This window comes from Rana temporaria, chromosome 2 (assembly GCF_905171775.1).
Source record: "Rana temporaria chromosome 2, aRanTem1.1, whole genome shotgun sequence".
In the NCBI taxonomy this organism is placed as follows: Eukaryota; Metazoa; Chordata; class Amphibia; order Anura; family Ranidae; genus Rana; species Rana temporaria.
This window is the reverse complement of record NC_053490.1, coordinates 513,567,039-513,677,522: the sequence shown is the minus strand read 5'-3', so window position 1 is coordinate 513,677,522 and position 110,484 is coordinate 513,567,039. Positions and strand designations below refer to the sequence as shown.

General features: G+C 44.5%; 1 protein-coding gene and 1 pseudogene across 1 annotated transcript; both read left to right on the top strand.

Annotated features, from left to right (window-relative positions):
- The first annotated feature begins 9,863 nt into the window (after positions 1-9,863).
- LOC120927960 (beta-1,3-galactosyltransferase 5-like) lies at positions 9,864-54,156 on the top strand. The gene is made up of 2 exons (XM_040338987.1): positions 9,864-10,337; positions 53,140-54,156. The coding sequence occupies exons 1-2, from the start codon at positions 10,260-10,262 to the stop codon at positions 54,085-54,087; spliced, it is 1,026 nt and encodes a 341-aa protein (XP_040194921.1). The 5' UTR covers positions 9,864-10,259; the 3' UTR covers positions 54,088-54,156.
- Positions 54,157-93,755: 39,599 nt separating this feature from the next.
- LOC120927959 lies at positions 93,756-103,188 on the top strand (annotated as a pseudogene).
- Positions 103,189-110,484: the final 7,296 nt, after the last annotated feature.

Sequence of the window (110,484 nt, the reverse complement as noted above, 5' to 3'; positions counted from 1 at the left end):
AACGATTACTCTCCTGCTTATCCCATCTGAATACCTGAACTCTCTATTGTGATCCGGCTTGTTTTGACCCTGCTTCCGTCTGCTATCTACTTACCAGCTTGCCTTCTCAGTTGTTGCTGTGAATCTTCTGCCTGTGTCACGGACCCCACTTCCGGTTCCAGCTCCCGTCTACACTTCCAGCAGTGGTCTGCATCTACTCACCTATCAAGCCAGCCGGCACTCCTACCCCACCAGGCTTCTGAGTCTGCTGTTCCATATCCAGCAGCTCACAAGCCGGAGTTGTAAGAGAGGCCTACTCCTACCACCGGGCTCTGGTTACCAGGTACGTGATACATAACAGTATCAGACAGCCATGTCAGAGCCCTCAGGAGTGGCCCCAGCAATGGAGGAGATTTGTAAACACCTCGCATCTCTCACCCAAGCTGTTAAAAATCTACAGGACGGCTACATGCGACTGGAAGGCCGAGTACAGAATCTGTCCGGAGACGCAACTCCTGAATCTTCCGCCAGATCGTCTTCATCAGCCGCTGCCCCAACTGTAGTGATGCTACCACCCGAACCCAGGGTTCCGATGCCAGAGCGATTCACTGGGGATCGCTCCAAATTCCAGAACTTCCGCAACACCTGCCAATTATATTTTGCTCTCCAACCTAGGACTTTCTCTTTAGAAGCCACAAAGGTGGGATTTGTGGTGTCGCTTCTTCAAGGAGAGCCTCTAACCTGGGCGCACCGACTATTGGAGGAAAATGGCACCAACACTGAGACTCTACTTGCTTTCTTTCAGGCCATGGCACAACTCTATGACGATCCTCAGCGAACTGCTACCGCTGAGGCCGCCCTGCTTGCGCTTCAACAAGGCCGCCGAGCCGTTGAGGAGTATGTTTCGGACTTTCGCCGCTGGAGTGCGGACACCCAGTGGAACAGCGCAGCTCTGCGTCATCAATTCCGTTTGGGACTTTCAGAAAACTTAAAGGATGAGTTGGCCCGTATTGGGATTCCTGATACCTTGGAGGACTTAATTGATAAATCCATACAGATTGACCGACGCCTACGAGAGCGACGAGCAGAGCGATCTTCTCATCTAAGTCGCCCTGTATGGGTCACTACTAAAGCACCCCTGCCTGCCTCTCGCTACCAACCACCCGTCCATTCTAGTGCGGCCAGCTCTCCTCCTGATACCTCAGAGCCTATGCAACTTGGGGTCATGCGACCCACTCTGCCTCCAGAAGAACGAACACGTCGTCGGCAGCTAAATTTGTGCCTCTACTGTGGTGAACCCGGTCATTATGTCGCCAACTGCCCCATCAAGATGCGTAAGTGTCGTTTTTCTGTTCCTGTCAACGTCTCTACTCTCTCAACCAATACAACACACCTGGCTCTTTCTCTGTATTTACAGCTCCCAGGAAGAACGATTCCGGTCAACGCAATCATTGACTCCGGCGCCTGCAGTTGTTTTATTGATGCCACCTTTGCCAGTCTGCACCACATTCCTCTTCGAAAGAAAGACTTCAGGCTTTCAGTTTTCCTGGCCGACGGATCCCACATTAAATCGGGTCAAGTGACCCAAGAAACCCTTCCTCTACCTGCTTCTACTTCCGCTAATCATAGGGAATTATTAATTCTGGATGTAATCTCTTCACCCTTGTTTCCAGTGATCCTTGGCATCCCCTGGCTCCGGGTCCACAACCCCCAGATTGACTGGGTCTCTGGAACTTTACAATTCCCTTCCCAATACTGCCTGGAACACTGCCTTCCTGGATCTTCCAGTTTCTCTCCAACTCTGTTATGTCTGAACACCGACCCCAGTTTATTTCAGTCTGTTCCGGAGCCCTATCATGAGTTCCTCGATGTCTTCAGTAAAAAGGGGGCCGATTCCCTACCTCCTCATCGCCCCTATGATTGCCCGGTAGAATTACTTCCTGGGGCCGAGATCCCTTTTGGGCGCATCTTCCCCCTATCCGAGAAGGAACAAGATGCTCTAAAAATCTACATCGACGAGAACCTAAATAAGGGGTTCATTCGTCCATCCACCTCACCAGCAGGTGCTGGTATATTTTTTGTCGCTAAAAAGGATCAGACCCTTCGCCCGTGCATCGACTATCGAGAGCTCAATAACATCACGGTTAGGAAAACCGTTATCCATTGCCACTGATACCCGAACTGTTTCAAAAATTAAGGTTCGCTACTATCTTCACTAAACTGGACCTGAGGGGGGCCTACAACCTAATTCGCATCAGGGACGGTGACGAATGGAAGACTGCTTTCCGTACTCGGTATGGTCACTACGAGTATTTAGTCATGCCATTCGGGTTATGCAATGCTCCTGCCACCTTTCAGCATTTCGTCAATGACGTGTTCAGAGACTTTTTAGATATTTTTGTCATCGTCTACCTGGATGATATCCTGGTCTTCTCAGGCTCATTAAATCAACATCGAGAGCATGTCCGGAAGGTTTTGAATCGTCTTCGTCTACACGGTCTATATGCGAAAGCAGAAAAATGTGAATTCGAGTTGCATACCATCCAATTTTTGGGCCTAGTGATCTCCCCGACAGGAATTGAGATGGACCCCAAGAAAGTGTCTGCTATTCTGGACTGGCCGGTGCCCCTGGACAAGAAGGGGGTCCAACGTTTTATAGGCTTTGCAAATTTCTATAGACGTTTTATCAAAGGATTTTCTACCATTGTTGCTCCCATTACACAGCTTACAAAACAAAACTTCCGTTTCCGTTGGAATCCTGAGGCACAAGAAGCCTTCGACACGCTAAAAAGATTCTTCACGACCGCCCCAATTCTCAGCCACCCAAACCCGGCTCTACCCTTCCTTCTTGAGGTAGACGCCTCCGAAGTCGCAGTGGGGGCCGTTCTCTCCCAACGCATGGGAGACAAAGACCTGATAGGTTTCTTTTCCCGAAAACTCTCCCCTGCGGAGAAAAACTATGACGTAGGTGATCGTGAGTTATTGGCCATCAAGGCCGCTTTGGAAGAGTGGAGATATTTATTGGAAGGAGCTTCACACCCTGTGCTAATTTATACGGACCATAAAAACTTGGAATATCTAAGATCAGCCAAGCGATTGAAGCCCCGACAGGCTCGGTGGGCACTCTTCTTCTCCCGTTTTTGCTTCCACATCACTTATCGCCCAGGCTCTAAGAATATCAAGCCAGATGCCCTGTCCAGAATGCATGACAATCCAAAAGATACCTCCACTCCTGACACCATCCTACCAGAGAACAGTTTCTTGCTACTGCACACTGACCTACTTTCCCTGCTCCGGAGAGCATCTTTAGACTCTTCCAAACCTCCCAACATTTCTTTAGAATCCCGAGATGGACTATTCTGGAGAGGAAGCCAGATTTTTGTCCCTGAAGACATCCGAGTAGAGGTTCTGAAACACCTCCACGACCATCCAATGGCAGGACATTTTGGGGTTCGTAAGACACTAGAGCTGGTGCGTCGCACCTTTTGGTGGCCTGGATTAGAGAATTTCTGCAAATCATACATCAGCACATGCCCTATTTGTAATCGGAACAAGACACCTCGAAACCAAGCCTGGGGTTTATTGAAACCCTTACCAGTACCCGACAGACCATGGAAAATGATAGCCATGGATTTCATCGTAGAGCTTCCTTGCTCCGAAGACTGTACTGCAATTTTCGTGATCGTGGACCGTTTGACCAAAATGGCCCATTTCCTCCCTCTAAAGAACACACCTTCTGCCGTTGAAACTGCTCGTGTCTTTATTAAAGAAGTCGTTAGGTTGCATGGGGTACCCTCCAACATAGTATCAGACAGAGGAGTTCAATTTACCTCTCGGTTTTGGAAAGCCCTCTGTGAAATATTACAAATTGAACTCGCTCTTTCTTCAGCATATCACCCCCAGACCAATGGGCAAACTGAACGAACCAATCAGACTCTGGAACAATACATCAGGTGCTTCACTACGTTTTCTCAGAATGATTGGGTCTCTCTGCTACCCCTAGCAGAATTTGCCTACAACAACGCCAGTCATTCTGCCACGGGTCAATCTCCCTTTTTTGCCAATTATGGTTTCAACCTAACTTTTCTACCAGATTTTCTTTCAGAATCTTCAGTACCGGCAGTACAGAATACAGTGGAATTCCTCAAACAGAACACCAAATTACTACAGGAAGCTGTAACCAAGGCCCAGGCTGACAGCAAGAGGTTCTTTGACAAAAAAAGGAAAGGAGAACTGGATCTGAAAACAGGGGACCAGGTATGGCTTTCTACCAGTAACCTCAGGTTAGCTTGTCCTTCTAAAAAATTGGGACCCAAATTTATGGGACCCTTTCCGGTCAAAAGGAGAATTAACACGGTTTCATATGAACTTTCTTTACCTGATTCTCTTAAAGTGCACCCTGTATTCCATGTCTCTTTATTGAAACCTGCAGCTCCTGATCCCTTCCCTAATAGGGGTACAAGGCCTCCTGAACCAGTTCATGTTGACGGATGCGAGGAATATGTAGTAGAAGCCATCCTGGATTGTAGAAGGCGACAAGGACAGAACCAATTTTTGATTAAATGGAAAGGCTACGGACCAGAAGAAAACTCCTGGGAACCTGAAAGCAACATCCATGCCAGAAGATTGGTACGTTCATTTTTTCTTGATCATCCTGACAAGATGGCCCGACTAGGCATCCGGAGGCTGCCCCTTGGGGGGGGGCAATGTCAGGGACTCACCTCTCAATCCCGGAATCCTTCCAGAGGGTTAAATCAGCGGCGCGCAATCGCGCACCGTCGTGTGCCTGTGGTGCGCGCGCGTGCGTTAACGGCGCGCGCGTGCACGCCGGGAGCGCGCGCAGCGGGGCGCGCGCGTGCGCGCTGACTTCTTGGCGCCAAAACAGCTTTAAATGGACACTGACAGCTCCAGCACATTGCTGTCTGATCTACAGTCTCTGAACGCTGTTACCCTGAAGAAACCTGATTACCTGCTATCACCTATTTGACCCGGCTTGTTTGACCTTCCGTACCTCTCCGATCCCGACCTCGGCTGCTATCGACCTACCTCTGATTGATCCACTGTTGCCTGACCTACCTGCCTGCACAACGATTACTCTCCTGCTTATCCCATCTGAATACCTGAACTCTCTATTGTGATCCGGCTTGTTTTGACCCTGCTTCCGTCTGCTATCTACTTACCAGCTTGCCTTCTCAGTTGTTGCTGTGAATCTTCTGCCTGTGTCACGGACCCCACTTCCGGTTCCAGCTCCCGTCTACACTTCCAGCAGTGGTCTGCATCTACTCACCTATCAAGCCAGCCGGCACTCCTACCCCGCCAGGCTTCTGAGTCTGCTGTTCCATATCCAGCAGCTCACAAGCCGGAGTTGTAAGAGAGGCCTACTCCTACCACCGGGCTCTGGTTACCAGGTACGTGATACATAACAATTTCCCTCAGATGAAAAGGCTGTGGTGATTACTAAGGCAGTGAAACTGATCAAATCACCTGTGCAAAATAATGGAAATCCTGAAAACCTGACCTGTTGGGGGGGGCCTGAGGACTGGAATTGAGAAACACTGCATTAAAGGCAAAAAGATCTTGTTCTACAAGTAGTTGGAACATTTCCACTACATTGCTAGATGTGTGCACTGAATAGAACTAATTGTCACTTCCTACAACATAATTTTCATTTAACCCATGAGACCCAACCATGAACTCAGAATGAAGGCTCTCAAAAGCTGACCTCATATTAAATCTTGAAAATTAAACTCATCTCTATGTGATGGGTCCTGTATGTCGCTCTGGTCACCTTCAGATGAAGGGGGTCAGATGCAGAAGAAAAGTGTTTTTTTCAAAACTGTATTTCTAACAAAACGATTGACATCAATAGAGTATTAAAGATATCAAAGTGTATTGAGGGTGAAAAAGAGAGACCTTTAGAAAGCAAAGATAGTTCAGGATCCGAAAGGGCGACATGAGAAAGATTCACCATATTATGAACATTGGGCCAGATTCACGTAGAATCGCGGCGGCGTAACTTATCCTAGATAAGTTACACCGCCCGCAATTTTTCATCGCAAGTGCCTGATTCACCAAGCACTTGCGATGAAAACCCATGCCCGCGGCCTCCGGCGCAAGGCGGGCCAATTGAAATGGGCGTGTGCCATTTAAATTAGGCGCGCTCCCGCGCCGGACCTACTGCGCATGCTCCGTTTCCTAACTCCCGCCGTGCTTTGCACGCCGTGACTTAATTTTTTTGAACAGCGACGCGCGTAGCGTACTTCCGTATTCCCGGACGGCTTACGCAAACGACGTTGATTTTTAAATTTCGACGCGGGAACGACGGCCATACTTTAGACAGCAATACACTTGCTGACTAAAGTTAAGGCACCAAAAAAAAAGTGTAACTATGCGACGGGAAAATATACTAGCGGCGACGTAGCGAACGCGAAAAAACCGTTGTGGATCGGCCGTAACTCCTAATTTGCATACCCGACGCTGGTTTACGACGCAAACTCCCCCCAGCGGCGGCCGCGGTACTGCATCCTAAGATCCGACAGTGTAAAACAATTACACCTGTCGGATCTTAGGGATATCTATGCGTAACTGATTCTATGAATCAGTCGCATAGATAGAAACAGAGATACGACGGCGTATCAGGAGAAACGCCGTCGTATCTCATTTGTGAATCTGGCCCAATGTGCGCATTCTGTTTTACCTGCATCATAGTTTCCTGTTGCCCCTTGTTTGTCTCTAATATTGCGGTCTTTGATGTGCTTTGAGTCCCTCTTCTGGTTTTTCTTTTGCCTTTTTCTTCCCTTGAATGTCCTTTGTGGCTGAAACGTTTTTGATTGTACTTTTTTAGATGCCACATCTTTAGAATACACAGAAGAGGTTGAGCTCCTAGATGTAACTTAAACACCTCCATCTGTGGTATCAAAGAGCTCTGATTGTGAGTCTGAAGCCCCATACACACAACCAAGTTTCTCGGCAGAATTCAGCCAGAAACTCGATCGGAGCTGAATTCTGCCGAGAAACTCCGTCGTGTGTACAGTTTTCACCGAGGAAGCCGACGAGGAACCCGTCGGGCCAAATAGAGAACATGTTCTCTATTTCCTCGTTGTTCAATGAGGAAAGTTGGCCCGCCGAGATCCTCGGCGGCTTCAACACAGAACTCGACAAGGAACTCGATGTGTTTGGCACGTCGAGTTCCTCGGACGTGTGTACGGGGCCTGAGACTTCCTGAGAGCTAAAATTTTCATGCCTTGTCCCCCCTCGTCTCCATCTATTCTTTTATTTTTCAAGATAGCATAGCTCCCAACCTGATTTCAAGGGGCTGTCCCTGATTTGGAGCAATGCCCCTCTGTCCCTCATTCCTCCTCATTTTGGTCTGATGTATATAGATATATATAAAATATAGTTTTTATCTATCAAAAAGTGTTTTCCAGCTCTTAACCTTTCACTTGATTTCTAAATTGCTGCATTTGTAAATTCCAAAAGCCAATATAAAGGAATAGTAGTGATAAAAAAAGCCCTTGTAGGTTTAACCAATCATGTTTTTTGTACAATTCTCCTTTAAGGGAGCATGGTAAGGGGTGTGTCCTATGCCTGCATACATTTGCTGATAGGTGTCCCTCAATCCCATCTCAAAAAGTTGGGAGGTATGAGATAGAGTGTGGTTTTTCCATCCTGTTTTTTACATAAACTGCTCCATTTTGATAGTCCAACAAATATCTTAGAAATGTCTGTCTTTTTATTGCCATTATGCCTTGTTCAATCTTATTAACAAGATTCTTGAGTTCCAAATCCAATGATTTGGAAATTTCCAATGCATTATATGCATTTACAGAGTCCCGGAGGGATTCGATTTCACCATTAACCGTAATTATAAGCTTTTCCTCTTGTTCAACTATTAACCCCATGGGATCCAGGGAGCACTTTGATAGAGCGTTATTCCATTCTGTCATGAACTTGTCTGAATAGATTGTTGAGGGGAACTTTTTGATTCTTAACCCTCTGGGGACTATAGAGTCTGCTATATATCAATCGAGACCTGCGTCTTCTGCGTCCCACCACAATTTGGTTTATTTTATCAGTGCAGTCTTTAACTGTCCAAACAGGGAAAAACAGACTGAGTCCCCTGGTATAGGTGTTCTGGTTACTATAGACCTGAGAAATCTTGGTCTGACGATCCATATTTATGTGCCACAAATATTGTTGGTTCATGATTCAGTGGTCCCAGTTTTTCATCACTTACCAAAATTGCATAAAAATACAGCGGCCATCCAGGGACGTCCCATTGTTGCTGGGATTGGTTCACTTTTTGAGAAGCTGGGCCACTGGATGGACCAATATTTACAACCGCTCGTCTTAAAGCAACACTAAAGGCAAACTTTTTTTTTTTTTTTAAATAACAAACGTGTTATACTTACCTCCACTGTGCAGCTTGTTTTGCACAGAGTGTCCCGTAACCCTGTCTTCTGGGGTCCCTCGGCGGCTGTCTCGGCTCCTCCTCGCAAAAGCTTTCCACCTTCATGCGAGCGAGCTCGCATGGTGGAAAGCTTTTGCGAGCGCGCTCCCGTGATACAGCGGCGGGCATAGCCGCCGACTGTATCACTCGGCGCCGCGTCATCCGCTGTGATTGACAGCAGCGCCAGACAATGGCTGCGCTGCTATCAATCCGTTCAACCTAGCCAATCAACGGCTAGGCTGGGAACCGAAGAGGATCACGTGGACGCGCGCGGGACTTTCGAGGGGTCAGGTAAGTAAAACAGGGTTTCGGGTGTGGGGGGGAATGGAACCATCGGATGTTTTTTCACCTTAATGCATAGGATGCATTAAGGTGAAAAAACATTTACCTTTACAACCCCTTTAACCACTTAAGGACCGCCTCCTGCACATATACGTCGGCAGAATGGCATGGCTGGGCACAAGCACGTATATATACGTCCTGTACTTGTACCCAGCCGTGGGTCGCGGGCGCGCGCCCGCGACCCGGTCTGAAGCTCCGGGACCGGGACCGCGGGTCCCACGGACCCGATCGTCGCTCGAGTGCGGCGATTGGTCCCCGGAGCTGAAGAACGGGGAGAGCCGTGTGTAAATACGGCTTCCCCGTGCTTCACTGTGGCGGCGTATCGATCGCGTCATTCCCTTTATAGGGGAGACACGATCGATGACGTCACACCTACAGCCACACCCCCCTACAGTTGTAAACACTCAAACAGTGAACCCTAACTCCTACAGCGCCCCCTGTGGTTAACTCCCAAACTGCAACTGTCATTTTCACAATAAAGAATGCAATTTAAATGCATTTTTTGCTGCGAAAATGACAATGGTCCCAAAAATGTGTCAAAATTGTCCGAAGTGTCCGCCATAATGTCACAGTCACGAAATAAATCGCTGATCGCCGCCATTAGTAGTAAAAAAAAAAAAAATGCAATAAAACTATCCCCTATTTTATAAACGCTATAAATTTTGCGCAAACCAACCGATAAACAATTATTGCGATTTTTTTTGCCAAAAATAGGTAGAAGAATACGTATCGGCCTAAACTGAGGAAAAAAAAAATTATATATGTTTTTGGGGGATATTTATTATAGCAAAAAGTAAAAAATATTGCATTTTTTTCAAAATTGTCGCTCTATTTTTGTTTATAGCGCAAAAAATAAAAAACGCTGAGGTGATCAAATACCACCAAAAGAAAGCTCTATTTGTGGGGAAAAAAGGACGCCAATTTTGTTTGGGAGCCACGTCGCACGACCGCGCAATTGTCTGTTAAAACGACGCAGTCCCGAACTGTAAAAACACCTTGGGTCTTTAGCCAGCATATTGGTCAGGGGCTTAAGTGGTTAAGGTTACCGGGGTACATTAAAGACCCTACAGCTGTTTTAGCTAGCACTGAAAGTATGAAATGGATGTTAAAGCAATATATTCCTGCATTCCCCACGAATTAGCTCTTGATGCCCTCAGGTTTCGTTTCCAATGCTATAGTTCCAAGTTATAAAAAAATCGTCATAAACTCACAATCGGAGATCAGTACATACAGGTGTGGAATGTTTATACAAGCCTTCAGATAAACTCACGCCCATAGAACTGAAGGTTGTCTTTTTCTCTGCTTGTGAGTTAATGCTGATTTCTTAATAAAAGTAATTTGGGACGTACTTCACTTTGTGGATTCTCATCGCTCTACGTGTGACAATCATTGTGTGTGAGAGCGAGAGGCATCCTTCACTGGAGACCCAATCAGAGCTTCCTAGAAGTTATTGTGTTATGCCAATAATACAACTGGTGATTGAATACTGATGGCATTCATCCATTTGGGATCTGGGTTTTGTCCCTCGAGTTCTGTCAGACTTACATTTTTGAGGTTTGCATCTCTGGTAAGCAGCTTTTTTTTATTAATGGTGGCTGGTGCAGAAGAGAGGCTTTTATTCACAAAGATGTAATGGGGTTGATTTACTAAAACAGGAGAGTGCAGAATCTGGTGCAGCTGTGTACGGTAACCAATCAGCTTCTAACATCAGATTGTTCAATCAAGCTTTGACATTAAAGCGGGATTCCACGCGCAATTTTTTTTTTTTTAAAGTCAGCAGCTACTAACCGTGTAGCTGCTGACTTTTAATAAGGATACTTACCTGTCCTACTTGCCCGTGCTGATGGCCCCCCCCCCAGATGCCGATCCCATGATTGATGCAGGTCCCGCGCCGCCATTCACACTAGGGGAAACAGGCAGTAAAGCCTTACGGCTTCACTGCCCATTTCCTACTGCGCATGCGCGAGTCACGCGCCGACTTGTGAATGGGCGGCTGCTCTCTGAGAACACACACAGGGCCAGATTCACAAATGAGATACGACGGCGTTTCTCCTGATACACCATCGTATCTCTGTTTCTATCTATGCGACTGATTCATAGAATCAGTTACGCATAGATAGCCAGAAGATCCGACAGGTGTAATTGTTTTACACTGTCTGATCTTAGGATGCAGTACCGCGGCCGCCGCTGGGGGGAGTTTGCGTCGTAAACCAGCTCGGGTATGCAAATTAGGAGTTACGGCGGATCCACAACGGTTTTTCGTGTTCGCTACGTCGCCGCTAGTCTAGTTTCCTGTCTCAAAGTTACACTTTTTTTTTGGTGCCTTAACTTTATTTAGCAAGTGTATTGCTGTCTAAAGTATGGCCGTCGTTCCTGCATCGAAATTTAAAAATCAACGTAGTTTGCGTAAGCCGTCCGGGAATACGGAAGTACGATACGCGCGTCACCGTTCAAAAAATGACGTCACGGCGCGCAAAGCATGGCGGGAGTTAGGAAAAGGAGCATGCGCAGTAGGTCCGGCGCGGGAGCGCGCCTAATTTAAATGGCACACGCCCATTTGAATTGGCCCGCCTTGCGCCGGAGGCCGCGGGCGTAGGTTTTCATCGCTAGTGCTTGGTGAATCAGGCACTTGCGATGAAAAATTGCGGCGGTGTAACGTATCTAGGATACGTTACGCCGCCACGATTCTACGTGAATCTGGCCCACAGTTCCCAGAAAGCAGCGCGCCCCATTCACTAGGAGAAGATGAAGAAGAAGATAGACCGCGGCTACGGAAGAGGCAGATTACGAACTTCCGCATAGCAACAGGTATTTCGGGTGAGAATAAAAAAAAAATTCACATTTTTTTTTTCATGATCTTTGATTGATTTGATGATTTTTGGGCAAATGTTTTTTTCCTGGGTGGAACTCCACTTTAAAACCTGGAAGCTGATTGGTTTCTATGCAGAGCTGCACCAGATTTTGCACTCTCCAGTTTTGATAAATCAACCCCAATACAGTATAGTCACTTCTTGGTGGACCCTCACTTCTTTGGGACTTTTTATTTAGAATTTTTAATATTTTATTGCTACATCAATAATGATCTTATATAATTGTAATTGTTCCCCTGACCCCTGTCATTTGTTCTCGGGGGGCATAAGGTAATTGGGAAAGGGTTGTAGTTATCGGGGGAGTAAAGATGACCACTCCACCAGTCATGTAGCACAATTGCAACAAAGAGGTTGATTTACTAAAGGCAAATACACTGTGCACTGTGCAAAGTGCAGTTGCTCCAGAGCTTAATAAATGAGCAGAAGCTCTGCCAACTTCCAAAATCCAATCACGTGCAATTTTATTATCACTGCCGTGACTCCCACATCGTCACTCGCAGACTACGTCACATGCTCAGATGGGCTCTGCATGACCGACACACCTCTGTAGTTTGCCGCTGATATGCTCGTTTGAGCTGTGTAATTAGCAGGAGAAGGCAGCCACCTGATACAAGCTACTACCCTGGATTACCACCAGCCAGGAAGCCTGCTCCTCTGAGCCAACGGATAGCAGGAGACCTCATCCCCAGAGCGGGGCTACTTTACTTTGCTGGTATATCCAGCTGCTTTTGAACACACAGTAGTCTGCTATGATTGGCTCCCTATTAACACGATCCTTTCCATATACAAGCTTGGTAAGCGGACCGCTGGTCCATATGCCAATATAATATGCTGGTGTTACATGGTTAGCTGCCATTGCTTTGTGAACCTGTTGCATTACCCAGCTGCTTGCTATTTGGGACTTGCTTTGCATATGCATATGTACAATGCTGGTGTTACATGGTTAGCTGCCATTGTTTTGTGAACCTGTTGCACTAACCAGCTGCTTGCTACTTGCTTTGCATGTCTTGCTGCTACCCTGCTCTGTGCCCTCCATAACCAGATTCAAGTGTGACCGTCCTACTTTAATTGATTGCTTTGCATCAACGGCCTTTATCCCAGGATTCATACTGTCCAACTGTGCTGTTTCAGTAGTGTCTGCTGATAATTATCTACATGAGCCCTAGTGTATAGCCACCTCAGAAACTACTCTAGTTTATTCCCCATAGGGATCTGACCAGTCCACCTGGCTGATCTACTAGTTGGCAGTGTGATCAACTGGATTTTTGTTTTCCAGCTGGTCACCCTGCTCGAGTATTGCATGCATGCACCTTGTGACATAGTCATATTTTGAATATAGGCAACGTTGTCTTATTAATTTTAACTATATTTGGTGTTGTTGATGGGTTCTGAGTGCCTGTTTTATATGTAATTGCATTATATTTGTCTACCAATACATTTCTAGACATGTGCAGACTGGAATATTTAGTTTAATTTTTTCGTTTTCGTTCTGAAAATAAGTTTATTTAGTTACTCCCGAAAATCGTTTTGATTTATTTCGTTTTTCGTTGGGGAATAGCTTTCGTCCGAAAATCCAATAATACTTGGTTTCTGTCGAATGGTCAAAAGAATATTCGCCGGAACGTCGAATCTTTGTTGGTGTATGTCTAATGGTCAAAAAAAAAATTTGACGGAACGTCGAATCTTTACGTCGAATCGTACATTTCCGTTCGAATATTCCGCCTACAAGAATTCTAATGTTGTATGACTAGTAATAATGTCGAATCTATTCTCTATAATGTCGAATCTTTTCTCTATAATGTCGAATCTTTTCTCGCTGATGTCGAATCTATTTTCTCATAAATCGAAATCTATTCTCTGTAATGTCGAATCTATTATTTCTATAGTATCGAATCTTTTCTCTATAATGTCGAATCTTTTCTCTATGATGTCGAATCTTTTCCCTATCTTTTTATGTCGGATCTTTCGGTTTTCGTTTCTTGCACTTTCGTTATCGTTTGTTAAAACGATAACGAAAAAAACCAGATTTTCGGACGAAAATGCATTCTAACGAAAACGAATGCACATGTCTATAAATGTCCATGTTTTTCATGCGGCGTAGTCCACCCATGGCTTCTTTGTCTCCCCGGTGGGCTTGTTTTTACACTTGCAGAGTACAACGGCATCTTACAAAGTGCATAGTCTAATTGCCTTAAGTAAATGAACCACTTACACTGTTTTGTTGGAATGATATATATTTTATGTAAATATAAATATCGCCACCAGTGTTAATTTAATTGACTAAAACATATTAGTCGAATAAAATACGACTAAAACGAAAACAATTGAGATAACTAAAATATGACTAAAACTAAAATGACATTTTAGTCAAAAGACTAAAATGGGACTTGAACTAAAATGAAATTTTCGTCAAAGGACTAATGCCGCGTACACACGATCATTTTTCGGGTTGTAAAAAACAAAGTTTTTTAAAAATGTCATTTAAAAGCATTGTGTGTGGGCTTCAGAGCAATTTTCGGGTTCTGAAAAACGTAAAAAAAAAAAAAAAAATCGAACATGCTCTATTTTTTCACGACGTTTTAAACAATGTCGTTTTTCGGGTTGGAAAAAATGATCGTGTGTGGGCTTTAACGACGTGAAAATCCCGCGCATGCTCAGGAGCAAGTTATGAGACGGGATCGCTCGTTCTGGTAAAACTACCGTTCGTAATGGAGTAAGCACATTCATCACGCTGTAACAGACAGAAAATCGCAAATCGTCTTTTACTAACACGAAATCAGCTAAAGCAGCCCCAAGGGTGGCGTCATCCGAATGGAACTTCCCCTCTATAGTGCCGTTGTACGTGTTGTACATCACCGCGCTTTGCTAGAGCATTTTCCACTATCGGTTGTAGGCAACGTCGTTTTAATGATGAAGTTGAAAAAAAAATTGTTTTTTCGAGAGGCTGAAAAACTTAGTTTTTTACAACCCGAAAAATTATCGTGTGTACGCGGCATTAGACTAAAACTAGATTGAAATATGACTTCAAAATTAACACTGGTCTGTAGTGCAATCCCATTAATAATAACATATTTGATTTTTAAATCCAGCAGTATATAATGAGTTTGGAAATTGTAGATAAAAATTGATGAATGCATTACAATTTAATTACACTAATTAGATTTTAGATGACTAAAATTAGTTTTAGTCGACTAAAATGTACTGGAGATTTAGTCGACTAAATACGACTAAAACTAAAACAATTGCAGAAGACTAAAATGGGACTAAAACTAAAATGCCATGTTAGTCCTAAGACTAAAACTACATTGAAATTTGCTGCCAAAATTAACACTGATCCCAGTGCTCCAGGAGGAGAACTGGGATCAGCATGAGGTGCCTCTAAGCTCCCTTTCAGTCTACGATCAGGAAGATGGAAGAATTTGGCTATGTGTCCTTCCCCATTACAATTGTAGCATATGATTGGTCCCCGGTTGCCATGATGCCATGATTTCTGAAATTGCCTTTGTCTCTTCCTCTTCGGCCCCGTACACACGACCAAACATGTATGCTGAAACTGGTCAGCGGACCAGTTTCAGCATACATGTTTGGTCGTGTGTAGGCGCGAGCGGGCCTTTTCCCAGCAAACAAATATTCCTGGACGTGTTTTAAAACCGTCCGCTGGAATCCTGCCCGCTCGGACATGTACGGTCGTCAGTACAGACCTACCGTACATGTCCGAGCGCCCGCCGTCCCTCGCATGCGTCGAATGAGTTTGACGCATGAGTGGAAGCATTTAAATGGCAGCCCCGCCCACGTCGCCGTGTCATAGCCGCGTCATCGTCACGGCGACGACGCGGCCACGCCCCGCCTATTGTTTACACGCAGACTTCTGTACGATGGTTAGTACAGCCATCGTACAGAAGCCCTCGGGCAGACATGTACGGTGAAAACGGTCCGACGGACCGGTTTCATCGTACATGTTTGCTCGTTAGTACCCGGCCTTACTCTCTGCTTCCCCATGTACCATAACCTTGGGTTTGCTGTCTTGTTGGTTAATCCTGTTTTCTATGAATAACAGGATAGACAGGAGGTCTCCAATAGACATATTGCCTGCCTCAGGCCTTGATGTGAACAACTTTTCTTTCAACTGGGGTATTAAACCATCAAGAAACCTTTGTTTCACCAGTTGTGTAGATGTACTTGCAGTTTCTCCCGCCTTCCTCTATTTTAAGGCTTGCTTCCTCAGTCATATCGCTTAACCGCCTCCAATAAGCACCCGCTGCTTCCTCTTTCCCTTGCTTAGCATTCATAAATTCAGCATGTCTGGTTTGTCCATATATTTGGGGCAATTTTTTCTTCAACTTTTCACAAACCTCCCGTCCACTAGCCATCTTATTTAGATGTTTGACATCTACATCACATTATTTAAGTATGTAGCGCTACCCCCTCAGGAGCCGCTGATTGGTTTGGGATCGGCGTATTAAGTTACCTCTATGTGATGTCTAGGGGTGAAGGTAGTGAGTAGAGCAGTAATTGAATGTCCAGTCTGCAGGTGAAGTTTTCTGAATGCTTTATTTCTTTGGTCCAACACGACCAACACATCAACTTAAGGTAGACAGAAAAGGTTGATGAAATAAAGGAACCTTGCAGTATCAGGCTTTGGATAGAGAAAAGCAGTCCTGCTATTCTATAGTTGTATCAATGCGTCGCTACTCCAGCTGAGTGGGTGAAGTGCCTCCGGACAGACCCCTGCCACAGGCCTAGCAGCCGGAGTGCCACCTAAGTTTGCTTGGGAGGAACAAGTCTCTGCCACAGACTTGGCTCTAATTGAATGTTGAGGCCTCTGCCACAGGCCTAGTGCACGATTTAAGTTGAACAGCAGAGCGAATCCTCCCAGGAAATTACGTTAGGGTCACCGGTTGACAGTGCAAGTGTACCTTTCAATGTTCCGGTCACCAGATCCCCGATGGTTCATTCAAGCCCTTTTGGATAACCTGCCTCCGGGTTCTTCTCAAGCCGACCCCCCACCGAACGGCATACAGCCTGGGATCTCCTCAGTGAAAGTGGGGACCCAGCAAGTCACTGGGGCCCCTTGGCAGCATCAGTCGCTCCAGGCCAGGAGGGCCCAGAGTCTGGAACTCTGCGTAGCGCGCAACCCCAGGCCAGGTGGGCCATAGTGGTGGGGCCTGCGATGTGCACACACCCTAAAGGTGGGTGCCGCACCTGGAACCAGGAACCCGCGAAGAACCCAGAACAATGGCCTCCGCCACAGAAATACCCCTCCCCAGCATGCACAGCGAGGCCCAACTCCTCTTATTGGCCGCTGGGAAGAAGTGACTCCGGCTGGATACCTCTGGCGCCATCTGCCGTCCAGAGATGAGACCATATCTCTGGATGCACAGACTGACCCACAAGACAATCCAGGATTTGGCGACAGCCAAATTTACCAAAATCAAGAATGAGAGCAACATAACTCTCTCATTCTCCCACTAAATTTACATAGCGTCCTTTCTGAAGGTAAAGGGGAGCTACAAGTATATAGCCAGACATGTTGCTTCCCATTGCTTTAACCACTTAAGCCCCGGACCATATTGCTGGTCAAAGCCCAGGTCACTTTTTGCGATTCGGCCCTGCTTTGCTTTAACTGACAATTGTGCGGTCGTGCGACGTGGCTCCCAAACAAAATTGGCATCCTTTTTTTTCCACAAATGGAGCTTTCTTTTGGTGGTATTTGATCATCTCTGCGGTTTTTAGTGTTTGCGCTATAAACAAAAATAGAGTGACAATTTTGAAAGAAAAATAATATTTTTTACTTTTTACCATAATAAATATCCCCCAAAAATATATAAAAAAAACATATTTTTTCCTCAGTTTAGGCCGATACGTATTCTACATATTTTTTCGTAAAAAAAAAATCGCAATAAGGTTTATTGATTGGTTTGCGCAAAAGTTATAGCATTTACTAAATAGGGGGTAGTTTTATGGCCTTTTTATTAATATTTTTTTTTTTACTAGTAATGGCGGCGATCAGTGATTTTTTTCGGTACTGCGACATTATGGCGGACACTTCGGACACTTTTGACACATTTTTGGGACCATTGGCATTTTTATAGCGATCAGTGCTATAAAAATGCATTGATTACTATAAAAATGCCACTGGCAGGGAAGGGGTTAACACTAGGGGGCGGGGAAGGGGTTAAGTATGTTCCCTGGGTGTCTTCTAACTGTAGGGGGGGTGGACTCACTAGGGGAAATGACTGATCGCTGTTCATATATTGTATGAACAGACTGTCAGGCATTTCTCCCCTGACAGGACCGGGAGCTGTGTGTTTACACACACAGCTCCTGGTTCTCGCTCTGTAACGAGCGATCGCGGTTGCCCGGCCGTGATCGCGACCACCGGGCACGTGCGCGGGAGTCAGGAGCGAGCGGGGGGCGCGCGCCTCCGGCGGTGCGCACGCGCCCCTAGTGGCCGCTTCGAGAGCCGACGTAGAGCTACGGGCTCTCGTGCAGGAGAGCCGACCTGCCGCCGTAGAACTGCGGTGGCTGGTCGGCATGTAGTTAAAGGGGTGGTTCACCCTAAAAACTACTTTTTTTTATTACACTGGCCCCCCACATTACAATACGATTAAGGCTATTATTATTTTTTTGATGCTGTACATACCTTTGTACAGCATATTCACCCGTGGCTTCGGGGTTGCGAGTCCCGCGGGAGTGGGCGTTCCTAACATGTCTGTGATTGACGTTTTGACCAAAAACGAGCTCCCCCCCGTCGCGTAAGCCACGTCACGGTTGGCGAAAGGAGCCGAACGGCGAGTCGGCGCTATACTGCGCATGTGCATCGCCGTTCGGCTCCTTTCGCCAATCGTGACGCGGCTTACGCGACGGGCGGGAGCTCGTTTTTGGTCAAAACGTCAATCACAGACATGTTAGGAACGCCCACTCCCGCGGGACTCGCAACCCCGAAGCCACGGGTGAATATGCTGTACAAAGGTATGTACAGCATCAAAAAAAAAATAATAGCCTTAATCGTATTGTAATGTGGGGGGCCAGTGAATTAAAAAAAAGTAGTTTTTAGGGTGAACCACCCCTTTAATAAGAAGCTGATAAATATCAGTAGCAGAAACCTCATATGCTTCCTGTGCAGCACTAAGTTTGTTTGCAAACCCAATTGGATTCTTTCTAGGGTCTCCCAATCCCTCTAATATGGATCTCATTTCTTGGGAGCTAAAAGGTACATGCCATTTAATTTGAGACTTAGGGCTAGATTCAGATAGCCCGCCGTAACTTTGTGCGGGCGTAGCGCATCGTATTTACGCTACGCCGCCGTAAGTCAGAGAGGCAAGTGCTGTATTCACAAAGCACTTGCCTCCTAAGTTACGGCGGCGTAGCGTAAATGGGCCGGCGTAAGCGGGCCTAATTCAAATTGTGAAGAGGTGGGCGTGTTTTATGTAAATAAACCATGACCCAACGTGATTGACGTTTTTAACGAATGGCGCATGCACCGTCTGTGGACATATCCCAGTGTGCATTGCTCCAAAGTACGCCGCAAGGACTTATTGGTTTCGATGTGAACGTAAATTACGTCCAGCCCCATTCACGGACGACTTACGCAAACAACGTAAAATTTTCAAAATTTGACGCGGGAACGACGTCCATACTTAACATTAGCTAGGCCAGCTATTTGTTCGACTAACTTTACGCCTGAAAACGCCTTACGTAAACGGCGTATCTTTACTGCGACGGGCAAGCGTACGTTCGTGAATAGGCGTATCTTGCTGATTTACGCATTCTAGGCGTAAATCAGCGTTCACGCCCCTAGCGGCCGGCGGAACTAGACAGCTAAGATACGACGGCGCAGGCCGTCGTATCTTAGCTACATTTAAGTGTATCTCAATTTGAGAATACACTTAAATGTACGACGGCTTAGATTCAGAGTTACAACGGCGTATCTACTGATACGCCGGCGTAACACTACCTGAATCTGGCTATAACTGTCAACAGCATCACCTTCAAAAATAAATTGAGTTCTGACAGGAAAAAGTGCAACAGATTGTTTTGGGACAGGGGCAGAAGGGGTGGCGGCGTCTCCCTTCCTACTCTCTTCATCATGCTGCTACAATTTGGAAATTATGGTTTGCTCCGGAAGATCAGAGTCAATCTCTCTTTCTCTGGCCAAAGCTATAAGTTTAGAGAGATATAGTTTTGCATATGTGCCTTTTGAATTATGCCAATCATCTGTTTCTAGGATATGAGCCAAATCCTTCTTTGTAGGTTGATATGGGGCTGTTAACCTCCCTGGCGGTATGATTCTGTCTGGAATTACGTACCAAAAGCGGTACCATTATTTGCAAGGAAATTTGGCGTTTTATATTGTAGGCCTGTAATTCTTAGGAATAACTCACTTAAATCTGACCAAACAAGAATCTAATAGGCATCCCGGGTATGACATTTTTTAAAAAACAAAATTATAAATTATAATATAATAAATAATTATAAATAATTATAACAAATAATAATATAATTATAATAAAAATTATTCAATAATGTAATCAAATCAAAATCACTGAAATTTTCTCAGTTGCAGAATTGTTGCTGTCATTATTTTTTATTTTTTTATGACGAATTTTCCCACAAATCGCTATCGCACAATTCTGCAAGTGATTATAATTCATTATCGCTGTTTTTTAGCTGATCTAAAACTATTTTTGACATAAAGGGACACTTTTGGTTGCTATGGACAATCTCCAGTTTGCAGGCAGAAAGAAAGGTTTTTATTATATAAAAGTACATGCAGGGCACTGGACAGACCACTAGGGACAAGGGGGTGTGTTTTTTTTTACATACAGTACTGTAATCTATAAGATTACAGTATACTGTATGTAATGTGTTTGTTTACCTTTTTGAATTTGGCGCCGATCTCCGCTCCCGTGCGTCGTAACGTCGCAGGGAACGGAGATCGGCGGCACAGGAGGACGCTGTGTGAATCGAGCGAGGTCCCGCTCGCTCACACAGCGCGGTGACATCGCTGGATCCAGGACAAGGTAAGCCAGCGCACGCTGCAGGCTCTGCATAGCTAGCCCGAGCGTGACTCGGGGTTACCGATCGTAACATGAAAAACCCACCCCAAGTCACGCTCGGGAATACCGCCAGGGGGGTTAAACCTCTGCTCTCCACTATATTGCCCAGCTCATCTAATTCTTGTGCTTTTGTGGATGGACCCCTTAAAGCCAAACTAGCAGCCACATAAAGTGGGGGGTCCTCCTCTACAGAGTCTTCTGACCAAACGTAATAAATTTGGGCAGTACCTTTATTAAACATCTCCATCAAGCCAGTTTGATTTACTACTTTTGCTTCTGTCTCCCATGTGCAAGCTATTCTCCACATTCCTTCACTGCACATCTGTGGGCCATAATCGTGCAGAAAAGTTTGCCATACTTGTAAATCAAAATTCCCTTCAGATTTTAAAGGCTTAGCTTTTCCTTTTGTCCATTCTACCCATTTATCTAGGGGCTCAGTATAGGCGGAACCGTACCTTTGGTTCATATATTCTCTAGCGCTCATATTGCGCTGGGCATTATCTGAAGGCCTCTCACCCTTCATTCCCTTATTTCAATTAATGCCCATAATGACTGGCCAGTCTTCTCTACTTGTGCCTATACCCTCTTGCCTCTAAAACAAATAGTACAGCAAAATCTGCAGATTTACAAGAATAGTCTCCACTTATCTACGTGGATAGAAGGGGTTTATGACAATAGACAAAACCCTCATTAAGAGTCTCTTCACTTCTCTGGGTTTCATCTGACCCTACCATGCACCTCTGACCCAGGTCGCCCACAAGGAGTCAACGCAGGGAACTGCAGAGGATTCTCCCTATCCACACACAGTCCAGCCCGTGAAGAGGGACACAAACACATTCACACACACACACACACGTTACCCAACCAGAAAGGTCCAAGAGTGGTCTGGATTCCTTGAGAACCGACAGATGGCTGTACGTACCTTGTAATCTCTCTTATCAATCAGGCTTCTGGGACTTCTCCCCGCAGGAGTAGGCGTTTCTCTGCCAAGGAGGATTGTCATCTGGGAGGTCGCCCTGATGATTGACGTACGTTCCCCCGGCGGATAAGGCCCCGCCCCCGTATTGCATAGGCGCGCAGGAGTCACAGCGTTTCCGAAAAAAGTCGATCATGCAGAGCTGTGAGTCGGCTCTATACGGCGCCTGCGTAAATGCGGACCATCGAGAACGCGGTGACGTACAAGACGTACGACGAGCCAAGATCAATGAAGTTCAATTGGCAGTTTGGCGGCTCTTCTGCTTGATTATGCGTCTTTTTTGCGCGTCGGAATTGCATACAGACGAGCGGATTTTCTGATAGGAACTTTTTCCATCGTAAAAATAGAGAACCTGCTCTCAATCTTTTGTTGGCGGAAATTTCGACAGCAAAAGTCCGATGGAGCATACACACGGTCGGAATTTCCGACCAAAAGCTCACATCGGATTTTTCTTGTCGGAAATTGCCGATTGTGTGTACGTGGCATTGCAGTCAACCAAAACAGCACTTTTCCAAGAACTAGCTCCATCTAGAATAGTCTAGAAATGGACAGAATCCCAGGGGCCCTAACCTCACGTAAAGAAGAGGGCACGCCTAGAGATATTATACTGAAGATGCACTATTTTTGCACTAAAGAACAATTAATGGAAGCAACAAAAAATAAAGAATCCCAGATTTCGTTCATGCTATATAAAAACGCAAAGAGCTGAAACTGCACCTGCAAGTTCTCAAATACCATTGTATATCATATCGATGGGGGTTCCTCTTCTTCCTGCGCTTCTCTTATAAGGGAACTTACTATATCTGCAAATCGACAAATGAACTTCTTATCATCATTAGAGAACTCCACCCAGATAGATGGGCCTAAACATGGAAGAAATTCTTCATCTGCACAACCACCTCAAAAATCAGCAAATACTCGGATGGGTCAGGTCCCACTTACCCTGCACAAAAGAGGTAGTTTGACTTCTCCTCCACCCAGAGGTGTATTTAGGTTTTGTGCTGCCCTAGGCCTGACTAAACTCATGCGCCCTCTAATTTAAATATAAATGGAACATCTCTGTTGTGATTTACACAAGTTGCCAACACCCCTGGTAAACAGGAAAATGTCCTGTTTTACTTTTATTTCCGTGTCACCTGGTGGCTTCTCTTTGCTTTCTTTTGATGCTGCGGCGTGTTGCACGTCGTGGCTCCGCCCTCGGGGCGGTGCTGCGGGGTTTCGATTGTGTGGTCGACGTCTCCCCGCCCATTAACGCCCCCCTCTTCATGACGCAATCGCGTCTGTTTACCACCACCCCCTTCATTACATCTGGCCTATCATGTCGCGCCTGATCTTTCTGATCACGCCCGCCATACAAATGCCCGCCTTCCCACTTCCCTATAAAAACGTCCTGCCGTCCAAACAATGTCAGACATTGCTGGACGGCAGTGGTACTAGCGGCATGTTCCTGGGCCATACTGAGCGCCTACTCTATGTAAGCAACCTTTTATTCTGGACCTCTTCATTTTTACGTTCATCATTTTTTTCATTGGTTTCTTTCTTTCCTTATTTAATGCCTGCTTCTATTGCCATCCATTGTATTCACAGGTTGGAGCTTTGTTAGCTCTCTACTGACACCTTTGGCCAAATAAAATATTGACACACTCCTGCAAACCTCAGGTATGCAGTTATTTATATATATTTTTTGATACATTTTTTTATCAATGGTCAAGTATTTAATTACATTTATACTTATCCTGTCCCTTCTTTATGGACAGGTTTTTTACATTATTACATGTTACCTTGGACTATAAGGGCCTGAGATCTTGCTATATGCGATTCTGCACCGCCGGCTTCCTTCCTCTTTATTCCACCTAGAGGAGTCTTCTGCGTCCTGACAGTGTTGTCCTTTTTCTGGGGTGTGCAGGGTTGATTAAGCGCTGTGAGTGGTATGTGTTTTATCTGCACCTTTTGATGTATTTATTGCCATTTTTCTATTTTGTAACACTTGCAATATATATGTTTTCTTTTTTGTTTTTTAGAAAAGTGGTTCTTATACCTGTTGACTACATACACTTCGGCCCCTGATGAAGGGTAATCCGAAACGCGTAGGGCCGTGTATGTCTTCATGGACCTTGCTTTTCAATGACACCCATGTATGTATTGTTTTTAAACAATTATATGTGATATATGTGTACAATTTTCTTCTTTGTATATTAAAATGCCTAATTTTTTGATTACTGTGACTACTATATACTTTCGTTGCCTTAAACTACTTGCCCCCCGGACCATATTGCTGGTCAAAGACCAGAGCACTTTTTGCGATACGGGACTGCGACGCTTTAACTGACAATTGCGCGGTCGTGCGACGTGGCTCCCAAACAAAATTGGCGTCCTTTTTTTCCCACAAATAGAGCTTTCTTTTGGTGGTATTTGATCACCTCTGCGGTTTTTATTTTTTGCGCCATAAACAAAAATAGAGCGACAATTTTGAAAAAAAATAATATTTTTTACATTTTGCTGTAATAAATATCCCCCAAAAATATATAAAAAAAAAAAATTTTTCCTTAGTTTAGGCCGATACGTATTCTTCTACATATTTTTCGTAAAAAAAATCGCAATAAGCGTTTATTGATTGGTTTGCGCAAAAGTTATAGCGTTTACAAAATAGGGGGTATTTTTATGGCATTTTTATTAATATATTTTTTTTACTAGTAATGGCGGCGATCAGCGATTTTTTTTCGTTACTGCGACATTATGGCGGACACTTCGGACACTTTTGACAAATTTTTGGGACCATTGGCATTTTTATAGCGATCAGTGCTATAAAAATGCATTAGATTACTATAAAAATGCCACTGGCAGGGAAGGGGTTAACACTAGGGGGCGGGGAAGGGGTTAAGTATGCCTGGGTGTGTTCTTACTGTGGGGGGGGGGTGGCCTCACTAGGGGAAACACTGATTTTCTGTTCATACAGTGTATGAACAGAAAATCAGCATTTCCCCTGCTGACAGGACCGAGAGCTGTGTGTTTACACACACAGCTCCCGGTCCCCGCTCTGTAACGAGCGATCGCGTGTGCCCGGCGGCGATCGCGCCCGCCGGGCACACGCACGGGAGTCGGGGGCGAGCGGGGGGCGCGCGCGCGCGCCTCCGGCGGCGCGCACGCGCCCCCTAGTGGCGGCTATACGATAGGACATATAGCTACGGGCTTTCGCCCAGGAGAGCCGACCTGCCGCCGTATAATGACGGTGGCTGGTCGGCTAGTGGTTAAAGCCCCATTTAGGGGGTCTCTCCACATTTTCTAATTTAAATATGACTCGCCCCTGCCTGTTTAAGACACGCCCTATCATCTGTAAACCACACCCGGTCCACTTTAGGCTCCACCTTTTCCTATTAGAGCTCCGCCTCTTCCTCTCTGCACATTAGCACACTCACGCACCATTGACACCATACTTACATCAATCAATCCAGTTGCAGTTGGCTCCTGTCTAAATTGTTGCCCTTACCATGTGTATGTATGAATGCGAGTTAGGGACTTTAGATTGTAAGCTCCTTGAGGGCAGGGACTGATGTGACCTCTGTACCCTCCCCGCACCTTTGTACCCTCCTCATACCTCTGTACCCCCCCGTACCTCTGTACCCTCCCCATACCTTTGTACCCTCCCCGTACCTCTGTACCCTCCTCATACCTCTGTACCCTCCTCATACCTCTGTACCCTCCTCATACCTCTGTACCCTCCCCGTATCTCTGTACCCTCCTCATACCTCTCTACCCTCCCCATACCTCTGTACCCTCCTCATACCTCTGTACCCTCCCCGCACCTCTGTACCCTCCTCATTCCTCTGTACCCTCCCCGTACCTCTGTACCCTCCCCACACCTCTGTACCCTCCTCATACATCTGTACCCTCCCCACACCTCTGTACCCTCCCCATACCTCTGTACCCTCCCCGCACCTCTGTACCCTCCCCGCACCTCTGTACCCTCCCTGCACCTCTGTTTATGACTGTACCCTCCCCATACCGCTGTACCCCCCTCGTACCTCTGTTTATCTCTGTACCCCCCCACACACCTCTGTTTATGTCTGTACCCCTTCCTCTCGCACCTCTGTTTATCTCTGTACCCCCCCGCACCTCTGTTCCCCTCTGATCCCCCCCCCCCCCCCCCCCCCACACACACACATCTGTGTTCCCCCTCTGGAGCCCTCCCCCAATATCTGTTCTCTCTGTACCCCCCCACATATCTGTACCCCCCCACCTCTGTAACTTCCTCCCCCACACCTCTGTTCCTCTATGTACATATTGTAAATTACAATATAAACCAGCAGAAAAAGTTTTTTTATTTTTATTCAGGTTGGTTACTGGGTGCACTGAGTGTGCTGCCTGTTTTTCCCCTACCTGTGCAAACGCCGTGGTGGGATGATCACCAGCCTGAGGAGAGCATCGCTGCTGCCTGTCCTCACAAAAGATCCCAACGGTCCAGGAGGAAGAGGGCGGGAAAAAATCGCTCCAAGTCCAAACCTATATACAGCCTGGCTTCCATCTCATCCGCCCCAGCCATATATCTTGCAGACACTTCAGAGCTGGCCGGGCACTTTGCAGGGGGCGGCACAGGCACCAAAACCGCCCCCGCACGAAAAAAAAAGACCCCCGATCCGTCCTTTTATTTAATCGGCTCCCGCGGCCGCCTTCCGGCTCCCTCATAAATTTAGCCCCCGGGGCGGCGGCCTGTAGCGTGGCACTTGCGCTAGCAACATACATGGGGCGTACTTGCAGGGAGGGAGCGACTGACACCCGCATTAAACGGCCGGTGATTGGCCAGACCGGGTGCATGTCATGCCCCCCGCAAAGTGTCGGCCTAGGCCAAGATACATCCCTGCCTCCACCTGAAGAAGAAGAAGATATTACAGCCTGATGCTTTCTAATACTTTCTAATACTTATGTTTCAATCTCCTTAAGATGTTTGACATAATTCTTGCATTGCATATAGTAACATATCTGATGTCCTGTTGATATTGAGTGGAGTTTATAGACTTAAATCATTTCTATGGCAGATTTTTTTTATATATTTCTTTTTTTTTATATTACATTTTTTTAAATATTTTTTATATATATATATATATATACGGTATATATATATATATAACTAGGTGATACTCCTGCGCTGTGTAGGATAAATGGGAAAAGGAGGGAGGTGATGGGGGGCCAGGGAATGGGTGTGGGCACTGCAGCAAACAAAGAAAAAATCTGTCCAATACAGACAGTGAATAGTGATTAAAAAGTGTATATGTCTGCGCTGTGAATTAAACTAGTGTTATAAGTGAGCAAAAGGAAGGGGAGGGGGGGAGGGGTGAAGTAGTGTGAACTTGGGAAGTGAAAAACTATGCAGACAGAAAATGGAAGGGACCTATGTGACAATCTATAAGTACAGTCCTAACTGGACCGTATTAAAAATCCATGGTGAAAATGCTTCGGTGAAAAAACCATATAAGTGATGAAGATAAAAATATATGAAATATATATGATATGCAAAAAGTCCCGGATTAGTCCAAGTAAATACAAAACAGTTCCAGGTGAAATTAATGGAGTAAGTGGATGGTTGAAAGTGAAAACAAAATCCAAATGCACGTGGGTGGAAAATGTGCAGTTTGATCAAATCCACAACAGCATGCAGCCCACATCATAAGTGATCTTGTCAGCTTACCTCCCAGCTGTCACTTAAAGCCAAAGATAATTACCAATACTCCAAATTCCTGTTAGATGGCTGTCACTCTGTGTACTCATCGGTGATTGGTCATACATAAGGGAGAAAAAATATGAGGTGTAACCTGGTTCTTCTATCACATATGAGGAAAAGGGGTGTAGCCAAGGTGGGTAAGTATACACTTACACTACTTACACAACGTGTAAGAAAAGGGAGCCTATCTCCACGAGCGCCGAGCTCGTCTCTCTCCGTCTCAGCTCCAATCCCTCAGTGTCCTCCAAGCCGATTGCTCGTGGTACGATGGAAGAAACCGGGGTAGGGAGAAGTGAGAGAGGGGGGGCACATCGCGTGAATGGTACAACAAAAGTATATGGAAACACAAAGGTGCGGTAAAAAACTCACATGGAGCAGTGATGGAACGATCGCAAATCCACGAGCGCCGCGCTCGTCTGCCGTCCGTCTGGTGCTGCTCCTGATTGGTGCTCTGATGTCCCGACGCGTGTTCGTCACATCACGTGACTTCATCAGGGGATGGTAACTAGAGCACTGTATCATCTTTATATAGTGTCCGATTGCTTGGACACAGCGGCGGCCATTTTGTCGAAGTCAGCATGATGAGCTGACAGGCACGGTGTTTGCACCATTAAATTACCTGGAAATGTCACACACTGCTGAACAAGCCAGACAGGGAGAGGAGTGGACAAAAATGCAGGGACATGGGCAACATAGGGGCCTGTATGGCATATGCTAGGAGCGAGTAAAAAAAGGAGAACATTTTAATGGTGTATTGGTTATAAAAACGGGAGCAAATAATAATACTACAGCCAGAGTGGGCGGCAGCATATAATCCCTATAGGGAAAGCGTCACAGGTTGGATGCACAAGTGCTGCGAATGCTGTCACCGCTATCTGGTATACAAATGTAAGAATGTAAAAATGACCATCGCTTAGGGATGCAGCACACTGCGTTATCCTCAGCTCCGACGGTCAAAAAACATATGTATTTTAAAAACCTATTGTGAACTAGCACAAAAGGCAAGGATAATGAAAGCAAATGTTTATAAAAACAAGGTTTAAAAACAAGTAAATTAAAAAAGGTATCTACAGAGCACCCCTGTGGGTAAGCACAGATATTCTGAAGCATCTGGTAAAGGGAGCGGGCATAGGCCTAGTGTAGCACCATATAGAGCAACACCAAACGCACAACAGACGCACGACCGAAGCATGCAGAGAGCATCTCACTAAAAGTGATAAATCTAATATACATACTGCAAAAATAAAAATAAAGATGAAGATGACCTAACAAAGGTGGGCCAGGAGAAGATGTAGCATACTGTTAAAAGTCACTCAGGAAACAGTTCAGGTCGAACTCTATGTTGAGGCCTCTGGGTGTGAAAGTATCCATATTGAAAATATATTTGGATTCCAGTTGGCTTAGGGCCCTAACTTTGTGGCCACCCCGCCATGGTCTGGAGTATGGAACTATCCCCCAGAACTTCAAATGTGTAGGGTCCTTGTGATGTACTTTGGCAAAATGCCGGGATACGCTATGGTTAGGGAACCCGCTTTCGATATTTTTGACGTGTTCCTTGATGCGTATCCGTAACAATCTTTTTGTGCGACCAATATATTGTAGTCCGCAACTACATTCAAGGGCATAAACTGCCCCTTCTGTGTTGCAGCCAATAAAGTCCCTTATCTCATATTCGGTCCCATTACTGTTGGACTTGAATGTAGACACTTTTTTGTTCGGTTTATTGGTGTGTGTGCAAGAGTAGCATCTTTTGCAAGGGTAAAAACCCTTTCCAGTGAAGAAGGTAAAATGTTTCTTCGGAGGGTTAATTACGTTTTTCACCAAATGATCCCGTAGTGTGGGGGCTCTTTTATATATAAACCTAGGTTTCTCAGGTAGAAGGTCCTGTAGGTCTTTGTCGCATTTCAGAATGTGCCAATGTTTTCGGATGACCTTTTCGATTTTCCTGTATTGTGCGTTATAATCCAGTACTACAGGGACCAGATCTTCCCTGACTGTAGATGTTTTATTTTCCAGGAGTTTTTCTCTTGGCATCTTGGAAACTTCTTCTATGTTTTGCTCGATGTATAGGTCATTATATCCCTTTTGTATAAATCTCTCTCCAATTAGTTTAGCTTGTACTTGAAATGTATCCAGCTTAGTACAATTGCGTCGTAGGCGCATGAGTTGGCCCTTGGGTATGTTGTAGAGCCAATTCCTATGATGGCAGCTGGTGAGGGGGAGATAACTGTTTCTGTCCACATTTTTAAAAAAGGTCCTAGTGTCAAAAATCCCATGGTTCCTGGAGATTTCTAAGTCTAGAAACGCGATGTTATGTGCTTCTATCTGCCAAGTAAGTTTGATATTTCTCGAATTGATATTCAAACTTTCTAAGAAAGTCTCGAGTGATTGGTGGTCCCCTTTCCATAAGATAAAAATGTCATCAATGTATCTTTTATATAATAAAAGATCCATTGGTAGATGATTGAATACAGCTTCTTCTTCCCATTGTGACATGAATAAACCTGCCACGCTTGGCGCAAATTTGGCTCCCATCGCCACCCCGGTCCGTTGTTGATAGTACTGATCTTTGTACCATAGATGGCTGTGTTTTAAACAGAAATCTAAACACTTGATTATGTACTTCCTTTGTACACAAGGGAGATTGGTGAAGTTCCGAAGTCCCCATTTGGTGGCATCACAAGCCAAATGATGGGGAATAATGCTGTAAAGTGATGAGACATCGGCCGTGGCCATCAGAAGAGGCATTTTTTTATTAGATTTTTATTACTTTATATATTTCATTCAAAGTTTCTTAAATTATAAGGGCTCCTTCAAACAGTTTCATTAATGGGGCCTATTATTATTGATTATTGATATTTGGACTCTTATAGAATAGCTTTGAGGTCTAGAAAAGTTATTCTATTTTTTCACAGGAACAAAGTTGATTACCATTGATGAGTTGATTTGATAGATGGCGTTATCTATACATTGTTACAATATCAAATCTACTCAGTTTTATAATTTTGTTTTTATTCTTTTACATAATTATATATTGTAACTACTAGTTGGATATATCTTCCTTTACCTCATAATATTCAAAGGTTTTATTAGACCTATTTTATAATTATGACTCGTTAGTCGAATAATTTTTTCTTACTGAATGTTTAGATGGCTGTTGTAGTCCCGGGGACAGCCACTCCACCTCCAACATTTTTTACCCACTGATTGGTGATCTAACACCATTCATTGGATAACCTACTCCAAATAGTTTTATATGTTTTTTTTTATATTTTTATACTCCAAATAGGAGCACTTTTTTCTTTTTCTTTTATATTTTTTTATCTACCTTTTATAGGTAACTTCTCTCAAACACGTATAATAATATTGTTATAATAGCGTTGTTCAATTCTAATTGTACTCTAGCATATTTAAATTTTACAGAATAATTGAACTATCTTTCAACTCTAGGGGTGCCTAGGGGTGGCACGTTTGCAAATGGGGTTCTTTCTCAAAGTAGGGGGATTTATCTAAGCGGAAGCACTTCTAAACCTGCACTTGTCTGAAGATTCTTCTCTGTCTCTTCACAGGTATGTTTGCAGCTGAATCCGCCCAGAATTGAATATTGAACGTGTTTAATTCCCCATAGTCTAAATTGCTGGTATGTTTGCAGCTGAATCCGCCCAGAATTGAATATTGAACGTGTTTAATTCCCCATAGTCTAAATTGCTGGTATGTTTGCAGCTGATGTAATGCCATCTTTAATTGCAATAATGGAAAGTTTTTTTCTTATGCCTTTTGCTTAACAATCTGTAGACTATCCACATACCTTGCTTTTGTATTAGTTTCCTCCCTTTGCTTTACCTCTAAATTATGGCCCTTCCTTAAATTATGGCACTTCCTTATCTCTATTAGCTGTCCACTTGTAAATCTGTTTCTTAAGTGAGAATTCTGCTCTGCATAGCCTGCCATTTTATTACCTTCCTAATTAGTAATTAGAAGAACACACCCCCCATTCCTAACAGTATATATCTAACCATCTCTTGGGAAAGGCACGTTTGCCTAGGGGTGGCACGTTTGCAAATGGGGTTCTTTCTCAAAGTGGGGGGATTTATCTAAGTGGAAGCACTTCTGAGCCTGCACTTGAGTGAATGCACAAAGCGTAGGAAGAGAAATAAATTCCTGTATTAAATTGTATTGTAACTATAATGTCTTCCCTGATGTTGTAAAGCGCTGCGTAAACTGTTGGCGCTATATAAATCCTGTATAATAATAATAGAGATTTGGTAGACAGGTAACCTTGTTCACACTCTCTGCTCTTCCTCCCCCTTCTAAAATGCAGTCCACTCCTTCTGACAGCTGCATCTTCAATCCTTAAACTGTCTTTCATTCATCCCTCTTCTCCACTCCACACCTTGTATATATCACCCTCACTTCTGTCCTCCCCTTATTACTGCGCTCACCAACTCTGGCTAACTCTAAATTTACACGCCCAATACTCCAAACCAATGAGGAATGTTCCCTCATATAAATCACATTCCCACATTACCTCCCTCACCCTTCTGCTTCTCCTATCCTCTGGTGATGTATCACCAAACCCTGGGCCTCCTAACTGTGCTCAACACACCCATTACCCTACACCCTCTGGCTGCAGCCGCAATGCACACAATCTAGTTCCCATTACTCTTCTTCCCAAGACCAGACTCCCTTTCTCTTGCGCCCTTTGGAATGCTCGTTCCGTCTGTAATAAACTAACCTCCCTCTACAATCTCTTTATTGCTAAATCATTTAATCTTCTCGCCGTTACCGAAACCTGGCTTCACGAATCCGACACTGCGTCTTCTGCTGCTCTATCTCACAGTGGTCTTCTTTGGACTCACTCCCACAGAGCCAGTGGATGCAAAGGAGGGGGTGTTGGAATTCATTTAGCCCCACATAGCACCTTTCAGGTACTTCACCCACCTCCCTCTCTGTCACTCTCCTCATTTGAGGCACATTGCGTTCGTCTCTTCTCCCCAGTTTCTCTAAGGATAGCTGTGATCTACCGGCCCCCTGGTCCAGTATCATCCTTTCTGGATGACTTCTCTGCCTGGCTACCCTACTTTCTCTCTTTTGAAATCCCCACAACCATTCTTGGCGACTTCAACATCCCTACTAATGCTAGCACTCCTGCAACTTCAAAACTTCTCAGTCTAACCTCCTCCTTTGACCTGAAGCAATGGATACAGGCTCCTACTCACTCTGAAGGCAATACCCTTGACCTTGTCTTTTCCCACCTATGCACTCCACGCAACCTCTCCAACTATGCTTACCCCCTCTCTGATCACTACCTTATTAACTTCACTCTCTCCTGCTCCTCCACCTCCTCTCCACCCAAACGCCTAACGGTTTCTCGTAGAAACCTTCACCATATCAACCCTTCTCTTCTATACTCTGCGACTGACCACCTCTATGACAAAATCGCACCCCTGTCCTGCACTGACCTAGCCACTTCTGTCTACAACACTTCACTTCTAGAATCACTGGACAGACTGGCCCCCCTCACTACACGCAGAATAAGACAACGCCTCCTTCAACCCTGGCAAACAGATGATACCAGAAGTCTGAAAAAACACAGCTGTGCTCTTGAGCGCCAGTGGCGCAAGAGCAAGTCCAAGGAAGACTTCGTCCAGTATAAATCTGCCCTCCAAAAATACAATTCCAGCCTCCTCACTGCCAAGCAGACCTATTTCATCACCCTCATTAAAAACTTATCATCCCGTCCCCGTCAACTCTTCTCTACCTTCAACTCTCTACTTCGTCCCCCACTGCCTCCACCCACCAACTCACTCACTGCCCAGGAGATCGCCAATCACTTCAAACAGAAGATTGATACAATCCGCAAGGAGATCTCTACTGTTCAGATACCCTCCACACTTCCCACCTCATGCCCCTCGGTACAATCTTTACTTCCCTCTTTCAACCCCACCACTATAGATGAGGTCGCTAAATTACTTGCCAACGTCCATCTTACCACCTGCGCTCTGGACTCTGTTCCCTCGCAAATGCTACGTTCACCCTCTGACTCTATTCTACACTCTCTAACCCACATCTTCAATCTCTCCCTCTCTTCTGGCATCTTCCCTAACTCTTTGAAACATGCACTAGTCAGCCCCATATTTAAAAAGCCCTCACTGGACCCATCCAATCTTGACAACCTACGTCCCATCTCCTTGCTCCCCTTTTTATCCAAACTCCTTGAACGTCTAGTCTACAACCGACTGAGCGTCCACCTTGCTGATAATAACCTTCTTGATGCCTTTCAGTCTGGATTTCGTCCTCAACATTCCACAGAAACTGCTCTCCTAAAACTTACAAACGATATACTAACGGCCAAAACTAAGGGACACTATTCTGTGCTCCTACTCCTGGACCTCTCTGCCGCCTTCGATACGGTTGACCACCCACTCCTCCTCAAAAAACTTCACACCTTTGGTCTCTGTGACTGTACTCTTCGCTGGTTCTCTACTTACTTATCCAACCGTACCTTTAGCGTTACTTACAATTCTACTTCCTCCTCTCCTCTTCCTTTCTCTGTTGGGGTCCCCCAAGGTTCTGTTCTTGGACCTCTCCTATTCTCAATCTACACCTCCTCCCTGGGTCAGCTGATAGCCTCCCACGGCTTCCAATACCATCTCTACGCTGACGACACTCAAATTTATTTCTCTACCCTCAACTCACTAGTTCATTTTCCTCACGTATCACTAATTTACTATCAGATATATCACTTTGGATGTCACACCACTTCCTCAAACTCAATCTATCTAAAACGGAACTTATCATTTCCCTCCCCCACGTGCCTCTTCCCCTGATCTCTCTGTCAAAATTAATGGCACAACTATCAGCCCATCTCCACATGCCAAGGTCCTAGGTGTAGTCCTGGACTCTGAACTGTCCTTTAAACCTCACGTTCAATCACTGTCCAAATCTTGCCGCCTCAACCTTCGCAACATCTCCAAAATACGCCCCTTTCTAACCAATGACACCACAAAGCTCTTAATTCACTCCCTGGTCATCTCTCGCCTTGATTACTGCAACTCCCTCCTCATTGGCTTACCTCTGTATACTCTAACCCCCCTTCAGTCCATCATGAATGCTGCTGCCAGACTGATCCACCTTACCAACCGCTCTGTCTCTGCTTCCTCTCTCTGTCAATCCCTCCATTGGCTTCCACTCACCCAAAGAATTAAATTCAAACTACTAACTACTACCTACAAAGCCATCCACAACTCTGCCCCCAGCTACATCACTGACCTAGTCTCTAAATACCAACCTAATCGTTCTCTTCACTCTTCTCAAGACCTCCTACTCTCTAGCTCTCTCATCACCTGCTCCCATGCTCGTCTCCAGGACTTCTCCAGAGCCTCTCCAAGCCTATGGAACTCCTTACCCCAATCTATCCGCATATCTCCTTCTCTATTAGCTTTTAGAGGATCCCTGAAAACCCTCCTCTTCAGAGAAGCCTATCCTACCCACACCTAACAACCGTATTTGCATTTGAGTCCATCTGATCATCCCCCACAGCATCTACCCTTTGTTCCACTTGACCCTCCCTTCTAGATTGTAAGCTCTAATGAGCAGGGCCCTCTGATCCCTCCTGTATTGAATTGTATTGTGACTGTACTGTCTTCCCTGATGTAAAGCGCTGCGCAAACTGTTGGCGCTATATAAATCCTGTATAATAATAATATAATAATAATAACTCCTCCCCTTCAGTGAGGAAAAACCTGACCTCAAACTGAATTTACTCCTACCAGGTTTCACTTAATAATAATGTCTTCCCTGAATATATTGACGCTTAACGTACAAGGTTTAAACTCTCCCCAGAAACGCACTAAAGCATTTAAATTATTTTCCAAATTATCAGCTCATGTAGTTTGCCTACAAGAGACACACTTTACCTCACAATCTGCACCAAAATATTTTAGCTGCAAATATCCCCAAGTTTACACAGCCTTGGGTGATACTAAAAAGAGGGGAGTACTAATTACATTCCACCTCTCAACACCGCTTACCCCAAAAACAGAACTCAAAGACCCTGAAGGTAGATACCTGATCCTATCTGGATTACTAATGGATAGTGAGATTACGATCGTCTCTTATTATGCCCCTAACAAAGATCCTGTATCATTTCTTTCCCATCTTTTTTCAGTTATCGAAACACATAAAATAGGTACTCTTGAGGTGACTCAAACCAAGTATTATACCCATTCCTTGACAAATCCCAAACCCCACCTAATACACCTAAAAATTGTGCCCAACTCTTTAGATCCAATCCAGACATAAGAGGATTATAATTAGGTGGTTATCATCATAAGCTATGCATGTTTGCAGATGATGTCCTACTTTTCCTTACCTCACCTATAACATCAGTACCATCTCTTCTAGATATCCTCCTTAAATTTGAAGTAGTATTGGGCCTTAACCCTCCTAGCGGTATTTAGGGTTGCCACCTTTCCCTCAGAAAAATACTGGTCGTGGGTGTGGCTATGTGGGGGTGGAGCTAAAAAAGGGGAGGGGCCCGATTGCACAAAGGACAAGGGATCAGGGGTTTAAGAAATGGCATTGGGGATGGGAGGGGGGTAAAGAAATGGCATAGGGGAGGAGGGGAGGGGAGGGGTAAAGAAATGGCATTGGGGATGGGGGGGGTAAAGAAATGGCTCCAAGTTTAGGCCGGGTTCACACTGGTTGCCTGTGGTTTGGCCACAGCATGGTTGTATCCATGGTTTTAGTGTGTTTTACCCTGCGGTTTTAGCCACAGTCCTATAGACATCTATTAGGCTGCTCCAGGGGGCCCCAACCATGGGCACCATTAGCGCACCTCTTGGTGGGCTCCTTGAGTTCCAAGGTTAGGCCAGGTTTACACACGTGTACCACAGTTTGGCCACAGCATGGTTGTATCCATGGTTTTAGTGTGTTTTACCTGCGGTTTAGCCACAATCCTATAGACATCTATTAGGTTTCTCAGGGGGCCCCTAATCATGGATGGCACTAGCACACATCTTGGTGGTTGCCTCAGTTCCAAGGCAACCATCGCCCGAAAAAAAATCATGTGATTTCTTGGCCTGGTTTGTAAACATTATTTGTAGTCACATGATTGTCTGGAAGCAGGTGAAGCATTTACAGAAATATGTATACAGAGAGCCAATATACACCTGCTGAAGACAAAGCATGCATACCAAACAATACTCTACATTGTTTAATAATCTGTGATGTACGCATTGACATGGTTATAGTTCATAAGCTTTAAAGAAGGGTGTCAATACCACTAAAGGAGGGTGTCAATGCTGGTTAAAAAAAGGTCAAATGTTCCTTCGGGCCATTTGTGAAGCCCAGTGACAGGGATTGTATTCTCAGTTCCTCCAAAGTAGATTGTAGATTTTGAAAGCACTTGGGTTTACTCATCAACATGTGGAATTATCACTGGGGTCTGAGGTAAGTAAAGTCCTGATACGCAGCTCACACAATAACTAGGATGTCTGCCTGATCTTACATGTATTTAGGGCCTGTACACAAAACTACACGGTGCAGACCGTGGGGGACTGTCATCCTTACCTGTTGCTAAGAAGCAGAGGCCGGCAGCTGCCATGTCAGAGGATGCATGTGATGATACTGGAAGGAAACAGAGAGGGGAGAACCCTCCCTGTACGGGAGCTGGAGGGGGTCAGGGGGAGGGGCGGGCGCCTCCTGTCATTGTATGCAGTCCTGATTATGAGCAGAGTGAGCAGGAGATGCAAATAGTACACAACACAGTCGACAGTGAATGAAAAATACCGGCCGTTGCATTGCCGGTATTTTTCATTCAAACTTACCGGCACAGCTCGGAATACGAATGAAAATACCGGCTGTGCCGGTAAAATACCGGCAGGGTGGCAACCTTAGCGGTATTCCCGAGTCTGACTCGGGGTGAGATTTTCATACCAAAAGCGGTAACCCCCGAGTCAGACTCAGGCTTGCCTCGCTGCAGCAGCAGACAAAGTTACTTACCTTGTCCCTGGATCCAGCGATGCAACCGCGCTATGTGAGCGAGCGGGACTACGCTCGATTCACACAGTGTCCTCCTGTGCCACCGATCTCCGTTCCCTGCGACATTACGACGCACGGGAGTGGAGAACGGCGCCAAATTCAAAAACGTAAACAAACACATTACATACAGTATACTGTAATCTTATAGATTACAGTACTGTATGTAAAAAATACACACCCCCCTTGCCCCTAGTGGTCTGCCCAGTGCCCTACATGTACTTTTATATAATAAAAACGGTTCTTGCTCCCTGCAAACTGTAGATTGTCCATAGCAACCAAAAGTGTCCCTTTATGTCAAAAATGGTTTTAGAGCAGCTAGAAAACAGCGATAAAAAATTAAAATAAGTTGCAGAATTGTGCGATAGAGATTTGTGGGGAAATTCGTCATAAAAAAATAAACAGCGACAATTCTGCAACTGAGCAAATTTCAGTGATTTTGAGTTGATTTTGAGTTGATTACATTATTGAATAATTTTTATTATAATTATATTATTACTTGTTATAATTATTTATAATTATTTATTATATTATAATTTATAATTTTGTTTTTAAAAAAATGTCATACCCGGGATGCCTACTAGTCTCTTGTTTGGTCAGATTTAAGTGAGTTATTCCTAAAAATTACAAACCTACAATATAAAACGCCATATTTCCTTGCAAATAATGGTACCGCTTTCAGCATCTTTTTTCTGAAAGAATCATACCGCCAGGGAGGTTAATGTCCAATGTCCAAACAAATCCAAAGCCCTTAATGTATCCCTACCACTCGATATCCAAACCCAATTAATTAATTCCTGGACAACGACATATATTACATATCTAGGAATTTACCTTACGGGCGGATAATCCTACAGAGTAGACATGTGCGTTCCTGTTCGTAACAAATGGATTTTGGTAAGAATTTGTTAGTTTTTGTACATTCATATCAATTCGAACATCCGAAAAGCTGAAAGAACCAAAATACGGAATTACGAATAAGCAAAATAATGAACAACCGAAAATACGAACGTATGATTGGACAATCTTACTAAAATACGAAACACCGAAAAAGCAAAAGAACGAAAACGAACTATAACAAACGATTTGTTCGTATTTTCATTCGTATGTTCGTATTTTCATTTGTGTGTTTTGTAAATCCGTTTCTTTGTCTGTTCGTAAATTTGTGTACTTGTATCGTTCTTTCGAATGGGCACTGGGCAGTGTAGTTAGTGAGTGATTACTTAATATCTTAGCCAATCAGCGTATCTCTTTTGTGCTGAGTAACATTGTACAGTGTAAAGCCTCGTACACACGATCGGACTTCAACCAAACTTTTCCGTGGATTTTTGTCTGAAGGGAGTTGGTCGGACTTTTGAAACCCGAAAAAATTTGTCCGATAGAGCGTACACATGGTCGGATTTTTTGGAAAACGCTCATTTTGACGTTTGTTGGCAAAAAGTCAGACCGTGTGTCTTAAGAAAGTATATCTTAATATGGATTAGCCGCGTGTTGCTATGTATTTACGAAAGTACAAAATTACAAATCCATTAAACGAAAATTATTATCTAACAAAATTAAGAATTTAGAATCAACGAAAATAAATTAGACAGAATTACGATTCATTCAGTATAAACGAAAATAAAACTGTTACGAAAATACGAACGGGTCCTAATAGGAAAACTTGTGTCTTCCGAAATACGAATCTTTACGAATCTACAGAACGAGACGAAACGGAACAAAAAATACGAACATTTTTGTTGTGTAGACGAAATGGAACAAAAAAATACGAACATTTTTGTTGTGCACATGTCTACTACAGAGCTTTATGCAGCAAACTATCCACCAATGCGAACACAACTTAATAAACTTTTCACAAAGTGTTCAAACTTACCTCTAGCTCGTATGGGCAGAATTGCAGCAATAAAAATGCTATACCTTTTTAGAGTTCTTCCCATCACAATACCATAACATTTCTTACGAATATTACAAAGGAAAACTTTACAATATGTATGGGGTAAGATGAACCCCAGATTACCTAAACCTACTTTATATTCCTAAACTCTACAAAATAAATAGTGTGAAAAAATAAGCAGCGCTAAAAATATTATAAAAATTGCCTGTTTTCATAGACATAGGGCCAGATCCACGTACATCGGCGCATATATAGGCCGGCGTAGCGCATCTCATTTCCGCTACGCCGGCTCAACTCAGAGAGGCAAGCACCGTATCCTCAGAGCATTTCCTTCCAACGTTGCACCGGCGCAACGTAAATTCATAGGCGTAAGCCGGCGTAATTCTAAGTAGGAAGGAAGTGGGCGTGTTCCATTTAAATGAACCGTGACCCCATGCAAATGAAGGGCCGAACGAACGGCGCATGCGCCGTGGCGCTGATTATGTCCCGCGCCCCTCTGCGCATGCTCAGAACTAGGCCCGGCGTAATCCCTGAGATACGCCCAGGGCATAAATACGCCCAGACATGCGCCCGTCGAGCGCAAAAGTATATCCGCTTGTTTCCCCCCCTGAAGTAAGGTACTTTTTGCTGGTTGTTTTTTTGAGCCATGTCTGCTCCAGCTTCTGAGAAGAGGAGGAAGCTTAACTTTTCTGACCAGGAGAAGGATGTGATAATCAGGGCCATGTCGAGGTATGATGTGTACCTCCATGGTGCAGAGAGTGGCAACACCACTAAGGCCAGGAAGACGGAGATCCTGACGCAGATTGCGGCAGATGTCAATGCCCTGGGATACGAGGTCAGGACCTCCAATGACATCCAAAAACAAATAAACGACCTGCGTCACCTGGTCCCAGCTAAGCTGGCCAAGATTAGGACTCATGCCAGGGGCACTGGAGGGGGACCAGCAACTACTCTCACGCTCACTACTGATGAGCAGGTGGTTGCCCAGTGTCTCCACAGGCATCAAGTGGAGGGAGTGGAGGGCTTTGACTCCATTGAGGATGCTTTGAGGACAGGTAAGTGTGTTTTATCTCCTATCTGGTGTGTAGCATGTGTGGGGGTGGAAGGGAACATGTGACAAGTGTGTGGGTCCACCAACATGTGAATGTTTTGTGTCATCCTCAGATGTGCAGGATGGAGCGGGGCCATCTGATGCCGGTGGCCATTCCACACCATCCCCCGAACATCAGTCTGAGTCTGACCCCCTGGGAAGCCGTGGGTCATCGGTGGAGGGGAGTGGCCACACCTCTACTAAGGAGGTGGTTGAGGAGACGGTGACCAGTGATAATGAGGTTTGCCTGTACTTGGAGGAGTCTTCCCCTTTGGCTGGGCCCTCTCAGACCTCCACCTCCATCAGGGGAAGCCCCTCAGGGTCCTCCCCCAACAGGTCACCCCCTCAAGGGGCTCCCCTTCTAGACGGCCCCAATCCTCTCCTGGCCCTAGGAAGGCGACCAGGAAGACTAGGGGGGTGTCTGAGTTCCTCCCGGAACACCTCAAGAGGGAACAGGCCCGCCATCTGGGTGAGTTTGCCGTCCAGATGGAGCGAGTGGCAGACAGCATCGCCTCCTATGCCACCATTAATGAGAGTGTCCAGGATGTGAACGCCAACTTTGTTCACCTGCCTGGGGGATCTGCAGGCCACCACAGCAGGCCTAGTGGAAGAGGTCCACACCCTGGCAGAGGCCATGCGTGAAAATACTGCTGCCATCCAGGCAGAGGGGAGGCAGTCAAGGCTGCTGCAGGCCGAGACCAATGCGGTCCTCACCCTCATCGCCCTGGCATTGGAGGGCAGGCAGCCAGCCATGGAGAGACCAGGGGATCTCCCTCCTCCTCCTGATTCCCCCCCCCCATGATGCTCCCATGAGGAGCCGGGGCCGGGGCTGTGGCCATGGCACCAGGCGTGGGCCACGACAGCGCAGATGAATGCCTGTTTTTTTTTGGAATACTTAGGTTATGAGTTTTATTTATTTTTTGGTCAGTAGTGCAGGCTACAGTGTGACTGATGTGTGAATGTAGGGGTGACATTCCTGCTGGCAAAGGGGTGTCACCCTCGGTCGTTGGGGAGAAGTGATCCCCACGACCCGTGTGAATGTGGTATGAATGGACAGCGACATAATTGGAGCCTTGGCGTGGCGTTGCTGCTCCCAAGTCCTGCATGGTGGACTTGGGCTAATCCAATGTGAAGTGTATGTGGTGTGTGTGAGCTAGGGACCACAGTGGTGTGCATGCGTGCATTCTCCTTGTGCCATGATGAATGTGTGTGTTTAACGTGCAAAGATGCCTACTGTGAGGCATCTCCTGACTGCTCTTCCCTCAGCAGACGGGGTAGCCTCGGTCAGGGGGGGAATGTCTGGTTTCGGGGGTCAGGTCATCACGTATGTCAATCTCCAGGCCCTTTCTCACGGCAAAGTTGTGCAGCATGCAACATGCACCGATGATCTGGCACACAAAGTTTGGGGAATACAACAGGATCCCCCCGGACTTATCCAGGTATCAGAAACAGGACTTCAGGAGGCCAAAGGTGCGTTCCACCACTGCAAGCGTACGTATGTGTGCATCATTGTATCTTCTCTCTCCTGTGGTTTGGGGATCCCGGAATGGAGTCATGAGATGGGGCCCAAGTGCATATGCAGAGTCACCTGGAAGAGAAAAGACAGGAGGATGTTAGCCATGCATGTGCCCCTCGTGATGTGTGTATCATGGGGTCGGACAGTCATGCCTGACACCCATGTCACTTACCAACCAGCCAGCTGTTCCCATACACGTTCTGTTCAAATTCTGTTGGGATGTTGCTTTGACGGTATATGTAGCTGTCGTGGCTGGACCCTGAGTGTTTGGCACGGATGTTCCATATGAGGCATTGGGCATTGGCTATCACCTGTACGTTGGTGGAATGCCAATGCTTACGATTGCGGTATATGTACTCTGTGGCACGGGGGGGCCATAGTGCCACATGTGTGCAATCAATGGCCCCCACGGTGCGTGGGAATCTTGCAATACTGTAGAAATCACGCATTGCCTTCTGCCGCAGATGCTCCTGGGTGGGTCTGATGATGTGGTGGGACATGCGTCTGAGGATTGCAGGGACAACCTGGTGCACACATCTGCTAATGGAGGATTGTGCCATCCCAGCCACAACTCCACTTGTACGCTGGATCGAGCCACTGGCAAGGAAATGGAGTGTTGCCAGTACCTTGACCAGTAGCTCCACTGCTTGTGAGCGATCTGTCTTGCTGGTGATGTCATCTTGCAGGGTTGTGGCTATTTCCAGGATGGCATCAGGGCTGAATCTGAAGATGCGATACACCTCCGATTCCCCCATACCAAAGACGTTTAGGCGCGGTCAGTATATCCTCTCCCGTGCCCTCCTCCTACGCGCCTGTGAAGCCAGTAGTATAGCTATGAGCATGGATGCCCCTTGCATGTTGGCATACAGATTGTTGTCCTGCAAGTGTGGATGCTCAGCTCGTCCGTAACGGTGCTGCTGAAGCTGCTCTCCGGCTGACCTGTGCAAGTCTGCTGCTGACTTACCCCTGATTTATGAGGGGTAACTTTAGGCCGGACATACAACTTACGCGCGGCGTGCGTAGCCCGCGTCGGGTGCACGTACGTTCGTGGATCGCCGTATCTCCCTCATTTGCATATTTGAATAGGAAATCAATGGGAGCGCCAGATGTGTCCAGCGTATATATGCGCCCATGCTGCGCCGGCGTAGAAAAGTTACGTCAGTCGGAAAAAGCGTATCTAGTTCTGTGGATACGGTGCATAGTTACGCCGGCGCATATATACACTTACGCCGCGCATCTAGAGATACGCCGGCGTAAGTGCTTTGTGGATCTGGGCCCTACTGTATAATGTGAACTTTGGTGCTCGTTTTTAAAGACATTCATATGAGTGTAATGGTTGAAGTTTACACAGTGTTTATTAAAACTGGTTTTACGGTATTACACTATTTGTGTACTCTTTATTATTTACACGCGGAGAGATCCGGTATTTACACTGTTGGAATTTGGAGCATCTGGTAAACCTTTCTGTGAGTTTTTTCACGTTTTCTTGCCAAGCATGAGAGTGTAAAGCCTCGTACACACGATAGATTAACCAGAGGACAACGGTCTGAAGGACCTATCGGTTAGCAATCCATTGGTTAAATTTTAAAGCAAGTTGGCTTTTTTTTAACCGAAGGTTAAATAACCTATGGGGCCCACACACGATTGGTTTTGACCGATGAAAACGGTCCATAAGACCGATATCCTCTGGTTAACCAATCGTGTGTACAAGGCTTTAGGCATACTGAGTTGGTGAGTGTTTTATCTGATGGGAGTGGAATCATTGGCACTCGGGTGTGGTGGATGATTAGAAGAAAACTACACACAATCAACCAATGAATTTAAATTGATGGACTTTATGCTTTATATATATTTTGTTTATATAATTTGCTCACAAGTGTCACAGGGTGATTTATATAATATATTAGCACTTTTTTCACATTTTAAGTCTGTGAAAACAGGCAATTTTTATAATATTTTTAGCGCTGCTTATTTTTTTTACACTATTTATTTTGTAGAGTTTAAAAAAAACATTCACATTTATCTTATTTAAAGTGGTTGCTTCACTGGTAAATTACATTTCTCTATAAGAACAGTGGTGGGAACTCAAGAGGGGCAGATTGTGTTTGGTTACCATTGTTTTTTTCACTACTTTATATTCTCCTAGAATCTTGGGAGGTCTGGGAGTACCGGATTTTGCCAAATATTACTATGCAGCCCATTTGTCATTATTACCCAAATATCATGCTATGGGTGGCATTGGAATCAGTTTATTGTGACCCTTTCTCTACAGCAAATCTTTTATGGCTCTCTCCTACTCTAAGAAAGATGGTGAAAAACCCCATAACCAAACATAGCCTGTCTAGTTGGGACTGATTGAAAACGCGATTTGGCCTGCAATCTCGCCACAATCCTCTACTTTCCTTTCTTCATAACCCATCATTCTATTCAGCCTTGTCCTCCCCAGCCTCCTTTTCAGCTTGGTCAAAGAGAGGTTTGACTTGTACACATCATTTTTATACATCCACATCTATTACTTAAATTTCAGCCTTGATATTCCTATTGCGGAAACCTTTAGGTATCTGCAAATTAAAAACTTTTTTACAAATAATCATCCATCAGACGCGACATAACCAAATCTTACTACCTTTGAACAAGCCTGTAAAACTGATCCTCATAGGTGCGGACTAATTTCTGATTTCAATAATCAATTACTTTTACACACCACTTCCTCTCCACTAACCTATACCAACAAATTGGAAAGAGACCTTCAATTACAACCAGACGACATAAATTGGACCCAAATCTGGCAAGCTACCAAATCAGCCTCACTGAATATAGTGGCTCTTGAAACAAACTGCAAAGTGCTCACTAAGTGGTACCTGGTTCCTGACAGAATTTAAAGACAATGGGACACTAACTTGAAAAACCAAAAGTGCAAATTTTAAAGGCTTATATGCATGGTATTATCATAAAAAAGTGTTTGGGGACCTGGGTCCTGCCCCAGGGGACATGTACATGTATCAATGCAATTTTTTTTTTTAAAACTGAAGTTTTTTCGGGAGCTGTGAATTTAATAATGCTTAAAGTGAAACAAAAAAAGTGCCATATAACATTTCGTACCTGGGGGTGTGTATAGTACGCCTGTAAAGTGACACATTTTTCCCGTGTTTAGAACAATCCCACAGCAAAATGTGACCCCCAAAGCACCTTGTCCCCATGTTGATGGGGACAAGGGCCTCACCCCCACAACCCTTGCCCAGTGGTTGTAGGGGTCTGCGGGTGGGGGACTTATCTGAATCTGGAAGCCCCCTTTAACAAGGGGACCCTCAGATCCTGCCCCCCCATGTGAATTGGTAACGGGGTACATTGTACCCCTACCATTTCACCCAAAAAAGACAAGTCTTTTATTAAAAAAAAAAAATCCAGCGATGTAAAACCATTTCTACATACTACAGGCATACTATACACACCCCCCAGGTACGAAATTTAAAGGAATATTTTACTTTTATTGTTTTACTTTAAGCATTATTAAAATCACTGCTCCTGAAAAAACGTTAGTTTAAAAAAAAAATTGCATTGATACATGTCCCCTCGGGCAGGACCCAGGTCCCAAAACTTTAAAATGAGCACTTTTGATTTCTCTCATAGACTTTTAAAGGGTGTTCCGTGGCTTTCGAATTTTCAGCGAACACCGCAAATTGTTCACTATTCACCCGATGTTCGCGTCAAACTTACGCTCGACGCGAACATCGGGCTCATCCCTACTGTATATATGTCAACAGAGTAAGCATGGAGTATGTGATATAATAAAAGGATGTATACATTTGAACCAAACTGGCTCAATAAAATGGACTAGGAAAATCGGGGTCATTGAGCAGAGTGAAAAGTGTGTAATAATGTAAATAAACAAACACTATAGGTAAAATAAAGATGTGAAAGGATTTATAGCACGCCATACTGGGAGTCTGTGCGCCAATGTAAAAAAAATACCTGATTGCCATCAATCAATGAAGGATGTAAACTCACTTGGAGCTAGTGGAGCTAGAACATGTGAATGAGATGGAAGTAGCAGAGAAATCCCAGCCATGACTGACCCCTAATTTATAACTTCAGAAGGGCCCAGCAAGCTCCGCCCCCAGCGCCATGTGTGAGTGACAGGGCACGTAAATGTGAAGTACGCTTGTCGCCAAATGGAAAATTTTGCTCCCAAGGGCCTATACGCAGCTTGAAAAGTAAATAAATACTTGTTGGTAAAATATATATTACTTTATTATATTATAAAAAATTAGATTTGTCTTACAACATATCATAACAATGTCGTAATAATATTGTCACCAAATTGGGGCGTGCAAGCGTGAACATCACTAGTCAGCAGGGCCGGACTTACCATTGGGCTTGACTGGGCTCAAGCCCATGGGCCCCGGCCAATAGGGGGCCCCGGGAGGAGGAAGCAGGAAGAGCCATGCAGCATGGGAGGAGGGTGCAGGAAGAGCCATGCAGTTGTGGATGAAGAAGTAAGTCCGTCCAGCGGTATGTAGAATGGGGGTGAGAGGGGAAATTTTTAACACGTGTCATGTGATATGTATGTCAAAAGTCTCCTTCTTCCCAGGCGCTTTGTTCCCAATATTCAAGACTCAGATTTTCTTCCAAAGTACGAGGTTTATTCTCCAAAACAGGACAAGCAAACAGTCAATGCTTACATAATGACAGCTGATAACACATGGCAAGATGGTAATTTCAGAAGGTTACAGATGGAGGAAATAGATGTAATGATGGTATGATGGTACGTCTTTCTGCTCGGCTTCCATAGAGTAAGCTTCCTGCTGGGTGGGGCTTCATACCCCCATCTTCCTGTAGGGTCGGTGACCCCAAGGTCCTCTAGCTAGCTACCCAAACCAGATGTATACGTATACTGTTTTAAAAGCCAAGCTAAGCATAATTTACATTTAGACTAGCTCTAAAGAAGGTGACAAGCTTCTGTCACAAATGTAACACCCACTTGTGTATATTTAAGTAACATATCTCCACCCACTGTCTTGACGTAGAACTTCAAGAATAGATGTAGTGACCTGTAACTGACCTTGTCTGTCCTCAAAACTACCATGTTTAAACATTGATTCAGAAACGTTTATCACATAAAAATATTAATAAATTTAAAATCTAACACGGTAGCATTCCACCCGCTCAACAACTACAATCACCACCCCCCGCTCAGCTACTGCGATCGTAAAAACCCCCCCGCCCAACAACTCTGACCGCCTCCCCCCCGCTCAACAACTGTGATCGGTTGTCGGACAGCGGCACCCCCACGCTCAACAACTTTGATCGTCCCCCCGCTCAGCAACTTCGATCCCCTCTGCTTCTCGGCTCCAGGGGGCCCCTTCAATCAACACTTAAACCCAGGGGCCCCACCATCCTAAGTCCTGCCCTGCTAGTAACTCATGCTGACCAAACACACATCAATAAGCTGACGCCGCAAATGCAGACATCTCTCGGTGGGTGTGGTTACATGGGGCCGATTTGTGGGTGGACCCGCCCGATTGGGACGAGGAGGGGACAGTAGGAGTTAGGAAACCTTCCTTGCGCACATCGCAGCTGCAAAGCCGGAGGATGACTGACGGCACCAACAGGGAGCAGAACCAGGAACCTGAATCAGCCTATGGAAAAAGTTGCCACTAAATGTTAAACAGAGCATCTGAAAAGGCTGATAGATGTTGTGAGTGATGTGGCTAATGGTGGCATCAGACCAAGGTTGGGCTAAATGGGTGTCTTCCACCTGGGTTCAATGAGAAAAAAAAGAAAATGGTCTGGTGTCACCCGAAAAACCTCTCCACCCCAATATATACAACAAAAACACAGAAAGTCACCTCAGGACTTTGAATGAGGTGAATATGCAGTAGTTTGCCAGTCACAGGTCACAAGTAAATGCACTATCAAAGTTTATTAAAAATTGTCATGCATACATGAACAACACGAAAAATTGCCAAGTCGATCAGCTGATATATACAATGTGGAACAGTATCAAAATACATGTAGCAGTATAAAATGTACATAACAATATACACAGGCATAGAATTTGACCCTACGCATTTTGCAAGACCATGCTTGCTTCATCACGGAAAATGCGTGTGTGTTATGCCGCGTACACATGACCGATTTTCGGGTTCTAAAAAATTTTGTTTTTAAGGGTCTAGAAAAAACAATTTTCTTTTCAACTTGATCATTAAAACGGCCTTGCCTACACACGATCGTGGAAAAAAAAATGCTCTAGCAAAGCGTGGTGACGTACAACACATACGACGGAACTATAAAGGGGAAGATCCATTCAGATGGCGCCACCCTTGGGACTGCTTTAGCTGATTTTGTGTTAGTAAAAGACGATTCACGCTTTTCTGTCTGTTACAGCGTGATGAATGTGCTTACTCCATTACAAACGTTAGTTTTACCAGAACGAGCGCTCCCGTCTCATAACTTGCTTCTGAGCATGTACGTTTTTTTCACGTCGTTAAAGCCCACACACGACCATTTTTTACCACCTTAAAAACGACAACGTTAAAAACGTCGTTAAAAAATAGAGCATGTTCGAAAAAAAATTTGGCCATTTTTTAGATCGTGAATCGTTTTTAATGACATTAAAAAAAAAAAAAAAAACATTTTTTACAACCCGAAAAACAGTCGTGTGTACGCGGCATTACATCTGTAAAAAATATGAGAGAACAATTAGGTGTAGCAAGGTCCCGGGCCCTCAGAGGCCTAATGGGGACCTCCAGAGTTAGGGACAGCCGACATCCTTCTGTGTAGAGTGTGTTAATACATAAAATGTATTATATCCGCGCTATGGAAAAATATATATGTTGACTGCTGTCTCCCTTATAAGCCCCTGTTCCCAGGGCTGGTAAAATGAAAACTGAAGATTCTAGGGTGTGTGGCGCTGCCTGTCACTATATATTATGGTCACAGTGAGGTTATATTTAAAAAAACAAATGAAGCGTTACATCTAGTGTATGTGTCATCAACTATCACCGTTTAAGTGTAAATCGATTCGTGTTCAGATTGTGTCCAACTAGAATGTTGGTTTTGGTGCAATAAGTGTGCTCAATTTAGGACTCGCTAAATGGGGTCCGTTTCAGGAATGGAAATGAATCCTATGTAGTGAGTGATAAAGTTACTGCTTGTTTCAGCCAACAGCTTGATATATAAACAATATTCTATATGAAAGTGAAGACCCATATATAAAGAAATCAATCAAATAAAAATTGCAAAAAATGTGTGAACCACTGTGCAATTTGTGTATTAAACCCTTAGTGCATGGGTGAAACAAATATTCCTTGTTATAGAAAAATAATCAGTTAGTCCCCTGTCATACAAAATGTTTTGCCACTGTTAGCCAGTAAAAAAACTTTTTGTATGAAAATGACAGGTATAGTCCATAATATATGTGAAGGCTGTTCCTCAATAGTCTTCAAGAAACCAAACACTGTTGAATAAAATGACTGTAGTGGGTATCTCCGGCAGCTGATGTGCACTTATTACAAATAGGGTGACTTCTGTGCTCCCCCTTTTGTCTCCCCACTCACTAGATGCAGGCACCCCTGCAGGGCTAATAAGCGAAAGGTGAGTGTCTTTTGCTCTGGCTGCTGCAGTTCCGTTCGTTTACTGAGTATTCTGAGTCCCCGACATGCAGGTTCAGTGGATCCACCTGCCGGTGTCTGCGTGCTGCTTCCTTGTATCAGATATCTTCACAAACCAAGAAATGAACTGCCATAGTGTTACTCCGATATTAGATTTATTAAAAAAGTTTAAGAAGCAATCCAATCGCATAAAGTAGGCACTAACAAGTGAAGTCCACAAGTGAACTCCACCAAAAAAGTGAGTGCTTTGTTGATGGGGACAAGGGTCTCCTCCCGACATCCCTTGCCCGGTGGTTGTCGGGGTCTGTGGGCGATGTGGCTTATCAGAATCTGGGAGCCCCCTTTATCAAGTGGGCCCCCAGATCCCGGCTCCCGACCCTATGTGAATGAGTATTGTACCCCACCCATTCACCTAAAAAGTGTCAAAAATAAAACGCAGTCATTTATTAAGCATCATCGGCGTCTCTTCTGACTTCTTCTCCCCTCGCCAACTCTTCTGTCTCCTCCGCTGATGTCTTCTCCCCTCTCCGATTCTTCTCCGGTTCTTCTCCATCTGTCCGCTGTCTTCTGCCGGGTCTCCTCTGCTGTCTTCTGCTCTTTTGCTCGCTATTTAACCCGGTCTTCTCCGTCTGTTCTTCTTCCGATGTTGACTCAACGCTCTCTCCTGCTCTAATGCTGGGTGCTTGGTGTGCCACTACTTATATTGGCATGAAGCGGGGGCACCGGCGCCCCGACCGTTATGACATCAACGTCCCATCATGCCCCGGGTGGTGACGTCATAAGGGACGGGGCCTCTGGATGACGTCACATGGTAACCCCACCCCATTCCAATATAAGTAATGGCACACCGCGCACCCAGCATTAGAGCAGGAGAGAGCGTTGAGTCAACATCGGAAGAACAAAGGGAGACGACAGCGGAGAAGACCGGGTAAAAGAGTAAGCAAATGAGCTGAAGACAGTGGAGGAGACCTGGCAGAAGACAGCGGACAGAGGGAGAAGAACTGGAGAGAGAGCCGGAGAGGGGAGAAGAACCAGAGATGAGAGAAGACATCAGCGGAGGAGACAGAAGAGCCAGAGAGGGAAGAAGAAGTCAGAAGAGACGCCAGAGCTGCATAATAAATTACTTTAAAAACCTGTGTACTGTGTTTTATTTTTGACACTTTTTTTTAGGTAAATGGGTAGGGGTACAATGTACCCCATACTTATTCACATAGGGTGAGGGGCCGGGATCTGTGGGCCCCTTGTTAAAGGGGCTCCCAGATCCTGATAAACCCCCCCGTCTGCAGACCCTGACAACCACCAGGAAGAGGCCCTTGTCCTCATCAACATGGAGACAAGGTGCTTTGGGGTGGGGCGCAGGGCCCCCGCCCAAAGCACCCACTGCCCATGTTGATTGCATTCGGCCTGGTACGGTTCGGGGGGCGCTCACTTGTCCCCCCTCTTTCCTGACCTGCCAGGCTGTGTGCCCAGAAAAGGGTCTGGTTTGGATTATGGGAGACCCCTATGCCCTTTTTTCAGCGTGGGGGTTCCCCTTAAAATCCATACCAGACCAAAGGGCCTAGTATGCTCTTGGAGGGGGAACCCATGCCGCTTAAAAAAAAACAATTTAACTTGGCGTGGAGTTCCCCCTAAAGATTAATACCAAACACAGTGCCTGGTATTGTCGGGGATCAAAGACGGATCTCTGTTCAGTGAAGTCGGATGCATGTCAGACTTCAAGTCGCAGGGCAAAGTCGGATCCAAAGTCGACCGACCAGCTTGCAGACAACCAATTAAACTTGTCTAACAGTATGCGTTAAAAGCAGGGGAACCCCCACGCTGAAAAAACGGCATGGGGGTCCCACAATATTCAAACCAGACCCTTATCTGAGCACACAGCCCAGCAGGTCAGGAAAGAGGGGGGGGCGAGTGTGCGCCCCCGCCCGAACCGTACCAGGCCGCATGCCCTCAACATGGAGGGTTTAGTCTGCACACATTTGAAAGGCATGTGTTAGTCACAGAGCTACGCCAAAGTCCCACATACTGTTAGGTATAATTGGTTGTCTGCAAGCTGGTCGTCACATAATCTTATTTTTTCCCTTGGATTTATCCTTGGCCCTGTTTATATCTTATGTAGCCTTCCAATGCTGCTTACTGCAATGGCCAGTTATAAATGGGGCAGTGGCGTCTTTTTTGTATCACTTTCATGTTTTTTGATCAGGCAACGCACTGACACCTTTGCAGCCATTGAGCTATATGCTGGGTGCTCAGTGTGCTCCTGTACCTTTAAGAAGGGGTGGGCTCCCCTTCAGTCCACCTGCCCTTACCTATCCATCAGAATGCATGTGCTTCCACTGTGGAGACACTTATAAGTTAGTGTTAGGTACCACAGATATCAGGGTGCCTTGGTGAGGCTCTATGGCTTACACATGCATTTGCAAATGCATGCAGACTAAATCCCTGCTTTTAACACATACTGTTAGACAGGTTTAATTGGTTATCTGCAAGCTGGTCGGTAAGTAAGCTTTTTTTCCCTTGGATTTATCCTTGGCCCTGTTTATATCTTATGTAGCCTTCCAATGCTGCTTACTGCAATGGCCAGTTATAGATGGGGCAGTGGCGTTTTTTTTGTATCATTATACATATACTGTAGCAGTATAAGATGTACATAGCAAAATACACAGGCATAGAAAGTGACCCTACGCATTTCCCAAGCCCATGCTTGCTTCATCAGGGGTAGATGCGTGTGTGTTTCATCTGTAAAAAATATGAGAGACCAAATTGGTATCTACACAATGATGGTATTATGACAAATGGTCAAATAGGTCTGGAGCACAGAGCCCCCAATGCTTACCAACGGCTAGGTCAGATTCCCAGATGCTGAATTCCTAGAGGCGGCAGCAGTAAGCATACTTTGGACGTTGGAACATCTTTTGTGAGTCACACACTTCACTCATCATAATAGATATTCCCTTCACTTTTCTTTTATTGTCCCCCAGATTCCAAGATCATATTAACACTGAACCAGTTAGGTTAATGTATACACACATTTACATTGTATTATATATTGCTTTACATTTATGCTGCTATGTCAGTAGCATTGAGCCAGTTTTGCTCATATGCATACATCCTTTCATTATATCATGATAACAACCCCAAACACACCTCCAAGACGACCACTGCCTTGCTAAAGAAGCTGAGGGTAAAGGTGATGGACTGGCCAAGCATGTCTCCAGACCTAAACCCTATTGAGCATATGCGGGGGAACCCTCAAATGGAGGGTAGAGGAGTGCAAGGTCTCGAACATCCACCAGCTCTGTGATGTCGTCATGGAGAAGTAGATGAGGACTACAGTGGCAACCTGTGAAGCTCTGGTGAACTATAGGGGGTGGCAGTGGCAGCCATAGATAGATTCATGCAATGCATGAATCTATCTATTGGTGATAGAGGGGTGGCAGGAGAGGGGGCAACCTGTATAAATTAAAACACATTTCTTTTTTATATTTCCACACATTAAGTGTATTGGATTCCATTTTATGTATGTACTATAGTAATGATTAATTCTTATTGTATAATTAATGATCTTATTGACACCACTTCTCTATTTTTTTCCAGATGCCTTGGAAGAAGGTGTTTTTTGTGGCACTCCTGTTTTTTCCTTGTTTGGGTATGTTTTGGTACTTCATCACAAACTATCAGACTGACATGTGCTTTTTTTGCTTCCATATATCAGAAAAACGTTTTTCAATTAAAACTGACTATAAAAGGAAACACTTCATGACGGTGCCTGAATCAAACTGCAATCAAAACCCTCCATTTCTGGTGCTCCTGGTGACTACAACATACGGCCAGATAGAGGCGCGAATGGCAATCCGCAAAACGTGGGGGAAAGAGCAACTCATCCAGGGAAAGCGAGTGGTGACCTTCTTTCTTCTTGGCACAAGCCCCAGTAAACTCGACAGTTTATCCGAAGAGTTGAACACCTACAAAGACATCATTCAAAAAGATTTTGTAGACACGTATTACAACTTGACCATAAAAACTTTAATGGGTTTAGACTGGATTGTGAATCATTGCCCTCAGACCCACTACGTCATGAAAACAGATACAGACATGTTTGTCAATACGTATTACCTTGTTAAACTTCTCCTGCATAAAAATATGACTTCAAATCTTTTCACAGGGGAACTATTGCCAGACAACGGCCCTGTACGTAATATCTTTCACAAGTGGTACATAAGTAAAAAGGAATATGATGGTGAGAAATTCCCCCCCTTTTGTGCAGGTCCAGGCTACGTACTCTCTGTAGATGTTGCCCAAAGGATTTTAAACATCTCATCCTCTATACCATTTTTTAAACTTGAGGATGTGTACATAGGAATGTGTCTGGAGAAGTTAAAGATCTCATTTCAGGAGTTACACACTAAGCCTATATTTTTTTCTACTAAGCCATCATTCTCTGTGTGCGCTTATCGGAACCTTGTGACATCTCATCAAATCAAGCCACAGGAAATAGTCCTTTACTGGGAGGCCTTACACAATGCACAAGATGAACAATGCTGAGGAACCTACAAAGATGTTTACAGCTATTCCATACTTGAAATGTTTTCCCGGGAAACTGAGAAATCTTTCTATTGAAATTTACAGATTGACAGCCAACTCATTCACTTTGACCTTAAAATCAAGGGTAGTGTGAAACCTTGAGCCTTGATAAAATAAGCTGTCCATTGACAGACTTATTGTTTTGATAGATAATACAATAGATTCTTGATCTGTTTTGTGAATGTCTATGACAATGCCTCCCCTAAAAGCCAGTCCTAGTCAACCTAGCTGGTTTTAGGTAGGAGTTTAGACCTCACACAGTCCTCTTATTTTTAGTGGACATTGGTTGTAATTGACAAGTAGGAGTTCAATATAGGAATACAGCGGATATTTATACTGCCAAGGGAACATTTAAAGCCATTTAGAGTTGCTTATGTTAGAAAAAAGACTTTACTTGACTTTTTAGAGTCATATTTTTGCACTTTCCGTTGTTCCAGCCTGTCCATCCTTTACAGTAACAAAGCTGGTGGTGGATGGGAATATCCTGTATCTTGCAAGTATGTTTTTTGCCACCTATAGACTACAATTCCCAAATTCCTTGCACCTTATGCAGATTGGGTGCATGCTATAGACTGTTACCAGCCATGGCACCTGAGAGCTAAAATGACTTAGCAGCCCATGGAGTCCAGCACTGTCTTCTCAGGGCTTCAGATTCTCCACACTGCCATGTTGGCTTTGGGAGCTGGCTGTGACTTCCTATCGACTTGGCATTCTTGTGCATCAGTGTGTTTGGTTGCCATGAACTTGATCTTGTGGCATCCTGAGGTGTGTGACATTATCCCAGGAGATTAAAGAGGTGTAGGGTTTGCTCCAAAGCAAGGAATAAGGAAGTGAACGCAGTTACCATTAAGAAAGGTAATTGCTCCTGCCCCATTAAAAAATGCAGTTTAGTTACAGGCTGGCGTATTGGGAATATGGGAATACATTTAAAGGAGTTGTAAAGTAAAAAAAATGTTCACCTTAATGCAATCTATGCATTAAGGTGAAAAAACATCTGATGCTGCCGGCCCTCCCCTCCCCGAGCCCCCGTTATACTTACCTGACCCCTTTGAAAGTCCTGCGCGCGGTCACGAGATCCTCTCTGCCGCTCAGCCTGGCCGCTGATTGGCTAGAGTGGATGGATTGAGAGCAGCGCAGCCATTGGCTGGCGCTGCTGTCAATCACATCCAGTGACGCGGCACGCCGAGGGGCGGGGCCGAGTGATACAGTGAGCGGCTATGGCCGCTCGCTGTATCATGGGAGCACGCCCGCAATTACTCACCACCATGCAAGCTTTCACGCATGACTGTGGTCAGTACTTGCGGGGAGGACCAGAGACAGCTGCCGAGGGACCCCTGAAGACGTGGAACGGGGCCACTCTGTGCAAAAGGAACTGCACAGTGGAGGTAAGTATAACATGTTTGTTATTTTAAAGGAAACATTTTTTTTTCGTTAACTAACCCTTTAAGTTTCAGGTATAGGTTGACTTTAACAGAGTGTAGGGAACCCGGGTAGACTGCACAAGGACAAAAGGTCCAACCAGGGAAACTCCATGGAGGGCAGAGGTATTTCCGTTTGCTGGTACATGAAGGCTAGGTTCACACTGATACGGTGCAATTTCTCAATGAGTTTTGCAGTGCGATTTGAAGGATCACAGGCAGTATAACTTCATCCACGTACATCTGCAATTCCAATGTGTTTTGCAATGCCATTGGATGCCAATTGGATGCAGCTGCGATTCTCTGTCTGTCTCTCTCTCTCTCTCTCTCTCTAAAAATTACTTAAGAAATACAGCATAGAGTCCTAGATTTGAATAATGTGTTTTCCAACCAGTTTCCATTCAACTAGTTGGGGCTTTAAATCCCACCAAACACACACAGGTCCCTATTTATGATTGCATAACATTCAGACCGCATATATGGGAATGGCCTCCATGTGATTTCTCTTGTCATGCGATCCAATGCATTTTGGAATGCATCCAAAATCGCATCAGTGTAAATCAGGGCTTAAAAGTCTTTTTCACACTAAAATACTTTTTGGAACTACTGTGAATTCTAGAGCATGTATAAAAAATGTCTGGAGAGTTTGGTGGCTTTGGCGGCTTTGGCCAAAGCAGATACAGAAAAATTTATTTTTTTATTAGTCTTTTTGAAATATTTCATAGGGTTTTTCAGACAGCAGAGAAATTCATACGCATGTACTGTGCCTTTCTGACCATTTGCCCAAATGAAATGATGACAAAAAAGGAGGTGTCTGTTCGATGAGGAAAACAAAACCCAGGTAATGATTGGACCGGTACAGAGAGGATGGACACATACAGTAAATTAATAAAAAGTTTACATATAGATTACAAATTGTAAAACGTCACAGAATAAAATATTAAAAAAATGGTCCCTTGTGAACCACATGTATGCTATTCAACTATTGTTATTTTGCCCAAAAATATTTTTCTAAGGCAGTAAAATCAATGGGCCAAATCCTCAAAAAAACTGCCTAACTTAACTTTCAGCAGTTAAGTTACACAGGCGTAAAATTTCTACCTAAGTGCCCGATCCACAAAGCACTTACCTAGAAATTACACGCCGTGTAACTTAAGTGCCTCCGTCGCAAGGCGGTCGTCTGATCGAGGGGGCGATTCCTATTTAAATGAGGCGCGCTCCCGCGCTGGACGTTCGGCGCATGCGTGTGACGTCATTTTTCCCGACGTGCATCGCGCGAACGTACTTTACGCCGGGCTTTGTGGATCGCGACGGGACAATAAAGTTGCGTCGGGTAAAAAAAAAGTTACGCGCCGGGAAAAAAATTCGAAATTTAAAAAAAATCGCGGCGATCGAAAAAAAGGTTTGTTTTTACAAGGTCTAAACAGTTTAGGCCTTGTAAAAGCATCCCTAATGTTACGCATGCAAAACGTAACTTACGCAGAAAACACAAAGCTAAAAAGCTTTGTGTATCTGCCTAAGTACTCATTTGCATACGCAAAGCGGCATTTCGACTCGAAATGCCCCCAGCGGCGGATGCGGTACTGCATCCTAAGATCCGACAGTGTAAGTCTATTACAGATGTCGGATCTTCTGCCTATCTTTGGAAAAATCCTTCTGAGGATCGTTTCCAAAGATAGGCACAGGGATACGCAGGCTGAACAGCAGTTCCGCCTGCGTATCTCCTTTGAAGATTTGGCCCAATGTATATGTAAAAAGTTCTAAGCAAGGGTGCGCAACTTACACATTGATTTTTTTATATGTATGAATCCTCACTGAGTATATCAATATGCTATTGAGCAGGGATGTCTAGTTATGTTTTTAGATGGGGTTGACCTTGGAGGATCCCCCTTAACTTGGTCATTTTCTTTGGACAGACCTATCCCTCTACACTGCCTTTTGGAGGCACTACAAGAGATTTGAGGTAAGTAGATTGATTTTGGGACTTGGCTTATTTCAGTTGGCTGCTTGTGGTTCTTAAATTGGCCTCTTTTTAATATTTTTGTTTCATCTAGTTCTTAGATTAGTTGTTCTTCACCTTATTGAATGAGGATTATCATGTTACCCAAGAACTGCCTCCTATGGTGTCGGTGTCCACTTATAGTCCACTGCCATTGGCTGTTAGCCAGAAAGCAATGTGTAAATTGTGCAAGTTTGCCTAGAACTTTTTGCATATACATTAGAACTTTGGATTGTGAGCATAATTTGTTCCAGAAACATGCTTGTAATCCAAAGCACTCATACAGTATATCAAAGCAAATTTTCCCATAAGAAATAATGAAAACTCAGATGATTCGTTCCACAAGCATTTATTCGTTAGTCCTTCAATCTAAAGTCCTTATAAAAAGATTATAGCGATGTGACTTCAAGGCAACTTGAGGGAATGCCTGGGTAATCTTCCTGCAATGTCAGATCCAAATCACATAAATTAAGATGAGGATCGGACTTAGGTCTCATGTACACAGCAGCTCAAATGTAGGCTGATTTTAGAGCGCTTTCAGGCATATGCAGAACCCCCCCCCCCCCCGACACCAAACTCGCGTTTTCGAGATGAGAGGAGCTACTGCCCCAAAAAAAGCTCCAAAAAGCTCAAAGAAGCTCGAAAACGTGCAAAAATGTTTGTTCCAGCTTTTTGTTTTGTTTATACTAGGGATGTCCCGATACCACTTTTTTAGGACTGAGTACAAGTACCGATACTTTTTTCAAGTAGTCGCCGATACCGAATACCGATACTTTTTTTAAATGTGTCCCCAAATGCAGCCATGTCCCCCACATATGCAGCCATGTCCCCCCCAGCCATGTCCCTCACATATGCAGCCATGTCCCCCACATATGCAGCCATGTCCCTCTAGCCATGTCCCCCACATATGCAGCCATGTCCCTCACATATGCAGCCATGTCCCTCACATATGCAGCCATGTCCCTCACATATGCAGCCATGTCCCTCTAGCCATGCCCCTCACATATGCAGCCATGTCCCTCTAGCCATGTCCCTCACATATGCAGCCATGTCCCTCTAGTCATGTCTCTCACATATGCAGCCATGTCCCTCTAGACATGTCCCTCACATATGCAGCCATGTCCCTCACATATGCAGCCATGTCCCTCCAGCCATGTCCCTCCAGCCATGTCCCTCACATATGCAGCCATGTCCCTCACATATGCAGCCATGTCCCTCTAGCCATGCCCCTCACATATGCAGCCATGTCCCTCTAGCCATGTCCCTCACATATGCAGCCATGTCCCTCTAGCCATGTCCCTCACATATGCAGCCATGTCCCGAGTCCAGCCATGTCCCGAGTCCAGCCATGTCCCTCCAGCCATGCCCCCCATACCTTTGCCGCCGCCGCATGGAGAAGATCACAGCATTCATTTGAATAGCTGTTTTGCCCGCGCGTATAGACACTCCCCCTTGCTCGGGATTGGACAGATCACGATCACCCATCCAATCCCGGGCAAGGGGGAGTGTCTATACGCACGGGAACACTACAGCTATTCAAATGAAAGCTGTGATGTTCCCGCACGGCGTTTAACCCATGCGGCGGTGCGATGCGGCAGCGGCGGGGGGGTGAAGTATTCTATTTAGGTATCGGGGGTATTTGCGCGAGTACGAGTACTCCCGCAAATACTCGGTATCGGTCCCGATACCAATGCTGGTATCGGTATCGGGACAACCCTAGTTTATACTGTGGCTAAGAAAATATTATCTAGGAGGGTTTGTGAAAAACAAAAAAAAAACGCTTATGTTTAAAAAAGATCAAAGGAGCTTGAGCTTAAAAAAGCTCAATAAAAACGTGCACATAAGCACAAAAAAGCACAAGCCTCTTTAAGCTGAATTAAAAGCTCAAATGCCTGTAAAAGAGCATAGGCATTTTTTTCCCACAAACCCTCTTTAAAGTCTATGGGCACAAATCTGATAAAAGTCACCGTGAAGTAGTACAGGAAACATTTCGGAGCGACTTCAGTAGTGCTAATTAAGACCGTTCTCATTGACATACATGGGATTTCTCTTCTCTTTTATACGTTGTGACGTGACACGACTCGTATTGCAGGACCTCGCTCGTATATTAAGTTAAAACTTATGAAAAATGTTGCTCATCTTGTAAAACCAAGTTACTCACAATCCAAGGTTTACTGATTTTGCTGCCTTAGAATTTTCTTTGCATAAATATGTGTATTCATTATATTCATTATATATATTAGTTTTTGAAGTTAGAGTATTCTTTTTTCCTCCAAGAATAAAATGACCAGAAGAAGCAAATAATGTGAAACGCTTCAACCTCTTGTGCTATGTTGGACAAAAGAACAATAGTTGAATAGCACATGTGGATCACAAAGGTCCATCAAGGGACCATTTTTTTAATATTTTATTCTGTGATGTTTTAAAATTTGTAACAAACTTTATGTAAACTTTTTATTAATTTATGTGTTCAGCCTCTCTGTACCGGTAAAGTTCAATCATTACCTGGGTTTTGTTTTCGTACAATTGATGGATGTGGTACGTCAATAGCAGCTGTAGTTGTTTGTATGTGTTCAGTGAGGAAATCGAAACCTATCCTATACCAGACAAATTTAAGAAACCGTTTGATTAGAATTGGTCTTTAACATACAGCTCATTGGGATAAGTTGTTGTAAAACTATACTTTGAATTGTGCAATCTTTTTTTATAAGCAGATACCACCTGAATGGCATGCTTAGCAAGCAGATTTGAGCATGTCCTTCATTTTTATTTGTTTACATTTGTTATCCTGTTCCAAGGGTGTAACTAGAAAAGCAGACCATGCAACTTCCAGAGCTGTCTGCCTACACAACGACTTATACAGGTAGCAGCAACGGCACTTGGCAAATACATTGGAATTAAATTTAGTTTGGGAAACTATACGATTGCTATGAAAAATTACTTTTGAGATGGGGATTAAAGAGACGGAGGCTGGTTTTGCTATAAACCCCATCAGACATTGTGAAGGCCCTCTCCTGTGCTCATAAAGACTCTTCATAGGAAAGTTCTTCTAAATGCCTTTTGCATCCCAAAAGGTTGCCGTGACAAAGCCTTGAGATAGCTTCAAGAGGGTTTTTGTGTTTCTGAAACCTTTCCAAAAATGTTTCAAGTAAAGTCAGCCTTACAGCAAACTTGTCAACATTTTAGAGTGAACCTTCACTGAGCAATTAAATGCAGATATAGTGCTGGTCATATGTGCAAAGAGTGGACCTCTACTGAGCAATTACAATTGCATTTTCATTGGGAACTTACCTGGTATCTGAAGGGTGTAAATACCTTTCCTGGAGGAACTGCTGATCTATACTCCTTCTAGTGCTGGTCATAGGTGCAAAGAATTTACCTCTACTGAGCAATTACAACTGTAATTTCATTGAGTACTTGCTTGGTATCTGAAAGGTGTAAATACCTTTCCTGGCCAGCCTCACGTCAGCACACCATGGGTTAATCCTTCCTCCGGTCCTCCAGTACCACCTTCTTCTTAGCTGATAAATAGGGGACCCCTCCTCCCTTGCCCTTGTTCCTTTTTTTTTGGTCGGACTCCAGGCCACCAGACACGCTGAAAGAAAGAAGCTGCAGACAAGGAAAAAAAACCCTGCCGAACCAACCCACCCAGGTTCAAGACTCTCCTGGGACTGCAAGGTCCAGGACAATAAAGGAAGTTCCTTTTTATTACACTGGATGCTCAATGTGCTGGAGCTATGCGGGCAGATTAAGGCTTAAAGAGCTTACCATTTCCTGGGCTGTGGTGCTGCTGTATTATCATGCTCTCTAAATATCCGTGCCTTAGGAGCACGCTGGCTGCCTTCCCTGTGTTTTTCTGTTGGGCGGGGTGTCAGGTATAGCCTGAATATAAGCCAGAGGATTCAGTGCTGTTTGCTACAGCTAGTAAGGAGTTTTTCTGATAAGCCTCCGGCACAGAGAGGGAGGGGTGGCTGGGCTGTGTCAGTGTGCACTAGGCTGTCTCCACTAAATGATTAATCTCATTTATTCACACCTGCTGAACAGATATTGTCACAAATCCACTGCCACCCCGAGAGATTCTGTTACCAATGCAAGGTAAAATTACAAAAAAAAAAAAGCTTATTGGCTATGTCCTGTCTTTCATCAATACAGCATGAGCTCACCACAGACCCAAAATGCACGAAGATCGTCGGAAAGGTAGGAGGGGTCTACAGGGGCCACAAAACAAAGGAGTGCGACACCAGGAGGTGTTTTGTCTTTATAGGAGCAGAAGCCCTAAAACACGACATTTGCGGAAGAAAAAGTCCCGCCACCGTTCAAAATCTCTGCATGCGTCTGGGTCACGCAAAGTACATAGATCCAATCAATGGCCAGTCCAGGCCGCAAAGCTGATCAGACCGCGATGGCGGGAGAACCAAACACGACAAGAGGCCATCCTGACGAGGGCCGCTGCTGGGCATGTTTAGCGCCATCTGCCCCTGGAAAACTCTGAGGCCCCGTACTCACGACCAAACATGTCTGCTGAAACTGGTCCGCGGACCAGTTTCAGCGGACATGTTCGTTCGTGTGTAGGCAGTAACGTACAGAATTCCAGCAAACAATCGTCGGCCAGACCGTTTTCCAACGAACAACTGTTTCCTGGTCTTGCTTTAAAACAGTCTGCTGGAATCGTGTCCGTCAGACATGTTCGGTCGTCTGTACACAAAAGCAGCGTACAAAAACCCCGCGCATGCTCAGTCCAAATGAGGAGACGGGAGCGCTCGTTCAGGTAAAACTCGCGTTTGTTTGGGATATGGCACATTCGTCATTAGAAACCTTTTATTCTAGCAAGAGAACAATGTCTTAAAAAGGCGCACTAAACCACATTTTCAAGCCTCGTTTTATTAATTCTTCTCTTGCTAGAATAACCCCGTTCTCTTGCTGATGCAATTTCAATAGAGTTGTCCCATACTGAAATGTCACATTTCTTGCTTGTGATGTAATCCTTTAATAATGTTTTCTATGCCAGACGTGTGTTTTGGTTGGTGGTCCTCCATAATTTATAGTAGTCATTTTTGTAAAGGAATGTGCATATATTTTTTTTTTTTTGTTGTTTCTAGTTATGTCACCATTTAAAATATTTTTTTTTTACATGTTTTTTTCAATTTTTTATTTTCTTTTTTTTTTTTGGTGTTTCATTAGAGAATATTAAACCATGTTGGCACACCAAATGTCCCCCCCCCCAAGGAGTGTGTCCTTTGTAAATTACCCATTGTATATTTATTAAAGGTTTGCTGCCTAATAATCCCCACAGTATAACAAACAATAGACATGTTTTCAAATGAAAGCAAAAAGCCTTTTATTCAGGCAAATGTCATCACAAAAAATAAAAAGAACGGCAGCACTAGAATAGATAGCAAACTATATGCAAACTTGCATTTCCAACATGGTGAAGGATAAACTTCCAAGCCTCAGGAGCCAAACACAAAAATATGAAGCAGCAGCACACAAACAAAGGAACCCAAACTGTGGTAGTACAAACAAGATGTCCTTTATGTGGAAGGAAATGGAAGGCAGAAAATCAACGTTTCCTCCTCTTTCCAGCCTTCCCTCCAGGCAGCCTTCCAGCGGATCGAACACGGGGTCTTGCAGGTGGGGTTGATGTGGCAGCAGGAGGATGGTGTTCCGCAAGCCGGGCCGGGTCACATAGCCCAGTGTCTGGGGTCAGCAGGCCCCTCTGCATCCACCAAAGGACCTGGTTCATCAGGGCCTTTGCCAGTCTTCTCTGGTCCTCCTCCCCTTCATTTAAATCATGGGCCAATGAGGCACTGAAGGCCTCTGTGGGGTTGAGGGGGGCCCTCATGATGGCGCTTGCCTCCTGGATCATGCGGAGGCTTGCCTCCTCCACAGGCCTCAACTGCCTCCTTCGGCCTGATGGCCTCACCTGGGGGGGAGAAGACTGGCTGGTGGTGGTTCTCCTGGCCGGGTGGACCTGCTGCAGGCCACTGGGCCCAGCCTCCTCCTGGCTGCCACTGACCCCGGCCTCCTCCTGGCTGCCACTGACCCCGGCCTCCTCCTGGCTGCCACTGACCCCGGCCTCCTCCTGGCTGACAGACACCTGAGGATCTGCCACCTCCTGGCTGATCTCTTCTTCCTGTGTGGAAAAAAAAGGACATTTTTTACAATTTCGCTTAATAAAACCACACTCATTTTCATGTTTTTCGTTTTGTATTTTCTGTTCATTATTACTTGAATACACTCTACTTCTGACCCCTGCAGTTGTCATCTCTGACACCTATTTGTCTGAACACCTTTTTTTTTGCTTTTTCCCAGCTTGTTTTTTTTTTTACAATATCTAATCATTAATCCACCAAGAATTATTTACGCCAGAAATATAGAGGAAACTACTATACCTCCTCATCGAAGGGTGGCAGATCTGCATCTCTGTCAGCCAGGCCCTCTTCCTCCGACTCTGCAGGGCTGTGGTCATCTGGGGAAGGTCCGCTGGAAGGTAGCATGGAGGAAAGGTTGGAAGAAAGACTGGACATCGTTTTCCTGCCTTCCATTTCGTCCCGCAAAAAAGCCATCTGTTTATAATACCACAGTTTGGGTTCCTTTGCTTGTCTTGCTGCTGCTCCCGATTTTTTGCTTTTATTAGCTTTGTATGCTCTCCTGTATGTGCTTCTGAGGTTGGCAAGTTTATCCTTCACCATGTTGGCAGTGCATCCTGGCACCCAAGTTTGCATATAATTTGCTAGCTCTTCTAGTGCTGCCGCTCGTACCTCTTTATTGCAATATAAAGAGTGCTTGGAATTCCACAGGATGGGCGTCTCCTGATATTTTTGGAGTAAGGCCTCTATAGATTCCTTGCTTTGTAGGAGGTCCATTGTAATTTTTCAAAAATTATATTTCTTTTTGAGTCTAGATTACAAAAACATAAACCACAGAAAAATAAATATTCCAAAGGATCAGCGTTGACCTTGATCTAATATGTGTCTTCAAATTTATTACCTATATCTAATTACAAACACAGTCTCTCTTGTTTAAACAATGATTGGCAGCTCGGCCGCATTGCTTGTACCAAACATTGATTTGCTAGATGCAGAGCCATTGTTCACATTGCAGTAAATATTTTAAATATAGGAAAATAAACAATGCTTACAAATGACAGTTTTCATCTAGGCACTCTTTCATGTGTAGATCTCCTGCCCCTGACAATGGATGACATAAAAGACACTTCCTAATGACCTCTGTACAACCAACACTTGAACAATACTTTGCCTGATCTGAATACACCATTCAAAAACTTGTCAATGAGGTACAGCATTGTTCACATCTCTATTTTGTGAGGTGTCCAAAAGCATTTGGAAACCAAAATAACATTGTGGTACCCCATAGACAGAATAGCTTAAAAAGGGTGCAACCAACAGCCCAAACCCCCATCCCATGTGTCTACATTTTCAAGGCCTCTGCTGATCACATTTTTAATTTCCTTACCTTCCTGTCTCTCGCTCCTCGTTTCTCACGCTCGCCTAATTACCGCGTAAGATGCGTAATCACGGCGTAAACCTTTTAAACACTCCGCGTATTTATTAAACCCCGCCCTCGTCACCTTTGCGAGGCCCCTAATCAATGAGTTTAGGAAATATGGCGTTAACTGTGTATGTTCTGGATGCGCTCGAAGATTCTCCGCGTAACCGACGTAAACACGTTGTTTGCATTCTCTACACTCCGCGTATGTATTAAACGCCGCCCTCTTCTCCGCCCATGGCGTAAGAATTCATCTTTTCCACGCCCATAATCTCTGTGGGAAAGGAAAGATGGCGATGTCACACGAGCGGGCACGATGCTCTCATGCCACAAGTGAAGGGACAGAGGCAGGGACGTCCCGATCAAGGCAAAGAAGATATAAAGCCACTAATATGCGGTTCCAGGAAATGGTGGAGTTAGTTTACATCATGCGAAAGAAGGACTATGATGGTGAATTAGGGCCATACAAGACCCCTAACCGCCGAAAGGCACATATTATGGACAAGGTGGCGAGGAGAATGCAGAGGATGTTTGGGATCACCAGGTCCAAGGAACAGCTGAGGAAACGATGGTCAGACTTAAAATTGAGGGAGCCACATAAGATGAAGAAAATACTTAAAATTCTGCGTAAAAGTAAGTAAATATATATTGGGGTTGGGGGGGGGGGGGGTGATTGTCTGCAATAATGTGTTGCCATGTATATTTCACCATCTGCCTCCTTGGCCTGCTTGTAATTTTAAAGACATGTTGTCATTTATTTTTTAGGACATAAATAACTACATATTTACAAATAGTGTTCTTAGTAAACAACGTAACATCACATAGTTTCTCAGAAAGGCTCGGTTATTCCAGGAACAACACACCTGGACATGGCTCACTGGCCAAAAACTTTGTTTGTAAACATTGTGTAAAAGCTAGTTCTAGAAAAAAAAAGTATGAGAATGGGAAAGGCAAACAGGATTCATTCTAAAAACAGTGGTAATAAAGCAGATGTTTTCACATCTGCAATGCAGAGCACCTGTGTCTCCCCAAATCAAAAATGGGTTTTGGTAGGGTCTCCCAGAAATACAGTTTAGGGGGGACATCCATGTGTGTCACTTTGCTAAAAAGGGGCAGGATCAGAGCTTGCCATATAGAAGTAATTGCAAAATGTAGGTTTGGTGAAAGATAAAAGTAACTAAATGAAAGCATCTTCTAAGCAATGTGTGCGATTTATGCTCTCCAATATCTGTGTGCAGATGAGTCTACATTTTTTTGGGTTTATTTCAGGGGAAAGAAGTCGCCAGCATTTGGAGGAGGCAGAGAGGGCCAGACAAGGCCAAAATCTGCCATCTCAACATGTGGAGGAGGAGGAGGATGTGGAAGGAGAAGAGGATGTGGAAGGAGAAGAGGATGTGGAAGGAGAAGAGGATGTGGAAGGAGAAGAGGATGTGGAAGGAGAGGAGGATGTGGAAGGAGAGGAGGAAGGAAGAAAGGAGGAAGGAAGAGAGGAGGAAGAAGTAATTTTGGACTTAGAAGTTATAGCAGATGAAGGGCAAGTGGCGGAAGAACAATTTGGCAAATTGAAAGAAGGTGGATTGATGGATGAAGGAGGAGTCCAAGATGATGGGGAAGTGGTGGAAGAAGGAGGAGTGATAGAAGATGATGGGGAGGTGGTGGAAGAAGGAGGAGTGATAGAAGATGTCGAAGAGGTGGAAAGGAGAAGCCCATCAGGTCAGTGTCACCCTAGCTTGCTTCAAAAAAACATATGTAGATAGGCCTCATCGAAAAATAATGTTGTAAATGCCATTTTTTTTTTTTTTTTTAGGGGAGGAGGATGGTGTGCCAATATTTTCACGTGCAAGTGCTGCTATAATTATTCAGCAGGTAATGGAGTGCAGCACTGAAATGCACAATATGCGTGAAAGGATGTTTCTCATGGAACAGAATGTAACAAATGTCCTTTTGGAATGCAGCACGGAAATGGACAATATGCGGCAAAGAATGATGGTGATCGAATCTAATTTTAAAAACATTATTGACATGATGGGCCGTGTCAAAGACTGAAACACCCCCCGCCCATCCCCCGCCCCCACAAACATTTTTACAGTTTGAATAATGAATACGCCAAAATTTGAAGATACACACACAGTGTGCCAACATGTGCTATCTGCCATCACAGAATATCTAATGTCTGTGCTTTGTGGGTCCAACCCCCTCCTCCATCCTCAAGTAGTTGAGAGGAAGGGTTTGCTCCCACAGAACACAGACATTGATCACCCATGATGTCAGATAGCACATGTGGCCATTTGTCTGTTGAACCAATGACATTTGGCGAGTTTGCACTGAATGTGTGTATCTTCCGATTTTGGCGTGTTCCAGTGTGAAAGCACACCATGACTGACTGCTGTTGTGAGTTTTTATATTTTTGGAATTGGATTTTGTTACTTTTTGACCATGTTGAACATTTTGGGATACTATAAAGTTTAGACCATAAAGAATAAACAACGCCAAAAAATTTTAAATATATATATAGAGAATTATAAATCTCTCTAATCACTGAATTTAGTGAAGTAGAGATTTGACTCCAAAATCTCACCTAAAAATTTACTTTTAGAAAAACACACCAAAAACAAAAAAAATGGTCAAAAAATTATTGTTTTTTGTGCATAAAAAATATGCCCAAAAAAAAAAATTAAGGCGGTAAACACCCCACCAAAAATAATCTATATATATATATATATGTAAACAATAAATCTAACTATATTTGCTAAAAAAAAAAGTGAACTTGTTAATAAATGTATAATCTGCATAATATTTTTGGTTGAATTACCTGAAAAAAAAAAAAATTCTAAAAAAATTTTGTAGACTCCTAAGTACAAAAGCAGGGAGTAATGAAAAAACTATAAAATAATTTTTGGGGTCATGAACAAGCAAAAATTAAAATACTTGACCTCAAAATTTACAAATGGAGTTGCTTCTTATTTCTAGACTCAATACCCTGTTTGTAGATGAGTGAATACTGTGCAAAATGTGGTTAGTTACTAAAAGTGGAGAAATCAATTATGCATTACAATTGAAGAAGTTAGTTAGAGAACCAGGAAGACAGAAAAAGAGAAAAAGCATTAATGACAAACAACTGTATAAAGTCCAATGGTCTAATTATTTATTATTTTTTAGAATATTCCTTTCTTTGGGGGCCGAATTAGAAAGAAATATGATCTGGCATAGCAATGGCCCCCCGACCCATGAAGTACTCAACATATTTGTCGCGTACCTCACGAGCTGATTGGGGGGCCAAGCCAGCGCGACCAGTGTCCAGCCCGGGAAGGGGATCTGAGGGTAGTCTTGCCTCAGAACCGATGTCGGGTAGGTACGTCTGGGAGTGCCTGCGTAAAAAGTTGTGCAAAATGCAGCAGGCAAATACAACGGTGTCCAATTTATATTCCGCCAGATGTATCGATGTCCTGAACAGGCGGAACCGGTTGGTGAGTATCCCAAAGGCATTCTCGACTACCCTCCGAGCCCTGCCCAACCGAAAATTAAACACACTCCTCTCAGAGGTGAGGGTCCTCTGGGGAAAAGGCCGCATGAGGTGAGGACCAAGCCCGAAAGCCTCGTCCGCTAGGAACACAAACGGAAGTCCTTCCACATTATCTTCATCTGGTGGCAATGCCAGACCACCAGCTTGGAGACGATCATAGAAATCAGTCCGTGCGAACACTCCCCCATCAGACATCCGGCCGTTCTTCCCCACGTCCACATATAGAAACTCATACTGTGCCGATACCACCGCCATCAACACAATACTATGATAACCCTTGTAATTATAATAGTAGGACCCCGAGCGGGGTGGGGGCACAATGCGGACGTGTTTCCCATCTATTGCTCCACCGCAGTTTGGAAAATCCCACCGCTGGGCAAATTGGGAAGCCACAGACTGCCATTCCTGTGGTGTGGAGGGTAGCTGTGGGGACAAACAAAAATAGAGATTTAGTACTTTGTAACAAAAACATCCTACAAGCATCCTTGTGACAGTTCACAGTATTAAAATTGCATTAGAAAAATGTGCATGGAGAATTTGGGAAATGAAATATATAGGTCCACTTCATTAAGAGACTCCACAGCCCTCTGATGGGGACAATAAAAGTTTGAAGGGGGGGGGGGGGACACAAAAAACAAAAAGTCCTGTTTGAAAAAATGGCAAGGTGGGTTTGTCCCTAGGATAGCATGCTGGACAGGTTAATATTGGGTAAGGGACAAATATGCAGGTAGGCCAAGAATAAAACATGTAAAGCTTATATCAACATGCATAGGGAGAAAAGGTAACGTTAGTTAAACACACAGCATATCTGGGAAATTAAAAATAAAGTTAGTTAGCAACATTATTACAGCCAGGAAACTTACCTTAATATACTCCTCATGCATAACTTTGATGATGGCAGCACACGTGTCCGGTATGATGACCCCAAGCGCCTGCGGAGAGATGCCTGTCGAGAACTTGAGGTCCTGCAGGCTCCTCCCAGTCGCCAGGTACCGCAACGTGGCAATAAGCCTCTGCTCGGCCGTGATGGCTTGGCGCATCACAGTGTCCTGCCTCGTGATATAGGGGGACAGAAGTTCCAGCAGACTGTTGAATACGGGGTCCGTCATGCGGAGAAAATTCCTAAAGTCATTAGGATTATTCTCCTGGAGTTCCCTAAGCAGAGGCATATGTGAGAACTGGTCACGCTGGCGCAACCAATTCTTGGTCCAGAAACGCCTCCGCCCCCTGTTTCTGGCCAAAGTACTGGACAAATGAACATATCCAGCAGCCATCCCATAAACAGCACCAACTCGCGAAAATTGACGCTGCTGCTCCATCATGGCTTCAAACCGGCCGGCTGGTCAGTCAAGAACACACTGAAACAGAAAGCACTCGCAAATCCAGCACTACCTGCGACAAACGCGTGACAAACAGATACGAGCGCACAGGATGCAACTGCTAAAGCAGAAACAACCTGCTTGCCTATAGCCGAATGACAACTACGTTACCGCAAGCACACGCACTGAACCCGTGAATACACGCTGTCAAAGCCTGGAGACCGAGAAGCGCGAATCAGCTCTAACCAAACCTTCACTAACACGAGCAAACCCGTAACTAGCAAAAGAGGAACAGAGGGCGGCGCCATTAACTTTGGTCTTCCCCTTTATAGTGACGTCGTACGTAGTTTACGTGCACGCGTTCCGGTACGACGGGAATTTGGTCCGCTGGTGTGTACACGCCAGCGGAACAAAACACAAATCAGCCTTGTACGCCGGAAACTGTCGGGCAGACAGTTTCCAGCGCACAGATCCGGTCGTGAGTACAAGGCCTGATACGCAGATCCACAGATGATTCTATGTTTCCGGCATCACTGTCATGATGGCCTTGTAGCAGTATGAAAATCTTGCAAACTTTTTTTTTTTTTATCTTCTGGAGATTTGGTGAACATAAAGTGGATGAATTAAGTGGTCAACTTTGGAATTCTCCACTGTGATCTGGTAAATCTGCAGCCTACACCTTCTGAAGTTCGGTGGGCTTGAGTGAAGGATGGCGGCTTCCTCTTACTAGTCTGTGGCCACCGCCGCCTGGACTTTTCCTCCTGTCATTCGCTTAATTGCTTTGTTCAGTGTTTGGCCAAACAATAACCTCCCATTATAAGAAATGTCGAGGGCTTGTGTAGAGGTTCAGCCTGCCCTCCAGTGGCATAGCCATAAGGCTCTCATAGCAGTGACTGAGCGTGCCAGCGCTTGTAACAGGTCTACCAAAAGCATCAGCCAGAAGTCAGTTGCTAGATTCAACTCTTTCTGGAAACGATGCCAAATCTTGTAGTTTCCTGGGTTGAATGCAATACCATTCCTGAAGTATGTATATATATATATATAGCTAGTTTTTCTCTGTTGCTGATTGGTAGGTAAAACCTGTCACTGCATAGTTTTGGTGCAAGTCTGATGGCCAGATTGCCACAATTACTATTTTCCAGATGTGTTTCTGCATGAGTGTTTTTGATGCACTTTTGCGTTTTTTTTTGCGTTTTCCAGATGCCACTTTCCAGATGTGTTCCATACAGAAAAAAGGCAACATTCTACTTTTGTTGACTGCACTAGAATAAGCTGTACTGGTGTGAACTAAGTTAATGGAATCAAAGTTGTCACTGCTTATGCGTTTCTTTTTTTTATCCATAGGATCTCTGGAAGACACTTGCTGTCCCAGACACTAGAGGGCAGCATCCACCCTGGAAGTGCAATGCATAAACATACGTCAGCCATCTTATTTGGATAAAGTTCAGAGAACTTGTTGCTGGTCTTCTGACGAGGTCTCGGTCATTCTTCATGAACGAACGATTTACGCTCTGCCAGTATGGGAAAAGACCATCTTTCATGAACGAGCGATTTACGCTCTGCCAGTATGGCAAAGGACCATCCTTTATGAAGGAGCGATTTACGCTCTGCCAGTATGGGAAAAGACCATCCTTCATGAACAAGCGATTTACGCTCTGCCAGTATGGCAAAGGACCATCCTTCATGAACGAGCAATTTACGCTCTGCCAGTATGGGAAAATACCATCCTTCATGAATGAGCAATTTACGCTCTGCCAGTATGGGAAAAGACCATCCTTCATAAACGAGCGATTTGCGCTCTGCCATTATGGGAAGAGAAAAACCTTCATGAACGAGCGATTTACGCTCTGCCATTATGGGAAAGGATCATACTTCATGAACGAGCGATTTACGCTCTGCCATTGTGGGAAAGGACCATCCTTCATTAATGAGCGATTTACGCTCGATCGTTAGGGGTGTTGCTTGTTGCGTGGATATTTGGCAGCATACGTTCTGTTATAGCTGCCTTAATAGGCCTTAGAATTTTGCACAACCACATACTTGTGAGGTAACCTGTGCGATTTAATTTCTCTGCCACTGCAGACTGCATGCAGGCCCAAAATGCACCCTGAGCTTGGCAAGTCATCTTCTATCATGCTGGTATAAACGCATGGACCAATCTCCTTTACCTGGCAGGACTGCACAGGGAGAGAAGCCTTCCGAACTGCAGACCTCCAAGATCATTTACCCCATTGCATGGGGTCCTGCAATTCATGGTACGGGAAGACCATTTCCAATTCAAATGTCTACCATTCAGGATCAGCACAGCACCTTGAGTCTCTCCAAGATCTTGCCAGCTATCATCGCCGTTATACATTTGAGGGGCATAAAGATCTTCCACTACCTAGATGACCTTTTGGTAGTGGCCCATGCAAGCAAGGAGTGGACAGCACAACGCGAGGTGGTGCGGAAGATTCTATCCGAGTTTGGCTGGATTGTCAACTAGTCCCTCCCAGGAGATGGAATACCTAGGGCTTGTTTTCGATACAAGCAAAAGGCCATGTGTCGCTACTAAGATGCAAAACAGCCGAGCTAGTAGCCCATGTAAACTGCTTGAGGGAGTCCTCATCGCTGTCGGCAAGGGACTGTATTACGCTTCTGGAAATGTTCACCGCAGCGATCCCAGCTGTTCCCTGGGCAAGATTCCAGGCGACTTTTCTGAGCCAGTGGGATGGCGTATCACTTCACCAAAAAGTCTGCATACCAAGAAGGATCCGCCAGGGCTTAGCATTGTGGACAGCACCAGAAAATCTGTTGCGGGGCATGCCCCTCAGCCCCGGAGGCTGGATTCAGATAACCTCGGGTGCCAGTCTCTGGGGCTGGGACGCACACTGCCTCAGCAGACAGGTACAAGGCGTATGGGGCAAGATGGAAACCAGACACTCCAACCTCTTAGAATTGCAAGCAGCATATCTGGCCCTGCGGGCCTTTGAGGATCTGGTTACAGGGGCCCAGGTCAAACTGATGTTAGACAACAGAACGGCAGTGGCATATATAGCCAAACAAGGCGGAACCAAGAGCTTGCCGCAAGTGGCGACCAAGATATTTGTCTGGGCCGAAGCACATTTGGAGGCCCTTACAGCAGCCTACGTTCCGGGCAGCCAAAATTGCATTGCAGATCGTCTGAGTTGGGAGTTACCCAACAAGAATGAGTGGGCACTGAGCAAAAAGGTCCTGGAAACAATCTTTTGCAAATGGGGGACACCCTTGGTGGATCTAATGGCGACCCCAGACAATGCGAAGACACCCCAGTTTGTCTCAAGGTTCCACTGAAAAGAAATCGATAGCCCAAGATGCCTTCTCTATTTCATGGGATTTTCCCCTAGTCTACCTTTTTCCACCGGTACCACTAGTAATGAAAACCCTGTTGAAAATTGCGAGGGAGAAGGTCCATGCAATTGTAATTCTACTCTTTTGGCCACGGAGACCATGGTCCCCTCTGCTCCTACAGATGACGGCAGTTCCCCCAATACGTCTGCCACTGAAGAGAGACCTCCTGCAGCAGGGCCAGTGATATCATCCCAATCCAGGCAGGTTGCAATTGACGGCCTGGTTGCTGAATCAGCCAGACTACAGGTGCAAGGCATCTCAGAAGAAGTAATCTCAACTTTACTGAAATCTAGGAAGGCCACGACCAATGTTACTTACAACAGAATTTGGAGAAAATTCACATTTCCTTTACAACAAAATTTCTCCCCATTGGACCCAAACGTCGCACAAGTGCTGGACTTTTTACAATCGGCTATTAAAAATGGGCTTAGCCTAAAACACAATAAAAGTACAAGTGTCAGCCTTAACATGCTTCACAGGGCACAGATGGGCAGACGAACCACTAATAAGACAATTTTTTAAAGGTGGCCATAAAGTTGAATCCACCAAGAAAATCTCTGTTCCCAGCCTGGGACCTAGGCACGGTACTAAAAGCTCTGCTCCTACATCCATTTGTGCCAACGCAGACATGTCCGCTTTGGTTCTTAACAGTCAAGCTGATTTTTCTCACAGCCATAATGTCTCCAAGCTAGCAGCTCTATCCTGCAAGGACCCATATTGCATCATTCTCCCGAATAGAGTAATACTAAGGCCCTCATCGGCCATAACTTCTAAGGTGGTTTACAAGTTTCATGTGAATTGGGAGGCGGTTCTACCTAGCTTCACACAACCGCCAAGGCAAGAAGAGGAGCTAGACCTCAGACCGTTAGACATGGTCAACCTGTTTTCAATGTATCTAAACGGCTCTCTACAGGTGCGCAAAACGGATTCCCTTTTCGTCCTGCCATCAGGACCAAAAAGAGGACAAGCCGCCTTAACAAGAATCATATCTACCTGGATCACCTATCAGTCTTACGTATGAGAAACAGGGGCTGATAAGAGCTCATTCTACCAGAGGGGTGGCAGCCTCGTGGGCAGCATCTGCTAAGATACCAGTCGAAGACATATGCAGGACCGCTAGCTGGAGTTCCTGCAAGACCTTCACGAGGCATTACAGTTTAGACGTTACAACGGCTAATGCATCAAATTTCGGGAACACCGTAGTATCGGCACCTTTTCAAGCAAAATAAAAGATTCACTAAAGCAGCATTTCCAGTTGTTGTCCGGGTCTTATATATATATTTTCCCCACCCTAGTTGAGCTTAATTAAATCCCATGGTGTGCTGACGTGAGGCTGGCCAGGAAAACGGAAAATTGTTATTAATACCTATGGTAATTTTCCTTTGCTGGTCTGTCCTCACACAGCTCTTTTCCCTCCCTATAAGCCTGTCGTCTGCCAGTTAAGTGGAACAAGGGCAAGGGAGGAGGGGCCCCCTATTTATCAGCTAAGAAGAAGGTGATACTGGAGGACCAGAGGAGGGATTATCCCATGGTGTGCTGATGTGAGGACAGGCCAGGAAAGGAAAATTACCGTAGGTATTAATAACAATTTTCCGTTTTCCTGAAGGATTGCTGATCCATGCTCTTTTCCAGTGCTGGTCATAGGTACGAAGAGTAGACCTCTACCGAGCAATTACAATTGCAATTTTGCTGTGTAGTTATGTTATATCTGAAAAGTGTAACTACCTTTCCTGAAGGAACTGCTGGTCTATGCTTCTTCTAGTGCTTGTAATAAGTGCAAAGAATTTACCTCTACGGAGCAATTACAATTATAATTTTGTAGAGTACTTGCTTGGTATCTGAAAGGTGTAAATACCTTTCCTGAAGGAATTGCTGAACCATGCTCTTTTCCAGTGCTGGTCATAGGTGCAAAGAGTGGACCTCTACTGAGCAATTACAATGGGAATTTCGTGGTAACAGAAAGGTGTAAATATCTTCCCTGAAGGAATTGCTGATCCATGCTCTTTTCCAGTGCTGGTCATAGGTGCAAAGAATTTACCTCTACTGAGCAATTACAATTGTAATTTTGTTGGGTACTTGCTTGGTATCTGAAAGGTGTAAATACCTTTCTTGGAGGAAATGCTGTTCCATGCTCCTTTCCAGTGCTGGTCATAGGGACGGACAGTGGACCTCTACTGAGCAATTACAATTGCATTTTCATTGGGTACTTATCTGGTATCTGAAGGGTGTAAATACCTTTCCTGGAGAAAATGCTGATCCATGCTCCTTCTAGTGCTGGTCACAGGTGCAAAGAGTGGACCTCTACTGAACAATTACAATGGAAATTTCGTTGAATACTTACATGGTATCTAAAAGGCGTAAATATCTTTCTGGAAAGAATTGCTGATCCATGCTCCTTTCCAGTGCTGGTCATAGGTGCGAAGAGAAGACATCTACTGAGCAATTACAATTGCAATTTAGCTGTGTAGTTATGTGGTATCTGAAAAGTGTAACTACCTTTCCTGGATGAACTTTTGGTCTATGCTCCTTCTAGTGCTGGTCATAAGTGCGAAGAATGTACCTCTACTGAGCAATTATAATTTTGTTGGGTACTTGCTTGGTATCTGAAATGTGTAAACATCTTTCTTGGAGGAAATTCTGTTCCGTGCTCCTTTCCAGTGCTGGTCATGGGTGCAAAGAGTGGACCTCTACTGAGCCATTACAATTGCATTTTCATTGGGTACTTATCTAGTATCTGAACAGTGTAAATACCTTTCCTGGAGGAATGTTGATTCATGCTCCTTCTAGTGCTGATTATAGGTGCGAAGAGTGGACCTCTACTAAGCAATTACAATTGCATTTTCGTTGGGTACTTATCTGGTATCTGAAGGGTGTAAATACCTTTCTTGGAGGAACTGATGTTCCATGCTCCTTCCAGTGCTGATCATAACTGCGAAGGCCTAGGTATTTGGCTATGTGATCTCTGTCACAGGGGAGGATTAGTCCATTTGAACTCTGACAGCACCAAAGGTCATGTGACAAACTGCATTGCCATGCATTTGCTTTCATGAATATCATACTTTTGGCCATGCCACCAGCACTGGAAGGAGCCTGGAGCAACATATTCTCTAGGGAAAGAAAATATTTTATCACTTCTGTTTCTTTTTACATCCCAACAACACTACTGACATAAGTATAATGTTTGAATACTCCATATTTCTGCTTCAAATCAATGATACTCCCTAATGTGATTCCATGAAAATCAAAATCCTCTTGTGTGAGTCTGGAGAGTCCCATATGCTGCAATGTAACAGAGACCTTTACTTATTTAACTCTGTTGCATCTTACAGCTGTCAATGGAAGGGGGTCTCAGACCTGTTACAGCTCCCTATGACTTAGGACAATCGTAAAGCAGACTGTACTATTTAGGCATTCAGTGTGGCCCCCCTCTTCGATATGGGCACTTTCATCCAGCAGTTTAAGGAGGGAGAGGAGGGCACCTTGAATAAGCAGACTTTGTCATTGAGATGCAAGGTTCCCTTAACCTCCCTGGCGGTATGATTCTTTCAGAAAAAAGGTGCTGAAATCGGTACCATTATTTGCAAGGAAATTTGGTGTTTTATATTGTTGGCCTGTAATTTTTAGGAATAACTCACTTAAATCTGACCAAACAGGAGTCTAGTAGGCATCCCGGGTAGGGTTGTCCCGATACCACTTTTTTAGGACTGAGTACAAGTACCGATACTTTTTTTCATGTACACGCCGATACCGAATACCGATACTTTTTTTTAAATGCAGCCACGTGTCCCCAAATGCAGCCTTGTGTCCCCAAATGCAGCCTTGTCCCTAAATTCAGCCATGTCCCTAAATTCAGCCATGTCCCTAATGCAGCCTTGTGTCCCCTAAGACAAAGCCAAGTCAATCCCCCCCCCTCCCCCCGCCGCTGCCGACATCTAGTTACTATGCGCTAGGGCAGGGGTATCCAAACGTTTTACTTCGAGGGCCGCATTATAAATTTCACAGATATTCACGGGCCGAATTATTTCGAAATGAATCCTCCGCCAAGAAATAGAATAGAATTTGAAAGGCTGCTCTCAGAGCCCTGAGCCTTGTGCACCAGGGCTAAACACTTAGAATTTCCTCATACAGTACATCTGTGTCCCCATCAGAGACTCCCTGCCCATGTCTGTCCCCAGCAGAGTCTCTCCATACATCTGTGTCCCCATCAGAGACTCCCTGCCCATGTCTGTCCCCAGCAGAGTCTCTTCATACATCTGTGTCCCCATCAGAGACTCCCTGCCCATTTCTGTCCCCAGCAGAGTCTCTCCATACATCTGTGTCCCCATCAGAGACTCCCTGCCCATTTCTGTCCCCAGCAGAGTCTCTCCATACATCTGTGTCCCCAACAGAGACTTCCTGCCCATTTCTGTCCCCAGCAGAGTCTCTCCATACATCTGTGTCCCCAACAGAGACGCCCTGCCCATTTCTGTCCCCAGCAGAGTCTCTCCATACATCTGTGTCCCCAACAGAGACTCCCTGCCCATTTCTGTCCCCAGCAGAGTCTCTCCATACATCTGTGTCCCCATCAGAGTCTCCTTACACAATTGTGTCCTCATCAGACTCTGCCTGCACATTTGTGTCTCTATTTAAAGCCACCCCCACACATTTGTGTCCACATCAGAGACCGTCACACACTATTCTCAAAGCCACCTCCCCACACCCATTAAATACCTTCCTGCCCATTTGTGTCCCCATTAGAGCCCCCACACGTGTATCCTAATCCGAACCCCCCCCTGCACACTTATGTCGCCCATCAGAGCCCCCCATCCTTGTGTCCCCTACCAGAATCCCCCTCCCACATTTGTGTCCCCACCTGAGACTCCATGAACAACTATGTCCCCATCATAATACCCTCTAAATATGTGTCTGCATCAGAAGCCCCCCAAACACTTGTGTCCCCTATCAGAGTCCCCCTCCCACATTTGTGTCCCCACCAGAGACTCCCTGAAAAACTGTGTCCCCATCTTAATCCCCCCCAAATATGTGCCCCCATCAGAGTACCCCCACACTTGTGCCCCCATCAGAGTCCCCCCAAACACTTGTGCCCCCATCAGAGTACCCCCACACTTGTGCCCCCATTAGAGTCCCCCTCCCCAAACACTTGTGCCCCCATCAGAGTCCCCCTAAACATAATTTGTCCCCATCATAATCCCCCTGAATATGTGCCCCCATCCTTGTGTCCCCTACCAGAGTTCCCCTCCCACATTTGTGTCCCCACCCGAGACTCCGTGAACAACTGTGTCCCCATCATAACCCCCCCTGAATATGTGTCCCCATCAGAGTCCCCCCAAATACTTGTGTCCCCATTAGAGCCCCCCACACATGTGTCCTCTATCAGAGTCCCCCCACAGAGCCCCCCTTCATTACAGCTCCCCCTCCTCCACACTTTTGTCCCCCATCACAGTCCCCCCTTCTCTTGCATCCCCACCAGAGCACATTTATTTTTCCTTCAGTCTCTCTGCAACATCCTATACTTGCCGTGTAGATCTGTGTATGTTACCGCTGATGCGCCTCTGAAGGGCTGGCTGTACTGCAGATTTACTGCACTTCCCGACTCCCACTCAGCTCTTACACGTGCACGATGTATGTGACATGACAGCGTTAAGTGCACTGAATTTACCTGCTGGCGTGAGGGAGGAGGAGCCGCTGGTCTGCTCTGAATGAACTTTGTCGGGTCACTGGAGTTGCGGGACTTGCGCTGCACAGCCATCACTGCCTGTCAGTATACAGAGCAAGCCCTGCAACCCGAGCAGAGACCGTCCCTGAAGTGAGTCTGATGCCGGATGTGGCCCGTACTTTGGAAACCCCTGCGCTAGGGGAACACAACAGCTGTCATTTGCATTTGAATAGCTGGGTGTTCCCCCGCCGCGCCGTCGTGTATAGCCCCTCCCCCTTGCCCAGAAACTTTGATAAACAGGTCACCCGTCGTATCAAAGTGCCCGGGCAAGGGGGAGGGGCTATACGTGACGGCGCGGCGGGGGAACACCCAGCTATTCAAATGCAAATGACAGCTGTTGTGTTCCCCCAGCGCATAGTAACTAGATGTCGGCAGCGGCGGGTGGAGAGGGGGGGGGGGTTGACTTGGCTTTCTAAGGCGGCAGCGGCAGCAGCTCTCCTCTCCCCCATACGAGGACTGCTCTGCTCCGCTCTCCGCCCCCTCTCCACCCGCACTCAAAAAAAAAAAGTATTCTATTCAGGTATCGGGAGTATTTGCGCGAGTACAAGTACTAGCGCAAATACTCGGTATCGGTCCCGATACCGATACTAGTATCGGTATCGGGACAACCATAATCCCGGGTATGACATTTTTTTAAAAACAAAATGATAAATTATATTCTAATAAATAACTATAAATAATTATAACAAATAATAATATAATTATAATAAAAATTATTCAATAATGTAATCAACTCAAAATCACTGAAATTTGCTCAGTTGCAAAATTGTCGCTGTCATTACTTTTATTTTTTTATGACGAATTTCCCCACAAATCGCTATCGCACAATTCTGCAAGTGATTATAATTTATTATCGCTGTTTTCTAGCTGCTCTAAAACCATTTTTGACATAAAGGGACACTTTTGGTTGCTATGGACAATCTACAGTTTGCAGGGAGAAAAAAATGTTTTTATTTTATAAAAGTACATGCAGGACACAGGGCAGACCACTAGGGACAAGGGGGGGGGGTGTATTTTTTACATACAGTACTGTAATCTATAAGATTACAGTATACTGTATGTATAGTGTTTGTTTACTTTTTTGAATTTGGCGCCGTTCTCCGCTCCCGTGCGTCGTAACGTCGCAGGGAACGGAGATCGGCGGCATAGGAGGACGCTGTGTGAATCGAGCGAGGTCCCGCTCGCTCACACAGCGCGGTGGCATCGCTGGATCCAGGGACAAGGTAAGTAAACCATGCCTGTGGATCTAGCGAGGCAAGCCCGAGTCTGACTCGGGGTTACCGATCGCAGCACAGAAATCTAACCCCGAGTCAGACTCGGGAAAACCACCAGGGGGGTTGATGGACTAGTGTACATTGACTCTTAACATGTATTTGCCATGCATTTTCCGTGTGTTTCCCATGTGTTCTCACTGACTTTTATGGAGGAATTAAAGCAAAGCAAAAACTGAAGGAACCTTGAGTGTTCTAAAAAGCCCATGTACACTCTAGGGCTGGAAGAAAGTTGTATCTGTTGTCTGAAAAATTGTTAAGAAAGAATTGTTCAGATGTTACATTTACAGCTTTGATTCTGAAAATCTGGTTTCTCTGCCCCCTTGTGGTAAATTATGATATAGCTTAGAAACAATCTTTTTTTTTTTAATTACAGATTTGAGATAGTAATTTACATTTAATTTTTAATTCAACGTGATTCTTTTATTCCTACATATTTAAGGCATTCAATAATTTTTTTAACAGGGTGTTAATTATATTTTACATTCAGGTTTTAATTATTTTGAAGGCACACTTCTTTTATAGTTGCTATGTGTCCTTGTATGTGACTGCCCAATGCTAGAAGGCTCTCTGTGTTTCAATGTCCAGTATTGTCCTGACCTTGAGCCATTGGGGAGAGAGAGGAAGCAGCGCAGGAGTTTGTAATCAACACTGAACATCAATGGAAGGCAGTGGCGGTGTGTCCGTAAAGAGCGCCTCCCCCCTCTCCTGCTCGCCCCCCTTCTCCTGCTCTCTCACATAGATAGATTCATGCACTGCATGAATCTATATATGGTCACCGCTACCACCCCCTATTTATGTGCCCTTGTCGGGCACCAGTAGGGTTGCCAACTCATCCCTTTAAAACATAACACATATTAATTACACAGGTTCTGTGGCTGATTAAGGAGGTAATTAAAATCACTTGGTGCCTTATTTGCATTAAATTAGCCTCAGAACCTGTGTAATTAATGTGTTCTGTTTTAAAGGGATGAGTTGGCAACCCTAGGCACTAGGCATATGAATTACAGCAGTGGTGGTGTTTTGGAAGCTCCTGATTAGAGCCATAGGCTTTAATAGGCTTCCTGATTAGAGCCATGGGCTCTAAGAGACCTCCAAAAGGGTAAACAGTGGGCACAACTGCTGTGGATTCGCTGATTACTCAGTGTTGTTTTAGGGAACCAAATACATTGCTTCCCTAACACTGACCCGCTTCTCAGCAAATCAGGTGCACCAGGTCTGGTTACCCTGTCACCTGATTGGCTAAAACAGCAGGCACTGCTATTGGATGTCTGACGGGACATGAGGACAGTGTGTAGAAGTGCCCGACCCCGCAGGAGACATGAAGTACCCCGCTCATCGCCATCACCCGCTGCCCCACCAAGACAAGGTAAGTGCCAGGCAGATGACGAGCGGGCAGGGGTCACACTGGCAGCATTTAATGGGCACACTGGCAGCATTTGGTACAGTGGTAACAAATGATGGGCACACTGGCAGCATTTGATGGGCACCCTGGCAGCGTTTGATGGGCACAGTGGCAGCATTTGATGGGCACCCTGGCAGCGTTTGATGGGCACAGTGGCAGCATTTGATGGTACAGTGGATGCGTTTGATGGGCACAGTGGTGGCGTTTGATGACACAGTGGCAGCTTTTGATGGGCACAGTGGCTGCATTTGGTGTCACAGTGGCTGCGTTTGATGGCATAGTGGCTGCAATTGATGTTTTTTTTTCAAATGTTTCTCAGCTTGTTTGCGCCCCCACAAATGTTGAACACCAGCCGCCACTGATGGAAGGAGGGATTTAAATTAACTGCCAAACAGGGGGATTTGTTTTTCTGTCATAGGGAATTTTTTTTACTAAAATCAGTGCTGGGGGCTAATGTTGTGGCTAATCATACCAGTGCTGGAGATTATTATTGCATCTACTGACACTTATGCTGGGTGTTATTATTCTGTCCACTGGCGCTAATGATGGGGGTTATTATTCTGTCCACTAGCACTAATGCTGGGGTTTTTTAGTTTACTTATTTTTTATAGGTAATTATATAGCAATGACAAATTACATAGCACTTTACATACACATCAGTCCCTGCCCTCAAGGAGCTTACAATCTAAGCCCCCTTACTCACATATTAGGGCCAAGAGCCAATTAACCTACCAGCATGTCTTTGGAGGGTGGGAGGAAACTAGAGAACCTGGAGTAAACCCACGCAAGCAGAGGGAAAACATGCAAACTTCAGGCAGGTAGTGCTGTGGTGGGGATTTGAACTAGTGAATATGGCCCTGGTCCAATCCAGCATCTAAGGATCAACTATCCATCATACATGGCAGTGAAGACATCACCACAAGTTTATCTGGAATTTAGGGCCAAATCCACAAAAGGGATACGACGGCATAACTGCTGTTACGCCGTCGTATCCCTGTTCCTAACTATGGAACTGATCCACAGAATCAGTTTTCCATAGTTAGGCAGAAGATCCGGCATGTGTAAGGGACTTACACTGCCGGATTTTAGGATGCAGTACCGCATCCGCCGCTGGGGGCATTTCGTGTCGAAATGCCGCCTCGGGTATGCAAATTAGCGCTTACGGAGATCCACGAAGCTTTTCAGCTTCGTTTTTTCTCCGTAAGTTTTAGTTTGCATACGCAAAATTAGGGCTGCTTTTACAAGGTGTAAAGTTAGTACACCATGTAAAAGCAGACCTTTCTGTCCAGCGACGCGATTTTTTTTTAATTTAGAATTTTTTTTTTCCCGCCGTATCTTTTTTTTTTCCCGACGCAACTTTATTGACCCGTCGCAATCCACAAAGCTCAGCGTAACATAATTTCGCGCAATGCACGTCGGGAAAATGACGTCACGAGCATGGGCAGTACGGCCGGCGCGGGAGCGCGCCTAATTTAAATGGGAATCGCCCCCATGAAAATAGGAACGCCTTGCGCCGGCGGAATTTAAGTTACACAGCCCAAAATTTCTAGGTAAGGGCTTTGTGGATCGGGCACTTAGGTAGAAATTTTAAGGCAGTGTAACTTAAATGGAAAAAAATACGTTACGCCGGATCTTTGTGGATTTGGCCCTTAGTTTCTTTACCTGCTTAAATGTTGATATTTTATGTACTTTTATATCTGGTTATAATCTTTTTAAAAACATTTGTACTGATTGAGTCCATAACGTTCACTTTGCAAAGCATACTTATGCTGCGTACACATGATCTGGCTTTTGCCTGGCCAAAAGCACATCAGAATTCCGACGTAATTCCATCGGTGTAAAATAGAACATGTTCTATATTGAAACTCCAATGGAATTCATCGGAATTTCTGATGGAATTTCTCCGATGAGGCATACACACTGTCGGAATTTCTGATGGAAAAAGTCTGTCTGACATTAGACTCAAGACCAGCACTGCCTTCATGTGTAAAAGCAGATCCTGTAAAACTAACCAATCCAGCTGGTCCTATCCCTGCTTGGAGAAAAGAAGAGAGTACGACCATCTTGTGAGACACACCTTGACGTCTGAATAATCTGATCTCCCTGATATTAAGGTCTGTTATAGTCAACATGGCTATAAAATGAACTGCGGCACTTGTTTGGAGCGCGCCACTTTCTCACTGTATGTGGTGAATATGAAAAAGTCATCTGTAATTCTTATTTACATGACAAAATAATAAAATATGTTTTGAATGTTTATTTGTTGGTACTGAACATGTTGCTAATATAAAACAATAAAATAAAAAAATTCCTTTAGGACTTATTTATTTTGCCTCTGAAATCCCCTGCATATTATCCTATGGGGGAGATTTACTAAAACTGGAGCATTTAGACTCTGGTGCAGCTGTGCATAGTAACCAATCAGCTTCTAACTTCAGCTTGTTCAATTAAAGGGGTTGTAAAGCTTTGTGTTTTTTCACCTTAAGGCCCCTTTCACACGGGGGGGATCATTAATGATCCGCCTCCGTATGCTCCGTATGCTCAGCGGGGATCGCTCCGTTGATCCCCGCTGAGCTGGCGGATGACAGGGCGGTCCCCACACACTGTGCAGGGACCGCCCTGTCTTTTCTCCGCTCTCCCCTATGGGGGGGATCGGATGAACATGGACTGTATGTCCGTGTTCATCCGATCCGATCCACAGACGGAATGAAAAATAGGATTTTCTTCCGTCTGGAAAATCGGAGGCGGACGAGATCGGGTGTCAGCGGATGTTCATCCGCTGACACCCGCAATCTCATAGGGACCAATGTATGTCCCTTTTTCATCGGCAAACGAATGGATGAAAAAGCGGACATACGGTCTGCACGTGTGAAAGGGGTCTAATGCATCCTATGCATTAAGGTGAAAAAATACCTTGCAGTCACCGCCCCCCGCGAGCCCCCATTTTACTTACCTGAGTCCCGAATCTCCTTGGGTGCGATCCCGCGTAGCTTTCACTGAGCTCTAGTCGGCTCTTCATTGGATGATTGGTAGCAGCGCAGCCATTGACTCCCGCTGCTGTCAATCAAATCAATGACGCGGCGCGCCGGGGGGGTGTGGCCAAGTCATACACTTACCGGCTATGGCCGACGAGTGTATCACACAGGCGTGCGCCCGCAAAGTAACCCCCTTTGGGAGAGAGCTTCCGGGTTAGCTCTTGTGGGGAGGAGCTGCAAGAGCCGCCATGGGACCCCAGAAGAGGACATTCGGGGCCACTATGTGCAAGACGAACTGCACAGTGTAGGCAAGTTTGACAAGTTTGTAAAAAAAAAAAAAAATACCCCATAGTAGTAAGCTTTGACAATAAAACCTGGAAGCTGATTGGTTGCACTAGATTTGTATGCTCCGGATTTAGTAAATTCCCCCCTAGGTGTCCATGCACACATAAACTTTTAGAGATGTTTAGTCCAGGGGCAGCAGAGTTGTGGCAGAAAAAATGCTTGACATGTGTAAACACGTCTAAACACACTTTAAGGTTAGGCACGTTTAGCGCTTGAGTGTTAATGTATTTCAATGGGAAGAATACATTTTTTATTTTGGCCAATGAAATTTATTAACGCCCAAACACTTGACGGGTAAGGTAAGACGGGTAAACATAGCTAAACTCATTACACGCGTTTACAAGTGGCAGGCATTTTTTTTTTTAAAAAGGAGGAGGCTTCTAGGAGAGTTAAAGAAAACACCCAATGTGCAGGAGGCCTTAGGTTCCGGTTCACACAGGGGCGACCTGTCAGGTGACTTAGCCGCCCGAGAAATCGCACTCCATGCATTGCAATGGAACCATTCTAATAGTAGTGACTCAAGTCGATCCGAAAAAGGTTCCTGTGCTACTTTGCATTGACTTCTATACAGAAGTCGTTTTGCAAGCCGCGTTGAAGGCTCACTGTACGGGGTGGCTTCAGAGCCGGACGAGAGTCGAGCGACTTTGAAGCTGCCCCTGGGTGAACCAGTGTCCTGTCGAGAAGTGCCCCCTATCGAGAAATGCCCGAATGGAACTGTGCATGCACCGCGCACGCGCAGTACGGAGCCCCAGAACAGCTGAGTTTACTATCAGCTAATGTCTCACATTGCCGAGGCACGTTCATGTAGCTGAGGGGCGCATAGTTACATGAAGGGGGCAGATTTTGATGGACAGTGCTCGGAGCAGAATTTTTCTTGATGGCCAAACATAGCTGCAAAGTAACTCTTTAGCAACTATTCTTTCTGGACGCTTGCGGGGTGTGTTTAGTCAATTGAAGAGTGGATTTTTCTAATTTAGATAAAGATTTATTTTGCACACTTGTTTGACCATCGATAAAACTTCCACACCCCACACTGCCCATCATTTTAAAATCTGCCCCCTTCATGTAACTATCCGTCCCTCTCCTACATGAACGTGCCTCGGCAACACGAGACAACAGCTGTTAATAAACTCGGCTCCATGCAGCGCACTTTCACTTTCACTATTTAGAATCGATCGACGATCGACAGTCAAACACTGCACCTGCTTATCTAAACCAAAGCGCATATCATGCGCTCTGGTCAATACAAGATTGGCAGTAAGACACCGAGCAGAAATTCATGATCTCATCCTACAATGCGATTTAGACTGCCTCTTTATTACAGAAAGCTGGCTCACAGCTGACTGTAACACCATTCTGGGTGAACTGGTGCCAGAGAACTATCGCATAATAACCGAAAACAGAGTGGGGCAAAGAGGAGGAGGCCTGGCAGTGAACCACAAGAGTTATCTCTCGATCACTAAACCAGTCCTTCAAAATACACTTCCTTTCATGGAAACCCTCACCCTACAGCTTCAAACAAACCCCCAGGAGACCATCCATATTCTACTCTGCTATAGACCACCGGGTCCAAAATCGCAGCTTCTCACATCGTTGACAGAATTCGTTTCCACTTATACACTAAACAGCAAACATCCTTTGCTGCTTGGGGATCTCAACCTTTGGGCCAACTCCTCACAGGATCCCGTGGCCGTCGCCTGCATTGACCACTTGGAAGGATTAGGTCTGCAGCAGCTAGTATGTGGGCCCACACATGCTTCTGGTCACACACTCGATCTTATTTTCAGACAAGATCTAGAAGTAAAAATTCTGGAAAATTAGCCGTTACCATGGACAGACCACCACGTAATCAAATTCCTGATTACCAAAAATGCCCCTTTGACAAAAACACCAAAACCAGTGACAACTGACTGGACCAGATCTCAGAAGAAGCTCCATTCGGAACTCTTCAAAACAACATTAGGGAACAAAGTAAAAACAATCCATTCACATCAATCAGCCACTGAAACCCTGGATGCCATTAACACAGCTCTACTACAGTCAGCCGACTTAGTAGCGCCCAAACGCAAAACCTGCACCCGGAAAAACAACTCCAGCTGGTTTAACGACCAGCTGGCGTTGTTTAAGCAAAAACGCAGAAGAGCCGAAGCAGCTTGGAAAAGAAGGACCACAGACGAAAACTATGCCATCTACAAGGAAACAAAAAAAAAATACCACAAAGAAATTTTCAAGGCCAAAAAAAACATTTTTCCAAGATCATCACCAATGCCCTAAATCGTCCCCGCGAACTCTTCAAGCTTGTCACCCAGACCATGAATCCAGTCTGTCTAGAAGCTCCCAATTCAGATACCCAATAATTTTGCAATGAATTATCGGATCATTTTGTAAACAAAATTGAAAGGATCCGTGAAAGCATTCAGCAAAACAGCACCCCCCCAATCCCCCCCTCAGTCACCCGCCCAATTCCCACCTGAATCAGCCCCAATCAACAATGTTTACTCTAAAACCCATCTCCATTGAGGCCACAAAAAATATCATCAGCGCCCTGCGAAATAGCACAGCGCCAAATGATATTATCCCGACCAACCTGCTTAAGGAATGTAAACAAAAAAAACAAAAGGCTGACGCTGCGCTAGCATAAATTGATAAATATGTGACAGTGAATTAGGTGAACAGTAAGCTGCTGGCACTGAAAAATTGTGTACAACAATTCAATAAAACATAGAAAAAAACAAAAGGAAGTGCAGCGCTGATAAATGATAAATTATATAGTTCATGAAAATATATATAAATAAAAGCTCATTCTAGGCTGAAAGGAGAGCCAGAAAAATTAAGGAAGGTTTAGTGTGATAGAAAAACAAGACCTCAAAAACCACTCAGTGATAAGGGTTAGGTGAAAAAGTCCAGCATTAAATGTTGTGATGAAAACAGCTGCCAAGAAAGGTGATGTGATGAACTCCAAGTTGCTGCTAATGGGATAGATCTCCACACTGCACCCGTGAAATAAGACTGCCTGCTTACCAGAAGAAAAGACTGCTTTGCATCAGTCTCATGGAAAATAGGGAAGTCAGGTCTCCCTGCAACCAATCCGTATGATGTTCAGAATGGAGCTCAGCAATGGATCCGTGGTAAATACATGAACGATAAGAAGGAATGAACTCTCATAGCGTATTATGTAAATCAAAGAGGTGGATTTAATAAGTATTGCACTTACAATTAGTTGATGGGATTAAGGCACAGAAGTAATAAACAGCGGTAGTCACTCCACTCCGAAGCCTCTCACTACTCGATCGAAAACACCGCCGGCGTTCAGGACGGAACGCGATGACGTCACGGCACCCTACGATCGTTTCGTCTTGACAGGACTTCAACTGGGGATTAGCCGGATACTGACGTCAGCGCGTGTGGTGTTTAATAGACGCGGGCTCCATTTTTAAAGCTGGAAAGCCAGGAAAAGCTTTCATGTTAGCTGAGGGCTATTCCAGTATATTATTAAGTAGCGAGAAATTCAACAAAAAACAGGAAATAAGTAAAGGTTTAATGAAGTGAACCAAAAAGGGACAGTAAAAATAGTATCAAAAACGCGGAGATGTTTAACACTGGTAGGGAGGCATCGGAATTTAAAAACAATTAGTCGGAGACATACGCTAAACAAATCAATTAAAGTGGAGGTTCACCCTATAAAAAATTTCTAACACTGCATCCAGCCCAATTGTGCATATAAAATGACACTGACCTTTTTTTTTTCTTTTCCGTAGATAGCGTTTAGCCGTGGAATTCACTGCGGCTTCCGGGTAGGGAATCCCGCGGGAGTGACTTGCACCAGCGCCGAATAGAGCCGACCCGAGCTTCCTTCAGGAAGTCGTGATGCGCTGAAGTACGCTGTCGTTTAGCATGTCAATCAATTGGCATGTCAATAGGAACGCCCACTCCCGCGGGATTCCCTACCCGGAAGCCGCGGTGAGTTCCACGGCTAAACGCTATCTACGGAAAAAAAAAAAGGTCAGTGTCATTTTATATGCACAACTGGGCTGGATGCAGTGTTAGAAATGTTTTATAGGGTGAACCTCCACTTTAAGATAATCAACATATATATACATAATCATAATAAAATTAATATATGTATAAATTTTAATAAAATTCTTAAAAGATCAGATTGAAGACTCATATTGAAAAAGATATCTAAAAATCTGATTATAGAAAAAATAAAAAATATATTAAGAATTTTTTAAAAAACAATTAATATCCCAATCAACATTAAGCCCAAAGGGAATAAAAGATTTCATACAAAAAATCCAATGGGTTTCAAGCCTGGATATGGCCCGGACCATATTAGTACCTCGCCAGTGTGGACGAATGTTGTCTATGGCAAAAAAACTGGTCCCCTTTAATTGTCTACCATGGTATTTGTCATAATGCCTTGAAAGGTTATGTTTGGGGAACCCGCTTTTTATCTTACCAATATGTTCGCTCAAACGGATATGCAGTTCTCTTTTAGTGCGGCCAATGTATTGCTTTGAACATGGGCACTGTATCATGTACACCCAGATTCACAAAGGAGATATGACGGAGTATCTCAGATACTCCGTCGTATCTCTTAGGATGCAGTACCGCGGCCGCCGCTGGGGGGAGTTTGCGTCGTAAACCAGCGTCGGGTATGCAAATTAGGAGTTACGGCGATCCATGACGGTTTTTCGCGTTCGCTACGAGGCCGCAGACGAAGGAGAATCTTGTCTCCTGGTTCTGCTGGACCTAAGCGCAGCCTTTGACACGGTAGACCACAAACTGTTACTAATGCGACTAGCCAAGGTAGCAGAAGTCGCAGAAGGTGATTTACCCTGGTTTTCTTCCTTTCTTGAAAACCGATCACAAACAGTTAAATTGGGTTGTTTCACGTCGGAAAAGCGCACGGTGTCATGTGGAGTCCCCCAAGGATCCCCCCTGTCACCGGTGCTTTTCAACATCTATCTTCGCCCTCTCTTTGATATTATCAGTAGCCAAGAACTACTCTATCACTCTTATGCAGACGATACGCAACTGTATTTTCGCATCTGCAACAAAAAGGATCATCATCTCAGTTTAGAGAAATGTCTCTCTTTGATAGAAAACTGGATGACTAAGAGTTATCTTAAACTCAACAGTTCAAAAACAGAACTCCTTATGTTTCACGCCAGCCGAAAGAGTCAACTGGCAACAACCTGGACACCCCCGCCCATTCTGGGCCAAATCATCACCCCTAGCTCCAAAGTCAAAAGTCTCGGGGTCATCTTCGACACCTTCATGACAATGGACGCACAAATAGGGTCAGTAGTCAGCGGAGCGCACCATCTGTTGCGCCTACTACGCAGACTTATTCCATTTATCCCCAAAGAAGACGTAGCAGTCGTGGTGGGAACAATCGTGAATTCCAGACTAGACTATGCTAACGCCCTGTACCTCGGACTCCCAAAGTACCAAATCTCCCGTCTGCAAGTCGTTCAGAATACGGCCGCCAGACTGGTGACTGGGAAAAAAAAATGGGAATCAATCTCACCTTCGTTGAGAACCCTTCACTGGCTGCCAGTAAAAGACAGAATTGCATTTAAAGCACTCTGCCTGACACATAAGTGCATCCATGGGAAGGCTCCGCAATATCTTTGCGACAAGATAGAACCTCACAATTCGAATCGCGTTCTGCGATCCACCGACCAAAATCTGGTCAGGGTACCAAAAACCAAATACAAGTCCAAAGGAGAAAGAAGGTTTGCTTTTCAGGGTCCTAGACTATGGAACGCTTTACCAACCAGCATTCGGTTGGAGGAAAACCACCTGACTTTCAGAAGACGGATCAAAACTCTGCTCTTTTGATGTCATGAGACACGAACAACTAGCGCCCAGAAGCGATTCAGTTCGCATGCGCCGCGCTTTATAAGTTTTTTCATTCATTCATTCATTACGTCGCCGCTAGTCTAGTTTCCCGTCGCAAAGTTAGTCGTCGTTTTGGGTGCCTTAACGTTAGACAGCAATCGTATTGCTGTATAAAGTATGGCCGTCGTTCCTGCGTCGAAATTTAAAAATTCACGTCGTTTGCGGGAGCGGGCCTAATTTAAATGGCATACGCCCATTTAAATTACGCCGGCTTACGCCGGAGGCCGCCGGTGTAGTTTTCATCGCAAGTGCTTTGTGAATCAGGCACTTGCGATGAAAACTTGCGGCGGTGTAACGTATCTAAGATACGTTACGCCGCCGCACTTCTACCTGAATCTGGCCCTACATACTTAGTTGAACAAGTAATAAATGACTCGATTTCATAGGTTTTGCCCGTGACTGAAGATTGAAAATTAGTGCATTTGCGTTCCTTAAAGGAATTTATCTTGCAAATGCTAAACTTACGACCTTTGAGTGATTGAAAAAATAACAAAGTTTTAGGGGGGTCAATGACATTTGGTGCTACATTATGTTGTAAAGCCGTTGCCCCTTTGAAAATCAGAACAGGACTTTCAGGAATATGGGCTCCCAAGACCTTGTCACTTCTAAGGACATCCCAATGTTTCTTTAAGATCTTTTTAATTGACAAATGTTGATTGGAGTACCTTGTGGTCATAGACCAACTGAATTTATCTGAGGAGATGGCATTTGTTTTGCTGCTTCTTATCAGTAAAGACTCTCTGTCCATCTGTTCCACCTTTGTAATCGTCTCATTAATAGTACCTTCATGGTATCCTTTATTCAAGAATCTTTGTTTAAGGGTATTAGATTGCTCATGAAAGTCCATAATCTCTGTACAATTCCGTCTTATATGCTGGAATTTACCTTTCGGTACCGCTGCCAGCCAGGAACTATGATGACAGCTTGTGACAGGAATGAAGGCATTCCGATCCGTGTCTTTGAAAAACGTATTAGTGATCAATCTTCCTTCTTTAACAAAGATGTTTAGATCCAAAAAATGGATATGAGAGGTACTAATATCATGTTGTAGAGAGATGCCTCTGGTGTTAGAATTAAGTTTGGAAAATAATGCCTCTAGTGATGTCACATCTCCCTCCCATATGAGTATCACGTCATCAATGTAACCTTTCCAGAGGCGTAATTGGGAGGGTGTCTGAACATCGATAACTTCGCGCTCCCAGTAAGCCATAAATAAATTAGCTAAACTGGGGGCGAATTTAGCCCCCATAGCTACACCACAAATTTGTAAGAAAAAAGTACCGCCAAACCAAAAATAATTATGTGTGGTTGCGAACCTTAATAATTCCAAAATAAAATCTCTTTGTAGGGGCGATATATTGGATTCTTGCTGAAGATAGAACTCAACCGCTTGTAAACCATGCTGATGGGAGATAACATCGTTAAAGCCTACACACGACCGTTTTTTTCACGATGTGAAAAATGACAATGTGAAAAACGACGAGAAAAATTAGAGCATGTTCTAAATTATAATTTGGCCATTTTTCACGTCGAGAAAAATGCTCACAAGATTCTTGAGTTCCGAATCCAATGATTTGGAAATTTTCAATGCATTATGCTTTTCATAATTAACCGTAATTAGAAGCTTCTCCTCTTATGCAACTATTAACCCCATGGGATCCAGGGAGCACTTTGATAGAGCGTTATTCCATTCTGTCATGAACTTGTCTGAATAGAGTGTTCAGGGGAACTTTTTGATTCTTAAAGGGTTAGTAAAGGAAAAAAAATGTTTCCTTTAAAATAACAAACATGTCATACTTACCTCCACTGTGCAGTTCATTTTGCACAGAGCGGCCCAGATCCACATCTTCTGGGGTCCCTCGGCGGCTATCTCTGGTCCTCCCCGCAAGTACTGACCACAGTCATGCGAGAGAGCTTTCATGGTGGTGAGTAATTGCGGGCGCGCTCCCGTGATACAGCGAGCGGCCATAGCCGTTCACTGTATCACTCGGCCCCGCCCCTTGGCATGCCGCGTCACTGGATGTGATTGACCGCAGTACCAGCCAATGGCTGCGCTGCTCTCAATCCATCCGCCCTAGCCAATCAGCGGCCAGGCTGAGCGGCGAGGAGGATCTCAGGACTGAGCATGGGTCTTTCGAGGGGTCAGGTAAGTATAACGGGGGCTCGGGGGGCGGCAGCATCAAATGTTTTTTCACCTTAATGCATAGATTGCATTAAGGTGAAAACATTTTTTACTTTACAACTCCTTTAACCCTCTGCTGACTATAGAGTCTGCTATATATCATTCGAGGACCTCTAGTCCCTCCACAGTTTGGTTTCTTTTATCAGTGCAGTCTTTAACTGTCCAAACAGGGAAAAACAAACCGAGTCCCCTGGTATAGGTCCTCTGGTTAGTATAGACCTGAGAAATCTTGGTCTGACGATCCATATTTATGTGCCACAAATATTGTTGGTTCATGATCCAGTGGTCCCAGTTTTTCATCACTTACCAAAATCGCATAAAAATACAGCGGCCATCCAGGGACGTTCCATTGTTGTTGGGATTGGTTCACTTTTTGAGAAACTGGGCCACTGGATGGACCAATATTAACAATAGCTCCTCTTAAGGTTACTGGGGTACATTAAAGACGCTACAGCTGTTTTAGCTAGCACTGAAAGTATGAAATAGAACGACACTTCCATTTGGATCACAATGGATGTTAAAGCATTATATTCCTGCATTCCCCATGAATTAGCTCTTGATGCCCTCAGGTTTCATCTCCATTGCTATAGTTACAAGTTATTAAAAAAAGTTATTAAACTCCCATTTAGAGATGACTACATACAGGCGTAGAATGTTTATACAAGCCTTCAGATGAACTCACGCCTATAGAACTGAAGGCTGTCTTTGTCTCTGCTTGTGAGTTTATGCTGATTTCTTAATAATTATAATTTGGGATGTACTTCACTTTGTAGATTCTCTTCGCTCTACGTGTGACAATCATTGTGTGTGAGAGCGAGAGGCATCCTTCACTGGAGACCCAATCAGAGCTTCCTAGAAGTTATTGTGTTATGCCAATAATACAACTGGTGATTGTATACTGATGGCATTCATCCATTTGGGATCTGGGTTTTGTCCCTCGAGTTCTGTCAGACTTACATTTTTGAGGTTTGCATCTCTGGTAAGCAGCTTTTTTTTATTAATGGTGGCTGGTGCAGAAGAGAGGCTTTTATTCACAAAGATGTAATGGGGTTGATTTACTAAAACAGGAGAGTGCAAAATCTGGTGCAGCTGTGTACGGTAACCAATCAGCTTCTAACATCAGATTGTTCAATCAAGCTTTGACATTATAACCTGGAAGCTGATTGGTTTCTATGCAGAGCTGCACCAGATTTTGCACTCTCCAGTTTTTATAAATCAACCCCAATACAGTATATTCACTTCTTGGTGGACTCTCACTTTTTTGGGACAATTTTTTGGAATTTTTTTATATTTTATTGCTTCATCAATAGTGATATGTATGGCTTATATAATTGTAATTGTTTATGGAACAGTGCAACACCTTTTTGGTTTATCTAAACTAGATAGATGTCATTTGTTCTCGGGGGGGCATAAGCTAATTGTGAAAAGATTGTAGTTATCGGAGGACCAAAGATGACCACTCCACCAGTCATGTAGCACAAGCACAATTGCAACAAAGGTGTTGATATACTAAAGGCAAATACACTGTGCAAAGTGCAGTTGCTACAGAGCTTAATAAATGAGCAGAAGCTCTGCTGACTTCCAACATCCAATCATGTGCAAGCAAAAACACATGTAGGTAGATTCAGAGAGATTGGTGTAAACTTGCGGCGGCGTAGCTTAGCGTGTTTAGGCTACACCACCGTAAGTTAGCGAGGCAAGTACTTGATTCTCAAAGGACTTGCCTGCTAAGTTACGGCGGCGTAGCCTAAAGCGGGCGGGCGTAAGGGCGACTAATTCAAATGTGTGTAAGATGGCGTGTTTTATGTTAATGGAGCTTGACCTTACGTTTTTTAAGTTTTTTTACAACTGCGCATGCGCCGGGCGCCTACATTTCCCAGTGTGCATTGCGGCTAAGTACGCCGCACGGGCCTATTGATTTCGACGTGGACGTAAACTACGTAAATCCCTATTCACGGACGACTTACGCAAACAACGTAAAAATTTTGAATTTCGAAGCGGGAACTGCGGCCATACTTAACATTACTATTCCATCTATTTGATGGAATAACTTTAGGCCTGTAATGCGTTACGTAAACGGCGTAAATGTACTGCGTTGGCCGGGCGTACGTTCGTGAATCGGCGTATCTACTAATTTACATATTCTACGCCGACCACAATGGAAGCGCCACCTAGCGGCCAGCCTCAATATTGCAACCTAAGATAGGACGGCGCAAGCCGTCGTATCTTAGATATGTTTAAGTGTATCTCTGTTTGAGAATACACTTAAACATAAGTCGGCGTAGATTCTGAGTTAGGTCAGCTTATCTACTGATAAGCCGGCCTAACTCTTTCTGAATCTACCTAATATTTTTTCATTTTGTATTCTCCTTGCACGTGATTGGGTATTTTCTCTATTACAAAGAGAAGATTTACCAAATTTACTAAGATTTGGTGCACAGTCTATTTGCCTTTAGTAAATCAACCTCTTACACTGTAGTTTTGTTGGAATGATATATATTTTATATAAATGTATATATCGGCCATCAGTGTTAATTTTGTCAACTAAAACATTTTAGTCGTCCAAATGAATACTATTTTAGTCGACTAAAATACGACTAAACATAAACAATTGAGAAGACTAAAATACGACTAAATCTTAAATGACATTTTAGTCAAAAGACCAAGACTAAAACTAAGTTGAAATATGACTTTGAAATTAACACTGGTCTGTAGTGCATGTTCATACCTCAATAACATAAATAATAACATATTCGATTTTTCACTCCTGCAGTATATAATGAGTTTGGAAATTGTAGAGAAATGTTAAATAATGCATTACAATTTAATTACACTTATTAGATTTTAGATAACTAAAATGAGTTTTAGTCTACTAAAATGTATTGGAGATTTAGTCGACTGAATACTAAAACAATTGCTGAAGACTAAAATGGGACTAAAAATAAATTACCATGTTAGTCCTAATGCCGCGTACAGACGGTCGTTTTCTGCGATGTAAAAAAACGACGTTTTTAAAAACGTCAATTTAATTGATCGTGTGTGGGAGAAAACTACGTTTTATGTCTTCTGAAAAACGACCAAAAAAAATTGAAGCATGCTTCAATTTTATGTGTCGTTTTTCAAAACGTCGTTTTTTACTTCACAGAAATTGACCGTGTGTAGCAAAAAACGACGTTTCAAACAACTTTTTTACACCCGCGCATGCCCAGAAGCTAGTTATGAAGCGAGCTTCAATGGAAAAACGTGGTGAACGTAACCTCGCTTTGCTAGAGCACTGTGAAAAAACGATGGTGTGTAGGCAACATCGTTTTTGAAAATTGAAGTTTCAAAAATGTCGTTTTTTACTTCACAGAAAATGTCGTTTTTTTTACATCGCAGAAAACGACCGTCTGTACGCGGCATAAGACTAAAACTACATTGAAATTTGCTGCCAAAATTAACACTGCCGGCCACAGCTTCAAAAATAACACACTATAGTCATTGATGTCCAAAAATATACAAATACCAACAACAATCCCTTTTTGGCTGAGCTGAGATGTTACCAACAATCACTCGATTCTACTAAAACCACAAACGTATTTATGCCTGAAGCCAATACTGCCCTTAACCGCTTATTCTGGTTCGGGAGCTTACCAGTAGGGATGAGCTTCGTGTTCGAGTCGAACCCATGTTCGACTCGAACATCGTATGTTCGACAGTTTGTCGAAAAACGAATGTTACGGGCCGTTCGCGCCAAATTCGAGTGGCGCGTTACGGCCCATAATTCACTGCGGCATCGCCGTGCATTGCTGGCTGATGATTGGCCAAGCATGCACTATGACCAGCATGTTAGTAAGGTGATAGTGCGCAACCCACAAACTTATAAGTGAAAAAAGGAAAAATAACATATGATAAAATAAACCAGAATAAAGTCTGTGATACAAATTTCCTGTGTAAAAAAAATTTAGTCCAAAGCACATGAACTGATAATAAGTGCATAGAATCAACTACAGTCCATAAACAAACATTCCTAGTTTCTGACACCAGCGATCAGCTTGCTTCAATGTAGAAATGTTGGTACATCCATACAGTGCAGATAACACAGTGAACAGTGTAGATAAATGAGCCTCTTACCAGAGAGACGATCTTAAGGGCATATCATCCCGGACCTGGGAGCTGTAGTTCCTGCAGGTAGAAAAGATCTGGCGTTCTGTGCTTCTCAGGTGCAGCAGCGCTTGTAATCCACTCCTCAGCAGTAAGGCAATCAGCATACACAGCTCTCCCGGATGTTTTAAAAATAAGGTAGCAACAAAGTAAAAAAAGAAGAGGACTTCATAGTGTAATACTTTCCAGCAAAAACACCTCTTTAATAGAAAGGTTTCTGAATAAAAACAGTATTGATACTTGTGCAGTAGCAGTTTAAACAGAAACAATAAAACAAAAAGAAGCGGTATATTAAAATCCAGGTAGCCTCGGTAGCAACCAGCAGGCTAAATAATGGCAACGTCTTTGAAAAAATATATGCTCCAACCTACGCGGCGTTTCGCCCTTCTAACAGGCTTCCACTGGGAAAGGAGGCAGTCTCAAGAACGTTACCTGCCACTATGTTTTATATGAGAGACACTGGAAACACAGGAAATTAATCCGTGTCCCCGCGTCTCTAGAGGAACTACAAAAATTGATCAAAAAAATATATAATCTAGATGGAAGGACCTCAGTTACATCTACATTATGGAATTTACAGATCAGAAAAAGAGTAAAAAGTATAAAAATTTCTCTCAAACATCCCCGCGCTGCCCTCATATGAGAACCGGCATGTGCAGGGCTGGACTGGGACAGAAATTTGGCCCTGGACTTCATCCAGACTGGCCCACTTTGACAGGTCTCTCCCATGGCGGCCGGACAACTCCCACCCCCCCCCAGCTACCCAAGCCTCCTCTCCCCCTTCACTAGCCACTAGCCGTTCTATTTATAAGAGTAGAACGGCTGGTACTGGTACTCTTATAGGCAGTACCAGTGGGGAAGCTAGAAATTATTTCACCCGGGGCAAAGAATCAGTTCGGTGCCCGCCGTTATGGGACAAGATTAGGCAGAAGTGAGAAACTCCCAGGCCATAGCTGTTGAGTCAGCTGTCTGTCCCCTCCCCCATGTTCCTCTGTCATCCCCCCTGCTCCTCCCCCTGCTTCTTTGTTCCCCCCAGGTGAGTGCTGCGGGGAGGGAGAGACAGAGTAGCGGAGGGGAGAGGCGGTCCACTGTCACTGAAGCCAGCCCACTGAGCCATCGGCCCACCGGGAAACTCCCTGTAGTCCCAATGGCCAGTCCATCCCTGGGCATGTGCAGCACGGAACATGTGGACAGAAACTATTGTATGCATAGGAGCACATATATGGACAATTATAAAAATACAAAATGCATGGCTGAAATAAATCCTGACATTTATAAAATATATAAATCCATAAAAATAAAAATACAAATCAAAATAAAATAAAATAAATATAATCATTAAAAAAATATATATAACCAATCTTCTTGCGGGATACAGATGTAAAAGATTATATACTCCCTCTCATATCCATCTCAATGTCAGTGTAAATATTATGAATGGGGGAGAATAGCAATGTATGCAAACTTATCTCTGTCAAAGGCAGGGAGCAAGGCACTGCTAAATCAGTAACATATAAGAACCAGTTGCAACAAATGGATAAATGGATTTGTGGAACTGCTACACTGAAACATTGTTGCAGATCAGGAACAATGGATAATTAAGGAATAACTATCCCATAGATTAACCACAAAAATCAGAACACCTACAGAAAAACAAATTTGAGTAGGTATTCCCCAAAAAATATAAAATTATATGTATACTAGGATGTAGACATAAAATAAATATGGAAATACAAATGTAAAACCAAAAAATATATATTCCATATATCTAGCATGATTGTTTAAAGGGATAGAGTGGGAAAATGGAAGGTCAGGGGTGTTCCCCTATGGATGCATGTACACATCCTGCACCTAATATGGTATACAGTGTCAGAACGATGGTACTCGCACAGGCAAACATGGGGCAAAAAAAGGGGGGGGAGGTTTTGATCAATTAGCTGTTATCAATGTAGCAATTGATATCCCATTCCACGTTTAACCCGTGCGAGGTGTAGCACATCATATCGAAAATCCATCTGGTCTCACGCTGTGAGATCTGTCGCTTCATGTCATCCCCCCTCCAATGAGGGGTGTATTTTTCAATCCCAATGACATGAAGCAAGGCTGGATTCTGATCATGATACTTTTTAAAGTGTAGAGGACACACTGTGTTCCTCAAATCCTTTCCTTATATTAGCAACATGCTCCCCTATTCTGATCTTAAGAGCCCGAATTGTTCTTCCTCTATATTGTAAGCCACAAGGGCAAAAGAGGAGGTAGATGACCCCAATGGTGTCACAGGTGATAAGATCAGAATTTGATAGTGCCGGGAGGTGACTGCAGAGCTAAAGGTGCCCGTTCTGATAGTTGTAGCAGAAGCACACACCTTACAGCGTTTGCAAGGAAAAAAGCCCTTTAGGGAACCAAACATGGTGATCTTGGCAGGAGGATCAATCACACTGGGGGCTAGGAGATCTTTTAGATTTTGATTCTTCCGGAAGAGTACTTTGGGGGCGGGAGGTAACTGGGGTCCCAGGATCTTATCGCTTTTAAGAACGTGCCAGTATTTGGACAGAACCTTCTTCACCCACCAAAATTTGGAGGAAAAAGTGGTCAAAAAAGACCATTGGAATTCCGAGTTTTTGTCATCCTTAATCTTACTTTTAGGAGCCAATAGCTTAGATCTGTCCATCAATAGCACACTTTCTATATTGGTATCAAGAGTTGTAAATTCATACCCCTTTTCCAAAAAACGATTCTTCAAGATGACGGCCTGTGATTCGAAGTCCTCTGTTCTCGAACATTTGCGTCTAATACGTTGAAATTGGCCTTTCGGGATAGCGTTCAGCCAGTTGGGATGGTGGCCACTATCTACTGGAATAAACCCATTCCTGTCTGTGTCTTTAAAAAAGGTTTTGGTCATCAGGGCATTTCCTTCCCTAAAGATCACCAAATCAAGAAAGTTGACACTCGTGGCACTATGTTCATACATGAATCGAATGCCCCAGTTGTTCTCATTCAAAGACTTCATAAAAACTTCTAAGGATTCCTCACTGCCTTTCCACAGAAAGAAGGCGTCATCTATATATCTTCGCCATATTAGAAGGCGGGGGTCATTCAGGGAGAAGAGCCTATCATGTTCCCATAGGGCCATGAATAGCCCTGCCAGGCTGGGGGCAAATTTGGCCCCCATCGCAACCCCGGTACTTTGCAGGTAGAATTGCCCCCCGTAGAAGAAGAAGTTATGCTCCATTGCGAAATTCAAAAGTTTCATCACAAATTCACGAGTTGTGGTGAAAGCCTCCCTCCAGGTCGGCCAATAGTAAGTGGCATCAACTCCCTTACTTCAAGAATTGGCAAGTTCATAGACGTCTTTTTGCAACCAGCAGTAAACAAAACTCCGGCCTTCTTAAAGGATTCAATGCAGGTGATGAGAGAGATCTCAGTACTATCAGTTGAGGACGATGTACTGTTAGTTACAGCAGATGTGTGCTCGCTGTACACGGTTATCCCCCACCATCTGGGATATCAAGCTGCGGAATTCTTCTTACGTAAAGAACCTTTAATTAAAACCACAACTCGTGAATTTGTGACGATACTTTTTTAACCAAAGATATGTAGCAGTATACATTTTAGGCAACATTTATGAAGAAAAATTCGTTTTTTGCAAAATGTTATATAGAAATGAAGAAAAATTCATTTTTTTTACAACATTTTCGTTCTTTTTTCATTTATAGCGAAAAAATAAAAAACCGCAGAGGTGATCAAATACCACCAAAAGAAATCTCTATTTGTGGGGAAAAAAAAGGACAAAATTTAATTTGGTTACAGTGTTGTATGACTGAGTTATTGTCATTCAAAATGTGAGAGCACCGAAAGCTGAAAATTGGTCTGGTTATTAAGTGGGTTTACAGTAAGTGCCCAGTTGTCAAGTGGTTAAATAACAGAATCAACATAATAATTAAATGCTTAGTGTATGATACCTTTATACCATTCCAACACCATGATGATATTCTAATTATATAATACTATTACTTCCCCTATATCCTGACATTACTTAATATCACCATACTCCCACCCAATACTCATAGTGACACAACCGAAATATAACAATACACCTCTCATCTCTTTCCTCTTCATTTCCTCTTCATTACCGGAAAAAAAAAAAATGTAATTACGTTTGCAAAAATAATAATTACTTCAACGCTATATGTGTTTTATACCTTATATAGTCCCAACAATGTGACATTATTCCATTATTAAAAAAATAGTTTGGTGCTTACTATGTACAAAAATAATACAGTAGTTCCGTGCTTAGTTTGGCATATATCTTATGCAATACCCACAACGTGAAAATATTCTAATAATATATTTCATTACTTCCCCTATCTCCTCAATATTACTTCATATTACCATACTCCTACACAATGTACACCATCACATAGAAAATCCAGGATTCTAATAATGTGTTATACTATCATCTCAAAATTATTCTTTTCCCCCCCATTACAGGGAAGAAAAGAAGGGGGAAAAAAACATCACCCCCACCCCCCCAAAAAAGGGGAGGGGAGGATTTTTTTTTTCTACTATATTAATGATTTTTTTTTATTGTATAATTAATGATCTTATTGACACTACTTCTCTATTTTTTTTCCAGATGCCTCGGAAGAAGGTGGTTTTTGTGGCACTCCTGTTTTTTTCTTGTTTGGGTATGTTTTGGTACTTTGGTACTTGGTACTATCATACATACTTTTGCTTTTATTGCTTCAACGAATCAGAAAACCGTTTTTCCATTAAAAATGACTATAAAAGGAACCACTTCATGACGGTGCCTGAATCAAACTGCAAACAAAACCCTCCATTTCTGGTGCTCCTGGTGACTACAACATACGACCAGATAGAGGCGCGAATGTCAATCCGCAAAACGTGGGGGAAAGAGCAACTCATCCAGGGAAAGCGAGTGGTGACCTTCTTTCTTCTTGCACAAGCCCCAGTAAACTCGACAGTTTATCGAAGAGTTGAACACTACAAAGACATCATTCAAAAAGATTTTGTAGACACCTATTACAACTTGACCATAAAAACTTTAATGGGTTTAGACTGGATGTGAATCATTGCCCTCAGACCCACTACGTCATGAAACAGATTCAGACATGTTTGTCAATACATATTACCTTGTTAAACTTCTCCTGCATAAAAATCCGACTTCAAATCTTTTCACAGGGGATATATTGCTAGACGGCTCCCCTGTACGTTTTATCTTTCACAAGTGGTACATAAGTAAAAAGGAATATAATGGTGAGAAATACCCCCCCTTTTGTGCAGGTCCAGGCTACGTGCTCTCCGTAGATGTTGCCCAAAGGATTTTCAACATCTCATCCTCTATACCATTTTTTAAATTTGAGGATGTGTACATAGGAATGTGTCTGGAGAAGTTGAAGATTTCATTACAGGAGTTACACACTAAGCCTATATTTTTTGCTTCTAAGCCATCATTCTCTGTGTGCGCTTATCGGAATCTTGTGACATCTCATAAAATCAAGCCACAGGAAATAGTCCTTTACTGGGAGGCCTTACACAATGCACAAGATGAACAATGCTGAGGAACCTACAAAGATGTTTACAGCTAATCCATACTTGAAATGTTTTCCCGGGAAACTGAGAAATCTTTCCATTGAAATAGGTGGACAGTTCAACGATTTGCAGCCAACTCACTTTGACCTTAACATCAAGGCTAGTGTGAAACCTTGAGCCTTGATAAAATAAGCTGTCCAATGACAGACTTATTGTTTTGATAGATAATACAATAGATTCTTGATCTGTTTTGTGAATGTCTATGACAGGGGTGGCAAACTCAAATTCATCGGGGGCCGCATTAGCAGTATGGTTGCCCTCAAAGGGCCGGTTGTATCTATAAGACTATGTGTCCGCTATTTAATATGGGATGGAATGAGATGGGATGGGGTATGGTGGGGTGGGATAGGATGGGATGGGCTACCTGACATGCATGGACCTACCTGACATACACTATGGGCCAGATTCTCAAAGGCGTTACGACGGCGCAACACCATTAGCGCCGTCGTAACACCTCATCTGGCCCCGGGTATCTATGCAACTGATTCTCAGAATCAGTTGCGCATAGGTACCCATTAGATCTGACAAGCGTAAGGCTGTTACGCTGTCAGATCTTAAAAGTAATTTTTTTTCCCGCCGCTAGGTGTCGCATCGTCGCTTTTCCCCGTCGTCTATGCAAATTAGGTAAGTACGGCGATTCCCGAACATACGCGAGGTCGACGCAGCGAATTAACGTCGTTTGCGTAGCGTACCCAACGCGTAAGGTTGCCCCTGCTAATTAGCAGGCGCAACCAATGTTAACGATGGCCGCCGTTCCCGCGTCGAATTCAATAAAAATTACGTCGTTTGCGTAAGACGTCCGTGAATGGCGCTGGACGCCATTTACGTATACATCTAGGCAAATGACGTCGGGGCGACGTCATTTAGCGCAATGCACGTCGGGTAATTTACCCGACGGAGCATGCGCAGTACGCTCGGCGCGGGAGCGCGCCTAATTTAAATGGTGCCCTCCCCATTTGAATTGGGCGGGCTTGCGACGAGCAATCTAACGCTACACCGCCGCAAGTTTACAGGTAAGTGTTCTGAGAATCAGGATGTAAACCTGTAGACCTGCGGCGGTGTAACGTAGATCTCATATATTACGCTGCCCAGGAGCAGCGCGAATGTATGAGAATCTGGCCCAAGGACTTCACCTACCTGACATACATGGACCTACCTGACATACATAGACTTCACCTACCTGACATACTGACCTCACCTACCTGACATACATGGACCTACTTGACATACATGGACCTACCTGACATACATGGACCTACCTGACATACACTGACTTCAACTTCCTGACATACATATACCTACCTGACATACACCGACTTCACCTACCTGACATACACTGACCTACCTGACATACACTGACCTACATGGACCTACCTGACATACACTGACTTCAACTTCCTGACATACATAGACCTACCTGACATACACTGACTTCACCTACCTGACCTACACTGACCTCACCTACCTGACACACACTGACCTACCTGACATACACTGACCTACCTGACATACACTGACCTACATGGACCTACCTGACACACATGGACCTATCTGACATACACTGACCTACCTGACATACACTGACCTCACCTACCTGACATACACTGACCTCACCTACCTGACATACACTGACCTCACCTACCTGACATACACTGACTTCACCTACCTGACATACACTGACTTCACCTACCTGACATGCAGCCAGCCAGAAAGGAGGGGGAGAAGAAAGGAGAGCCCCCTGCCCGAGCCGGGATCTTTGCAGTGCATGGTATGGACTGGAGGAGGCTTGTAATTGCCGCCTTGTGGAGTCTGCGGCGCCTATGTTGGACGTCACACGTCCCGCAGCAGGGGATTGGATCTCCGGGACGTCAATCATAGGAGCTGCAGGCTCCAGAAGGTGGGACCTAGGCAGCCGCCGGGTGTACCAAGATGGCCAACCGCTTCGGCGCTAGGCCGAAGCCACGGCCTTTCCTAAGGCCGAGGCAGCGGTGCGCTCCGCGGATCGACCTGTTCGGATCACGGATGCGCAGGCCACATGGCAAGGTCTGGCGGGCCGGATTCGGCCCGTGGGCCTTGTGTTTGCCACCCCTGGTCTATGACAATGCCTCCCCTAAAGCAAGTCCTAGTCAACCTAGCTGGTTTTAGGTAGGAGTTTAGACCTCACACAGTCCTCATCTTTTTATTGGACATTGGTTGTATTGACAAGTAGGAGTTCACTATAGGAATACAGCGGATATTTATACTGCCAAGGAACATTTAAAGCCATTTAGAGTTGCTAATGTTAAAAAAAAAAATAGACTTCACTTGCCTTTTTAGAATAATATTTTTGCACTTTCTGTTGTTTCCAGCCTGTCCATCCTTTACAGTAACAAAGCTGGTGGTGGATGGAAATATCCTGTAGCTTGCAAGTATGTTTTTGCCACCTATAGACTACAATTCCCAACTTCCTTGCACCTTATGCAGATTGGGTGAATGCTATAGACTGTTACCAGCCATGGCACCTGAGAGCTAAAATGACTTAGCAGCCCATGGAGTCCAGCACTGTCTTCCCAATAGGCTAGGGTGACCAGACATCCCCGGATTCCGGGGACAGTCCCCAGGTTGAGGACACTGTCCCCGGACCAAGTCTGTCCCCGGATTGGATTTGAATAGGGGCTCGGGCAATTTCAAAGACAGTCAGTGCAGAATAAATAAAAAAATCAGAATTACACACCCCCGCTCCGCCGCTCTAACTAGCTTAGGGGGGTGTCTTTTTTCCATTATCTGTGCCTCTTTCTGATGGTCATGTGCTGGTCGGAGCGGAGGGAATATTTCTTCAGTTTCGTGTGCATGCCCATTCAGCTCCGCTCGCATGTTCTTTTGCCTTGGCTCAAGTCCTGGTCAGCCGCCGGCCTGCCTGCTAACCTTCTTGCCTTCCCTGACAGAGTGATCTTCTCCCCACCCTGTAGTAGCAGCAGCAGCGATGGACAGAGAGTCCATTTAAAATAGGATTTCATTTTCATTTAAAAAATCTGGTCACTTTACAATAGGCAATTCTTCTCAGGGCTTTAGATCCTTCACACTGCCATGTTGGCTTTGGGAGCTGGCTGTGACTTCCTATTGACTTGGCATTCTAGTACATCAGTGTGTTTGGTTGCCGTGAACTTGATCTTGTGGCCTCCTGAGGTGTGTGACATTATCCCAGGAGGTTACAGAGGTGGGGGATTTGCTCCAAAGCAAGGAATATGGAAGTGGGAGCAGTTACCATCAAGAAAAGTAATTGCTCCTGCCCCTTTAAAAAATGCAGTTTAGTTACAGGCTGGCGTATCGGGAATATGGGGATACATTTAAGTTTTGGGTGAAGGTTGACTTTAACAGAGTGTAGGGAACCAGGGTGGATAGCACAAAGACAACAGGTCCAACCAGGGAAACTCCATGGAGGGCAGAGTTATTTCCGTTTACTGGTACATGAAGGCTAGGTTCACACTGATGCGTTGCAATTTTTCAATGATTCTGCAGTGCGATTTGAAGGATCACAGGCAGTATAACTTCATCCGCGTTCATCTGCAATTCCAATGTGTTTTGTAATGCCATTGGATGCCATTTGGATACAGCTGCGATTCTCTCTCTCTCTCTCTCAAAAATGACTTGAGAAATACAGCATAGAGTCCTAGAAAACGCACTGGAACCGCATTTCATTTGAATAATATGTTTTCCATGCAGTTTCTGGCTCTAAAACCCACCAAACACATAGGACCGTTTTTTATGATTGCATAACATTCAGACCGCATATATGTGAACGGCCTCCGTGGGATTTCTCTTGTCATGCGATCCAATGCATTTTGGAATGCATCCAAAAATCGCTTCAGTGTAAATCAGGGCTTAAAAGTCATGTTTACACTACTTTTTTGAACTACTGTGAATTCTAGAGCATGTATAAACAATGGCCCAGATTCAAGAAGCAATTGCGCCTGTGTAACCTAGGTTACACGGCGCAATTGCTTACTTGCTCCGGCGTAGCGAATGCTCCTGATTCAGGAACATCGCTACGCGAATGCAGCCTAAAATCTGCGTGGCATAAGAGCCTTATGCCACGCAGATTTTAGGCTGCATTCTAGCGATGACCGCTAGGGGGCGCTCCCATTGTGATCTGTGTATAGTATGCAAATTGCATACTAACACCGATTCACAACGTTGCGCGAGCCCTGCGTACGCAAATTACGTAGTTTGCGTACGTCGGGTTTCGCGTAACGTTACACATCCTAATAGCAGGCGCAGCCAATGCTATAGGATACCCACGTTCCCGCGTCGCGACGTTCGAATTTTACGTCGTTTGCGTAAGTGAATCGTGAATGGCGCTGGACGCCATTCACGTTCACTTTGGAGCAAATGACGTCCTTGCGACGTCATTTGCCGCAATGCACGTCGGGAAAGTTTCCCGACAGAGCATGCGCTGTACGCTCGGCGCGGGAGCGCGCCTAATTTAAATGATTCCCGCCCCCGGCGGGATCATTTACATTGCGCGCGCTTACGCCGGGCAATTTTGCCGGCGCGCCCTCGCAATTTATGGAGCTACTGCTCCGTGAATCGAGGGCAGCGCAAAATATTTGCGTGGGCGCAGGGCAAAATCGTTGCCCTGTGCCTGCGCAAATCTACTTGAATCTGGGCCAATGTCTGAAGAGTTTGGTGGCTTTGGCCAAAGCAGATACTTTTATTTAGCAATGTCCTACAAAAAACTAAAGAAAATGTATTAGTCTTTGAGATATTTCATAAGATTTTTAAAATATAAAAATATATACTGCGCTCATCCAATATAGTGTCAGAAGGTGGCAGCCAACACAACAATAGAATAGATTGTGTAAAAAATGCGAAAAATAAAAGTGCAGCACCAAGCAAAAAGAGAAGAAGCCTAGCCCTGGACAGGACAGGCTATTAAGATAGGACAGTTAATGCAAGAACATGAACATGTGCTTAAACATGTATGATTGCAAAAACTGATATTAATAACAAATATAATAAAGTCCACTGTGTAGTCAAATAATCAAAATCATGATAGCTCCTCTTCTTAGCAGCTGCCATCGTTAGCAAAAGTACTTTGCTCCAGGGGGGAAACAAGCAAAACGGATGTACTTTTGCGCTGGACGGGCACATGTCTGGGCGTATTCATGCTCTGGGCGTAGGCGGTGGGCCGGCGTATCTTAGGGGTTACGCCGGGCGTAGTTGTGAGCATGCGCAGAGGGGTACGGGACATGCGTTCATGTCACGGCGCATGCGCCGTTTGAGATACGCCGGACGTAAACCACTGCGCCAGGCTCGGACCATCATTTGCATGGGGTCACGCCCACTTACACTTACGCTGGCCTGCGCTTTCGAAATTGCGTTACGCTGGCTCATCTTTGGTGAGCACTGGCTTTGTGAATGCAGTGCATGCCTCTCCACGCTGCGCCGGCGTAGCGTAAAAGAAATACGCTACGGCGGCATAAATATGCGCGATGTATGTGAATCCGGGCCAAGGAACGGAAGAAGCAAATAATGTGAAACGCTTCAACCTCTTGGGCTATGTTTGGAAAAAGAGCAATAGTTGAATAGCATATGTGGGTCACAAGGGTCAATCAAGAGAGACCATTTTTTTTATATTTTATTCTGTGATGTTTTAAAATTTGTAATAAACTTTATGTAAACTTTTTATTAATTTATGTGTTCATCCTCTCTGCACCGGTAAAGTCCAATTATTACCTGGGTTTTGTTTTCGTACAATTTATGGATGTGGTACTTCAATAGCAGCTGTAGTTGTTTGTATATGTTCTGTGAGGAAATCGAAACTCATCCTATACCAGACAAATTTAAGAAACTTTTTGATTAGAATTTGTCTTTAAACCTAAGTTGGTTTTAACCCTTCTTATACAATGTATGACGTAATCTTTTGAGTAGTTAGATCCATGCTAAAATTGTTTTAGTTAAACTTTTTTTTAGTTTAACCACTTCCATACAGGGCACTTATACACCCTCCTGCCCAGACCAATTTTCAGCTTTCAGCGCTGTTGACAATTGCACGGTCATGCTACACTGTACCCAAACTAAATTTTTATAATTTTGTTCCCACAAATAGAGCTTTATTTTGATGGCATTTGATCACCTCTGGATTTTTATTTTCTGCTAAAAAAATAAAAAATTACCGAAAATTTTGAAAAAAAATATTTTTTTTTGTTTCAGTACAAAACATTGCAAATAAATATGTTTTCTCCTTCACTGATGGGCACTGATGGTACTGCACTGACGGGCACTGATAAAGCGGCACTGATGGGCACCGATGAGGTGGCACTAATGACGTGGCACTGATGAGGTGGCACTGATGGGAACTGATGATGGGCACTAATATGCAGCACTAATCGGTGACACTGATATGCAGCACAGATGGGCACTGATAGGCGGCACGGATGGGCACTGATAGGCGGCATGGATGGGCACTGATAGGCTGCATGGATGGGAACTGATAGGCATCACTGATGGGCACTGATAGGCGGCACGGATGGGCACTGATAGGCGGCATTGATGGGCACTGATAAGCGGCACGGATGGGCACTGATAGGTGGCACGGATGGGCATGGATGGGCACTGATGTACTGTAATGTGTTGTACTAATGGATGCCAATCAGTGCCAAACAATAATGCCTGCCAATTAGTGATGCCCATTGTGAGCATGATTGGCACATCATTATACATTTCTGATTGGCATCCTTGGTGGTCTAGGGTGGCATACCTGTGGTTGGCATCCCTGGTGGTCTGGTGGCATCCCCGGGTGTCCAGTGTGGGCATCCTCGGAGGGGGGGCTGGGCTGATAATCGATCAGCACAAACCCCCCCCTGTCAGAGGAGCAGCCAATCGGCTCTCCTCTACTCGCGTCTGACAGACGTGAGTGAGGAAAAGCCGATTACCGGATTTTCCTGTTTACATCGTGATCAGCCGTGATTGGACACGGCTGATCACATGGTAAAGAGTCTCCATCAGAGACTCTTTACCTAGATCGGTGTTGCTGGGTGTCAGACTGACACCCCGCAACAACGATCGCCGCAATACGCGCTCCCAGGGGCGCGCAGCGGCTCAATATCCTGAAGACGTCATATGACGTCCAGTCAGGATATTGAAACCACTTTGCCGCCGTCATTTTGCTATATGGCGGGCGGCAAGTGGTTAATCACATTTTATTGGATATTTTTTTGTTTTTACACACAGGTTCCACTCAAAGCATAGAAAAATAGCTTAAACATGCAACGCCATTCTAAGTGAGGATTAATCCCAAACATGACTCAGGAACTATAAGCCCTGTACACACGGGCCAGAATCTTGTCAGGAACAAAAATTGTTTTTCCTGACGAGATTCTGGCAAGATCTCTTGCCGCCCAAGTGTACACACAGTCCTTTCAAAAGAACCGCCGTTCTTTTGAAAGGCAACATTACATTACACTCTAATACATAACCGCCAGATATATGGAGAGACAAGAATACTAAACAAAAAGAGATGGCAGAGGAGATGGCTCGTTGCCAGGTTCCTGGATAGGCAGGGTGGTGGAGGGCCTGGAGGGCTTCGATTCAGGGGATTAGCCCTTGAGGACAGGTAAGTGTGTTTTATCTTCTTTCTGGTGTGTAGCATGTGTGGGGGGGCAAGGGAACATGTGACAAGTGTG

What these genes read in the sequence shown, in the direction of transcription:
- LOC120927960 (XM_040338987.1), top strand. Translation starts at nt 10,260, where the DNA reads ATGGCATTCATCCATTTGGGATCTGGGTTTTGTCCCTCGAGTTCTGTC. An exon ending in TTTTGAGGTTTGCATCTCTG is followed by an intron (nt 10,338 to 53,139) that starts GTAAGCAGCTTT and finishes ATTTTTTTCCAG; the next exon opens with ATGCCTTGGAAGAAGGTGTT.